Source organism: Gossypium arboreum, chromosome 1, assembly GCF_025698485.1.
Source record: "Gossypium arboreum isolate Shixiya-1 chromosome 1, ASM2569848v2, whole genome shotgun sequence".
Classification (NCBI taxonomy): domain Eukaryota; kingdom Viridiplantae; phylum Streptophyta; class Magnoliopsida; order Malvales; family Malvaceae; genus Gossypium; species Gossypium arboreum.
The window spans coordinates 1,658,701-1,801,596 of record NC_069070.1 but is presented as its reverse complement, the minus strand read 5'-3'; the positions used below and the strand labels follow the sequence as shown (position 1 = coordinate 1,801,596).

Genomic DNA, 142,896 nt, shown 5'->3' with positions numbered 1-142,896 from the left:
TCCTCTAGCTTGACCCATGAACATTGATAATTACACAATCACAATATGAAAACATGATTAACACGTGAAATAAAAATTACAAAACTTACTATAATCATCCAAATGTCCAAGAAAGAGCGATTGGAAAAATGGTTATATCATTATTCGAGACCTTAACTTGGCAACGATTATTATATTAGGCCTGAACTTTCTTTTTGTCCAAGCTAATATTTGAATTTGGCAATTGTTTCTATATTGAGACTTAAACTAAGCAATTGTTTCCGCATTTGAGTTTGAATATTTTTTTGTGTAAATTAATCCCTAAACTTAGCAGAAGTTTTAACTTGGACTAAAAAAATTCAAGTTCTAATGTGAGTAATTTCTAAGTTCAAGTTGCAAATTAAAAAGTGATTTAACCCTAAAAAAACAAGAGAATCATACCAACATGACAATAAAACCTTGGGAGACATTAATGTCATTGATGCTTTCAACTCTTACTCTCAAACTCTTAACTTGTTCTCCACTATTCCTTTCATCTCCACAAACCAAGCAATTACAAAGAATACATACGATTCGATTATCTTGTTGGAGACAATAAAAGACATTTTGGATAAGTTGAATTAGGTTGTACTTAGAACAACCAAGAAAAGCCTTTGTAAAATTCCATGATTCGAGTATATATATATTTCACGTCATATACGATTATAATTTCAAAACATGACAATGTACAGAGATCGGTTGGGGATGATGATATACAATTTCAAAGACATTATTCGTCATTATCGACATTGGGTGTTTTTATTTGGTCTAATTTTACTTTTAGTTCCTTTGTTATGTTGATATTTTAGATTTAATTTCTCTACTTTTCCTTTTTTTCATTTTGAAATTAATATGTACATTTTATAACGTAATTAGTAGGTCCAAATTGAGGGTGAATGCAAGGGTAGGTGACCCTCCAAATGGTAAAATTGCTTTTAAGGTCCCTTGAAAACTTATAAAATATAAATTAGTATAATGATAAAATTTTCTTTTGCATACCCTCAATAATTTATAATTCAATTTTGATCCTGTCTTCACCCTATCCAAATTGATAATTTAATTGCTACTATTAGATCCTCTAACAATATTAATTGTTAATTGGTAATTGTTAATAGTGTTATCAATTTCATCAAACCCACGTAATTACTTTAACAGCGGCAAAAATTATTATTATATTTATAATTTAAATATTTAAGTACAAAATAAATTTATCTTATATCCTAAATGTTGGAATTTAAAATTCTAAACTCTAAATTTTAAATTTCAAATCCTAAATAATAAATCTTATAAACTAAATTTTAAATCTCAAAAGAAAATACGTATCTAATGATTGAAACTGATCCATGTATTCTAAAAGGACCGATTGTCGATCATTGTATAAAATTTTCCCTTTAATAGCAATAGTTAATAGGGTCATCCATTTGGACTTATTAATAATATTATAAAAATAGAAAAACCAAATAAAGTCAGACTAAAGCAGAGGAATTAAAATTGTAAATTTTAGCTTTAGTACAAGGACTAAAATCCTTATTTGACCTTTTTATTCTTAGTGGGGAAGGGCTTTTGTTATCAGCAAGCTTCCTAGGAGTGAGAGATTTTTTTTTTTTATTTTGGGGACAAAACATAGATGCTCTCTCACGAGACATTATCCATCTTTTGGCTCTCCTAAACCTTCAATCATGTTGCCCAAAGCACTTGGGTGGGTTATCACTTGTCCACCACATCAAACCCTACTTGCTAATCATCCTTTGAATATATATATATATATATATATATATTGTATCATACAGTTTAAATCCTTGTCAAACGAAAATTATTTTCAAAGATTAGTCATATTTATCACTTCTTCACTTTTATTATCAAGTTAAGCACCATGTTTTTTTAGGTCATTTCTCTATCTAACATTCTTTGCATGGGTGGAAAAGAGATGCTACAGTTGCTTCAACTAAAACTCTCTATTGATAGAGTTCAAAATGTATGGTGTTTCAATGATTCACGTTAAAACTTTTTAAAGATCAAATCGATGTTAATTTGTATACAAACTCTTAAAAAGTATCAATTCGTGAAGATAAATGAATGACAACAATGTTCACGAGGCGGGACAAGATGGGATGTGTTAATTTTTTTGCTTGTTCAATCCTTGACTTTACTTTCATTTATAAATATCCAAATTCATCCCGCCTTAAATCTTATTTAATACATTAGCACCTAATTTTAATCCTAACCCCTAAATGATTTTTTTGATCTATCCCGATTTGATATGAATTTTTACAAAATGTTTTATATTATGTTAATTTTTGTAAAAGTAAATAAATATATTTATAAGATCTTATAAAATTAAAATGACGGTAAAAATGTATAAGATATTTTGATAATCATAATTTTATTTATTTTAAATGTTAGGAATTTTCAGATTTTTATTTTTAAAATAAATTTACATAAACTAACTAGGGTATTTGATGGTATTAATAATTTGAACTAAAATTAGACTTTAATAATAATATGAGGGTCTATGTCAAATTAAATTATAAAGTTTAAAGGAAAAATAATATTTAGTCTCTCAACTTGTAAATTTTTTCAACTTAATCTTTGAGCCTTTTTGGTCTACATTAATTTTAAAATTTGACAGTTTTTGTCAATTTTAATCCTGTGATGACATGGCACTTTAAAATTATACTACATCATCATCTAAAAAATCATAATTTTCATAAAAATTTAGGTTATGACATAATATAATCGCAAAGATAAACCTCATAAGTTGATCAACATACATAATTTAGACAAATGGGTAAACCATAATTATCTAAATCAATTAGACTGATTGAATAATGAGCTGATATGGATTAATAAAATTGAATCGTTCAAACCGATTAAACCAATAAACTGATGATCTAATCGATTCAACCACTAATCTAATTATGAAAATATGAGCGGAGATGGGGTTGATTGGTACTTGTGTGCAAGGAAAGTTGGGGACTTTTTCCCTTTTATAGATGCTTTTGCCACTATATATCTCTTCCATTGTTTTTATGTCTCTTTTTTATATATAATTAGTGAGCGTGAGAAAAACGCATTTACTTTGATTTATAAAGAAGAACAATAAAAGTAAGCATTCATGTCCAAAAAGCGATTACAAAGAATACATACGATTCGATTATCTTGTTGGAGACAATAAAAAGACATTTTGGATAAGTTGAATTAGGTTGTACTTAGAACAACCAAGAAAAGCCTTTGTAAAATTCCATGATTCGAGTATATATATATTTCACGTCATATACGATTATAATTTCAAAAACATGACAATGTACAGAGATCGGTTGGGGGATGATGATATACAATTTCAAAGACATTATTCGTCATTATCGACATTGGGTGTTCAAAATATGGCAGAACCTGTCCTTTAGACAAGGACAGATGAAGTTGTTGTTGACCACAAAGCACTTAAAAACAACACTTCACCATTATAAGTATAAAGACAAGACTACTTTGGGTTGTTTTTTATTTGGTCTAATTTTACTTTTAGTTCCTTTGTTATGTTGATATTTTAGATTTAATTTCTCTACTTTTCCTTTTTTTTCATTTTTGAAATTAATATGTACATTTTTATAACGTAATTAGTAGGTCCAAATTGAGGGGTGAATGCAAGGGGTAGGTGACCCCTCCAAATGGTAAAATTGCTTTTAAGGTCCCTTGAAAACTTATAAAAATATAAATTAGTATAATGATAAAATTTTCTTTTGCATACCCTCAATAATTTATAATTCAATTTTGATCCTGTCTTCACCCTATCCAAATTGATAATTTAATTGCTACTATTAGATCCTCTAACAATATTAATTGTTAATTGGTAATTGTTAATAGTGTTATCAATTTCATCAAACCCACGTAATTACTTTAACAGCGGCAAAAAATTATTATTATATTTATAATTTAAATATTTAAGTACAAAATAAATTTATCTTATATCCTAAATGTTGGAATTTAAAATTCTAAACTCTAAATTTTAAATTTCAAATCCTAAATAATAAATCTTATAAACTAAATTTTAAATCTCAAAAGAAAATACGTATCTAATGATTGAAACTGATCCATGTATTCTAAAAGGACCGATTGTCGATCATTGTATAAAATTTTCCTTTAATAGCAATAGTTAATAGGGTCATCCATTTGGACTTATTAATAATATTATAAAATAGAAAACCAAATAAAGTCAGACTAAAGCAGAGGAATTAAAATTGTAAATTTTAGCTTTAGTACAAGGACTAAAATCCTTATTTGACCTTTTTATTCTTAGTGGGAAGGGCTTTTGTTATCAGCAAGCTTCCTAGGAGTGAGAGATTTTTTTTTTTTATTTTGGGGACAAAACATAGATGCTCTCTCACGAGACATTATCCATCTTTTGGCTCTCCTAAACCTTCAATCATGTTGCCCAAAGCACTTGGGTGGGTTATCACTTGTCCACCACATCAAACCCTACTTGCTAATCATCCTTTGAATATATATATATATATATATATATATATTGTATCATACAGTTTAAATCCTTGTCAAACGAAAATTATTTTCAAAGATTAGTCATATTTATCACTTCTTCACTTTTATTATCAAGTTAAGCACCATGTTTTTTTAGGTCATTTCTCTATCTAACATTCTTTGCATGGGTGGAAAAGAGATGCTACAGTTGCTTCAACTAAAACTCTCTATTGATAGAGTTCAAAATGTATGGTGTTTCAATGATTCACGTTAAAACTTTTTAAAGATCAAATCGATGTTAATTTGTATACAAACTCTTAAAAGTATCAATTCGTGAAGATAAATGAATGACAACAATGTTCACGTAGGGACAAGATGGGATGTGTTAATTTTTTGCTTGTTCAATCCTTGACTTTACTTTCATTTATAAATATCCAAATTCATCCCGCCTTAAATCTTATTTAATACATTAGCACCTAATTTTAATCCTAACCCTAAATGATTTTTTGATCTATCCGATTTGATATGAATTTTTACAAAATGTTTTATATTATGTTAATTTTTGTAAAAGTAAATAAATATATTTATAAGATCTTATAAAATTAAAATGACGGTAAAAATGTATAAGATATTTTGATAATCATAATTTTATTTATTTTAAATGTTAGGAATTTTCAGATTTTATTTTTAAAATAAATTTACATAAACTAACTAGGGTATTTGATGGTATTAATAATTTGAACTAAAATTAGACTTTAATAATAATATGAGGGTCTATGTCAAATTAAATTATAAAGTTTAAAGGAAAAATAATATTTAGTCTCTCAACTTGTAAATTTTTTCAACTTAATCTTTGAGCCTTTTTTGGTCTACATTAATTTTAAAATTTGACAGTTTTTGTCAATTTTAATCCCTGTGATGACATGGCACTTTAAAATTATACTACATCATCATCTAAAAAAATCATAATTTTTCATAAAAAATTTAGGTTATGACATAATATAATCGCAAAGATAAACCTCATAAGTTGATCAACATACATAATTTAGACAAATGGGTAAACCATAATTATCTAAATCGAATTAGACTGATTGAATAATGAGCTGATATGGATTAATAAAATTGAATCGTTCAAACCGATTAAACCAATAAACTGATGATCTAATCGATTCAACCACTAATCTAATTATGAAAATATGAGCGGAGATGGGGTTGATTGGTACTTGTGTGCAAGGAAAGTTGGGGACTTTTTTCCCCTTTTATAGATGCTTTTGCCACTATATATCTCTTCCATTGTTTTTATGTCTCTTTTTTTTATATATAATTAGTGAGCGTGAGAAAAACGCATTTACTTTGATTTATAAAGAAGAACAATAAAAGTAAGCATTCATGTCCAAAAAAGCGATTAAAACGATAGGACCCAAACCCTAACACACACATACACACTTCTCCCATCCTTCTCTTCTGTCATTTCAATCTCAAAAAATATGTGTCCTCATGGGGACCAATTTGTACCATTTTTTCCTTCTTTTTCTTTGAACCATACAGCTAAGTGGAGAGCTTTGGTTCCACACAAAAATACACTTAATGGACAACTTGGGTGTCTTCAAAATGATGGGTCCTTTTTCTCCTCTTTCTTTATCATCGAATTTGTCTGCAAACAGTATAAGAGAGTAGTGCTTAAATCTCTTGTTAGTATTTTTAAAAATTAGCGTTTTCGTCATCTTAATTTTGTAAAATGTACCCAAAAGGAAGTTTATCTATATCTCTAATTCTGAATCTGGATTTTATATTTTAAAAAAATTGAGAAGTTTTTGAACAATGCTAAACATTGTCACTAAAATTTCGGAATCAGTAAAACCCAGTAACTCACTATTTATATGCAATGAATTAGTAAAATGCAGCATATCAACAATTTATATAAAAAAAATAGTTGTTTAAGTTCATGTGTTTACCAAAATATTAAAAAAAAAATTTCTGAAGTACAATGATCATATTCTTATAAATTAAGGGATTAACTTCTCGATTTTCATAAAATAGATGAATGAAAAGCTTGTTTTATTTATAGCTTGAGTCATTTTCATGAATGGGCTAACATTTTGTTATTGGAAAAGATATTATATAGTTAGTGACAGTTTTGGTTCCATCTACTGCCAGTTATTACTTTCTCCCGGTGGTCTATCCCTCTTATTGTTCCAAAAATTTTCAATCTTCTTTTGCTTTCCTTGCCCTACAATCATTTGTTGGTGTCAACTAAATAATAAAGGGTTATTTTTCACCACACATTCCTAAGCTATCACTCAGATTTTAAATTGACTCTCGAACTTCAAAGCCTTCTAATTAAGCCCTCAAGTATTGATTGTATTAATCATGCTAGTTCGAATATGACATAGAGTTTATTTAAAACATGTGAATCAAATTGTAAACAAGTATATACTTACTACATGAAAACCTATATGTTCATAATTTGAGGTAGGTTTTTAAATTTAACATGTCATACTTAAATTGTGCATGCATTATGTTGATACTTAGTACCAGCAAAGACAAGGAGGAGGAGATGAGGTCTGGTTCACTTGTATAGGACTAAGAGCTGACAATGGGAAAGGAAGAAGGAAGGGGGTGAAAGGTGACTTTTTAAGAAGAAGATCCTCGTTCTCTCGTGCACTTGAGTTTATATAGGGGGTTGTCTGTTGCCTTATAATACCACATGGCGGGCCATATGGTTGTGTGGGCAAATCAGAGGTCAAGTCCCAAATGACCATTGCTGTTGCAGGTTGGTTGTCGTTATGGTACGTGTTGCGTGGTCTCGCTTTTGTCATAGGTTGTCTTGCTCTAGCATTATTGTCCTTAGAACAACAAGTGACAGATGAACCTATTTGTCGTTGGGTGAGGGGTCTTAAGTATGCCCAAGCAAGGGGTGTCTTACAAGGGGTTCAACTTGAACCGCTCGTGAATCTGCCACATGTCTCGTGGTAGGGAGTATAATACATTAGATACATATATGTTCACAATTTGATCTACATGGTTTGAATATACTCCACGTTAGATTCATATGCCTAATTTGATGACTAAGTTTATGGAAAGATCAATTTAAAATCTAAGTCATAATTTGAGGATATTAGGTGCAATTAACCAAATAGTACATCATGCCAAATGTTTGAGAGTGACACTCACAAAAAAAAAAAAAAAACCCATCATCTGTTTACAAATTGCTAGAAAGTAAAGAAAATGTAATAGCAAGAGACGAATTTATGTGTGGAAACATGCATGAATAAAGTTATTAGTCCATTGCCAATAAAGAGAAATTCACTAAAAGCTAAACATCTTTTTGACAGTGAGTTATATATATCTTCTCAACTTGTAAGAGAGAAGAAAAAGGAAAGTGAAGAAAGCTTTTGTATCAGTTTCCTTTCGCTTTTGGGATAAGGTGAGGCTTTTAATTCGTTCTCTTCTGCCCACAATTGATATATATATATATATATATATATATATATATTACGAGTTCAAATTGTTCTAATCTCTTCATTAAGATTTGAATGTCGATTTCTTGATCAAGTCATTATGAATTTGAATAGTTTTAGAGTTTGATAATTTTGTGTTTAGATTGATGACTTTTTATAATCAAATCAAATTAGATTAGATTTGACTTCGAATTGATTGGGATGGATTTTTGGGTTCAATTTGTCAGCCAAGACCCTAACCCAATTTTTACTTATAAATACCTAAACTCATCCTACACAGAACTTTATTTATTATGTTACCACCTGACTTTGACCCTAATCCAAAATAATTTCTTTGATTCTATGGTGACTTAATTCAAAATTTTTTATTTTTATTTTATATTAATTTTAAAGAATTAAATAACATGTATAAAATTAAGTAATTATAATTTTAAAATATAAAATTTATTTTAAACTTTTTACATAAATTCACCTTAAAATTTTAATGAAATTTTTCACCTTAAAATATAGGAAAATGTTTATTGTATTATATAAGGATTGAGGAATATGAAAGAGTGTAATTTCTACGAGTCCATTATACCCACAAGGCTATAAGGCAGCCCAGGCCTTCTTTAGTAAATCAGTCCACATATTATATTTATTTTGAAACGATGATACCACCTTGAGTTAATTTTAATTTTAATTGATGAATCATGTATTATTTGTAATTTGTACTATATTTAATATTATGTTTGTAATTTTTTTAAAAATTATATATAATATGATTTTTTATAATGTTATAAGTTAATCTAAATTATTTATATAATTAATTATTCACATTAATATATAAAATGAATATTGATATTTAAATATTTATGTCACCATTGCTATTTGAGAAAAAATATTTTTTCTGAAATAATCAAATAGATAATATTATCCATTAAATCATTCAAATATTATTAAAAATTGTGAAAAATAGATTTAAAAGTAAAAAAAATTAAAATATTTCTTATCGATTGAGTCTTAATTAGATTGGTATGGACATTGTTGTCAATGCAATATGATATGGGTTCAAGTCTTAAAACGCACTATCTTCCTATTTATGAGTTGGTGAGGGGTTATGGGTAGTTTCAGGTGGTTATCGACCTCCAGCCAAGGTTTCTCACATTTTTTATTACCATTTTGTTTTTTTCTTCCTTGAGTCTTTTGCATAATAACTCAAGATCCCGCCTTTTCTTTTCTTCGTTGGACTTAGGTCATCAGTAAGAGGCAGTTGTCTTGGTGCTCTATGGGTTCACCCATGATTTGGCCATCCATTCCTCAAGTCTCTATTGTGGCCTTTGCTTTTTGAAAAACTCTACTTGCTTTCCTTTGTTTGGAGAAGCTCTTTGTTTTTATGGTGTGCAATTGATGCCTCTCTAGGGTTAGCCTTTAGGCTTTGTTTGTTGTATTTTTTTAGGCTTTAGGCCCTTTATGTTGTAATTGACATTTTATATATTAGAAATTTGTGCTCTTATGGTAACAGTCGAAAGTTGGTATGTTAAGTTCCGACTTATACATGGCATAACATTATTCACAATACTGAAATCATAACTCAATTAAAAAGTAAATGATATGCTCTCACTTGCATTGTATGGATTATGAAAATGAAATGTGGCCACAAGTCATTTGTCGGATGAAAGAGTAAATGATATGCTTTTACTTGCAAGTAATGATCATTTTCATCATAGAAAATACAATGATGACGATCTACATGGTTTGAATATACTCCACGTTAGATTCATATGCCTAATTTGATGACTAAGTTTATGGAAAGATCAATTTAAAATCTAAGTCATAATTTGAGGATATTAGGTGCAATTAACCAAATAGTACATCATGCCAAATGTTTGAGAGTGACACTCACAAAAAAAAAAAAAAAACCCATCATCTGTTTACAAATTGCTAGAAAGTAAAGAAAATGTAATAGCAAGAGACGAATTTATGTGTGGAAACATGCATGAATAAAGTTATTAGTCCATTGCCAATAAAGAGAAATTCACTAAAAGCTAAACATCTTTTTGACAGTGAGTTATATATATCTTCTCAACTTGTAAGAGAGAAGAAAAAGGAAAGTGAAGAAAGCTTTTGTATCAGTTTCCTTTCGCTTTTGGGATAAGGTGAGGCTTTTAATTCGTTCTCTTCTGCCCACAATTGATATATATATATATATATATATATATATATATATTACGAGTTCAAATTGTTCTAATCTCTTCATTAAGATTTGAATGTCGATTTCTTGATCAAGTCATTATGAATTTGAATAGTTTTAGAGTTTGATAATTTTGTGTTTAGATTGATGACTTTTTATAATCAAATCAAATTAGATTAGATTTGACTTGAATTGATTGGGATGGATTTTGGGTTCAATTTGTCAGCCAAGACCCTAACCCAATTTTTACTTATAAATACCTAAACTCATCCTACACAGAACTTTATTTATTATGTTACCACCTGACTTTGACCCTAATCCAAAAATAATTTCTTTGATTCTATGGTGACTTAATTCAAAATTTTTTATTTTTATTTTATATTAATTTTAAAGAATTAAATAACATGTATAAAATTAAGTAATTATAATTTTAAAATATAAAATTTATTTTAAACTTTTTACATAAATTCACCTTAAAATTTTAATGAAATTTTTCACCTTAAAATATAGGAAAATGTTTATTGTATTATATAAGGATTGAGGAATATGAAAGAGTGTAATTTCTACGAGTCCATTATACCCACAAGGCTATAAGGCAGCCCAGGCCTTCTTTAGTAAATCAGTCCACATATTATATTTATTTTGAAACGATGATACCACCTTGAGTTAATTTTAATTTTAATTGATGAATCATGTATTATTTGTAATTTGTACTATATTTAATATTATGTTTGTAATTTTTTTAAAAATTATATATAATATGATTTTTTATAATGTTATAAGTTAATCTAAATTATTTATATAATTAATTATTCACATTAATATATAAAATGAATATTGATATTTAAATATTTATGTCACCATTGCTATTTGAGAAAAAAATATTTTTTCTGAAATAATCAAATAGATAATATTATCCATTAAATCATTCAAATATTATTAAAAATTGTGAAAAATAGATTTAAAAGTAAAAAAAAAAATTAAAAATATTTCTTATCGATTGAGTCTTAATTAGATTGGTATGGACATTGTTGTCAATGCAATATGATATGGGTTCAAGTGCGCTAAAACGCACTATCTTCCTATTTATGAGTTGGTGAGGGGTTATGGGTAGTTTCAGGCGTGGTTATCTGACCTCCGAGCCAAGGTTTCTCACATTTTTTTATTACCATTTTGTTTTTTTTTTCTTCCTTGAGTCTTTTTGCATAATAACTCAAGATCCCGCCTTTTCTTTTCTTCGTTGGACTTAGGTCATCAGTAAGAGGCAGTTGTCTTGGTGCTCTATGGGTTCACCCATGATTTGGCCATCCATTCCTCAAGTCTCTATTGTGGCCTTTGCTTTTTGAAAAACTCTACTTGCTTTCCTTTGTTTGGAGAAGCTCTTTGTTTTTATGGTGTGCAATTGATGCCTCTCTAGGGTTAGCCTTTAGGCTTTGTTTGTTGTATTTTTTTAGGCTTTAGGCCCTTTATGTTGTAATTGACATTTTATATATTAGAAATTTGTGCTCTTATGGTAACGAGTCGAAAGTTGGTATGTTAAGTTCCGACTTATACATGGCATAACATTATTCACAATACTGAAATCATAACTCAATTAAAAAAGTAAATGATATGCTCTCACTTGCATTGTATGGATTATGAAAATGAAATGTGGCCACAAGTCATTTGTCTGGATGAAAGAGTAAATGATATGCTTTTACTTGCAAGTAATGATCATTTTCATCATAGAAAATACAATGATGACGATAAGATAAAAATAAATCAAATTAGGAAAAAAAATTTAACATAAAGGAATCATGGAATGGCTAATCATTTACTATTTCATGTAATGATCATTTTTATCACAAAAGATACAATGACGATCATGAGATAAAAATGGATTGATTTAGAAAAACAGAGTTAACATAAAGGAATTATGGTATCCTGTGAGTAACACATATAAAAAGGTCATTGGAGAAAAGTTTAATAATTGTAGATATTATAATGTCCTATAACCCATGACAGAGGAACCATCCAATTTTTTAATCGAACAACAATGTCAATCCCAATTCCTCCGGTTTCCTTAAGCCTCCGCAACAACCATATAATGCACCCTTTTAAGCCTAATAATCAGGAGAGAAATCATAGAATAGTACCAAAATTAATCTCTAAATGTTAGGATGAGCAAGTTAGAGGAAGACAATCATTCCTTCAAAGCTTTTATGAAAATTATAGAAAACCATCTTGGTCAGCTACTTCAAGCTATGCATGCTTAGCTAATTGTCGGTATTCTTAGCAATACTGAGAATATGTAACACCTTCACTAGGTCCTGTCATCGAACCCAAGCGATAAGATGCTACGACAATTATCAAATCAGTTACACGTAATTCATAAATAAAAATTTTAATTAAATATTGAATAACTGCATACATCCACATAAATCTTTGCAAACAAAATCAGGTTCAAATTGAGCTTACGAAAGCTCTAGAATTGACCTAACATCAAACAATAATCATTTTGAAACTTTTATAAAAAGAATAGCAGTTGTGCAAAACATGGGTCACACAATCGTGTGCTCAGGCCATGTGGCATGCTGTAATCGTATGAAATTGGAGTCACACGGCCGTGTATCCAAACTGTGTAACTCACTATGGTAGTGTGGGTCAAAAATACAATTATTCAACAAAAGTCACACAACCGTATCGTTAGACCGTGTAACAAATTGAGGCTATGTAAAAACTACATGACCATATCTATAGTAGTCACACAAGCGTGTGGCCAACTTGTGTATCCGTTGGAAATTGTGTGTTTCCTATACGGCCCATATTTCAGTCGCATACGGTCATGTCACTAACCCGTGTGTGACACACGACCATGTGGCACAAAATATGTCATTTAGGGTCTACTTCATCCCTAACGATATTCAAACCATAATCTATGTTCAAATGCACAAGGATGCCTACTCAAAACCTGCATAAATCCAATAGAAAACATATCAATTTGACACATTCATAGCACATTCATTCAAAATAGAAATATGCCTCAAATGACACCCAAAATATTTTAATTCACAATTAAAAAAAATTACCAAATTCAACCTAAGTCATCCGCAATATATGTTGAATCTATCAACAAATGACCATTTCATGTCTAACATAACCAATATTTTTCTTACCAATTCATATTAACATTAGCACGCTATTTAGTTAATCATTTCAGTATTAATCATCATTCAATATACCTCATCTATTTACTACCTTCCATTGTACCTATTTCATCTTTAAGCACATCCAACACATTATAAGCATAAGATCCATATCATCATTAGCTAACATTTACATATGCACCAACAATGCCAAAATATCAACATTCATCCATTTAGCAAAGTAAAGGTATGAGTCTCCTTAGTTACGTGCCAACAAACTAACAAAAGTATCACCAACATGATAAAGTCCCAGATCACGACTGGATGCTGATATCAACGAATGTATGTGATCCAACACTTAATATGTGGATGGAAAATAAAACCCTACGTTGAGTATGAACTCAATTGTATTTCCATAATCTGAATATCAAAACGAAATATAAAACATATAAAGGCATGGATTAATGATCATAAGGTGTATATACTAACCAAATATTAAACTATGCATTTTCATCATATCTACTATCATTATAATATCGAATGCAATTTTATAACATAGTTTACATCTCAATAAAATATATCGTCACATGTCTATCTCAATTTAGAGCTTTCAATAACAATGAATATTATCGGTCTTTATATCAATTTATTTTATAATTCATTATTTCGATTTTCACTTTTAACCTCCTATTAACTTGGCTAGAACTCGAACGGATATACAAATCTAATCAATCACACCAGTTTGACACCCACATTTAAACTAGCTTGTGTATGTAGAACCGAACCTGCTAGGAACCTAACGGGACCATGTTTGCACTTTAGGCAATAATGTTTTCTTCTGCAATGCCAAGTACAGCCATGCTCAAGCTCATTTCTTGGGCCAGCAAGCCAATTGTTGGTAATTTTCCTTCATTCGGTTTCTTTCACGCTTTATTCCTTGATTCCATAGGCAAATGGATGACATCTCAATTAGTCAATTTCATTAGCTGATTTTATTGTCTTGCTTTCTTTTGTTTATTGGCACAAGTGAACAAAACGTTTATCCAAATTGACTCGATCAATGTTTTTTTTGTCGAATCGGTTCATTCAAGTTAATGATAATAGTTAAGATGATCTTATAAGAGATCAAAAATTAATTATATCCATTGATTATCAGTTATAACCAAATCAATGGACTTGCAGATTTTAATATATATACATATAATTTTTTAAAATATCTACGGAATATAATAAATGCATATAATGCAATATATACAATTTTAACCAAAATCCAAACCCAACTCAATTCAATTTAACCCATCAAACTAACAGGTTAAATCCGTTAAAACCTAAATCGATTTGTTAGTTGATTAAAGTACGAAATTGGTTAAGTCAAAGTTTCAAATTTTTTAACCAAACTTGGTTCCTTTCAACAGAAGGAAAAGTCTTCGAACTATGATACTAATATTGTTGAATGGGGTTGACTCTTTCGACAGAAATTTTTTAAGTGTCGTTCATCGGACAGCCAACTCGGACCCCCAACAATCGAACGTATTGTGCCTTGGGGGAGGGTTTTGTTCCCAGCCTCCAAGGAGAGACAGCGTGTCATGAGCAACTGCCCAGAGGGTCTGGTTCATGGAAGGGGGCATCTCACCCTTGGTGGGTGACTGTACATCCACTTACAGTCGAGGTGCTCCCTGCTCTATGAACCAGATCTTTAGGGCAGCTGCTCACGGCATGCTGGCTCTTGGCAGAGCACAGGAGACAAAACCCTCCCCCGAGGACAATACTTTTGGTTGTTGGGGGTCCAAGTTGGCTGTCCGGCAAACTACACTTCAAAGACTTCTCCCAAAAGAGCCGATCCCCCCTCAACATGATATTCAGTCTTAACCAAAAATAATTTAAAAAAAAAATTGATATTCAGATTTCAATTCAAAGAATTAGGTATAAACTTTATACATTCATGATGATGCATCAATCAATATGCATGGAAAAAAAATTGGTAGCTGATAAGCATTACAGAGCTATGTATAATCATTAACAAAATTTCTCACTTTTTTTCTTTTCTAAGTTATAGAAAGAATGCATGCTACAACTAGCAACTACAAGAATCAAAGAATTAAGAATTCACTTGTAATAAGTCTTTGCTAATTGGACTGAGCTAACCTTTTTCTAACCTTTTTCCTTCATCATATTCATCAAGATCAAATAAAATATGCAGGAGTCACGTGTCACAATCCGCATTTGAAGTCTTGGCCCGTGCACAGGCAGGAGATAATTGAAGAAAACAGTCGCTTATGACTTCTTCATCATATATCCCATAAATATGCCAAGCAAGCCGATGATGATGACAAACATGAATGACACGCCGCCGCCGCTTTTGCTGCCTTCGCTCTTCAACAGTTCCTAAAACATTTGTAATCTTTATGTGTAAGTTGGCTCAGAGATGGAGAGGACATAATAAAAAAGGGTGGAGATTGATGTTTGATCAAATTTTCATTAACTATAAGCAAATTAAGGGGTCAAGGAATTTTACTAGTCTAAGCAATCAAGTCACAATCTATTCCCCTCACCAGTTCATGACGAATCTTGTTACATTGTTGAAGTGCGCTTTTTTTCTCCTCAGTCAGCTTCGTTATACGAGTTCTTGTCTGCAATTATAGAAAGTATTTTTGAGGATTATATTCTTGGCATGTATCAACATCACACTCAATATATGTTAAAAGATTACAGAGCTTCAGAACTCGATACTGCAAAAGGCAGTTATGCATGCACATGAACAAGGGGAAAATCGCAAGAACAATTGTTCCTTCTAGCTGCAGCACTACATTCAATGATCAAATTGAATATGAGACAAATTCCAGGTACTCCAATAGATCTCCCGTTGTCTGACTAACAGAATCAGACTATGGGCCGGTGGGATCCGTTGGTAGCTCTACACATTTTGGTCTGAACAATTAGAACTAAAATGTTTGTAAAAGTATATAATTTGACTCGAAACCATCCATTTAACCAAGCAAGTGAATACATATATCTGACCCAAAAATATGGACGTTACTACATCTGGTCCAAAACTAATGACTATTACCAACTTACCAACATGAATTAAAATCAACGATGCATATGCAGCAGCAAACAATTACACAGCAAATAAAGAATACGAAATTTACCTCGGGAGATAAATCTTGAGCTTCAAGCTGTTCGTTAAATGCTTTAGCAGCCTGCATTCAGCAACAAAAATGCACACCATTAGCATCTGTAGAATGAACTGCAGACAACAAGAGAAACAATAAGTATATGCAGCAAGATCTGACTGTAGAGAACTCTGCGGCATTGACATGTCCGTTGTCTGAAACCGAGCCTCTCGGTGAAGACCCTTCTTCTGAACCTTCATGTACTGGTGAAGGTGGTTGTGGTGGTGAAAGGTAAACAACTTTCAACTTGCATTCCTCAACCACATGCCCAGCTTCCTTGTTAAACTGGGAAAAATAAAAAAAGATCCCCATAGATCATCCTAACCATCAAGCAATAATACTAATACAATATAATATAAATAATTAGATACCAGTTCTGAAGTTATATCCTTTGCAGTTATTCCATCATTTACTTTTACACTTTGAAGGAGGAATTTATCCCTGCAATTCATATCAGGAGGTGCCTCTTTTTGCGCTTGCATGGTAACTAAATTAATATCAACAAATCAATTACAAGTTATCTAGAAACCAATCGATCTACTTATATTAGGGTAAACTTTCAGTAAAATTAAATATTTTAACAATTCAACCATCGTATTTCACGGTTAATTCCTGTATTCTGGATCGATACTATAGAAATATCAGATTGATTTGATACTTTACATGACAAGTACAAAATATTCATGAATTCAATGATCGGAGTGTTAAAATATTAGTTTTACAATAATGTAATAGGATTCATCCCTTAATAATAAGAAATAAACAGTAAATGAGCTAACAAAATGTAATTTATTTTGTGTACCTATAACATCGGATGTGGATCGAGGCAAGACGACACCAGCGTTGGGACGAACGCAATACTTCTTCGGATTTGTTGTTTTCACCTGAAAAGAAAAAAATAAAATCAATTAACTCACAAACGGAATCCACAATTTCGAATTCGAGATTCAAACAATTTTCAGGTTCAAAAACAGAGCAAAAAGATTTAAAAAAATTTAAAATTAAAACACCGATATGAATGATGAAGAATATACCTTGAAAGCTACATAATTATCGGTTTTATTCGATAATTGAAGAGAGCAAGAGATCTGTTTCCTCAGCGCAACTATTCATAGAAACAAAAAAATTCAAAAAAATCAAAGAAAAATAGAAATTACAGGAGGGAAGAAAATGACTTACAAGGAAACTTGAGTTCCAAAGGATGGATGCTGAGGAGATCGCCCCTGCTCATTTCGAAACAATGGCTTAATAATCGAGAAATTAATCAAAAATAATAATACAGAAATTAATAACTAAATCTATCTCTCTTCTTATTTTGGGGGAATCGGCTACTATTAGTAAACTGTGTTTTGTTTTTCTTTTCTTTTCAAAACTAGTGATTTAAATTGATTCAATTAATTTTTTAAATAAAAATTAAGTTTGTTAAATTCGAAAATAATTTATTTGAGAATCTAATATATTTTAAATATTCAAATTTGAAATATTTTAAAATTAAAATTACTTAAATAAAAAAATCAAAACTTCAAATGAATCAAATCGAAAATATTGCAAAATTGTAATTTTACAGTCTAATTTAATATTTTATACAATTAATATTGTAACGATTTAACAGTTATATTGTATGCTCTATTGATGTAGATTATGTGTGTTAAGATATTCGTTTTATTTTTTAAAAAAAAGTAAATGTTAAATATGTATTAATATAAACAATATTTTAGATCGATATAATAAATATATTGGATTGATTCAAAAGTTTACATACATGATAAATATAAATATTTTGATAAAATCAACAATTGAATTGTTAAAATATTAACTATATAAAAATTATGAAATAATATTAGAAAAACGTTGAAATTCCCATTCAAACTATCCAATTCAAACTCCAACAATGACCCAACCTAAAACCTCGTTGATAAACATTAATGATTCATACCTAAAATGAACCAAATTTAATATACTCAAAATTGCAGTAATTTTGTATGGTCCGTATTCATCTTACGATCTATTAAGATTAAATCTCTCGAAGTTCGTAATTACCCTTCTCAACAATAATATCTCTAAAATTCGAACTTAGAATTTTTTTTCTAAATGTTACTCCCAACACTTGTTAATAAAGACTAAGATGATTCAAGTTATTCAGAAAAAATTAAATTAAGTTTTAAATAAAGTTAAATTTATAAACCAAAAATGAAAATGGCAACTTAATGGGCTTTCATGGCCCAATAACTAATTTTAAAATATTTATTATAGCGAGTCCAATAATTAATTTTGGTATTTTATAAGTCTATTAAAAAAATAGATGTTGGAAACAAGTTTGTAGAGTATTTTTAAATTAATTTCTCTAATTTAAATATAAAATATTTATTTCATATTATAAAATAAATAAGAAAAATGGGATTAGATTAGAATAATATGAAATCAAATTTGGGCCGTCGGAAAGCCGAAAAGCTTATATTGTAAGAGGCCCAAACGTGGGAAAATGGGCCCAGAGCAAAAGGGAAACGTGGAGAAACAACTAGAAGCACACGTGTGGTTTTATGGGTCTACTGCTAAGTAGTGTGTCCTGCCTGTAGCAGTACACACTTTTAGGCGTGCTTTTTTACCACATCGGAAATCTAGCAACTAAAAAACATGTTAAAATGACGTCATTGTCGAAACCACGACAAAATATTATTCCAGGCGGCGTCTCTTTCATACTTTGCCACTTGTGAATAAATCCGATTTGTGATGACTCGGCATGTCAAAACAAAACATTCTCTAATACTTTATATTAAATACCAAAGGTTGTTTGAACGAAACTCGATTCGTGAAGATGAATTTTATTTATTTATTTATATTTATAAAATTTTAATAATTTATTAAATCGAATTAGATAAACTAATAAACTAATGAATCGATAGTTCAATTGATTTAACTATAGATTTAGTTTTAAAATTTTGATTCTACACATAATTTTTCTCTACCTTTAAATCAGTTAAAAGAATACATTTAAATATATTTAAAACCTCGTATATTAAAAAATATCATAACCTAATAATTTTAGAAAATCTAACCATAGCTAAATCCAATGCAGTGGATTCATATATTAAACAAAACAATTTGGGGGTTTTTCTATGCAAATAAATCAATTTGGGTTTATTAAAATAAAGGTATTATCTTAAAATAATTATATGATTAGGTGAATAAAGTGTGGCTTACCTTTGAGGCATTGGTTGGTGAGGATAAGATTAAAGAAAGATGGGTTCTTATATATTTTTCAAATAAAATCATTAATATATTATTTAGTATTTAAATTTGATTTAAATATTTAATTTGATATTTTTTTTCTAGTAGTTACTTGAGTTTGATTTTGATGTTTAAAATAGTAATTAATTTTTTTTATTCCAATTAAGTACATTATTGAGCCACATGATATTGCTCGGTTTAATTACCGAATTGAATATTGAAGTCAAACTCACGTATTAAACTTGGGACAAAAAAACTCAAATTCTAAGTCACACATTAAAGTTAAACTCAGATACCAAATAATATATTAACCTTAAATTTAATCAAAATGTTATACGTATACATCTAAAAAAGATAAAAACAATTTTTACTCCCTCAACTTGGTATTATTTCCCAACATGATCCTTAACTTGACAACTATTTTTAGTTTTAATCCACGGCATCACTTAAAAATCATTTTTATATAAAAAATTTAGGCAATGATGTTTCACAATATTGAAGTGCCATATTATCACATGGACTAAAATTTAGAAAAATAATTATCAAGTTTAAAGATTAATATAGGCAAAAAAAAGGTTTAAAGACAAAGTTTTGACATATCGAACAACTAAATATTAGTAATGTCTACAATGAAATATTATTATAATAAGATCTCTTTTAAAATTAATATTTGTAATTAAAAGATAAAAATAAAATATTATAGCTATTTGACCAAAACACGTTAAAAACTAAAAATTGTGTTGATAATTTAAAATTTATTAAATCGATTATTAAATACGTTATTTTTAAAATTTAAATATTAGGTAACATGGTCAACCTATTTATTTCAACCATTAACACAAAATCTCACCCTTATCCCTAAAAAAAAATCGGAAGTAGTTTTGGTTTTTAGTATATAGAAATGAGGGTTGAATGGGAGACAGCTGGTTTGCATGAGCAAGCACAAGAAGTACGATGTGGTCCGCACACCCTGACTCTGGGGTTATCGCTCATCGCAACCCCAAAGGCATCAAATTGGACTGACCCTTTTTCTTTGAAACTAGTGTTGTAAATAATTTTGTGACTATATTCCTACTCATTGCCATGTAATAATTTTGATTTTGCCTGCCATAACATCACCCATATGAGACGCCAAGGTTGTACCAAAATGTCTCTTAATGGATGTACGTGCCCACTAAACAACACAGGCAATGTTTTTGGTCCACTTGATTCATTTTGGATTTTGCTTAAGAAGGTGCCAAAGTAGATGAATATCAATATTTGGTCCACTTGATTCATTTTCATCACCCTAATTTTAACACATCCCAAGCTGAATTTGGAAAAGAAAAATATCTTAATCCTTAACGAAAAAAAAAACAGCCATTTGATAACCTTTGGTTTGACTAGATTTTGATGAATTTGAATTTTAAAAATTTTAAATTGTTTTAGTTTAAATTGATAATTGGGATGGACATGTATAAACAACGACTAAAAAAAATAGAGAAGATCGAACATAAATATTTTACGTGAAAAACTTCTCAGAAAAGGATAAAAAAAAGGGTAAATGAGGCTTCAGTTTTTCACTAAATGAGTAAACACATGAGAGTACAATATGAAAAGAATAACTTAAATGTATTAAACATATATTACCTAAAACCCCGAATACAAAGCTCAAAATCTCAAAAAACAAACTGGTAAATAAAACCCTAAATCTCATAAGATACTCACAAAATAGGTATAAAATACTCTTCATAATCACCACGAAACTCTCACCAAAACTCATATATGACATCTTGTCGTCCTCAAAAAAAATCATTGCCGATTGGCATACCAAAAACAGGGATGCAATGACCACTTTAAATAGGCTTAAATTAGAGTTCTAATTATACTAAAATATTCTTAGAATAATCAGAGCACAACTGGGAAAAGAAAGTGAAATTTAACTAAGAGAAAAATACGAAACACATCCTATGCTCATTTTGAGTTTGAGGTATTCAAAGTTTGAATCATTTGAGATTGTTTCTATGAATTTGAATATAAAGTTTAAATTTGGACATATTTGAATAGTTAAATTTTGGATAATTTCATAATTAACTCCAAAATTTTAATTTTTTAATATGATATATGTATTTTAAAATTTTTATTTTGATATATAAAATTTCATTTTGATCCATTCATCAATGTGGAGATAATTTAAATATCAAAATAGATATCTATTTTGAAAGTATAGCTTTAACTTTTATAATCGAATTAAATCATATCAATTTACACCTTTATTATTGTAATAACTAAAATTAAGTTTTTTAAAAAAAATCAAATAATTTAACTCTTGTTCTTCAAATTTCACAAACAAATGTCTGAAAATAAATATTTTATTTTCAATTTGGGATATACACAAACTTTTACAAATTATTTATCTACACTACACTTCAATTTTTGCTTTATATATTCAAACACAAACTTTTACATGAAAGTATTAACAATGCACTGTCCCATAAAGTAAGAATTGAAGTGCACATACTAAAAAACGAAATTTACGATATTGTTGAAAGGAACAACTCGTAAAACTCGAAAAGTTTCACTTTTTACCCAAAATCAGAACTTAATTTTTCAAACTATCCCACAAAGAAGAACATTTTCTTCTTGCAAATCCAACCTTCCTTTTCTCCAAATCATAAACCACTTCAAAACCTTGTTGTTGGTAATTCCCAAGTGTAGCCCCTGGCCCACCACTCAATTCCTCTTCATCACCACCGTTCATCAACATCAAACATCCTACATTCCTCTTTTTCCTTCCTCCATCACTACCGTCGACGAACTCGTAAAAGTAATTCTTCCTAGGCAGTACCACACTGGATCTGTTCCCCGCGAAATGCAACTTAATCGCAGGTACTTTGGCAGCTACTACCTTGTTATAAAAATAACACGGACTCAACCCGGTTGATTCTTCGACCGTGTTTGCTCGCTTGTAAAACCGGCTAACTCGGTGATCGAACTCAGTCACCACCGAGTCGTATAAACTCGCTGGTAACATAGTGAAAGTTGTACCTGAATCCACAACCATTCCTCCACTTCCTCTTCTATCAACCCTTTTTAAATTCTCCGGTGCCGGGATATTCCTTTTTCCGACGGAGATTCCTTCTAATCCAACGGAATAAAAGTAAGGATGTTTAGGATTAGAAAGCATATCGGTATAAACGAATTCAACGAGTTCGTTACCGAACTGATTTTCTTTATCCTCGTACCGACCGAGAATGAGTGGACTCGGTCGCCTGACTCTGTTAGAATCAAACGAGTGAGAAACTAAACAGTATGAGAATCTATTACCGAGTTGCGGCGACACGGAGGAAAGCTGAGCCGGTAAAGACAACCGGCCGAACCCAAACCCAGCTACACCGACTGGTTCACCCAACGTGGTGTGAGAACAGCCGAAAGTGAAATTTTGAACCGAAAGTGAGTTCGGGAGAGTTAACGAGTCTTTATAAAGCCGGCCAATTAAACTGCCGTCGCCGTACGCATAGTAAAACGGTGGACAAGGAAAAGAATTACATTCCGACATTTCGATAGAATCAAGTGGACACCGTGCGATGGCACAAAGGTCGGAAGAATGAAGAGAAGAATGAGCGGCGGAGCAAGCGGAGGATTTGCATGGTACGGCGGTAGCAGATGAAGAAAGATTAAGCGGAGAAGAAAGCGGCGGCGTTTTCGATTCACATAAAATACATTCAAATGGTGAACAAGGAAGCCAAACGAGATCACTACCAGTATCAAGATAAAGTGAAATAGTTGAAGAAGAAGGTGAACCAAGAGTAAACGAAAGCGTATAATCACTACCAGGTGAAAGAGGGACTGACACTTGTTTGTGACGGTGGTGATGATGCTGGCGGAACCGAGTTGCTGAACGAGTTGAGGTGGTTTTAAGCAAGTGGTGTGGAGTGATGAATTGGGTTTTTGATAATGAATGAGTTAATGGAATCCACACCATTCCTGACGTTGAAACCATAAGCCACCATGTTGAAATTAACAGCCAATATAGCAAGCAAAGTGGAGTTACCATTACCACCATGACTTAAAAACAGAGCAAAAACAGAGTACTTTTATGCTTTGGATTTTGAATTTTAAGTCATAAGTGAAAGGTGGTGTTTATAAATGATGGTGAGTGGGGGAAGATGAGAGAAGGAAGGTTCTTGTTTGTTGGTGGGTATGGTGGGGGATTATGTGGGAAAGGTATTATTTTCTTCTTCATTTCAATGCAGCTTTTAAGCCCCGAGGGGGGGTTTAAACGAAAGCTGGCCATTGTTAAGTAATAATGATACCTTGGGCTGCACATTAGAATTGAATTCAACTTTCAAGTATATTTTGGTCAAATTATGGTTTTAGTCCCTGTATTTTTTTTATCGTTATTAGGATATTTACTGCCTACAGCATTAACTAAGCCCCTTGAGTCCTTATATTTTAATTTGTTATAATTTCCTTCTCTTGCTTTAATAGCCTCACATTAGTTTTTTTTTGGTATTTTTCATATCCATTTTGTTGTCCATATTAAAGATTTGTGGTTGTCACTCCCAATAATGTTATCTCAAAGTTTCGAACATACGTCTTTTCTTTGGAAGTACAATGTACCTTACAACTAGACGTAATACTTGTTGGTTTATGTCACATTTGTTAGTCTTAACTATTAGTAGAAAAAATACAAAAGGTAAACTACACCTAAAGTCACTAAAACTATTCGTAAGTTTAAGTTTTAGCCACTCAACTTTGAAAAGTTATAAATGACCATTAAATTATTCAAAAAATTTCAATTAAGTCATTAAATTATTAAAATCATCTTTATATGACCTTCTCTGTTTGCACTGCTTGCATCAATCGAAAGCTTTTTTTCCCTCATCTTTTAAAGTTTAGTTTTGTTCATGGAACAATCTTGAATGTCACGAATTTACGAATCAAAATCTGAACAGTTTTTTTCCCAATCTCCAGCACTAACTATTAGATCGACTTGAAGCTCGTTGGCAATACTTTAAAAAGAAAAAATAGACTTAATAATCTAACGACTTAAATGAAACCTTTCAAATAGTTTAGTGACTATTTTGTAACTTTTTAAAGTTTAGTGACTTTGAGTATAATTTATCTACATACAAAATAGTACAGTTGAGTATTATTAAAGGACCACAATCAGCATTTGACCAAAAGTTTTCTATTAAAATTCTTTGGCTGTTATTGAAATTTTTACTTTGAGCTGTTACGTCTGAGTTGATTGATGGTCCATTAAAGTTTCTTACACATGGGAACTTTAAATTTCAAAATTCTATAGAATTGAAAAATAAATAAATTTTGAATACTTTCATGATTATGATTATATATTAGATTATACAATACTTATATAAAAATTTAAATAAAAAATAAATAATTGGTTGAAATAATAGAATTGAAATTATATTAACAAGTGTTAGGTGTTATAGTAAGTTACATTATATTTTAACAAAAAATATAAGTTTGAATATTAAAGACACATTATTAAGAGAAACAATTATAATTACTCGAAAGAATTAATTTTCATAAATTGTAAAACAAACATAAAAAAAACCTCCGTTATGTTAAAGAAAAATACTATATGTCAAAAATAAAGCTGATGGTGCAGGGTCTACTAAGTTGAGTCGTTCGACAGTAGGGGGAGTGTTGCGGATTATAAAGGGAGCTATGCTATGGAGGCCTGGGCGGTGACCTTATACAACATATCATGTCATTGTTACTCAATTGGAAAGTCTGTTCAAGCACATCAACCGGGAAGCCAACAAAGTGGCGGATGCAATAGCAAAGATGGGGCTAGGACTTGCATTTGAGACAACTTTCTCTGAACAATCCCTTCTCGATGTGATTAGTCTCCTTAGGGAAATAATTGTACAAAACAGTAATGCCACGTCATTAATATCCATTTTCCAATAGTTGTCACATGAGCATTTTCATTCGGAAGAAAATCAAATCCAAATGAAAATCCTGAAATTCAGGATGAAATTGTTGATGTGGCATTAAACTATTGGAAATAAATAATCCCTATTTCATACAATCTTTTCTCAATCTTCTTAGGGCTAATTTTGGAACTGTCTAGAGATTATAATTTTTTGTTTTTAAGGTTGTTTTAAGCTTTCATCTTTTTACCAAAAAATAATATTTTTTTATAGATTTTATATAAACATATAAAAAGATAGAAATACCCTACATTAACAATTATTATATTGTAAAAGAACAGATTTTTAATCATTTCTCAAGTGAGTAAGTGTTCATTAATTTGTGGCAATAACTCAATCAAATATTTAAAGGTAAGTTACGTCAAAGGTCACTAAACTATGAATATGTTTACATTTTGATCAATTAACTTCAAAATGTTACGAAATGGTCATTGAACTATTTAAATTTTTTTATCTAAGTTACAAGATTATTAAGTTTTTTCTAAAAAAAAAAAAAGTTCAGCTAACAAGTTCCAAGTAACAATTCGATGATTGGTACGGTGGATTAATACCCATCAGCGAGTTAAAGAACATACCTTAGAATCCAAGTCAATTTAACGGTCAATGTTGGAGATCAAAGAAGAAAGTTTTTTAGATTTTGATTCACAGATTTGTGATATTCAAAGTTGTTTCATAAAAAAAACTGAATTGTATAAGAGAAGGGGAACGAGAGCTTTCGATTAGTGCAGGTGATGGGAACAAAGAAGCTGATACAACACCGCTTTTAAAAATCCAGTGACTTAAATGAAAACTTTCGAATAGTTCAGTGGTTATTGTCGTAACCATTTTTTTTGAAAAAAGGGGAATCGACTTAGATTTTTGGAAATGAAAACGAATAGAGGAGTCGCCACCAATCTTTTTTGATGAGGCGTGATCGGATCACCTTAAATTAATCATTTTAATAAAAGTTAAGATTTACTAAAACGATAATTTTTGGTCTACGAAAATCAGAAAATGAGTTCGGAGTCGGTTACGCACGAGGAAGGATTAGCACTCTCGTCGCCCAAAATTGGTACCTAGTTGATTAATTAGTGTCTTAGTGTCGAAAATTTGAAAACTTGAAAGAATTTAAAATCGATCCTCTTTGTAAAGAAAATGCTCAAATGTTAAAGACCTTCTCGTCTCACAATATAAAATGTCACATCCAGTAAGTTAGGACACGACATCTTGAATTTTCGAGAGCGAGCTTGCCTTTTATATAAAAATTCGTGTATTTTAAAAGGTTATTCAGTTAGTTAAGGTGAACGAGGAAAATCGAAACCCAGTAAGTTAGGGCACGTTTCATCGAATTTTCGAACACCGAATATTGTCTTTACTTGCAAAAATCTTATTTCGAGGTAACAAAATGCCATACCCGGTAAGTTATTGCACAACACCTCGTATCTCCAAGAATAAGTATTTTTTAAAACTCATGTCGCATTTAAAAAAGTATTCCGTTATTTAGGTTAAATGAGAAAAATCGAAACCCAGTAAGTTAGGGCACGATTGTCTCGAATTACCAAATACGGAATATTACTTTTATGAAAGAATTATTATTGGGTTGGATATAATGATAATAGTAATAATATTAAAGTAAAGTAAATAGTAATACTATATATAAATATATATATATATATATATGTATATAATAGAAATACACACTACTATATAATAATAATAAATATAGAAATACAAAAGCAAATATAATAAAAATATTAAATTAAAGTAATAAAAACAATACTATATATAAATATATACATAAAATATACACTAATATATAATAATAATAGTAATAGCAAAAATAATGAAAATATGAGTAATATTAATAATATATTAGAATACAAAAGTAAAGTAATAACAATAGGGTGATAATAATAATAATAATAATACAAACAGTAATACATATATATATATATATAATAATAGTAGTCGAAATAAAAGATAATAAAAGTAACAATAATGATAGTAATAATATAAATAAATATGGAGAGGGTATATGTAATATAATAATATATACATGAGAAATAATAATAATAATATAAATAATAGTAAAAATAATAAAATAAAAAAATAAAACAAAGCTCTCAACTCTCTCTCTTTCCCATTTCGCCATGGTTAGGTCAATACCAGTAGCCGAGCCAAGGCCAGTCCATGATCTTTTTGCATTGTCATGGCCACCGATGCGATGTGGCGAATTTAAAAATGTATTATTTTTGTTTTTTATATCTAAATATATGTATACTATTTTTGAAAGAAAAGAAAAAAAATGTTTATATGTACAAAAAAGTGAAAATAAAAGGAAAAATAAATAAAAACCTTAAGCGTTTGAATCTTTTCTTCTTCAATACTCGCTTTTTATTTGATTTGCTTGCAAACTTTTTGCTTTTACATTCTTCTCTTTTTTTTTAATCAAAAAAACCTTTCAAAAATATAATTCTTTCCTCCTCTCCCTTTTTTACAATGGACTTTTGGTTTTGCTTTTATAGCCATCTTACATACATTTCTTATCATTCTATGACTCTTCTCCATTTGATGGTGTAGGTGCAAGTGGGAGATAAGGTGGTGGAGTAGGTACAAGTGGGAGGCAAGGTGGTGGAGTAGGTACAAGTGGGAGGCAAGGTGGCTAGGGTTTTGTCTTTTTTTCTTTTAAAAAAAATAAGTTTAGGTTGTATTGGGCTAGGGTTTTTATTATTTGGGCTTAATTTTGGGTCTGATTTTATAATTGGGTTTGTGAATTGGGTAGGATTTAAGTTTGCTTTTAATTTGTTGGGCCGGGCAAATTTGGGCCTCTACAGTTATTTTGTAACTTTTTGAAGTTAAATGACTAAAACGTAAATTTACTAATAATTTAGTGGTATTCAGAGTAATTTATCCAATATTTAAATATAGTATAGGGAGATGGAAATATGTCAGACGTATCATTTTCCTATAATTTAATGTATGTTAAGTGTACGTGTAGTGTTGGGCTTAATTTGGTGTATCATAAAAGATTAAATGAAAGGTTTGAATGCATTTGACACCTTTGAGTAAAAGGCAAAATTGTAGTCTTATTTTTAACTCATATTCTAAATTTAACATTGTCATGTCTCCAAATAATGCAAGATAATGATGTAATTTAATGACTGAAAAAGGGTTTTTTCAATTTGGTCCCAATCACTTCATTATTGTAACTTCTTATATGATAAAATGTTATGCATTTATTTTTGGTCAATTCTTTTGAAGAGGGTCGTGTTAATGAATAATGGGGAGGTTGAATTTCATATCAAAATGAAATAATGCATGGAACTTCTTAATACCCTACCTATATCTAATTTATAAAAAATTAAATTATGACATTAATTGATAATAGTGTTAATAAATTCATGGAAATATACATGATCACTTTAATGTTGGTAGTTAATAATTTATCAAATTGGATCTATTAATAAAATCGTGAAATTGGAATGATTAAATCTTAAAATTTGAAATAGTAAAAGGACTAAAACCATAATTAGACATTTTCTTATTTATCTTGCTAACACTGGCATGTCTTTTATTTTTGCGACGCACTTATACTAAAATCATTGGTAAACTTTCAAAAATAATTATCATTTACTTCATACATAAAATGTGTCGTAAATTATTGATTTTGAAAAAAAAAATCAAGAAAAGTATAGGAGGTATGATGATATTGATAAGTAAAATTCGAAACTGAATTTAATTATCATTTTGATACTCAATTATCACATTGAGTCCCGATAAAATTTAGAGAGTTAGGTTGGAAATCTGAGCAAAGGTAAAGCTCTTCCACTAATGGTGACACCAGAAGATTGACAAGCTCTCTTTAAAACGACAAAATTTTATATTAGTAAATGGTATAATTACACTTTAGTCTCTAAAGATGAAAATTTTGATTTAATCTTTTAAAGAATTAAAAAGATATAAACTATTACAAAATATATAATTTAATTTCGCCGTTGCCCCTTTCTTCAACCATTGTCTTCTTCATCTAATGAAACTCGAATCTAAAACTTAATTTAAAAAGCATCAAATTTGATAACTCGAAGCCTCAAAACCTTAGCATGTCAATAGGGACCTACCCTGGACAATAATTGTATTTTGGTGGATAAAAACAAAAGAAAAGAAGGGTTTCTTTTAGAAGCTATTGTGTTAAAAGGAAACCAAATGAATGATTTGTTGTGATGGATTTTCTACTATTGAAATAAGTCAAGTAATCCATTATGTGGACATGAGAGAACATGGAAGGCTTGATCCTCTATGTAGCTTTAGTTTGTGAAATTTAGGCAAGGAGGGAGGGACCCTTTGGACCAACCATCTCTTTTATTTTCTTATGGCTAACTTTTATAATGAAGTTTGGGACTATACTTTGTCATATACTTTATGACTTCGAAACATAGTTCATGTATTTGTTCCACTACCATTGAATCCATCCATCTATACGTGTCCCCCCAATTAATTATACAATTATGATTTTGAAAGATTTAAGATTTTGAGTTTAAATCCCATAAGATTTAAGTTTTGAAAATCTTAAAATTAAAATTTTACAACATTTATTTTTTTAAATTTTCATTTTAAATCATGTCATACAAAATTTTACATCTTATAGGTTATTGGAAGGACCTCACTGAATGTAATTAGAATGTTTTAAATTTCAGGGATCAATTTAAAATAAAGTTATAGGTTGGGGATGTATGAGAAAATTAACTAATAATGATGAATGAAAATTCTAATTCAAAGCAAAAGGTTAAATGACTTTAAAAACATGTTGACCATAAATTCATCATTTTTAGGGTCTATTGGTCTAAGATAATGAACCAAATGGGAGCCATCATATAATATAAAAATACAAGGAAGAAAAAATTGACCTGTCACCGGTCCATCATCATCACCTATAGTCTTTTGGCTAAAGACACGTAACTGATGTGAGCTGGCGGTTTTTAGCCTGTTCTGCATGCCGACGTGGCAGTCTGGGTCCAAAAGGATCCGGTTCCTTGTAATGGCAGACACAAATTTTGTTGCTCAGTTTAATAATTTTTTTTGTTTTCATTTTCTTTGGCTTGCAACAAACCGGGAATGCCCGAGCCGACCGGTTTTTTTAAACTAAATGAAAACTATGAACATATTTGAGAGGTCCTCTATTATGGTCCTCTAGTTTTATTACGTTTTTCGTCTTGTTTTTGCCATTTTGCAGCAAAATGTTGGGTGGTGAAAGAGATGATGCAGTTGTTGGAAGTAGAGAGCAAAGGAAGAAGAAAAAATGGTGGAAGCAAGGGGTGGCTTGGAGGGAAAAAAATGAATTGAGGAAGAAGATGATGAACAGTAATAGGGGTTAAAAAAAGTCAAATTTGATGACATATATTATTATGACGACAGTGACTAAATTGCAAATTTTTTTATTTGGGTAACCAAAATGAAAGTGTCTAAAAAGTTGTGTGACCAATTAGGTAGTTTACCCTTTTTTAACTAAATAAAAACTGCTAATATACTCGAGAGGTCCTTCTATTATAGGGATATAATCAAATTAGTCATTCTATTATTAAATAAATTAAATTAATTTATTTACTATTAAAAGAATCAAATAATGCCAAATTGAATAGATTTAACATTTGCTATTTAAAAAATATAATATCTTGTTTAATGAGTTAATATTTTTAAAATTTTTATAGTTTTGTAAATAAAGTCTTTTGTTTGAAATTGAACTACAATTGAACAGTAATTTTCAAGATATTTTTATACAATAAATAATAACTATGTTACAATTTGGACTTATTTGATTCCTTTTAATAGTATAGAGGCTAAATTGATTCATTTAGCAATAGAGAGATTAATTTGATTTGGTCCCTATAATTCAGGGACATCCTAGCTATTTTAACCAAATCAAAGTCTATTTAAACTTAAACCGGAAGTATTAATGCTTTTCTTCAAACTGATATCTTAATTGACTTAACGACAAAAAAGACTTTTGACAATTTTGAAACCTATTTAAAGATATATGTAATTTCAACATAAAAAAAAAAAAAAAAACAGCTTGAAAATGATATGTTAATTCTCAGCCATGCCTTTTTCAAAACCATGGGTGCCATACTTTGAGGAAGAACTAGTTGGTGCCTTTAACATCATATTCAACTAAGTCCCTTTCGAGATGTATTGCAAAAGCCAGTTGCTTTGGGTCACCATGCATCACAAAAAATGATTTGTGTGATTCTATTTTTCTCTATATATTAGGTAGTTTTGTCCATAGCTTTTTCCAAATATCAATCTATATCTAAATTAATTTATAGACTAATTTTGTTATCATAAGTAAACCGGACACATAAAAAAAAAACTTTTTTTCCCATCAAGAAAAGTTTATTTTAATGCCTTTTAGTTTATTCGATTCAATGTTTGATACGTCAAACAAAATCAAAGACTTTAACATATCATTTTCAACTAACATAATTTTTAACTGTATTAATAATTTAGACTAAGAAAGAACATTAATTATAGTAAGAGGATGAAATTATACGAAATTAACCAAATTAAGTAAGTACAAGTATTATAACCACAATTTGACCAATCCAAAATGTACCATTTGATGCAAATGGTTGCCGGTCGCCAACCCATGCATGCATGTAAACAAACAAAGCAGTCTATTCTATATATATATATAATATATATATATATGTAGCTGTATAATTGCTTAATCCACAGCCTCATAAATCAAAAGAAACCTGAAAATGATTTATTGTTTGTCAGCCATGCCTTTTACAAAATCATGGGTGCCACTGTCATACTTTGAGGGAAGAAATAGGCGGTGCCATTAACATCATTCTCAAGTCTCAACCAAGTCTTTTTCGACTGCGCACCAGATTAGATAAATTATATATATAAAAAAACAAATTTAAATGATACACCTAATTTATTTTTCATTATAATAATGATAAAAAATCGATCTCGAGTAGTCTAAGAATAAATATAAAAGTTTGATGTTGTGACACAATTAAAATTAAAAAAAAATTATATATAAATTTCTAGGGGATGATATGGTTGAACATGTCTGGTAATCGGTTCGTATTTCAATTGGTACAACAGCCAAATCAACAAAAATTAAATAAATAATTAAAAATTCATAAAAAAATTATTAAATAGATTCAACCTGTTCAACTTTCGCTTTTTGTCCTGATTTTCAATTTTTACCTATTTCAAGTAATTTCCAAGTCAATCTATTCAATATATTTGTTCAGACAATTATATCGATATTCTCAACCCATTTGATTCTTTTATTAAAATTCTTCGTGTGTCACATTTGAAATAATAATTATATAACAAAAATAAATGATGTTATAATAGATTTGAATTTAATAGCAAAATTTTAATAGTACTAACAACTGAAGTTACATTTTAAATCTAAAAAATAAAGTACCTAAATTTTAAAAATAAAAATAGAGACTAAAATTTAAATATATGATAAATATAAAGACTTGAAACATATTTTAACTTTGTTATTTTACTTCTTTTATAAGAATTATAATTGTTTAGGACTCGACACGAACGTAAATGGAAGACATAGCCGCTATATATAGGCATGATATGGCTAAAGAGTTTTGAGTTATTTTGGTTTCGATTTCTTTTAAATTTGGGTTTTAATTTTATTGATCATAAATATCAAAATTATATATAAATTTTAATGTAATGCTTGGTGCAATACCTTAATTTTGATTTTTATTAATAGTATAGATGATATTTTAATTTTGATTTAATTCTCAAAAGAACTAACCTTATTGTTAGCGTGATACTATTTTATATTTATTTAACAATTATATTTAATAAATGTGAAAATTAACTTAATTTATTTCTTCTTAAAATATGTGCCATTGGATTAAAATTAAAATTTCATACAAATTAATGGCACGAAATCAAAATTTATTTATTATATTGCATAAAAATTAAAATTCATAAATAATTTCAAGATTTAACTTTCAATATATACTTTTGGAATTGAAATTCTTTTGGGTTTGAAATTTCTTGAGTTTGGGATATTAGGCCCAATTATTTTAGATTAATTTAACATTTGCTTAAGTATCGTAATAACGGTATCAAGTCGAATATCTATAAATTTAGTAATATCCCAAATTTAAATATGTAAATTTAGTTTACAAATTTGAATAGAGCCGGAATATGATAATGTGTTGTTAGTTGAATCTCTTTTGGTTGGTAATGCTATCAGTAGTAAAATGGTAGAAATACGGTTGATTCATGAAATATTACACGCTAAGAATGAGAAATTCAAGTACATCATATACCGAGATCTCAGAATAAAGTTACAAATTACATGACTAAAATTTCACCTGACTTACTAGTTTACGGCAGTGAAAGACATTTTGCTAAAAAGATTAAAAAAACCAAATGAGAGAACCAATTTTAAAATTTTTAAAATTTTGTAAAGTTGTAATTAATTAATTATTAAATTAATTATTAAATCAATTAAAAACGAAAATTGATAAATTGATGGATTAGAATAGGGTGATAATTAAGAGCAAAGCACCTTGCGGTCTGAAGTAAAACCACTTTCAGCTCATGAACTCACTTTTCCCCAAAACCCTAATTCCCTCCACTTCCCTTAGCTCCTCAACTCGTTTGACTTTGACCCTCAACTCACTGCGTCACTTCAAAGTACACTTACCTCGACTCATGAGTTCCGACTCTTCCTATCGTCTCTTCCAACTCAAACTCGACCCGCTCACCGGAAACTCGGAATGGGTCGTCATCGAAGACAATGACGATCTCCCTGATTGTTCCAAGGAACCACTTTTAGCTACGACGTCGTATCTCGACATGCTCAACGACTCTTGCCGGAACAAAGCCTTCCGTTCAGCCATTGAAAGAACTGTGACCAAACCTTGCCACGTGCTCGACATCGGGTAATAATTGCTCAATTTTTTTAAATTTATTTGATCTTTCATAAAATGATTTTTAATAGGGTAATGTTAATTCATATTGCCATAAAGTTTAATTTTTTAAGTTCAGGTGAACTTTAATATGCACATAGAACTTTGATTCGATGTAATTATGTAAATAAAAGTTTAATTTTGATTCAATTGTATACATAAAGTTTTGATTTTGATTAATTATATGCAAAAATTCAATAAATTTAGTATACACTTGTATAAAATTAAAGTTCATTGAATTCGAGTTTATGTGTAGTTTTGATATTAATGAAGTTGGAATGATTATATATTGAATTGGCCATTGAAGATATTTTGCAGTGCTGGAACTGGGTTGTTGTCGATGATGGCTGCACGAGCGATGGGATTAAATGGGACTGTAACAGCGTGCGAATCTTATCTTCCAATGGCGAAGTTGATGAGGAAAGTTTTACATCGAAACAGTATGGGGAAAGCCATCAGTCTTATTAATAAACGTTCTGATGAACTCGAAGTCGGTGTTGATATTCCTTCTCGTGCCGATGTCCTCGTGAGTATATCATTTGGTTTTGTTTTAATCGATTGTTTGCTAATGTTGTTAGTGATTGTTATCCGAAAATGTAAGTGCAGGTTAGTGAGATTTTGGACTCGGAGTTATTGGGGGAAGGGCTAATTCCGACTCTACAACATGCACACGATAAGCTCTTGGTGGAAAACCCGCTAACGGTGCCGTTCCGAGCTGTTACTTATGGCCAGGTCTTCATCTAAAGGACTTGAGCTGTTAATCTATTACATGGTTTGGAGGGTCTTAGAATCTTAATTCTTTTAATTTTGTCTTGTTTCCAGCTGGTTGAAAGTACATACCTGTGGAAGCTACACGATTTATCCGGTATTGAAGCAAAAGTATCGGATGGTATTCATCTTGTTCCTACAGGCTCAGATAGTATTATATATGTCAAATCACGACAGTATCCGATGCATTGTGATGCTATCAGGGAAGAAATAAAACCGGTAATCTCATTAATTCGTCTACCGTTTTATAGACTTTCAAGAAAGTCCTTGCAATTTAATTCCTACTTAATTTAGAACTATTCCAGCTCTCAGAACCCTTCAAAATATTTGAATTTGACTTTTGGAAACGGCCAGAAAGCAATGGAGAAACCAAGGTGCAGGTCCAGGTGATTGATGACGGTAACATTCATGCCGTAGTTTCATGGTAAATATATTCATGGCTGCACTTTTGTGTCAGAAATTTTTGCTTTACGGAACTTCGATAAATTGTGTGTGTTTGTTTTGCAGGTGGGTTCTTCAACTTGATCGTGAAGGAATGGTTTTTTATTCTACTGCCCCTAGATGGATAAATTCACCGGCTAATATAGGTTAGTTGGGTCTATAATAGAAACTATTCTATGAGTTTATGGCCTCAATTGCTTTCTGATGCTTCATTAGGATATCGGGATTGGTGTGACCATTGGAAGCAGTGTGTTTGGTTCTTTCGAGGGAAAGGTATGTCCGTGTCCCGGGGAGAAGAAGTTCTTTTGGAAGCTACTCATACAGAGACTAGTGTTTCATATAATCTCAATGTCCAAGTCCCTAAAACTGATACAAGGCAGCATGATCACAACATTCGGGATTTTCAGCTGTTATTGTCTCCGGAAAGAATTGCAATTTATGGAGACAGTAAATGGCGATCATCTGTGTTGGCAGCAGTGAGAAATGCCGTAAGCTCTTCTCACGCTCTCTGTTTTTGAGCGAGTGTTTACATCACCTGACTCTATTATTTGCAGTTGCAGGGAAGAGTTAACCCGTTATGTGTTGTTGTTGATGATAGCATTTTCTTAACACTTCTTGCTGCAAATCTTTCAAAAACGTCTCATGTACTATCATTGTTTCCGGGGTTGAGAGAAAAAGGTGCCCAATATTTGGAAAATGTTGTTAAGGCAAACGGTTTCTCTATGGACCGTGTAGAAGTACCTGAAAAAAGGAAACCTTGTTTGACATTGCACGATACTCATGGGAAAAAGGTAATTCTTTTCCCGCTTTACCTTTCACTCACATCACATGCTCCTCGTATACGGCTCTGATTTTGTGTATTTAATGTCACTCGACTTTTCATTTGTCCTCTGAAACACTTTTTTTGGTAATGAGATTTTAATGTTAGAATACTCTCATATACGGTATTCAAACAAATTATTATTACGCTTTCTTTCACAGGTTGATATGTTGATTGGAGAACCGTATTATTATGCAAATGAAGGGATGCTTCCATGGCAGAACCTGCGGTTTTGGTACGTTCTTTTCTAAACAGTTTCAATAGTGCAACTTGTTTAAAGATCATTCTGTTTTGTTTCACAATTTAGCTTTAGCCTAAGGATGGCCAAGTCATTTATAGTCTCCCATCATAATTTAGCTGCTTTTCGTTATAAGTTTGTCAATGAGCTCGTTTATAGAATTTCAATCATCTGTTTTTAACCTTTTGGCTCGGGTTTAGGAAGGACCGTACCTTGCTCGACCCCATCCTTTCAGAAGATGCGTTGATAATGCCTTGTAAAGGAATCCTAAAGGCTTGTGCTATGTCTCTCCCTGTAAGTTCATACTTTCTACTCTGTCACCGAGAAAAGGAATAAAGAAAACACTAGACGGAACTTCTCGTCTTATTTACGATTTGTACATGTATTTTCGTGACTACTTATCCAGGATCTTTGGAGCAGTCGCTGTTGCTTAGGTGATGTCGAAGGCTTTGACCACTCTATAGTAAACACCACCCTAGGTGCATGCGGTGAATTACCGGCGCCGAAAGAGGGTCCCTTTCTTCCTTTCTCTATATGGCAATGTGGTGAAATTAAGGTAAGTGATGCATACGAAATTTGTTTTCAACAATGACAATGGATACTAATCCAACTGCATTGAATGTTTTAGGAGCTAAGTGAGATATTTACCATCTTAGAATTCGATTGCTCGAAACCTATAAGTTCATGTCACGGAACAGCACAGGTACACCTTTTCAAACCAACCTATATAAAAAAAAGAGTAAACTATTAGTAAATTTCTTTTCTGATTACCCAACTATTTGAATTTTTTCTTTTTCTGGTCGTCAGCCGTTAAATTACTAACAGAAAGATGACGTGGTAACTTTTAAATTTGGCATAATAGCAACTTTAACTCTCAATACATTGTTTCAATTTAGTTTTGATTCTAAAAAAAATTAACCATCAACATTTATATATTGTGAAAATTGGTTTTTTTGTAGTTTTCTTTGAGATCCTTTCACCTGAAAAGCTAAAAAAATATAAAATTTATCAGCTAAATTTGATTGAAAATATACTAAAAATGGGAACACCAAAAAAATACAAAAAAAAAATCAAATTAAACAATGTATGCATATCGAGGGCTAAAGTTGCCATTATGCCAAATGTAAAAGTTATGCCATCTTCTCATTAGCCATTTAACGGCTAGTGACAAAAAAATTTAAATAATTGGTGACCATTTTATAACTTCTCATTATCGGGTAACCAAAAAAGAAACTTACCAATAGTTGAGTGACGGCGAATGTAATTTACCCGAAGCCTACACAAGTACAAAAACTATGATGATGATGTTATTATATCCTTTTCTCATAGGTTAAATTCATTGAAGGTGGTACATGCCATGGATTTGTTCTATGGGTGGATTGGATTATGGATACAGATAATTCTATTGTAATATCAACTGGACCAGGTACCGTTTGTATTCTTATATCTTGACCCTTACTTGAAAAGTATAATATATGTCGCATGGGATGACATTTTTGTATATCATAAATGATCAAACTTTTTGCATGTTGGTTCAGAGCATAGATATTGGAAGCAAGGGGTTAAGCTTTTGAGCAAGCCAGTTGCAGTTGGAATTAATGGATGTAATAGCAATAGTGAATATGGTTCAACCATAGTGGAAGCCTTATTCGAGCCATCAAGTAGTGAACTTATCCTTAAGCATGCTTTTTTGTGACACTTATATCATTTGGTTTGTTGGTTTTTTGGGTTAAATTTTGCTATTAGTTTTTGTATCTTACGTTAAGTTGTGAATTTAATTATGTATAATTTGGTTTTTGTATTTTTGAATTTTAAAATTTTAGTACAATCAAAAAGTTTTAAATTCATTAAGTTAAAATTTGTCATTTCCAAAATTTGATACTAAAACATATTATCACATTTAATGCCATATAAAACTTGCTATTTTCATATATTACTCATAAAAAGTTGAATTTGATTGATGTCAAAATACTCACAATTTTAGACATTGTACAAGGTTTATAGAAAATTTTAACTAAATGAATTTAACTATTAATGTTTGGATCAAGATTGAAATTCAAATATTAAGGATGAAAATTAATCAATGGTCAAATTATAGGGATTAAATTCATAACTTACAAAGTATAGAGATTAATAGTAAAATTTAACTTTTTTCCCCATAATTTGTGGCAAAAAATTATAATAGTTGTAAGTGAATTCAAGAAAATGCAATATTTAAATTAGATTAGACCAATTGGACCGAGAATCAATGAAGGAGAGAGGTTTTGAACTGCTTTAACCGAGAATCAATATCGGTCAATTAAATTTTTTAATAAACCATTTGAATGCAAAAAGGAATGGCAAACTACTTATCTTCCTAGCACTATTACTCCAAAGATAAAAGAATTATAAAAAGAATCCAGTTGAATCCCATGAATCTACTTATAGACTAGACATTTCAATTTTAACTCAAATTAGGAAAAAAATAAGTCATACATATGTTCCAACCTATATGCATTGTCTCTAAAATATAGTTTTGAGGTAAATATGAAAGGAATTTTATTGAACAAGCAGAAAATTACACCAAATAACCAGTGCTTATTATCAATGATACAATGTAATATAAATTGAAAATTTTGGTACCTCCATGTCAAGCATTGCAAGCAAAAATTAGTAAGGAGGTAAACCAGTATAGGTTTCAAAGTTCAAAAACAAAAAAAGAAGTGAAATCAGACTCTGTGTGCTATCTGGGGTATTATCAACTCCTCATAATCATCCACAGCAACCTGGTTCAGAAAATTTTCAAGATTTGTCAAACGCGCTTTTATTACCATTCATTAAAGATGATTTTGGATTAAGACAATTGGGAAGAGTAATTCGTTGTAGTATACCTCGTATCTTTCGCCGTGATAAGTGTACTCCACGTGCAATTGCTTAGGTTCTCCGGGGCAAGGATCGCAGAAGCCCATGATACCTGACTTCTTTACACCATCATGAAGCTGTAACAAGAGGATAAACAACCAAGGTTATGCTGATGGGAATTTTATAGTAAAAGTATTATGGAGACCCTTGTACTAGATAGTCAAATTGCATTTTTCCTCCTTTACTAGAAAAATAGGCAAATTAGCCCTTGTACGTTAAATCAAAGCACAAACTGGTCCTTTCTGTTAAAGATTTCAATCCATTTCTGCCAACATGTCTTGTATCAGACAGTTACATGTAGAGAGGGTAAAATGCAATTCGACTTATAGTACAAAGGCCTCTATAGTGCTTTCACCGATTTCTATCATAAGCACTTCTAGCAATATATGTACATATGTGTGTGCATGCGCGATATGTTGCAAACAAGCAGGATTCGAATTAACAAACCTTAAGTTGCCCTGAATCATTAACGAGGAAGTTAAGAGGTAATGTTACATCCAACACTTGTGAGGCTAACTCATCGTTTGTTTCTCTCAGCTCATCTCCTTTCTTTAAAGCTTTATGATTTCCGTAAATTGCTTTGGTAATAACGAGTCCACCTATTTCTTGTTGCTTATTTCTTTTCCTATTGGCTACGTTCTCTAACAACTGCTGAGCTTTTGCAGCTGCTTTTCTTGCCTCTTGAACCTTTACAAAAATCAAGTAAAATTCACCCTTAACCATTTTTTTTTTGGAACAAGACTAAGCTGGCTTATAAAAGTAGTGCACAAGCTGAAAATATTTAATCTCGTTATTATTAAAAGTTATATGCGCAACACTCCCTAATAAGAAATCAAGAAATATATTCATCAAAGCATGACTGATGTATGGTAAAGGACTATACAGGTTTGCATCTCAGTTTTCATTCATGTGAGAAACACTGACCAACGAAAATACACATAATTAGAAAGAAGTTACATCAGAAATATACGGCAGCATAACATTTTTAGCCTGGAGGTCATATCCCCAAATCTGTGTGTCGACACAAGTGTCAGATAGAAGTACTTCATGAAAAATGAAAAGTCCAACCAACGTAATTTCTAGCATCTTAAGAAACGTAATGAAAAGGCCAAAAATGAAACTAAAACTTCATGAATACCTAAAGCATTTGAGTAAACATACCTGGGTTGCAGTCCTTTCCATATTCTCTAATGCCTTCTGCTTTTCCCTCTTAAGGTAATACGGTTTAAACACAAATTTCTGCAAATGTATATATAACAATAGTTATCTAATAGCATTAAATATTTTTTTTTCAGAAGGCAGAAAATCTAGAAGCAATAGGTCGAAACTATAAGGAGAAGCGTAAGTGATTACCTTGAGTATAAAGTAAATTGATGTTGGAACTACTAATGCCCCAGTAGCTAAAACAGGATTCAAATCCCTGGAAAGCAAAATCTGCATATAACAAACATAACGAACACATTGAATTGTAGGATAACTAATTCAGAATTGTAATCAAAACAAGAGACCAATCTCCATTAACAAAATCCCAACAGGAAACATTAAGTTTCTGTATTCTTCCTTGCATTAAGTCTACGAACTTTTTTTTGTTTAAATCATGCTTTACATACAAAGCACATTGCTAAAATGCTACCACACTTCACTACTCGGATCTTACACTTCAATATATCCCAAGGATATATGATTCGAGTATATACCATTCAATAGAACCATGTAGAAAGTTCAAGTCATATACACTTGCAATGGTATCTTTTGATTTCTACTAAAATGTTGACAATTTGACAAAGCTTTCTAAATAATATCATAAAATTTAACATCAATCTGCTGCAACTTTAAAGCATTTCATTTCAGATAAGTGAAAATCATACAAGGATAGAAAATTCTATCCTATGAAATTCTACAAAAGCACAACTTCACATTCTGGATCCTATTACGGCGAAACTCAGCACTAAAAGAAATAAGTACAACACATTCAAGTTCATGATACAAAATGAGAAATGACTCAAATAAAATCCCCTTTTGAAACACGTCAAAGGACAAGAATATTCTTACAGGGATAAGTAACTTTTGGCCTCCACGGTGCAGCTCAAATCTCCAAAAGATACCCTGTCAACAAACAAAATGTTTAAAGATCTTGTTGGTTAACTCCTATATAACAATATCATCATAAATATAAAGCAAGTCCATTTAGTTTATGGTTTTGCCATTTGCTTTGTCAAATAAAAATTTTTGAAAAAAGGGACAAATAGAAAAAGGGGAAAATAAATACCAGCCAAATGGAATCTTAAAAAGCCGTGATGACACAACAGGTGCCAACAAAATAAAATCCTTTGATTGGTTGCAGGTACGCAACATTTTTTCATAGCCATATTCATAAGTAGGATACAAAATATGTCATTATAATTTGAGCAATCCCTTTGCGGTAAGACAGATGCAATTACCCGAATTCCAATTGTATACAACATGCGAACAGTGCTAAAATCAGACACTTTCCTCCCACCACCAACTTCAACCTCAAGAGCAGCGCTGGAGAAAAAAATCAGCAACAAGTGCAGAGCCTTAAGCTTAGCAGTTATGATCAAATGCTTTGTAAATTTGCTTAACAAATAATGATAATCGAATTGATCACTTGGACTATAATTGAAGTTATGCCTCAGCAACTTCTCTGAATTTCTGGACAAATTATGAGAAAATGAATGAGCGTATATATGCTCGCAACTATGCATTTCAATTGTTTTAGACCAGCTCCTTGACAAATATTTGTGATACTTCTCATAGTGAGATGCATCCCTTTTGAATTTTTTTTAATTTTACAAGTAGCTATATAACCATATATCAAGAAGTCCCAAGGTAAAGCGAGGATTGTTTGTTCAGCTTTAGGACAGTATTGTGCAATAGATGACAATGCAAAAAAGGTTATTTTCTTTCGCTGAGTATTCTCTTCAATTATGGTATTGCGATACATTTTATGCATTGACTCATAGTCCAGATCATGCAGTACACTTATATGGAAACCTGATAAACAGTTTGGAAGAATCAAGTCACACTGACATAATGGAACTGCAATAGATAATCTTAAAAGAAAGAAAGGCAAAAGAAACTCATTTGTCACCATAAACAGCATAAACAAATACTAATTTGTCACCATCAATTACCATATCGGTTACGCTAACATACCTTCCAATTCTGCCTGCAATACGACCATGAGATTTTGAGGAAAAACGACGAGTATAACGAGCTGATATGCCAAAAGAATTTGTGCCAAACTGCAGTTCTTAACATGAACAAAAATATTAAAAAGAAATATAACAGGGATCATGTTGGCAGAAATAAATAAATAAACAAAAACAACTAGGATCATACACCAGTGGGATTTTTCTGGGTTAGTTATTCTGCCATAAATTCGGTAATCTAGATAGTGAACATAGACTTGCCTTCACTTCTCCAGCAGCAGACGTATTTTGGTCTTTCTTTTGCCATCCAACCCCAATAGATGACTGCGGACCAAGTAAAAGCTCTATCTGTAGAAATGGTGAAGACCAAAAACAAATTGAAAGAGCTTAGAATCCTCAGACAGATCAGCAATAATTAAGACTTAGCATTTCATAGCATCTCAGCTGAAAATGACAAAAAGTAGCTTACATTTCCACTTGCTGTATCAGAAAGTTGACGAGTCCATACATTGGACAGATTAATCGAGCCATCATGAAAAGACTTAGCAATACCCAGTGTCGCAGTTGAGTGTAAAGATAACTGACTGAAAAGAAAAGGAGACAATGAAGATACCGAGCAAAACTACAAACTAAGTAGACAAACAATTAAAACCCGAATTCCCTACCGTGTCATTTGCACCCCTATTAGACTACCTAAACCAACCGATCCCATAAACTCGATAGTAGAACCAGAAGCAATCTGATGCCTAAACACAGCCGAAGCAGCTCCAGCACCGGAATTCTCTTCAACTCCCAAATTTCCGCTTAATGAAAGAGCACTACTTTTTGATAATTGAGATTGAACTGCACTAGACATAGCCATTCTAAAACACAAAACAAAATTACACAACATGCTATATCAATGCAACAATCAATCAATCAAAATTAAGGAACCAAAACAAAAAATAAAAGGGCAAATACCCTTACCCTCTCATAATACCATCACCATCTAGAAACTCAGGCAATGACAAATTGGCAACTATTGAACCCTTGGGTAGAAAAAGAGCCGACATCTTTTGTTGTTCCTTCATTCTTTTTAGCTTCTCAAGCTGTTCTTTAATCTCTTCTACTTTGTTCAACTTTGGGCCAAGTTCTAATCCAGAATTCAATCCTTCCATACCATAAATATCGTATATTTGTCTCTTGTTTTCATCAGATAAGATTTCGTATGCTTCACAGATTCTTTGGAAATTCTCTGTAGCAATTTCCTTCATCTATACATATAAAACATATATATATAAAATAAAATCTCATGTAAAACATCGAATTGAAGAGTAAAAAGAAACATAATTTTCCCCTTTTTTTTCTTTAATACTTACATGAGGAGCTTGGTATTTGTCAGGATGGTAAACTTGAGCCCATTGACGATAAGCTCTACGGATTTCTTCATCGGAGGCTTCCGGTGATAGGTGTAACAGTGCGTACAGTTCTCTGTTCGGAGGTCCGGTGCCGTCGTCTTCTTTCATCGTCTTGATTTTCTAGGAGAAATCAAAGAAATTGCTTCTTCTTTTTTGGGGTTTTAGGGGTTTTTGGATATTACATTGTTTGGTAACTGTTAAATTTCAGCTACTATATACTAAGTGTTTCAAAGGCCCAAAAGCCCATATCTTTGGTTTAATAAACCAGTTTAATCTCAAACTCGACTCAAGTTGGACTCAATTTTGAGTTTAGTACTTAACTCGAGCTCAATCAAATGTTTATTTTCAGCTCAAGATATAATCAGGTCACTTGAGCTTAATTAAGTTCTTTTATCAATTTTTACACTCAAACTTGAACTTGATTAAGTTTATATGTTATCATGCTCGAACTGAACTTGATAATTAAGCTTAGAATTAATAATATATATATCAAGGACAATGAATTGATTATAATAATATAAAAATATTTAAAATATATATTATAAATGTAAAGTTTGATAAGGATTGTCAGTCGTTTAAGTCTAGTCTTATTAAGCTTAAATTCTATTTAATTAATAGCTTGATTTGCTCGAGATCAGCTTAATAATTACTAAATTGAGTTTAAGCTTTTTTTGACAGTTAAAAACTGTTAAAACCGGGGTAATTGACGAAATAATCAAATAGTTACGTATGGCGTGCCATGTGTACATCATGCTAATGTATAATGATTAGTTTTTAACCATATAAATGGAGTGACTTGTTAATAAAATAACTAATTTACTCTTTGATTTAATGTACAATGACTAATTTATCCTTTTTTCAATATATGAGTAAAATACAATTTGACTTTTTGTATAATGTTAGGATATTATCTTTTAGGAATATATAATTATATAATATATCTTTCCATATATTTAAAAATATATTTAAGAATATATTCAAGCTTGGCCCTGGGGGTCGTTTGGAGGTGCAACCGCCCAAGGTTGAAAAATGTTCAAAATATTGTTTTCCAGTTTTTAAGGGGCCGAAATTTTAATTTTTTTTTTTAGCTTTTAGGGGCCAAAATTTTTTTTACCAACTTTTAAAGGACCTAAAATTTTTTTTTCCAACTTTTAAGGAACCTAAAATCCCATTTTATTGTGTTGCCTAGGGTCCAAAAAATGTCAAAAACTGTTTTGAATATATTATATAGCTTTCCTATTCCTAAAAGAGAATATCCTATGATAATATCCTAATAGATAAGCTTATTATGATTGTGATTGAATTTAAGGAAAATTATAATATTGATGATTATGATTGTTATTTAGTTTATTAATTTCATATAAAATTTGAAAAATACAATAGACACATCAAAATCATATATAAAATATATTGATATATTTAGTTCATTAAATAGGAAGATAATGCATTTCAACGCACTCAAATTCACATCTTCCTACATTGGCAACAATATCCATGCTAGTCGAGCTAAGACTCCATTAACAACAAATACGTGATTTAATCTATTTATAAGTAAAAAATTCATATATATATATTTTCAAAATTAAAATATTATTATTTTTAAAACAAGTTTTAAATATTTAATATCTATTTAAATTAAAATATAATTTAAAAGTTAATTTGATAGCAATTAAAATTATTTTTATGATTTTATAGGTAAAAAGAAGTATTGTATAAAAATAAAAATAAATAGATAAAAATATGTAAGAGATAATTTTGTCTCAAAGGTATGTGAGAAATTACCAACAAGTGTTGGAGAGAATATGGATTCAAATCTTGAAGACCATATTGCTAGCAGCAGGGGCGAAACCAAAAAAATCTCTTGAGGGCTGAAATTAAATTGTAATTTTTATAATAGGAAAAATGCAATTCCTCCACTTTAATAGACAATATATTTATAATTTTTAAATAATTAAATTAAATTTTTATATTTTTAGGGAGGTTAAAGTATAATTTTATATTTACTAATTTAAATTTTTAAAAATTTTAAAGGACCATATGAAAAAAAATTATTTTAGGGGAGATCGGGCCCTGCTAGCCCCTTAAATTCGCTTAACTTGACTAAGAGAGATAGTTATAAATCTTAAATATAGACAGTAAAATGAACATATTAATCTTTGTTTATACAAAACATATTTTAAATATATGTCTTATGTATCCAATAAACTATGAGATGAAGCCTAAGCATATAATTTCATTATAGGTAAATGAAAGTTGTCATTTGCTTACTTTATATTTTTGGTTGACATTCCATTATTATAATATGCTATAATGCTAACATAATTACAATAATTTATCTACAAACAAGTATCATAAATGAGGCATTTTTATTTACAATTTTGTATTTAACTCTACTTGTTTATTCACTTTTCAATATTATAAAATTAAATTATTGGAACTAACTTCCTCTTGAGTTTTGACCTATTAGTTTCTTTTTATAAAAATAGTTAATCGATCAATAGTTTGTTTTTTTGAGTATTTTGGACAGGCTGAATCTACTTAAAAATGGGTTTGGATTTGAAATTTTTTTGGAATTTAATCTCGACCCGACTTGACCTATGGACATCTCCAGTGGTGACGTGACATTCTAACATTATGCCATGTCATCACCTAAATTTTTTAAAAAAAAATTTGAGAAATGTTATCAAGTTTCAGGGCCAAGTTAAAAAAATTGTCAATTTTAGAGATTAAATGTTGCATTATCACTTTTGACGAATATTAAATGGCTACCAGCCCTAAAGTAAAGGACCTCCTGAATAATTATTCCAAAAGGGAAAAAAAAGCCAACTAAAGTAATCCATCATTTGTTTGTGGTTACCACATTTGGGTCTCCCAAAAATGGTAAAATCCTCTTATAGATCTTAAAATTTTACAAAATTACTTGATAATATAAAAGTTAATCTTTTAAAAATTTATAATTCATATTTTACCCCAACTGTAATTGTCTAGCTAACACCTATTTTCTTCCATCTCTCTCAAAAGACTCCAAAACAGAGCATATATTTCTTAACATTTTAATTGGTTCAATTATCCAAATTGTCCCCATATTTCATTAGTCCACGAGGCTTCATTTAATAGCAGCACTACCCAAACTCCACCTCATCTTATCATCTTCCACCCATAGTTTCACCTCTTTTGGCTTCATCTTCCCTTTTGCACTCAAGCTTTGCTCTGGTTTCAGGATCGTTCATCGGCTTTACATCGACGTGGTGCATGCATTCTGGCTCTTCTTTCAGTTGAATTAGATAGTTGACCAGACATCTCCGGCCGGCAATGGTAACAGATGGCGGCTAGCTCTTTGTTTAGTTTCCCAAAGGATAATCCGTGCGAAAGAAAGTTTACGTATATATTTGAATCATAATCAAAATGAAAGTTTCACGTGTATAATTGCACAAAATCAAAATTATGTATCAAATTGCACATTAAATAAAAATTATGTACAATTTTAAAATTTATCCTTACAATTTTTCGGAAGTAAGCTATCCTAATTTTTTTATTAGATTTAAATTATAATTAAATAAAATCTATATCTATACATGTTTTTGATTTAATGTGCAATATTATATATAAATTTTGATTTAATATAATTATATACGTACAAATTTAATTTTGATTTAATTAATCGATTATTTATATGATATAATTTTTCGTTATATCATATGGGAATTACGAATATAGCATTCTATTTATTTATACAATAATAATGATGGAAATAGAGTAATATAATTTATACCCGATATAACATTGTATTAAACTAAAAAATTAATACTACAATATTTCCTCATAGATTTAAAAATATACCCATTTGTATTAGTTTGATAAAATATTGCATAAGAAAATTGTGCAATATAAATAATATTATTATAATAATACATCCAATTTATTTCAAATATTTTGAAAAATATGCCCCTACCTTGACTTTGTCATCAACTATTATATATTTAAAATAATAATGATCTTTTCACATACAACTCCAATAAATTTAGAATTTGATTGAAAAGATAAAAATAGTGATGATTGTGATTGTGATTTTAGCTTATCCTCACATTAATTTCAAATCATTTTCTGAAAAGTACAATAAATTTATTCCGATCATAAATTTATAAGAAAAAATTAAAGGTGTTGTGTGGTAATCGAAAAGTATTCTAAAAGATTACAATAAAATTGCTGATCACATGACGAATAGTGTAGGCTTGCACTATAATAATTTGCAGATCTATAAGGATTCCTAATTTCAATTAAAGCTTCACTAAAAACAATTTAATTAAAGTTTTATAATAATACATTTATAAAAAAATTAGATTCCAACATAATGATATTTTATTAAAAAAATGTAGCACCTCAAACCCGGTCCAGAAGTTATGCTTGGATCCAGCATGCCACATCAAAAACGTTAAAAAAAAAATTTCATTCTAAGTCCAGAAAATCGTACTTGATGTTCAAAAGATTAATTCATTAAGGATTAAAGTGAATGGAAGTCATGCACCGGTAGGAAACCGGAAAAGAGGTGGTGAGTCCATCGGATCGCTTAAGTACCAAGCTCCTTCGGATCCAATCCTGACATGCATACCGCCATTGCCACACCTTAACGTCATGGATATTTCTAGGAAACCGATTTGATTAAGTCATTTTTAGGAAAAGTGATTAATTTTGGAAAATACTTTCATTGCGGAAGCTTTGCTTGTTGTCGTGTTATTTTGAAATCAATTGTTGTTTTTGAAAACGTTCCCTAAAGCTATCCAATTTCAATAGTTAAAATAAGTAATACCTATCTTAGTAATACATATTAAAACCATCAAAAATAATTAAGCGGCCTTATTACATTTAAAAACCCAAAACTTCAAACGTAAATAAAAGGATGTCCAGTTCACGAAGAAAATCAAACTTTCGAGCGGGTGGCCACTCAAATTCCCTCACGACTCCAAGCCCACTATGGTTGGGGATTTCTGCGTCGATGAAAATAAAAGGGGTGAGTTTGGAGAAACTCAGTGTGTAAGGAAAACCCATTCAAAGCCCAAGTCAGCTCAAGCTTATTGGGCATAAGCCCATTCAGGCAACAGTGGTATTGGGCCAGAGCCCTTTTCAAATTACAATAAACTAGGCCTTAGCCCCTTATTCAAATAACAGTATGACCCATAGGCCCATTTCAAAATACATGCAACATCAGTAAACATATGTAAGCCCATTTGGGGAGACTACTCAACCCACCAACCACTACACTCCACCCGTACCAGCCATACACTCCATGTGGGAATAGCTCAACCCACCCAAATTAACACTCCACGATTCTTGCCTTTGCGCTCGAGTTAACGATAGAATTGAGGCAAAGGCTCAAAGACGTGGACAAGCCACTTTCAATACTTCCTCCGTCAATATCCCAGTCCCATGCATCGAGATAATAACATGGCATGCATAAATAACAACAGTCAAACATGCATTTAGGTCAATTTAACCCTAGGGGTATTTCGGTAATTTATCTACTAGGGGTAAAATTGTAAATTTTTCACTTTTAAAGGTATTTCAGTAATTTATCTATTTTAGGGTTTTTCATGCATATTCTTACTTTTCACGTACTAACAGAATCACGTACCGAGGGTTCTTACCGAATTGGGCCCGTTAGCCTATCATTCCAATTTTGGCCCATTAAGCCCAAAAATATTGAGGGTACAGAAATCATGCACTTTGCAGTCCAAACATTGTAACTTACCAAAAACATTAATCGATTTACCTCACGAGCATTCGCACACTCGCAAATCTACAAAATACCGGTTTTCGGTATTTCGGCTTTTCGACTTTTGCCGATCTAGACTAAGAAAGAGGGTGTTAGTTACACACATTTGCGACAATATCTTGTGAGATCCACACACGAACCGCCTACAATTGGATTACTAACACGTTAATCTAACTATTCAAATACAAACTACGATTAACCCCTTACAATATTCGCCAACCACACCTACAGATCATAGTAAGCTTATAAGAAATCAATAAGCAACTCATTAACAAATTTTTGTCAATGTTTACCACATAATCATAATGTCACTGCAAGCTGTCTTCCTGAGCAACAGTCAGTAAATCATTTATAACTGGAGCTACGAAACTCCAAATCAAGTGCCGTTAATTTTCCCTGAAAATAGACTCATATATCTTCTATCCATAAAATTTTCAGAATTTTTGGTATGGCCAATCAATACCAGATTTTTCTTAAAGTTTCCCATGTTTCACTGTTTGACTAATCTGACCACTCTTCATTACGAATTAAATTTCTCATTGTACAGAAATCAAAATATGTTCTCGTTTATTTCATTTGAAACTAGACTCAACAAGCTTTAATTACATAATTTATTCAGCTTCTAATTCATCTCCCACAATTTATGGCGATTTTCCAAAGTCACGTTATTGCTGTTGTCCCAAGCAGATTTATTACCAAATTCACTCTTTCACACATAACTTGCATGCATGTTATTTAAACATGTATATCACCAATCAATCATCACATATCTATGAGTTTACTTAAGTATAATCTATATTTCATCATTTTAAAGCACAACATGTTAGCCGATTTTTCCCCTTAGCATCTAAGGCACATGCATGCTCATTTGTTTGGCTCAACTTCACCTATCTTCCATTTTTCATCGAAAGAACATGAAACAACAACCATTTCCTTCATTTTAATTCATGACTAAATGCTCACAACACAACTAAAAATCAAAATATACTTCAAGAGTTAAGGTAGAATCCAGAAGAACTCATGAACCTCAAAATAGAAGCAAGGTACCAAGAACTTACCTTCAATTTTCCTCCTCCTAATGACCGAATACTCAAGAGCTTTCTCCTCTCCTTTCTCTTCTCTAACTTTCAGCTATGATGAACAAAGATGGACAAAACTTTGTTCTTTTCACCCCTTTTTCTTTTAATAAAACTTCATATTTCATCCATTTAATTCTTTAATACAAAAGACATTAAATTCTTATCATGAAACATTTACCTAACTCATTATCATGAAACATTTACCTAACCCATTATCATGGAACATTTACCTAACCCATTATCATGGAACATTTACCTAACCTATTATCATGGAACATTTACCTAACCTATTATCAATTTGTATCAATTTGTACCATAAATTATGGATATCAAGTACTCATATTGTCTACAACAACATGATGGCTAGCCACTTCATGTAAAATAGGAGGTTTGTCATGCAAATCCTCCTATTTTGCACTCCTATTTATTTGGCCACCTCAATTTAGCCTATAGCATTTTCAAACATTTTCACATAAGTCCTATTTCATAATTTCACTTCCTTTTTCTTATGAAACAAAAATTAACTAAAATTACCGGGTTCTATCTTAAGCTTGGGCCTTCTAGAGGCCCACAAACATAATTAAACCTATGCCAACATTCACAGAATTCCCAAAAATTGAGGCGTTACAAAAATATATAAAAAGTAAAAATACTCCTCTATTAATATTTGTTATTTTATATAAATAGTCATGTATAATATATATGGTTTGTTTTTCAAATATTCGATAAATTTTTTTTTATGAATCCATCAATATTTTTTAAACACTTAAACTTTCGACAAAATTAAAAAACAAAACTCATACTAAAAAAATATTGAGAGAATTAAAATTAACCCATAAGAAATAGCCAACTATTACCGACATTTGCAAAAAAAATTAAGAAAATTTGTGGTCAAATTTTATAAAAAAGTCTTTGTAGTATGAGTTTGTGGAAGATTTAGTACTTTTTACTATAATTTAATCTTTTTGATCCCTCTACTTATGAAATATTAAATTTCAGTCCTGAAACTATTTTTCCTCTTAATTCTATCAAATAATTTGACATGACACATATATTTTTTAGAAGACTCATGATGTGACATATAACAAACTTTTGTCTCATTTAAAAAGATAAAAGAAATTATAATATTTATCAAATTGTAAAAATAAAAACCCTCAAAGCATATATGACACATTTTCATATGTTTTAAAAATTAAGTCACGTTAAATTATTTGATGAAATTTTAAAAAAAGATAAATTATTATATATTATCGGTGTATAGGGCTTATGCACCTTTAGTTAATAATAAGATGGCACATTATCACTAATGTAAAGTAAAAAAATTAAAGGACTTAAAATTAAATACTATTAACTATATTTAAACATAATTAAATATTAAATATAATTATTTTGTTTCTCTTTCAAGGTCTGGGTTTTGAGTTTTAGATTTTGGGTTTTGATTTTTAGGTTTTAGATTTTAAATTTTGAATTTCATGTATTTGTATTATTTAGTTTTATAAACTCTTTATTTTTCTTTTTGTTTTTGTTTATGCAATGTATAATAAAGAAGAGGATGTGGTGGTGTTGAGGACGCCAGTTCACCATAAGAGATGGAGATCTGGAAAAGACAAGAGGATAGGGAGAAGGCTAAGAGGATTAGTACTCCATAGTTGCTTAAGGGCTCAAAAGATTTCTTTTCCATTGTTGGAAGGGTTTCACACGGGGTCTTCTTGTTTGCTAGTAGGGAGTATGTGCAGATCGACGTGCATTGCAAACTCATTTTGTTATGGCAATACGAGGTTGTTATACTCAAGTGGGGCCCAATGGTGTCCGAGGGCATGTTCACACTTAAGGAGCGTTCACACCTAAAAAGTAGGTGCCAGATAAGGGTGTTTGCCAAATGGGTGTTTGTCGAAACCAAGGGTCGAACGGAGAGTAAGGATTCGAGAGGGCTAGTCATCGAGCAGTCTAAGTAGAGCCGGAGGGTTGGTCATGGGTGTTTCTCAGGTGACCGTTCATGCTGGCACGTGTCCAAGTCTGGAGGAGGTATAACAATTTTGCATTGATAATGATGTATCATCTTATTATTAATTGATATTACATGAAATTTGTGTATCAATGATATACCAAATTCTCACAAAAAAAAAAAAACACATTCCTGTAAGTAAAAGAGACTAAAATTGATCAAATTACAAAATAAAAGACTAAATCCACCCAAATAATGCATACCACAAGTACCTTATTTAGAATTTTGCCAAAAGTTTCAGTCTCTCACAGAAGACTCCATAATGGACCCCATCTTACAATTTGTCCATATATATATTTCGTAGCTTATAATAGAAACCAAACACCACCGTCTTTTTATCATATGATCCATGGCCATGGGGCTGCACTTAATAACAGCAGTAGCCAAATTCTATCTCTTATCTTCAACCCCTAGTTTCTCCCCTTTAATTGTAGGCTTGATCTGCCCTTTCGCACTCAAATATTGCTTCAATTTAAGGGTTGGCGTTGCTCGGCTTTACGTTGATTTAATCGATGCGGGCAGGCTCTTCTTTTTTCAGTTGAATCGGATAGTCCTTGAAGCTGATCATCAACCAGCAGCAGCTCCGGCCGGTAATGGTAGCAGATGGCAACGAGCACTCCGGTTAGTTTGCCGGAGGATAATAACCCATGCGAGAAGGTCGCCGCCAACGTTAGAATTCGACGTGGCTAGCTTCCGTACTCTCACCATGCTTTCACTTTAAGCACTCAGATTCTATTTCAGGGTGAGAAACATAAGAATCTTATATGATCCGAAAAACCAGAAATTTAGTTTTCATATGAGTGTATATATCTAGGTTTCAAATCTCTTTAAAGGTTTAATTTTGATATTAGTCCCTTTATTGTGCTGAAATTTAAGATTTGATCCTTGGTAAAATTTAATCATGTATTTTGTAAATTGTTATTACTATGTGTGAATTGATAACACGTTTGTTGTTGGCATTAAAGCAATGGTGTTCATTAATATTTTATTTTTTTACTTTTACGTGTCACATCAAAATTCGAATTCGGTTAACTATGTTGAACCAATAATAAAGTGGCTAACAATGTTACTAATTCGGACATACTAATAATATTATAAAAGTAGAGATCAAAATATGCTAAATCAAAACAAAGGGAATAGTAGAAGGACTAAAACTACAACTTGACCTTAAAAGAACCCTTAAAATTTCGAGTGTCAATAAATTGTTTAATTTTATTTTAATCCTTTTGTTATGTTAAAATTTGAAATTTAATCTCTCTTTTAATTTGATATAATTTAATTTCTTTATTTTTATAAAAGGTTAATAGTAAGTATTTTGATTTAGTTATTATAGTTATGTGTTAGAATAAGTATTGTGTATAAATTACAATACATGGGATTCCATTGTTTATGAGTTTTGTTTAGGCATAATGATTTATTTGGTCATCTAATTTTATAAAAAATTTAATTTTTCACTTTTTTAGTCCTTAAATTTACATTGTTTGTTAAATCACTTCAAAATAGATGAAAAAGAGTCAACAATTAATTAATTTTTAAATTTAAAAATAATAAAAATATTTTTATACTTTTTTATAATTTGATAAATAACGTAAGTTTAAATTTAAAGGTTTAAAACACGAAAAATTAAACAAAAGATTAAAATAATTTTTTATAAAATTGAAGGACTAAATAAATTATTATTCTTTTATTTAAAATTTTGGGTTGCCTTAATTTTATTTTTCCTTTTATGCATATTGGATGCCGCGTTGTGGAAAGGGAATTTAATTTCATTTTCAAATAGCAAAATACCAAGTAGAGTCCTTTTCGCCTTTGGGTGCCAAATCGGAAAGCAAAAGAAGAGACATCTTACTTGTGCCCTATTGCGCACTACCTATAGACGGACAGACGCCTACTCATGAACCAATGATGTTTGCTCAAGCCAACTACTTAGAAAGTCCAATCTTGGTCCATAATCTTGGTCCCTAAAATTAGAGCTACCAAACTTTTTTTATTCAAAATCATACTATTCGGTTTGATTTACTTGTGTTTAAAAGTGTTTATAGAGCGAGGAGAACTCAACTTAGCTATGATATTGAAATCAAACAAGGCAAAGATGAGAGTGGTTTGGGGTGGTTTACAATAAGGTGGAAAGTCGATGTATGTGGTGATCGGAGAATAAAGGTTGTTAGTTCAAGGGAGTTAGAGATGGAGATATATGTGGAGAGAGAGAGAGAGTTCTTGGGACTAAGGGCTTATATACCCTCAGTTATGATCTTATGATGTCACGTGTCATTTTCTATTGGTAGTCTTAAAGTAAGTTGGCTACATGACCTGTCACTATAGACTTAGGTAGGGTGGCGATTGGACATGATGTCAATTACTTTAAATGGAGATGACAATTAGTGTCAGAGATAACAGTTAATTAATGTATGAGATCCCATATGATTGTGTGATCGAAGAGTGATTGCAAAGAGTTGTTCTTAGGGATGTTTTCAAGGAGTATCTCCAGTGGATTCCTAAAGAGCATGTCTAAGGGGTAAAGGTCTAACGAATATATTTTATAATTGCTCAAGCTCAATTTCGCCTGAAATAAGAGTTTAAAAGTTTGCTCTAACTTGTTCATAATTGTAAATGACTAAACGAAGTCCACTTTAAGTCCACCCATATTAATTTTTTGAATTTTTAAAAGAAATTATATTATTTTTAATTTTATATTTAATATTTAAATATTTACATTATAATATTATATATTACTATAGATGCTTAAGGTTTTAGATTCAAGCTCTATCATTTGCATGTTTTTTTTAAAAAATTCAAAGTATTTCTTATAAATTTTATATAAAGGTATATGAAAATATAAAATATCCCTTACTATTTATTAATTGCATAAAGTTTGGTTATTTCGTTTTTCATTGATCAAATTGGTGTTGAATTGGCTCGTGAAACTAACCCGATTGTATACTTAGTGTAAATTATAAAAACATTGTTAATTGCATATGATATTATATAAGTATTAAAGTTGAAAATTTTTGAACCAACAAATGGTTGAAAGAAGTGAAAGTGGACTTCTTCTTTAAGCATTTGGACTAAGGTTGAATTTTAGAGTCGATATTATTTAGGTGATTTTATTTAAATACCACCCTCAGCTCGAACAGAATTGACATCGAATTTTAAAATGGATGAAAACACAACGCTTATACCAAAAACATGAAAATTTTTAATATTTTTCAATTAAATTAGTGTCGTGTTACTTGATGATCAACTGAATCAATACTTTTAATAATAGTATGGGTAAACTATGCCCAAAGTTGATAAACTATTAGCAAATTTACATTTTGGTCACTCAAATTCAAAAAGTTCAAAATGATCATTAAACTATTCGAAAGTTTTCATTTAAGCAACTAAATTATTAGAAAGTTTTTATTTAAGTCACTAGGTTGTTAAATATTTTTAAAAAAAAAGTCCAGTTAATGAGCTTCAAGTAATGATTCCATAATTGGTAAGGTGAATCAATACCCATCAATGAGCAAAATAGCATACGTTAGATCCAAGTTGATTTGACCGTCAAAGTCAAATATTAGAGAAAAAAGTTGTTTTGATTTTGATTCGCAAATTCATGATGTTTAAAGTTATTTCATAAAAAAAAATTGAATTATAGAAGAGAAGTGAAAGAAAAACTTTCAATTCATACAAACGATATGAACAAAAAAAACAATACAATAATAATTTTAACAATCTAATTACTTAAATAAATAATAAAACTTAAATTTATTAATAATTTACTCACCATGAATGGAACTTGCCCTAATGAAAGTGTGATTATCAATGGGAGACCAAAAGTCTAAGCAATGTGGGAAATTAAAAAGAAAACATCAGCACTAGATTATATGTAATATATTCCCTCGATATATCCACAAAAGCCATGATTTTAGGGCAAAACCTGTCACCACTCACCATGTTGTTTGCAAATCAACGTTAAAAAGAGTATTATATATATTTACTACCAGTACTAGACTATAGCATCTTTTTTAGTAGGTCCCAAACCAATAATCAATCCAATCATCAGCATCATCATAATTCATAATCAAAGACTTTTTTTGGTGTTGCAACTTTTTAATAAAATCTAGAATTTATTTATTTATTTTCGTCGTAAAATTAAGAAGGAAAAAAAACATATATATATAGATATGTACCAGAGTCTGAGCAATTTTGTCTGTAGCCGTAATGGTGAAAATGTTTTTTTGTAGTCCCAACGTTCAAAAGAAATACAAGTGGATCCCATTAGGGACCAATGTGTGTTTTTTAGGGGCCAAATTGGCCAAAATTCTTAATTTCACTTTTAGCAAACAGACATTTTAGCCATGTCTAGTCCATTCAGTATTCTTCTACCATTATCAAAACCTTTAAATTCAGCAAAGATGAATGTTGTGATAAAATAAACTGTAACTTTAAAGAAAAGATTTAAGTGTGAGTTTGGATAGACGGTGAGATATGTTTAACTTATTTTTTGTCACATTGCTATTTTTACACTAGTTGTAAATAAACGCATCACTCATCTGAACTCATCTTAAATCTGAATTTTAAAAATAACATTATTAAAAAGAATAATAATGAATATTAAAAAATAATTTTTATAAAACATAAAAGTGACATGAAATGAGACATTTACATAGAGAGAGATTTACTAAGATATTCCTTACCTAGCTTTGGTAGAAAAGGGAGTTTCCTTTTAGCCCATCTGCTGATAATTACGTTAAATTTTGATTTTGATTTCTCTATTATTCTTAAATTTGAGATATAGTCGTTATACTTTAAATTTAGTATAATTTAATCTTTGAATAATATCATTAGTTAATTTAAATAGCTAACATCTTTTAATTATTTCGGTTTAAATATTGACATGATTTTTTCTTAAAAACACTTACTCCAGCAACACTAAACAAAAAAAATCATGTCAACACGATAAACTAAAAGGGATGTTTTAAGAAAAAAAATCATGCTAGCTTTTAAACTAATTAATGATATTATAAAAATATATGAATTAAATTATGTCAAATTAAAGCATAGGATCTAAGTCCCATATCCGAGAATAGTAGAGCGATCAAAATCGTAATTTAACACTAATAATTAGCAAGGACAATACTATAAAGAAAGATTAATAGGTTTATCCAATTAGACTAACTTCTCAATTTTTGTAAAATAAAGAGATGAAATTCACAATTAGACCAATATATATGTATATATAAAGATGTTAAAATATCTTTCACAGAATTTTAAATTTAGTTCATATACTTAATAAGCTAAAAATCAAGTCTCTTACTTTTGCAATTTAAAGATCCTAATCCAATCATAATTGTTGTTGGTAATTTTAATCAATATTTATCAATTTAACATATATATATATATATTTATTTTTCATCAATCATATGTTACGTTATACGAAAATTTTATCAAATTACAATATAAAGATAATAATATAGTGTTATGTATATAATTAGATACACTCTCTTTTTTGGAATAATCTCATTTTAGATTATAATCATATATGTTCTTTTAACACAATGTCTAGAATTACCAATAACTCTTCTCTAACCCATAAATAGGAGGATAATGCACTTCAACGCACTCAAACCAATGTCCTCTTGTATTAGCAACAATACCACACCAATCAAATTAAAACTTAATCAATCTTTATAGTTTTTACTTAAAAAAATCTAACACATTCTGAAATTTTTAATAAATAAACAACAAGCAAATCTCTGTCGGAAAATGACAAAAAAAAAATCAGAAACATATACTAAGAAATTATATTCGATGGTAGATAATGCAAATCCAACCCCACAAATTTACGTATAATACAGCCATAAGGAGGGAACAAAAAAAATGACCGTTGCAAACACCCAAAAAAATTATTATTAAAATTTAATCTCAATTTGTGGTACAATATAAATACCATGAAAACCAAATCTATAATCATGAAAAAGAAAATCCCAGTTTTCTTTTTTGCTTGTTTAATGCTCTATTTTAATGGAGTTTTCATCTTCATCTAGTTTCAATTCCTTTTTATTATTGTTTTACGTATGTTTTTGTTTATGTCTTGTAAGGCCGCCATTAGTGGTGGCAACAGCAAATGGTTCTTCTTGTAATAATACTAATACAACGAGGCATCACCATAAATGGATTGGACCCATTGGTCACCGGTTGATTACGGTTGATGTTAACGGGTCGGGTCAGTTCCGGTCAGTACAAGATGCCGTTGATGCTGTACCGGAGAATAATAGAAAGAATGTTATGATCTTAATCAGCCCTGGACAATACATGTACTAATTTTTTTTTTTTTTATGTAGTAATAGATATTAAAGCACTTTAAGAATAATGTGTGGTGGTGATGGCAGAGAGAAGGTGGTGGTGCCGGCGACGAAGCCATACATAACGTTTCAAGGTGCGGGTAGAGAGACGACGTTTATTGAGTGGCACGACAGAGCTTGTGACCGTGGGTCTAATGGTCAACAGTTGCGTACTTATCAAACGGCTTCCGTTACTGTGTATGCTAATTATTTCTCTGCTAGAAATATTAGCTTCAAGGTAAATATAAAGAAAGGTTAAATTATGATTTTGGTATTGAGAATTTAATATTTTAATTTGCTATAAGTTTGTGTTTAAATAGCTAAATATTCTCATATTGGGGTTTGAACTTTTTTTTGTTTAAGTTAATTCCTAAATTCGATAATTATTATCATATTGGGGCCTGAACTTGACAATTATTGTTACATTGGGGTTTGAATTTTAGGGTTTTTAAGGAAATATCAAGGATTAACTTCGACAAAAAAGTGTTTAGGCCCTAAAGTGGGAACAATTAACAAGTCTAGGGATTAATTTTGACAAAAAAAAAGTTCACGTCCCAATATAGGAATAATTGCTAAGTTCAATGACTAACTTTGACAAAAAAAAATTCAAGCCTCAATGTGGAAATAATTGCCAAATTTAGGCCCCAAAAGTGATTTAATCCTTTTTTAAACTAGAATAGGAAACAAGGTTAACTATTTAGATTAACTAATGATATTAGAAAAGTAAATATCAAATTATGTTAGATTAATGTATAAAATTAGATCTTAAATTTGAATATATTAGAGGACCAAAACTATAATTTGACTAATGCGAAAACATTTCTCTTCTTAAAGTTGCAAATAAGCTTTTTTTTACGATGCACTGATAGTGTATAATTCTATGCTTTATTAATGGATATGATGATAACACATCATTAAAAATGAAGATAAATAAATTTAACTTAGAAGATTGTTGATTATGTGACCTCATCTAGTTTATTAGCATCGTATAAAATTATACACCGTCAATACATTGTACGGTATTATAAAATATATATATAATATAGCCGGTGTAGCTAGAATTCAAACCCTAGTAACTCATCGTCTAAATTTGTAATGATGGAAAGAAAAAGTTACAATGCATTAAATCATGTAGAATACAGCACCGGCTCCGAAGCCAGGAATGCAAGGGTGGCAAGCTGTGGCGTTCCGTATTTCTGGAGATAAGGCATATTTCTCGGGGTGTGGATTCTACGGTGCACAAGACACTCTTTGCGACGATGCCGGACGTCATTATTTCAAGCAATGTTATATTGAGGGTTCCATCGACTTCATCTTCGGAAATGGCCGTTCCATGTACAAAGTAAGAACAAATATTATTTTTTCTATTTAGGTTAAAATATTATACTCTTTGTAACTTTTAAATTTAACCCTTATACTTTTTATTTCAAGAATTTAATTACTCTACTTTTCAGATTTAAAATTTTAAGTCTAGTTGTTAATATTGTTAAAATTATTTTGGCCATCGAATTTTTTTTTAATTTCAAAATGTCGTACCAACAAATTTAATTAGATAATTTTTAATAATGTTAACAATTAAACTTGAATTTTAAATTGAAAAGTGGAGGACTAAATTTTAAAAATAAAATTATAATGACTAAATTCTAAATTTTGAAAAGTATAGGGACTTATGGTGAATTTTAACCTATTATTTATTATTTATTATTATAGTGTAGGGCCAATCTGACTCTCTTATCCATAAAAGCTTTACAAAAAACAAAAGGAAAAAGAAAAGAGCTTTTCTATGTCAGAAAGTCATTCATTTTTAAATTTTAAAATTTTTAGTTTATTTTCAGCTGTTTTGTTTTTGTGCTATTTGGGGTAAGAATTATTTTATGTTTTGAGTAATTAGAGTTTATCAATTAAGGTTTTTAGATTGGATAATTTTGGGTTTTGTTATTTGAGTTTGTAACATTTAGATCTTAATTGAGATATTTTAGGGTTTTATCATTTGGGTTCGAAGTTATTTTAAAATACGGATAGAATGAGTTCAATTTGTTGACTATTTATAGTCAAATTGAGATAAGTCTAGTTAAGATTCGGATTAATTCAATCAAGCTTTTGAGTTAGATAAGAATTGAGAGGTCTACTCATGTTAGGTTGAATCCAAAGGGGTCATGAAGGGGCATTGGCCCTTCCTTCGTCTAAATGGTTAAAATACCTTTTTAGTCCTTCACAAAAAAAATTATAATTCAATTTAAGTCTTCTTAAGAAAAAAAATTTATGCCTTTAGCTCAAGATTTTTTTAAATTTCCAATTTAGGGTTTAAATGTTGTTGCTTGCAATATGAGACGGAAATAAAATAGTGAGAAATGGAATGTTTTACAGGAATGTGAATTACACTCCATAGCTACGAGATTTGGATCCATAGCAGCCCATGATAGGAACTCACCAGATGAGAAAAGCGGATTTGCTTTTGTAAACTGCACAGTGACGGGTACTGGCCCACTTTACGTAGGTCGAGCCATGGGTCAATACTCCAGGATTGTCTATTCTTACACCTACTTTGATAATCTCATTGCTCAAGGAGGTTGGGACGACTGGGACCATGTTAACAACCAGAATAAGTATGTCCCCTTTTCTTTCCTATGAATTCTTATATGTACATGAATGATCTAAACTCAAACTGATCTGAACTTGAAAAAGACCTCAATATGTAAATTGAAATTCAAGCTCAAAATGATCTAATCCGAACTGATTCGACTCAAAACCGTTGTTCCCTTTGATTTACAGAACAGTGTTTTTTGGAGTGTATAAATGTTGGGGACCCGGAGCTGCCGCGGTTGGTGGAGTAGGAAGGGCCAAGGAACTAGACTTTAAGACAGCACATCCATTTTTAGCCAAAAGTTTTGTCAATGGGAGGCATTGGATAGCACCATGGGATGCTTAGCCCAATACTCACAACATTCACTATAGTCTTAAGTTATTCTATTTCTTTTGCAAATTTCATTGATTCATTTCATTTTTTTTTTTTTGCATATATTGTAATAAACATAATGTACTATTTCTCATTCAATTCATTCTTTAATATTTAATACATTTTATCTTTAGAAAGAAACCGATGTTTTCATTTTGGTCTAATTATGATGTTAGTCCCTCGATTAGGCTAATTTGAAATAATTTGAACTTTCTACTTTTATAATATTATTAATAGATCTAAATCGATAACATAGTTGTTTCCACTTTTCATTGAGATTATGAGGTGAAGTTAATTTTTTTTCAATAAATTGCACCAAGCATCCTCAAACTATGACTCACATTTTAAATTGGTTCTTAAACTTTAAAACGTTCTAGTTACATCCCTAACTTTGAAGGTTATATCAATCAAGTCCTTTTGCTACTAAAACAATTAATTTCACCATTAAGTGACACTTTAGATCTTATGTGGCATAATTTAAAATTAAAAAAATTAAACTAAAAATAAAAACAAACCTTGTATTGAGTGAATTGCACCGAAGTTTCACTGTTTTGCTTTTTTTTTCTTTTAATTTTTTTAACTTTAAGGTTTAATTTTTATTAATTTTAAATTAGGTTACACAAGATTTTATGTGTCACTTAACGATGAAATTAACGGTTTTAGAAATGAAAAGCTTTGATTGATATAACTTCAAAGTTTGAGGATGTTATTAGAATATTTTAAAATTTAAAGAGAAAGTGAGTCATTGTTTGAAAATATTTGATGCAACTTACTCTCTTCTTATTGTTCTTTGATCTTACAAAGACTACACAAAATTTTAGTCAATCATGTAAAATGTACAAGCAATAATAAATTTTAAAAAATTCTATATCACTTTAACAACTAACGGTATTATCAATTTGAACCTACTAATAATATTATAAAAGTAAAAGAAACCCATTTATACCAAATTAAAATAGAACGATCAAATTTCAATTTCCAGTAAAGTAGGAGGGGCTAAAACCATGATTAGACTTTTTTTATTTTTATTTAAAGAATCACCTAAGGAGCACAATTGAACCTTGGGCTACTGAACATCTTTCACAATAACCATATATAAGCTTGACAAAAAAAAAAAAAAAACTATGCTTGAACATTGAGTTTACAAGGATCAAATTACTTAGAAGTTAAAAGGAAATCTACATTTCTTTTATTCCCTCAATCTATGGAAATATAAAGCATACATAATCTGCATTAGGAAATTGCCTCAACAGTTCTGCTGTGAATCCACCATCTCTGGGGATCTGCAGGAGTATAACTGTTTGTTACCACAATGATAGATATACCTGATTAAAAATTGATACAAGTGTTTTAAATATGTCCAACATCAGATTCAAGCTAACATTTAACACCTAAATTAACAGCTACACTGACTGAAAGACGTATCAATATGATATTTATAATATCGAGAATACGAATTTGAAGTCTAGGACCAATTTAAAATCGATGAAAGTACCTAAGAAATATTTGTATCATAAAGACTATATCAAATTAGTCCTATTATTAAATAGATCAATTTAGTTCCTGTATTATTAAAAATAATACAATAGGGGCTAAATTGGAATAGAGTTAATATTTTAAATTCTTTTACGGTTCTTTAAATGATATTTTTTTGTAATTGAATTGCAATTGAGAAAAATAATTTTCAAGATATTTTTATATAGTAAATGTTATTTCTATTACAATTTGGACTTAATTGACTCTTTTTAATAGTATGGGGACTAAATTGATCCAGTCCCTATAATACAGAGACCTCCTACATACTTTAACCATTTAAAATTTGTGCCATAGCTCGGGAAGACATTGGCTAGTAGATTGGACAAAAGCTAGAACATTGAAAATGAATGTTCTTTTATTTCCATTATTAGATTGCTTCAAAAGAAAGGGAACTTACAGCTAGTCAAGATTCCATAAACCGAATTCCGGAGCAAGATCTTGCACGATATCATTTGGTGGCTGGCCACATTCTTGCATTTTCTGCATGAGGTCAACGATCCAGGAGAGGTTATGAGGATCATTCTCATAAACTCCATTAAGTTCCTTTATCAGCTCGTATTGGAGGGAGTATCGTTCGTGTTCTTCTTTGCTCAAACTGGTTTTGTGCTCATCTAACCACTGTGGGTATCTTTCTTCTATTTCCTTCATCGGTCCATGAAGAATCTCTTTGGAAAAAATTTTTTGCATCACGGTCTCTACAACCGATTCCATGTCCTGATCAAAATGAAGGAATAAGTATGCATTCCCTAGCATGTGCTACTAATGAAACCTAAAACCTGTCTCAATTGATAACACACTAACACAGGCTAACAATGAATTTTAAAGCAAAACATTAACGTGCATATATTTAACCTGTCAGGAAAAAAAACCCGAGCCTCAAACTCAAACCCAAACCCAAAATGACTAGAACCTAAAATTGACCCAAACCCAAAATGATCGAACTAGAAATTGACACAGAATCAAAATGATCGGTAAATTTTAAAACCTGAATTGATCTGATCCAAAACTAACCCAACAAGTTTGAAAGTTTGAGATGGAACTAAAGTAGAAAAAGGTTAATGTATGAAAATACCGGAAATGCAAAATTACACCTACAGCAAAAATCTGAATTATAATTGAGATAAACAAGGCCTTGAAAGGAAAAAAGAAAACATTCAAGTAAATATACCTGAGACCCGGCAAGCTCCTCAAACTGCTTGAACCAATCCTCCATCATTGCATCCTTACTGAGATCATCTCCGCCAAGTTTCGACATTGATGCCAATCCTTTTACAGCTTCTCTGGTCTGTTCTCTCGATTTATCAAGAGCTTCTGCAGTATGAGATTCCCTTGAAAACCTTTTGCTTTCCCTTTTTCTTGCACTTCAAGTCAGGTAATCCAATTCCTAACCTTTGAAAACTAGGTAAAGTATCAGATTCTTGCTTCTTCTCTTCATCATCCCCTCCTGCACACAAAATATAAAGCTACATATTTGGCAGAAATTTCACAAACACTAAAATATGTAGCTTTTGAGGGAGGAAATAGAAGAAATGGATTTTAGCTTGGTGGAAAAAATTGGACTTGAAACAAAAAGGGATATTGAGAGAAAAATAAAAAAAATAAAGGGATGAAATTTATCTATATATATGTATACATATAAAAGTACATGTAAAGAGAGATGAGGAGGCTACCTTTGAGGACGAGGGGTAAGGTTGAGATTCTGGAAATCATCCAAAGCATCTGAGATAAAAAGGGTTCAAACTTCAGAGGTTTAAGAAAAACAATTAAAACAAAGATTAAAGACAGAGAATCATAGTACCATGAAGTAGGTCTATATATCATCAGGTTGAGCTCAAGCAGCCTTCATTTGCCTTAAGGTCAGAAATTATCACCAGCAACTTCAAGTGAAAATCCAGGAAGTTGAGAAGCATGTTGCAAAGATTGAGCGACCAACAGGAATAGTCTGCTTCCTCGTCGCCAAGCATACCAATGAAATTCTAAACTCATGGAAAACCTTGTTGATATTTTTGAGAAGAGTCACCACCAAATACACAAAAAAAAACATGGTTCACAAGCTGCTCTGAAAGTGTGAAAATGATATTCAGTGATTGCAGGCGGTTGCCTCTCTATTCCACTTAATCTTTATCTTGGCATCAAATTTACATTCCTTTAAAATGATGGCTTTTTGAATTTCATGTGCGCAGGTTGGCCTACTTGAGCTGTGTTTCTCAAAGCAAGAGGTTGACTCTGTTGGGTGCCTTCATTCTCACTTTAGTTGCTCAGTAAACTGAAATTTAGATAAAATAACTATAGAAAACCTATATAGCAGGTGGAGTAAAAACAATGAACTATACTTGGTTATTTGTATTGTTAAATCTTGATCATTATTTACCAATTCGGCTGTGAAAGAATCTTTTTTGAGCCTTTTCTGCATTGTTTTTGTACTTTTGCTTCATTTTCCCTTTCTGATTCACTTCAACAAGCTTTATTCAAATACAGGGTGGTTCATTGTTACTAAGGTTACAACTAGCTAGAGATAACAATAAGACTCGGGTTTTGGGGCAGGTACATTAGCTTATACTAAAGCATTTCAATGATGCAGCTCCTACCATTTCATTACGAAGCTCTAGTAAAATAACAATAAAAATTGGCTCGATAATATTAAAATTACCTGAAGAATGCAAAAGAATGACAGTAATAGAAACATAAAAGAGACGTTGCGTACCTAGTAAACGTTCATATTCACTGTGAAACTTCCTCTTTATTGTTTGACAATCTTCACAATGCCTGCCTTATCTCATAAGTTGGTTGATCTTCTTCATTCACTGCCAATAGGTTCACTAACATGACTACTGTTAATGAATCAGCAGAAAATCCTTTATTTACCATTTCATGAAGAATTTTCATAGCTTTAGACAAGTTATTTCTTTGAAGGAAACCCCGAATTGTAATATTGTAAGAGATGTTATTCGGAAAACAATCATCTTCTTCCATCTTCTTGAAAAGATCATATGCTTTTTCAGGTAGTCCTTCATTGCAAAGTCCCTTGATCATTATGTTATATGTCGGTAGACTAGGCTTTAAACCAATAGCAAAGACGTGTGAAAAGAGTCTTGTTGCAGCTTCGAAATGCTTGGCTTCGATCAAGCCATCAAGTAGGATATTATAGTGGAAAATATAGGGTTCTAACTCATTGTTTTGCATTGCATGAAATAGTTCTAATGCCACATCAATTTGACCATTTTTTAATAAACCATCTAGCAAAACTGAGTAAGTAATACGATTTGGAACTTGACCACAAGCACGCATATTCTCGTAGAGTTTTTCTGCATCTGAAAGCCTCCCTACTTGGAACATGCAACCCATAAGAGTAGTGTATGTAGCAACGTCGGGAGCCAGCCCTTTCCGAGTCATTTCATGAAAGAGCTCTAGCGCTTTATCTACCTTGTTAGTTTTACAATATCCATTGATCATGATATTGTAACTAAATACATTACGTTCACATCCAAGATTAACCATCGAATCAAAAACCTTTCTAGCCTCACTCAATTCACCCTGCAAACAATACCTGTTTATCAATTCACTATAGGTGATAACATTAGGCCAAACCCCTTTACGAGTCATCATTGCAACCACACCTAGAGCCTCAGAAATTTTCCCTTCTTTACAAAATCCACCAACCAATATATTAAAAGTCACAACATTCAGTTTCAAATCGTTCCTCTCCATTTCCTCGAGTAATCTCTTCACCTCACTCCAATTTCCCAAACTACACATCGCCCGAATTAGCGAACTGTAAGTAACAACATCCAGTTGAATACCATTGCCCTTCATTTCATCCACAATGTCCAAAGCCTCTGATACATACTTATTCTTACAAAGGCAATCTATAACAGAAGTATACGCCACTAAATCAAGCCTGAAACCCCTTTCTTTCATCTCCCTCAACATTCTAACAGCGCCATCACTATTACCCATTTTACAATATCCATTAACCATTATCGTATATATATACAAATCCGGTCGAAACCCCATTAAAACCATCTCATCAAACAACTTACCAGCTTGACCAACTTTACCTTGAGTACAAAACCCTTTAATCAAAGTAGAGTAAGTAACTAAATTCAATCTATAACCAAGCTTCAACATTTTTCCAAAAACTGAAAATCCGAAATTGACGCAATTCGAAACACAGAAACAGTTCATCAAAATATTAAGAGTATAAACATCATGTCTTATCCCCAACAATTCCATTTGTTTACAAAGAGAAACAACAATGGCATAATGTTTCATTCCCACAATAGAACCTAATAGTTTATTGAATTCAACAATACATGGCTTGGGAGAAACATGGGTCATTTTATTAAACAAAGTAAGGGCATCAACGATGTTATGAAACTCATACCTTTTTCTATTTCCTTTCTTGGATGAATTTGTGGCGCTGTATACGCCATTAAAAGAAGAAGAAGAAGAAGAAGAAGAGGACGACGACGAGGAGGAGTTGGTTTTTATATGAAGAAGTGAATAATGGTTACCGATTTGATGAAAACGAGGAAGAACAGTTTTGTGCAGCTTGCACTTCATTATCATGGAGGGGATTTAGCGGCTACCAATTTGAGGGCCGGCAGGTTTCGGCTTTTGGGGGGTTGGGGTGATAGTGGTTTGCTTCTGGTTTTTAATTGTGAGTCCTAAACTTTTGAATAAGCCCCTAAACTATTTTTAAATTCAGCTCCAAATTCCAAATTTTCCCATTGGCTAAAATTTTGGAAAAGCCCCTAAACTATGGTACTTTATTTATATAAGTCCCTATTTAATTTTTTTAACCCTAAATAAGCCTATATAAGTTAACTTTATTAATTTGTGAGCGTAAAATTAGATATTAGTTAAAGTTAAGGATTCGTCGGAATTTTTTAGGTAATGATTAAATAATTTTTTAACATAGTAAATTATATTATTATTATGAAGATATTTTTATATTTTTGAATTTTAACTTAATCATTGTTTTACAAAGTAAACTATATTCTTATGGGGATATTTTTATTTTTTGAGATAAATCTTAAAATTATACAAGAATTTTGATTTAATTTGTAATTATGTACATGAAACTTTAATTTTGATTTAACCATATACATTTAAAGAAATAAATACATCAATTTATTTTTATATTTGATAAATATAATTATTTATGTATTTAATATATAAACATAAAATGATATTACAACAATAATTATGTTAATAATTTACAAGAATGGGATCAAATTAAAATTTTATGTATACAATTACACATTAAATCTTAGTTCATATATAGTTTAGGATTTATCCTTATCCTTTTATATCTTTTAAAATGATGTTTTTACATCTTTTATATAAAAAATTTGAAGAAGAATACTCACATTTCATTTCATTTATCACAAATACTTTTTATATTTTATCATTTGAATATTCTTTGACCAAATTATAAACAAATATAGTATTAATGTACTACAAAAGGCATATTCCAAGAAGTATGTACATTGAAGTTATTTTTGGTTGTAAAATAAAATCCACGTATGGGTAGCATTTTGATATTTAAAACTATAATATAATATTTGTATCATATTGCTTTGTCCTCAACACAATATTTCCATTCTTCAACAAATGAACAAATGCTGTACAAATGATGCCTACTCTTAAGGCATTTGTTTCTTTTTTTAGTAACCAAAAAACAAATATAAATAGCCAGCTGGAAATACATGTAAAAAAAAATAACCCTACTAATACAATTAAATAAGACTCCATTTGATTGATTTCATGCTTTTGTTTCTTTTGCTATCTGTTTCTTGTTTCCCTTTCTATCCAAAAATTTACCAACCAAATGAAACCTAAGAAAATTACCTGAAAAATATCAAAATACAAATGCTGAAAAAGGGGAGGGTAAAGAGGGTTAAAAAGTTAAGACTGGTGCATGCTGCCATTGTTGTATATGCTCGGAAATATCGTATTCGGATCCAAGGAACAAAACTTTTTGATATTTACATCGTAGACGAATCTTCAGGTCAAAGTTCCACCTCATGTAGTTGTTCATCTCCAAAACTACCATTAGCTGGACCAGGCATGAACGATGGTGGAGGTTTTCCCGGTGCTTCTCCTGAAGGTCTTATTTCGGGTTTACTAGGAGGACTTAATGGATCATCAAAGTTGCCTCCACTCCACGAGACTGTTCTTCGTGAGTGTGGTGATGGATAGGCATTGGTATTTGTTGTAATGACTTCTTGAGGAATGTTATCCATGCTTGGGAACCTTGGCCTAGTCACTGCCGGCAGAGTTCTGGGAGATTGACAAAAGTCATTGACACTAGAAGTAGAAGTGGGAGTGCTGGGATTATTGTTAGTAGCATTCTCTTCTTGTGCATTTTCAGTAATTGCCTCCATTGATTGTTCGCTCATTGTTGTTGATATGGGCATGGGAATAAAGAACTTTGCATTTGCGGCTGCAGCAGGTTTAACGGAGGAAACAGCAGGTGACTGAAATAAATTCACTTGGCCACCACTTCCTTTGTTGAAAGTGTCCACATACCTGTCGAGAGATCATAATGGCATAGGGAAATCAAATGAAAAACGTAAATATTACCCAGGTCTATTGAAATCCTACATTTACTACCTTATCATACTTTTTGACAACCATTTCCCTTTTAGCCTATTTTCCACCAAGTTTGTTCCATAGCATCATTCAAATGCAATAATGGGCATTGCTAAAAAGTAAAACTTTAGAAGTACCTTGCTCGAACACCCATCCGTCCACGAGCTGAGAATTGATTGGAGCTTGTAGGAATGGGAGGGATCCCGGAAGCATGTTCTATTGGGGTTGGATTTCGGAATTTTGGGCTTCCATTAGGCGGCGAACTTTCACCTTTCAATGTAGAGTTCAAGTTGTAATCAGATGTTCCATTCTGGAATGAAGCAGTGGTTGGAGGTGGTGGCAAGGCTGGTTCTTCGGCCAGAGGTTCAGCACCTTCCTCCACCCATCTCTTAAGTTTTTCATCATAGTAGAATTTGTTCTTTTCACCTAGCTTAGCCTTCAGATAACGACGCAAATTAAATTAAATTAAATTAAATTAGTTCGACTGTAAGTAAAAGGAATTACCTGTTTATCAGGGCGAGGTCTTAAGACTAACCCAAAAGTTTTCTGGAAAAGCCGTGAGCCAAAACTAAAACGAGAAAAGCGAGATGCCCCTGCTGAGACTGATTGTTTGCCTTGTTCATTGGATGGTCCTGTTTCCTTTGATGAATCAACCTGATCCCATTAAATATCAATAAGATGCACAAGCAGCTAATAGAAAATATATTTTCAAGTGAAGGTAGCTGTGAACCTGTCTTGTTGTTCTGCCAATGTCTGGCTCTGAAACGCTTCTATTATGCATTGTCATTTTACCATCAGCCCCCCTACCCGCCCAATCATTTATAGGTTCCATTGAAGATGAGGGCATCAAAGATGACATAGCCATTGTTGATTGGCTAGCTGAGACTCTTGGCCCGGTTTGTTGGTTGAAATGGTCATTAACTTGGGAATTTCCATTTGATGCTGATGTAGGAGGTGGTGGTAGACCCCCCACAACTCGATGCGCAGTGCTATCAAAAAAGTTTAGCAACTTACCAACTAATTTTACTGGAGCCAAGTTCGTAGCATATCCCCCCTGCAAAAGCAAAGCCCAATATTAACAGAGAGAAGATATTGATGAGAAAGCATAAACCGAGAAGCTAAAACTTACCTGTTGATGGATCCTTATCCTCTCTTCAAGAGATAAAACTAAATGTTTCCAAGTTTCTACCTCAGGCACTCGACTAGTTTTCAGAGATTTTACTACGGCTTGACAGTACCTGAACTAGCCTTGTTATGTTAACAAATTGAATGAAATGTATGTTCAGAAATCAAATGCAAACAACTTAAACATGCTTACTTTAATGAATCTGAAACTTTTCCAACTTCAGCCAGCATGTGCGCATAAATAAGTTTGTATGGCTGAAATGGTAGCAAGACAAACTGAGAGTTCCCCAGCACCTTTGAATATTCATATAACTCAGTCCTCTGTGAAATAAACAAGAACAGAGATTTTGAAAGGCATAAGTGACAGGGTGATGTCTTAAAAATTACACACTAAAAAATGAGAACCTTGCCCATCCATGAACAGCTGGGATTTGGCATTATATACAATCAGTTACAAGAGATGGCTTTACCATAGAAATAAAAAATTATACAAATTTCACGAAGAGAGAGAGATGCAGAGACTGCACAGTGAAGATTGATATTCCATTTACATTTCCCCCAACTAGGAAAAAACCATCCTCAACTACACAGTAAAACAGTCATAAAGAGGGGATAAACTCTAGTAAACATGCTAAAGTACCAATACCATGCTTGACATATAGTTAATAACACAATGATTAAGGACCAAAATAATTTGAGGAGCACCTGGATAGCCTCTGGACTAGCATAGGTTCGGGGAAACTTCCAGTGGTCTGCTCCAATAAGACAAAGTCTAGCACTACCTGAATATGACTCAAAGTTTGCTTCCGCAACTAAATAACAGACGTGTGCTGCCGTTATCTGGATTAGAACTCTCGAGTAAGAGGCATTTTATAAACATTTAAGGATAAAAAAATATGTAAGTGTGCTATCCAAAAGTGAGAAAATGAGGCTAGAATAGAAATAATGTACCTCACTCCTTTCCTTCCACAGGCAATCTCCAAGATGGATAATTACAAGCTCATCATCTTTGGTTCTATTTGCAGTTATTACGGCCAAATTCTCTTCCCAATCATCAAGCATTAAATTAGTCCTTACCTGCCCATAAAAAAGGAGAAGCAAGGGAATTCAGCTGCTTACAGGTTACAGCAAAAGTAGTCCTATTAATTTGACTTCAAATATATGGACGTCACATGAGAAGAAACATGTGGTAAAATGAAATTTTAGATGAAACAAAAGTAACAGGCAGTAGCAGAATGAAGCATGAATTCTCCACAACTAACTTACACTTCTTCCCAATAGCATTGCATGATCATTCCAAAAAGGTATACAAAGAACAGAAGCATCAGAAGTATGTGTAAAACAATCCTTTTAACCTATTTCGTTCTTCTTGTGGGTAACCACTTCACCACACAGGCATATATTTTTCTTAGGTCTTTTATTGAAGAATCAAAAAATAATCAGATCATTTATTTGTCTTAATACCTCTTTGGTAGAAAATTTTCCTCCCTGAAAAATAACTAATTAGAATTAAATTCCATGCACCAATATATTACCTCTGCATGCTGTTGAGACAAATCCATGCCATCAATTGTGGAGCCTGTGGAAAAAACATCTGCCGGTTGCCCTGCAATTAGCAGGCATAATGTCCGTAAAGGAGACCCTGCTACCAGCTGATGAAGTGCCATTTGCTTAATAGTATCAATGTAGAACTACAATGACCCAAAGTCACCGCCAAGAACCAATGGTAAAAAAGAGAGATTGCAGCTTCAGTCAAACCTTCCTCAACATGAAAATAAGAGTATGTCACAGACAATTTAATGAACAAAAACACAAACCTGTTCACCAAGTTGCGACGCGAGAACAAGTGCAGGTCCCCACAACTGACCCTCTTGTGCATGCTGTAGAGCCTCTTTCTTTCTACCAGAAACCAGAAGATTCTGCACCTCAATTGCAGTTGCCTATAACATATATTAAAAATAACTGAGAAAATCAGACAAAAGCAGTCTGTAATGATAAAAATAGTAAAGTATAGTTGATGGCATACCCGAACATGTCCTTCAGAAGGCAATAGCTGCAAGCAGTGGCTAAGAGCACCATAAGATGCGTCCTTCCTCTTTGCAGATGCAAAGAGTTTAGCAACTGCTGATTCTGGAGTATCAGTCTCCTATAAATGGGTGCATGCCAATAAGAATGAAATACAATATAACACACAAAAGAAAGCAGAGACGAACAAAAACAGTCTCACTTCATTGTATATGAAAAAACCTCCAATGAATAGTTATTTCTTGAGTTGTATGCGAGAAAGCCTAAGATCATTAGATTGAATGAAAAGAAAAAGGACAAGCATCTTTACAAGATACAATTAAAGCGAAAATGAAAACTTTTAAGGAAAGTGAAACCTCATTGTTAATAAAAAAAGAAGGTTAAAATTACAATAAAAGTATTTACCTTCAATAGAGTGTCAGAGCCGAAAGGAGACCGAAGTTTTCCATAATGCTGACAAGCTATTTTAAGCAATGAGAGAAGCATTCTCATATTTTCACCTTTTCCGTAGTCCATGTTAGGTGATTCACAGCTGGCAATTCGGTCATCAATCCATTTGCTCAAGTCTTTATTGCTTACATTTCCACCAACCAATGGACCAGGGAAGGATTGTTGGCACAGAGTATTAAAATAATCACAGGCTGCTGGTGCAGCAGCGGAAACACTTGTGTTTGAATTGACAACTTCCAAAATATTGAGAACAGAAATAGAGGCTCCCACAGAATCCTTCAAATAAACATAATCATACAACATTAGCATTTAGAATAATTAATATTTACAGCAAGAGCATCATGTTTGGTACTTAAAACTCAATAAGGGATCCCCTGGCTACAAAACCATGATTTAGACCCTCAATCAATAAAGATATATTTTCTGGAAACTAGAACAAGAGACACAACTTCATACTATTTCTTACTTCCATCAGCTTCTACTAAATAAATTATATTATAAAGTAGTCTAACCTGGGTAACAAATGACGAGTTTTGCAGAGGACTACTATCCTTCATTATAATGAGTTTTCCACCAAACCCAAAACTAACAAGTGCATGTGGAGGACGGCCAGCAGATGATCTCCCTGTGTTGGAAGCATAAGGAAATGGCTGGCTACTCTGAAGTGCCTGCTGGGCAACATTAACAGATTTTTGGCTTCCATAGAAATCATTTGAGAAATTCACTTGCTCATTTTGCTTTAAATTTGTCTGGATAAACTGGTTGTTGAAGTTTTCACTAGGAAGAAAGCTTTGCAACCCAGTAACCCCATTGGCCTCAGTATGAACCTGATTAGCACTATTGACAGACTGAGCTTCCTGCAGAGAATTATAGGATGACTGGAAGTTACTTGCATTGTTGTTCACAGGCATATTCAAACCAAAAGATGTATCTGATTGCTTGTTCACATCAAAGCTTGAAAGTGCCCCACTATTGGCAGCAGTCCCAGGCTGCCACATATTGAAACCTTGACTTTTATAAGTACCATAGGAGTCACTCCAATTATGATGTCCACCAGGGCTTCCAAGGCCTAGTGACCCATAATTATCACCTTGTCCATGTTCACCATACATACTAGAAGTATCAGTTTGAGAATTCTGAACAGTAGAAGCAAATCCATTTTGATTTTGCTGACCATCATCTTGAACAGTTGACTGAACAGAGGCATTATAGCTGTCAAGTGCAAACCACTGTTGAGCAATTAAGTCGTAGTAATAACCAGGGTATTGAGGGTCAAAAATCATATGTTCTGGATAACCATTATTCACTTGTGAAACCTGATTCCAGTCTGCCACATTCTCCGTGGCACCACGCTCTATGGTTGTCATAGTCCCCGCAAAAGACTGAACCGTCTGTTGCACTTTCACATCTGTGTTCCAACTGCCATCACCAACTGAACTGTCCACGTGATACCACTGCCCAGAATTTGCATCATACTTCCACCCTGGATACATTTTCTCCCAATAGTCAATGCTATACAAATCTTGCTCATTTCCATTATTTGCAGCAGAAGCTTCATAAACTTGATCATGGCTGCCATCATGATACTGCTGGTAAGTACTAGCTGAATTATGATCTACAAAACTCGTTTTTGCAATTTCACCTGCTTCAGATGGGAAAGCCCCTGTGGGATTCTCCCCTAAATCACTGAAAAAATCGGAATAATGACCGAACCCATGCACCCCATTCTCGTTAGAATCAGCAAAAAGTGAATTCCATCCTACTTCCTTAACCCCAGAATTCTTAGATCCAACATTCTCACCTAAATCCTGATTGAATCCAGCCTCCGACAGTTCTCCTTCTAGGAGATGATCAGTCGTTTCGACCACACTATTATCAAACCCCAATGAATCATTTGGCTCATTAACTACGGGTACATTGGCCAGTGCTGGACCTGTATCCACAGGATCTTTTTCCTTTACAGCATGACTATCAACCTCTTCATCACCGGAATCTTCTCCCATTGATAAATTGGAAAAGCCTTTAGTATCATCGGAATCGATACTCTCCGTGAATTTAGGAACGGTGGGACCCATACTGTCATCATCATCATCATCAACTAACTTATCAAAAAAATCTTCATCCGTGTGATCCTCCACCTGGAATGGAGGATTCGAAGCCATCGAACCAAATTGAAAGAAAAGAAAAAAAAAAACGCTAACGAGCTAAAATGCCAAAGAAAACCCTAACGATCTAACAACAGAATCAAAATAAACAAACAAACAAAAAACCGCTTTAATATATAGAAAAAAATTAACGAAAAGTGTAATTATAAAGAAATATCTTCGCAATTCGAGCTGGAAACTGTTATGTAGGCATCGAGATCCAACTGCTAAACGCCTCAATCAGATGATAATACATCAGAAACGAACCAGCAAGATCTAGGGATTTTGAGATCTCTGCAATCCTAATACAATAAAATTCAACTTCAAATTACAAAAAAGAACCGAATAAATAAATAAAAATTGAAACAAAAACTTAACGCATTAAATTCAAAAACAATAAGAGAAACCTAATGAATACTAAAAATAATCAAATCGAAATACAACAAATTAAATAACTTACAAATTCAGGCGAAAACCTGTGTAGTTACAACAAAAAAATTTAAAAGGGAAGAGAAAAATAGAGAGCTTGATTTCGTATCAGCCAAAGCCAAAGAGAGAAAACGTTGTTTTTGTTTTTTTGTTTTTGGAGGAAACTATTTTTTTCCTGTTTTTGTTTTTTTTTTCTTTTTTTTTTTCAGATGTGGAGTGTGTTAATTATTATTGGGGTAACTGCACGAAGATCCTCAAATTATGGGTTAAATTGTTAAATTGATCTTTAATTTCAATAGGTTTCAATTGGAACCTCAAAGTCAAGTGTTGTTCCAATCAGACCCTTGCATATAAGGGTGAGCAAAAGTCAGTTAAAACCCACTTAATTGACTTGTTTGGTTTTTTTGGTTTTGATTAAGATGTTTATATTGGTTATATCGATTAAGGGCTCGATTAGAATGATTAAGTCTATTTTTATCGATTTATTGAAATTCATAATCGAATCAACCAATTTAATCTGCTTAATATATTTATAATATATAATTTTTAAATTTATTTGAAAATAATTAAAACCAAGAACGGTTTGTTAATTATTTATGAAAAACCAACCGAAACAACCAAAATTGTATGGATTGATAAATAAATTTTCACACTTTAGATCCAAGCCAACATTTAATATAAAATTTGAAGGCTAGACCAAAAGAAAAACCTAATTAGAAAATATTTTAATTTAAGGACTCAATTGGACTATTTTGAAATTTAAAGACTACTTTAAAATTTAACTCATAATTTGAGAATTTTTATGGAATTATCCCGATTAACGTTTTTATGCAATTACCCAAATTAAGTAAAAAAAAAACTTGCAAGCCAAATGTCCGAATCCACTCTATACGTAAACTGTAAATTTTGTAAAAATAAAAAAATAAAAAATGATTATAATTGTAATAAAAGACATTTTATTTTATCCAATAAAAAAACAATATTGTCTGAATTGGCATAAAAATATTTACGTGTATAATTTTATTCTAGTAATTAATTTTGTTATTAAAGTGATCTTGCATAAAAAAAGTGATCTTGCATTGCTTTAAAAATAAATAAAAATTAAAATTAAAGCTTTTTAACTATTTTTTATTTTTATAAAATTTTCAACTACTATTAATTCGAATAATTTAAAATTATCAATGTATTTTAATTTAATAATTTAATTAATTATTTAATGATATATAAATTCAAATGATTAATTTATTTATGATGATAAATTATGGTTATTAATTTCAAAAACAGCTTTTTAATTAGTTGAGTTGTTTAGCTTGGAGAGTTGGGACATCATAATTTTTCTAGCCATCCAATTTTGTGGAGAAAAATATAGGGACAATTTTTACCCACACCCTTGAAACTTGATCCTAATTAATCTCTAGTCCACTAAATTGTTAAGCGATGTTAACAGAAATTATAGAATTATTAGGAAAACCATACACTTGTAACCTTCAAACCTTAATAACTTATAGTAAATAAGTACAATTTTGATAATTTGTTCTAGAAATTAATAAACCAAATTTAAATACAGTTTATTTTCAAATCTGTTTTTTTTTTCTAAATCAAAATATTGTGTAATGATGATTTGTATTTTTTTAAAAACCAACAGAACGGAAATATTATCGTGTAAAAATTAAGTAAAAGTATTGTGGAAGTCTTTTGTACTAAAAATTGGATCAATTAATTTTTGCATGTTAGATAAATGAATAAATTGGACATTTTTATTAAAAAAATTATTTATTTTTACTTTTAAAAACTGGTGGAGGTAGAAGAACTAAGACAATTACATGTATACTTATCCATGGGCCAAGAAGGAGGCCCGAAAAGTAGGAGAGTTTGAGTAAAAATATATTGCCCAAGAATAGAATTGGACAAAAAATAATGGCCGTTTTCTAAACGGGTCAGGCCTCGAGGTAAACTTTTTTTGGTCTTATCCGAATTTGCAAAAAAAAAAATTGCTTTTTTTTACTATTTTCATTGTTTTGCAATCATTTCACTATTATATTACTACTGTTTTGTTAATATTATTTGTATATTATATAACTTTTATTTTATTATTAGTTTTGTTACTATTTTAGAGGTATTTGATTGCTAAATTGTACTTATCTTAGTATTATTTAAGTATTTTTTGTAATTTCTTTTCTATTTATTGGGAAACATTTATTTTAATATTTTTAGTGTATTTGATGTGTTATATTTTTAATTTATTTTATATAAAAAATTAATACAAGCGGGTCGAGCCGGGCTCAGATTTTAGCATTTTTATCTCAATTGGAATTGGAGAAAATTTTAAACTCATTTTTCAAGTCGGGTCAAGCCTGGGCCTAATTTATTATTGGCTCGGCCCATGGACAACTCCAGTTACAAGTGATGTGTCACGTGTACCTTATTCTGACGTACAAAGATCAATTTTTAACAATAAAAATGAATAAAATTTTTAACAAAAGTCTAATTTTCTCTTTGATCTAACAAATATATACTAATTTATCAAATTTTTAATAGAATGAAAAATACGATCCAACTCTTAACACAACTACACAAATACCTTGACAATGCTTTTAACTGAAATATTATTTTGTTAATTTTTTTTCCTAATTGAAAGCATTTTAGGAATTTGCATTTGAATTACATAAAAATTGTTAAAACATTTTTAAAGTGGGGGGGGAAAGCAATGTTACAACTAATAAAATTAAATGAATTCCAATTTTAATTTTCTCTTGCCTTTGAAGTGATATTTAAGTTGATTTCAGCGCCCTTTCTTTAGCATGCTATCAATCAACAATTGCCAGTGGAACATTTTCATGAAAATTGGGATATTTATTGAGAAAAGCCCATAGAATCAACAAAAACAAATCATTACTATTTTTGGGGTTAAAGTCTTATTTAGTCCCCATACTTGTCTTTAATTATCACTTTTGGTATTTAAAGAATTTTTTAGTTCAATTTATTACCTAAAGTTGCCCGATGTTAGTTACATTAGTCCAACCTCCAAATCTGTCTAAAAAAATTGGGTGGCTTGTTGGGAAAATGCCACGTCGCACAAACGTTAGTCAATTATAAAAAAATTAAATAAAAGAGAGTATTTTTAAAATGTAAAGAATTTACGAAAATTTAGATAATTCTCATTTTTAAAAATAAAAATTTAAAAATTATAAAAAATAATGAAATTTATAATAAAGTATTTTAAAAAAATTACGTAAACTCAAAAGGAAAATTCCAAAAACATGTAAAAAATTCAGAAGAAAAGAAAAGAAAAGAAATAAATAAATTTTTAAAAGCAAGCTATCCTTGTGATCTTGGATTAAAGGCTTAGTTTCTTCCAAGGACAGTAAATTTTATTTGTATCTGGGTTTTGTCAAAAACATCAAATTAGAGATTGTTAATGTGTAACGATATGATGTTAGCTGGTGTTGGAACGTGAAATTATAAATAGAAAGATTTACGTATTTAATATGAAAATATATTAATGGACGGTCAAGTAATTAAATCAAGAAAATCATTAATTGTAATATAGAGACTAAATTGTGAAAGTGCAATCTTTATTGAGTTTTAAATTAGAAAATATATGAGGACTTAATTAACAATTAATCAATTAACAATGAACCATTTGTGTGATATGGATAGTGGAATATGATGTTCATCCACCCATTTTTAATTAAGGAAGATTAGTTATTAAATTAAGCATGTTTAAAAGTTAAAACTTAAGTTAATTAAGTTTAAATCACATCACTAATCAAGGTATAAATAGCAAATGTTAGTGGAAGAGAGAATATCATCATCATTCTTCCTTCTTGTGTCGTCCTTAGCTATTGAAAGAAAGGAAAAAAATTTTGCTCAAAGCTTAGCCAAAATTGATGCAAATAATAAGTTAGGAATTGAGTTTAATTTTATAGTTGATTTATGACATTAGTGACTAAATTGAATAAATTAAATTATGCTAGGAAATTATGTTATAGATCAAAAGTTTTGAGTTCCTAATGAATAAGAATGTGAAATCAGATTTTAATTCAATACTAAATGTCGAAAAATATGAACATTTTCTGATATAGGAACTAAAATAAATAAAATGTAAATTATGTTAAATTGTTGTGTTTTCAAGTGTTTGTGTGAAACTGATATTATTTCTATTATTGAATTTATCGTATGTTGCTAAAGACGACCCAAGCCATCTCTAGATGAAAGAAATGCGAAGGTTGTAGACGAATAACTCAGTTTGTGCTTTCATGATTGAATTCAAATTATATATATTTTGTTGTTGCAATTAGATTGCTTAAGGCAACGATCTTACTTGTCTCATGAATATGTAAGTATGAAATAATATGTACTTGTAGAAAAATGTGACAATAGTGCATGATGATATGAAATGGTATGAAATTGATTTGAGCATGATGTGAATTTGTTATGTATTAAATCATGATATATGAACCATTATGTTTGAAACATTGGATACCTTATTAACGGTTTCAGATAAAGTCGGGTATAGTTAGCATGTCATAAGATTAGTGTACAATATTTTTCTTTGGTTTATGTTGATGAGGCGTGGAACACATATTATACTTCGAATATGCCAATAAGGCACTGAGTGTCAGATACATTGGTACGATGGTCAGATGATCCATGTATCCATCTTAAGTCTGTATCCGGTTAATAAAGATTATGAAACATGTACTTTGCTTATTGACATTTGATATTAAATGTTAAAGGTGAATTGTGTAAAAGGAAATTACTGTTAAAGCAATAAAAGATGGCGTGTGAAAGACCATGTGATCTGGTTACTACGAGCCTTGAAAGCCGGTAGAGTTAAAAAATTAATTTCTCATCATAAATTTATGAATATTTCTATAATTTTTGGAAAAGTTTATGTTTTTAAAAAAATGTGACTTTTTTTTTTCAGAAAATTTCTAATAATTTTATTTTAAAAAAATGAAGAAGAGAATTTTCTGATTTTAAAAATTTTTATATATTTTTAAATTGTTTTTAATCATTGACTAAAGCTTATGCTCCTTATGAACCATGTTAGCTTTTTTAAAATGGATTTGAAGGTTAGACTAATATGACTAACTTTTGTAAGTTTAAGTACTAAAATGAATAAAAAAACTTTTAGGTACCAAATGGCAAATAGGGACAACTATAAGAGCTAAATAATGATTTAACCTTTATTTTTATGGAAACAAATCATTTCTAATTGATTGCTTAAATTTCATGGTCAAGTCATGAAATTATGTCGTCAAAAAGCCTATCATTAGAAATTATGTTTGTTTGGACGTAGTGTGCTTCAGCCACAATGCTACTTTACTAATTGGTACTTATATTTGGTTTCAATGTTCAATTTGATATTTAGAGATTTTTTGTTTCACTTACATACTTGATTTAGTTTCAATGTTCAATTTGATATTTGAATTTTTTTTTTGTCTCACTTAAGTACCTATATATATATTTTACTAGAGCACATGTGTCAACTATTCATTAGGCCACGTGGTGCTATTTGGTCTAGATACCAAATTGAACATTAAAGTCAAACTTAGATACTAAATTGGAATAAATAAGGCTCGAGTACTAAATTGAATATTGAAGCCAAACTCAAATATAAAATAATATATTAACCTTAAAAACATACATTATTGAGAGTTCTTCAAAAGAAAAAAAAAACTATAATTAAGATTACTAGTTCTATGGCAAATCCATAGTGGGTAAAAAAAAGTGTATGTACATATGTTTATAAAAAATTATATTAAAACCAAGTGAGTCATTGGTTGAAATGATTTAAATGTTTAAAATTCAAATTCTGTTATAGTATTAGTTTACTAAAAGTATGAAATAATAAAAAAACCTTTGTTATACCTTTACTCCACATGGCCAACCTCTCGAGCGCAGGGGCGAAGCCAAAAAAATTTTTTAGAGGGGCCGGATGAAATTTTAATTTTTTATAGTTTATATTTTTATAATTTGTAAAGGATGAAATTGAATTTTTATAATTTTAGAGGGGGCTAAAGTGCAATTTTACATTTACTAATTTAAAATTTTTAAAAAATTTCAAGGGCCTAAAATAAAGTTTTCCATTTTAGGGGGGCCGGGGCCCATGCCAGCCCCCCTGGCTATGCCACTGCTCGAGCGCACTCATTGGATACACTTCTTAGTATGGCACTCACAAGGGTCCCACTTACTCCTTGAGCACACCCTTCGAAAATATTTATTGGCTTAACATTTGTGTAGACCCCATTAACTAATTGTCATATTTGAATCCAATTACTACGTCCTATCTAAAGTGATTGACAACACGTTCGATTGCCATCCTACCTAGGCCTATAGTGGCGGGCCACTTGTTTGTGAGCCACCAATATGGACTTTACATGTGGCACTTTAAGACTGTAGTTAAGAGTAAAAAATCCCTTGGCTCTAACAGGAAAGAGGATTCTCTTTTCTCTCTCATCACTCTATTCTCCTTCTGTAACGCCCCCACGCCACCGTCACCGGAGTCAAGCTTGAGGTGTTACTAAACTTATTTTACCTTTTAAACAACTCTAAACCACTTATTTTAATTTTCGGAATAAACTATTTTTCTGTGTCATGGTTACTTAAAAATTCATTTCTCGAGTTTAAAAACTCGAAATTAATATCCGTAAATTTTTCATGAAACTAGACTCATATATCTATCTACTAATTTTTTTCTAGAATTTTTGACTTAGCCAATTAGTACAGTTTATTAGTTAAAGTTACCCCTATTTCAGAATTCGACTGCACTGGCCTCTACTTACTACGAACCACTTTTCTCTCTGTACAAAAATCATATGACTATACCGTTTGTTTCTATTAAAACTAGATTCAATAAGGATTCTAACCATATAAGGTACACCACCTAATTATTTTTTTAAAATTTATGGTGAATTTCTAAAATTGAAACAAGGGATCCAAAAATCGCTCTGGCCCTATTTCACTAAAACTCAGATATCTTATAAAATACAAAACCTTTACCTGTTTTGCTTAATCCATATGAAAATAGACACAATGAGCTTTAATTTCATATATTATTCACCATCAACCCATGTCTCTACAATTCCTTGTGATTTTTCAAAATCACGTTATTTCTGATACTTGAATCTGTTTTTAAGTTACTTTCACATTTTTCTTAGTTTTCATGTGATAGTTACTACTTATTCATACATACTATTAAACATGTATATCATCAGCCCTTCTATTAGTTAATCACTAGCAAGTATTTACACATCATTCATTGATCATATCATATCAAAAGAAACCAAGTTCCTATACATGCCATACACAAAACGAAACGTCTAACTATACCAATGTGATTTCTTCGATAGTGTGATCGGTCTCCGACGTTTCCTTCGATCCCCGAGTGGCTTGATAAGAACTATAAGAAAAAGAAAATGAAGAGAGTAAGCACTAGGCTTAGTAAGCTTACAAGCAAATAAATTACAACATTCAACATAATGAATAATTATACATAATGTCACCTAACCTCATAAACTTTCTTTACTTCTCATTTTCTACCTTCTTCTTTACTCATTTACCTTCTTTCTTACCTGACCTTTCACTATTCATAAATATAATCTACCTTCCCTTTTGCTGATAATTCACTGTAATTTAACGTGTACAATGACCCGTTGAACCACTCGGAATACTAAGGATACTGGGGTCGCTCCTGTCTATCAATATCCTGCCAATGCCATGTCTTCGACATGGACTTACATGAATTATTCCTGTCTCCAATGCCATATATATATATATCTAATATGGGCTTACATGGCTCATTCCTGTCTCCAAAGCCATATATCTGATATGGACTTACATGGCTCATTTCGTCTCCGTCTGTCTGTCAACCCCAATATCCTAACATTCTTAAGGTTCAAACGGGCTTCCTAATGCTTTTTCTCGTCACTTCACTTTAATTCGACTTTAAATATTCTCAAGAAAAATAAGTATATAAATGCTGGAAATTGACAATAATAATGTAAAATAAAAGAATATTGCATTTATTTACTGTAAACTTACCTCGTATGCAAAAATAGCTACTTTTACCATTTCGTCCACAACTTGGTATTTTCCCCATTTTAGCCCGAATTTCAGTTTTCTTTGCTCTATCATTTAAAATATAGTCTAATTAGGACTCACATTATTCAAATTTTGCCAAAATCATATTTTGGCAAAATTATAGTTTTTCCCCTAAACTTTTGCATATTTACACTTTTGCCCCAAAGCTCGTAAATTAAACTTCAGCCTATTTTCTTATGTTTTATGACATGCTGATCATTTTTCCCTTCTATAGCAGCATCAAATTCACACTCTAACATGCACTTATGACTATTAGGTATTTTTACCGATTAAGTCCTTTTACTCGTTTTTGCTTAAAACCGAGTAGTACAAGTTGTCTAACATAATTTAAAACCTCATATTCTATCATAAAACACTAAAATACACAAATTTCACCTATGGGTATTTTTCCAAATATGAACCCTAGGTTGAATTATTGCTAGCATAAGCTTAATCGAGCTACCGGGACTTCAAAAAACGTAAAAATCATTGAAAACGAGGCTAGAACGGACTTACAATCGAGTTTGGAAGCTTGAAAAACCCTAGCCATGGTTTCTCCTTGCTATATTCGGCCATGGGGTTGAAGATGAGCAAAATTGGCTTTTAATTTTGTATTTTAATTCATTTTACCCCTAAATGACCAAAATGCCCTTACTACTAAACTTTCCAAAAATTTCATCCATGTCCAATTTTTGTCCATAGACTTAGAAATTGGTAAAATTACTCTTTAAGGACCTCTAATTAATAATATAATTCAATTTTATGCAAAATACTTCTAGAACACAAGTTTTGCAATTTATTCAATTTAGTCCCTAATTTCAAATTAAGCACTTTATGCATAGAATTTCTTCACGAAATTTTCACACAATCATGCAAACATATCATAGACCTCAAAATTTTAATAAAATAAATTTTTTCTACCTCGAATTTGTGGTTTCACAACCACTGTTCCGTTTAGGCCCTATTTCGGGATGTTACACCTTCATCCTTCTTTTCCTACTCTATTCTCATCTCCTCGAAGCACCCTTTACTGTGGCTCTCTGCCTTGTACCCAACTAGGTGAACCACCCAGCTCTCCTATCCACTCCACCTATTAGATTCAAGCCAGGGGCGAAGCCAAAAAAATTTTTTAGGGGGCCGAATGAAGTTTTAATTTTTAATAGTCTATGATCTTTATAATTTTTAAATAATTAAATCAAATTGTTATAATTTTAAGGAGGGCCAAAGTATAATTTTACCTTTATTAATTTAAATTTTTAAAAGGCCTAAATAGTAAATTTTTATTTTAGGGGGCGGGGCCCCTGCCAGCCCCTAGATTCACCTCTGATTCAAGCATCAACAATCTTGTATTAATATTTGTTGCTTTATAAACATAAAAATATTTTGGTAATTTTCAAACTAAATGTGTATCCGGATAACTTGTATGCCAACTCAATCAAGCTTAATATAAGTATAGACATAAGATATAAATATTCAATGTTAAAATAATAGGATTACAATTATGTGTTTTGTTATATATATATATATATTTAAAATTTTAAAAATAAATAAAATATTTATCATCGTTTTAATATAGAACTTATCATGGATAATATTCATGTCAATATCTATATCTATACTTATATTTAATATTCTTATTGAGTTGGTGTCGCTCTTCAATCGGGCCCCGATTCAATGGAGAATTTACTAAAAATCCCTTGTTTTTATAAAGTAATAGATATTATTTTGAAGATAATTTTATCTTTTTACGTAAAATTTTAAAAAATATCTACAAATAATAAAATTAAAAGACAAAACATTATAATTTTTAATAATTCAATTTCATCCTTTCAATCAAAGTCATATTTAACCGCTGTTTATTCTAATTCTATTTTTGGACAAAACTCAAGATATCCTCAAATCACATTAAATTTAAGATTAACTTTTTTCATACCAAAAACGTTTAAATTCCTCTCAAGAAATAATAACTCCCATAATTTTGGTCTATGTATAGAAGCAACAAAATACATGATAGGACCAAGAAAAAGAAAAAAGGAAAAAAAATTGAAAACTAATTTCAACCATGATGTTTGAATTTTTTTTAAAATAAAAAAAATATATTTATACTGATTGATTCTTAGTTAAATTGGTATGAGTATTGTTGTCAATGCAGGAGGATATGGATTTGAGTATGCTGAAGCGCATTATCCTTCTATTTATCGGCTGAGGAGAGGTTATGAATAATTCTAAACATTGTGTCAAACTATTCACTTGCTTCAATTTTTTTAAAAGGATCAAATTATTCCGTATTGAAATTGAGAGGAGCCATAAAATATGTTTTTACCTCAAAGTACATGTGGTTGGAGATGATAATAAGTTTTCCTTATTTATCATCATCATCATCATTATTGTATTCAGACAAGTAAACCCTACAAGAGAAGCTGAAGAGCAAAGAACTGCTAGGTGAAAGCGTGATGGCGCAGGTAAAGTGAAATTTCATAATGCAAACCCACATATTTGGGTTGAATATACGTAGTTGAAACTCGAAAAACCAGCAAATCCAACACTCTTTTAAGGGTTATATTATGTCATTAATCCTGTACTAAGTAAAAGTTATGGATTTGGTCCATATATTTTAATTTGGTCATTTTAATCTCTATTCTTTATGAATTTTAAAATTTTAGGTTTGAGTTCTTTGACCAAACAATAACGGTTAAATTCATTAAGTTAAGCTTTACTATTTCCAAAATATTATGTGTCAAACATATTATTATCTCATATATAATATCATGTCAACTTCTTATTTCCACATATATATTACCTACAAAAATGTCAGCTATGGATTTAAAGACCATCGTTTGCATTCAGACTGAGATTTCAAGATTCGAAAAAATATAGGGACTAGTAAATGATTTAATTGGAGAATATGTATTAAATCTATAACTTTAGACACAATATAGGACTAATAGCAAAATTTAACTAAACAAAATTAACTGTTACCATTTGGTCCAGACCGAAATTTCAAAATTTAAAAAGTACAAAGACTAAAATTTTCAAAAAATACATTAACTAAAATTAATCAAATTTAAAGCATAGAGACTAAATTCATAACTTATATAAAATACAAAGACTTATTACAGAATTCGACACTCTTTTTAAGTTCTCATCCATTCAACAATATATCCTATATGGCTCGAAACAACAAAGTAACATACCCTAGTACTTATATAGCTGAAATAATAGCTCAAGGTATAGCAGAATGCAGACACACCCCTATTGTGTATTTATATATATATATATATATATATATAAGAACTTTAAGACTCGATTACTCGAAATAATTTGAGTCGAGAAATTTAAATTTAAAATGATCCGAATCTTAAAAAATAAAATCAAATAGCATTAAAAGGTAAAATATGGAATTAACTTACCTACTCTATCAACTGTTCTAGCTTGAGGCAAACCCTCAATAAGCCATTGTAGATAATGCAGATGCTTGACCTCTTCTTCTTTCTTTTTCTTTTTTTTTTTTATAATAAAAAAATGAGTTGCCAAAAAGTAGGTCAATGTTTTTGCTATATGATTATCACGTTTTCTCCTTTATGAAAACAGTGTTTCATCTAATCCTAGATATATATATATATACAACTTTAAATGGTTGAATTTGATTGCTTCTTGTTCAAACACCTAACCTAAATTATGCTGATCCTGAAATGGAAATGGAAATATTTTCTTAATTAATTATATACAATGAATTAATTTTCTTTCCAGCTTTTTCTATTGTTTCTTATCAAAATTTGAAGTCAATTTATGATCATATATTTACATCAATTAATTAAGCTGCCCTTAAACTTCCAATAATCTTAAGGTGCCTTTGGATAACTCAAGTGCGTGGCACGTTTATCGCTGAAAGTGCCTCAGCGATTCCTTTGGATTGCATATTTCCATGAATGGTTTTCAATCGACGGATATATTAAAGTATAAGTTGATTTATAAATCGATATTAATTAGTTAAATTAAATTAAAATTTTGACTTTTTATATTTTTAAATTTTAATAAATTTTAAATGAATCGATTGAACTTGTAAACTATAATTTAATTTGTTTAATCATTAGTTCGATTCTAATTTATTTCAGTTTTAAAATTATTTATTATTTTAGTTGTTAATTATTTTGATTTAAAGGTTTTCTAAAATATTTTTATTTATATTAATAAAATATTTAAATAAATATATAACATAATATTTCTATATTTTAGTAATTTTAATGTTTTTAATTATTTATTAATTTTCAAATATGTTATAAGTTTCACTATATACAAATGTTATTTTAATGTACCTAATAGTCACTCATTATAATTTACCTTATTGCCATTATTGCCATTGAAACCAAACACATGTTTCATCACTGATTTGAATCTCATCACTACCGTAAATAATCTCATTGTCACCAAAATCAATTTCATCACCCATCCAAATAGATCCTTAATAGATAAGCTCTATTATTTTAAATATTTTAATCGATTAAATTATATCTGTGACATTTTTATTATATTGATAAATGATTCACATATGATATTACAAGCTCAGGTAAAAATACCATGGTCGCCCCTATACTAGTAATCAGATTAAATTGTCCCTTCTTCTAAAAAAATGGGTAAATTAGTTCATGTATATTATATCAAAGAGCAAATTGGTCCTTTTATTAAAAACTGATCCATGTTTATCAGCATAAGGTACATGTGACACACCACGTGTTACTGTCTGATCATTCCATTAACCACATCAAATTTTGGTAGTACAAGGTTATGGGTAGTTTTAAACATTAGATAAAAAAACGAAGATTAAATATCTTGATGCTATACTCATATAAAATAAATACCAAAAAATTAAATATGAAAACAATTTAAATAAACTTTAATTTTTATGTGATGCCCCAATTGCCCTTAAACTTTAATTTATGACATTTGACTATGTGGCATGAATGAAGAGCCCTAAAATTTTAAATTGAGCATTCTCACATACTTTTGGGGATAACTTTTAATGTAGGTATAAATTTTGCCATTAAAGAGATTTCCACTATATGGAAGAGGGCAACAAAAGGCACAATTCCACTAGTCACACTTAACATTAAAAATAAGAAATTAAATATATACATAAAGTGCTTTTTTTTCTCATATCTATATCCACATTTTATTTTATTATTATCTTTGGAAAGCCAAATTAAATTAATCACCACCACCACTGAAAACATTAATTTACAATTAGTTCATCAATCACTACATAACTATGAATCACAGTGTGATATCATCTATTTAAATCTAAAACATTTTATCAATGAATGTCAAAAAGCTAACATTTTTTATATTGTTTGAGCTTTTCTTTTATACATTTTAATAATAAGAATATTTTTATTTTTGTTTTATCACATATCTTACTTTTTCTATTTTAATAATACAAACTTTACATCCTGAAAATTAATAATAATAATAATAATATATCAGAAATTTTATCACATGTGTATGTATTTAAAAATAATATATAATAAAAATAAAATATATAATTTAAAAATAATTAATAATAACATGTGAAATATGTAAAATTGATGATGGTAATAAAATTAGCATAATAAATTTAATATGTATAACAAATTACTTTTTTAATAATAATTGATATTATTATGATAACGCTTTTGTCTTTTCATACTTTTACATCATCTTTAAATAAAATAATTATAAATTATAAATTCAACGATCAAACATGTATATTCAATAGTAATTAAATACAAATTCATTACCACCCGCCTAAATTCATCATTAAATCAATTTTAAAAGCAAATATTTTTAACACATTTTTTCTTTTACCTACATCGTAGTTGTGACAAAATCTAGTTTTATATTTAAATTTCCGATTGAGTTGGTACTATAAATCAATTAGTCACCAACTCGATCAGAAAATTATTAAAATACTTTTCTAGATACAAAATAATTTATATTATTATAAGAATGTTTTTAAAACTATAATATAACGAGATCTCGAACACGTGATATAATAAATTTTAAATATTTAACTTTACTATTTTAACAAACACTCCATTTAATTTTACACAAATTTTTAATAAACATATTAATTATATAAAATTTCCATATTATATATAAATAAAATTAAACTTTATTGATTAAACCAACATCATAATTACAGTTTCCTTTTCAATAGCTAAATTAATACATAAAATACTCCATTCATTTTTTTTGAATTGTGAAAAGAAAATAAAACTCTAATAATAATGTGATTAATGCAACTCAAACTTATATAAAATCACATATTTTAAAACACATAATCATTGACATTACCAACAACAAAGCCATTTTCAATTTTAAAAAAACACCTTGTTAAGATAATGACATCAAACCTCTACCAATAATGTAGATAAAGCATACAATTCATAATATTCCATCATAAGCATACTTATCCTATAGAGTTCTTTTTTTAAAAAACATTGTCTATTTCTTCATAAATTACTAGTTAATATAGTTGTCTTATGCTCATAATTCGTATAAATTATCACAAAAGGCGGTTGGTCGGTTTGCCAATCATGTTATGCCAGTTCAACCATGTAGGCCCAAGGTCGGTGCCGGCGATGGCTATATACATTTTTTTAACCTACTGGTGGGGGTTAAGCTATATATAAATGGCTTCTTCATTAATGTAACTCACCCAAAGCAAAGGTGTAGATATAGGCACAATTAGGAGTTCCTTAGTTGTGTTGTAGAAGCCAAAGATAAAAAAATGGTGAAGATAGCTTTTGGTAGCATTGGTGATTCTTTTAGTGTTGGGTCTCTCAAGGCTTATTTGGCTGAATTCATTGCTACTTTGCTTTTTGTGTTTGCTGGTGTTGGATCAGCTATTGCTTATGGTAAGTGTGTGTCAAAATAATCATTTTACCACTTAAAATTAACTAAAAATCTAGTTTATAGTTTAGTTTATTGGTTATAGGTGTTTATTGAATCATCTTTAAGTTTTCGTAGTGTGTGCGTGACAATAATTTACTCTTATTAAAAGTGTGCGAATTGTATAAAAAATTAACTAAAAATGACAAGGATATATAAATAATTTTACGGATAAGCGGGTGAATAGTAGTAAATATTTGCTCTGTTCCATTCACTTAATTTCGATATCTAAAATTATTATTCTACTTTTAAGTAGTCCTTCGAAATTTAATGGTACACCTTAAACTATTATTATTGAGAAGTTAAATTCTAGTTCTGGACATGTTTTTAGTCCTATCATGCTCGTTGCAATTATAAATATTAACAATAAATGCTATCACAATTAATTAGGATATAAATATTATCATGTTTTCAATATTTAAATATTTGATTTTTTTTAACAACAACAAAAAATTGATTATTTGATTTTAACTTTTTTTTTATAGGGAAGCTAACGTCGGATGCAGCACTAGACCCACCAGGCTTGGTGGCCATAGCGGTAGCTCATGCACTTGCGTTGTTTGTTGGGGTAGCCATTGCAGCCAACATCTCAGGTGGTCATTTGAACCCAGCCGTCACCTTTGGTTTGGCCATCGGAGGAAACATCACCATCTTGACCGGCCTTTTCTACTGGGTTGCCCAATGCCTTGGCTCAATTGTTGCTTGCCTTCTTCTCCAGTTTGTTACCAACGGATTGGTAAGGGATAATCTAACTCGATTTGATCATAAAAAATCTACAATCTGAATATGTCAAACTCGAAACTTGAAATTGATCCCCCAATCTCACTCGAAACCCAAAACGACTTGAACTCAAAATAACCTTAACACATAACCCAAAATGACCTGAACTAGAAGTGATCAAAATCTAAAAATGATTAGAACCTTAAATGATCAGACTTGAAAAACTCAAATCTCAAACTTAAATAACCTAAACTCAAAATAACATGAACCCAAAATGTTCAAAATTAACTTTAACCCGAAAGATCTCAACCAGAATGATTAGAAAATCTTAAAATCGAAATAGTTTCTATCTAGATTGAGTAGACTCAAAACCATGACATTTTCAACTTATATTTAGAAGTGAGCATAAGTTTAGTAACTGGGTTGACTCGATCCTTTTTAGACAGAATTTATGTTTATATTTTTTAAATCCAACCTAGCCCAACCATTTTTAAAACAGTAAAACAAACTATTTGAGTGGATCTAAGCAAACTAAGCCTAAACTCGAGTTTATAAATTTTTTAAAATCGGACTTCAATTTAGTCTAATCCGATCCAGAAACACACATTTGGACTCTATTATTAATTTTCAATGTATTGAATATGTTTGCAGAGTGTACCAACCCACAGCGTTGCTTCAGGAATGAATGCCGTCGGAGGCGTTGTAATGGAGATCGTAATCACTTTCGCCTTAGTCTACACCGTCTACGCCACCGCAGCTGATCCCAAAAAGGGTTCTCTAGGAATCATAGCACCCATCGCCATTGGTTTCATCGTTGGTGCTAACATCTTAGCCGCTGGTCCATTCAGTGGTGGTTCAATGAACCCAGCTCGTTCTTTTGGACCAGCCGTAGTCAGTGGGAACTTTGCTGATAATTGGATCTATTGGGTTGGTCCATTGGTTGGTGGTGGGTTAGCTGGGTTGATTTATGGTGATGTTTTCATTGGGTCATATTCTGCCGCCCCAGCTTCAGAAGATTATGCTTAAAAGTTTGAAACTTTGAAACTGTTTGTTTATGGCTTTTGTGTAAAATGCTTTGAATGCTTTTGATTATGGGGATTTGATGTTTGTGGGTGTTTTTCATGAATGAAAAAAAAAAAAAAAAGAAACAAGAATTTGTACTTGTTGTTAATAAGGAAATGTAAATAAACCTTGATTACGAATGTTTCCTTAAATATTTTTCTTCGTCTAAAATTTTTTTAGGATTATTTCAGTATACATTTTTGCATATTTGCGATTCGTGGTTGCCCTTTCAACAATAATATTTTCGAAGTTCAAATTTTTGTTGTCTCTTTTAAAGTGCAATAACATTTCGTAAAACTTTTTTAGAAATGTTGTATTCTTTTAATATAACTATACAAAAACATTACGTTGTGAGATGAAGTATGAGAATTTTTTATCAAATCATAAGTACGATTCTCTAAACAAGACTGAATTAATCAGTTAAACTAGTTGAATTGAAAATCAATTACGATACAAGTCTGGAAGTAGTCATCGAGGCAGTTAATTTATGAACTGAATACTCTTATTGAATTAGACTAAAACCCAATTGAACTGTTTTTTTATTTTTAATATATTTTTATTTTATAAATTATTTAATAATTTATTTAATTCAACCATCCAAACCACGAATTTGATTCTTAATAAACCGGGCAGAAATTATAATTTACTAGAATTTAGAAAAAAACCCAAAATAAATTGGGTCGTCAAACTTCTAAGCCTACAAGTGCCTAAGTGCAGACCCATTATTTTAGCAGGCTACCTATTCGGCTATATTTTTTAGACTACGAAGACTAGTAACATGGGATTACCAATATTGCAAATTTGGTGTGGATAAAATCGGATCAAGTAATTTCAAACTTCAAAATTTTTGGGCCATGGTTACCTCGATTCGAGTTCTTCATTTGGGTTTCAAGTTCGGTCATTACATAGTTGAATAATTTCAGATTTAGACTATTTCAAGTTCGATTAAGTGAAATTAGAAAATTGCTTCAATTGCTTCAAGTTCAATTTTATCATTATATATAATTTTATAAAAAAATTAAGAGGTGAAATGACAAATTTACCATTTTTAAGACCAAATCGACAATCTACCTATTTATATTAATTTCAAGTGATTTTAAATTCGAATCGAATGAGTTTAATCGTTAATTTTATGATAAGTTGGATTAAATTAAATTTAAATTTGAATAAATGGACGGAATTTAAAAATTCGAATGAGAGTAAATAAAATAATCCATAGTGAGCTGAAAGGCACTGTAATTTGCAGACAAGAAACATGGTATTACGTTGGAAAAGTCCCATGCGCAAGCAAATGGGAGGGATAGAATACAAAAGCTTTCTAATAAATCATAATTTTTAAATTCAAATGATATAGGAATAGATTCCTTTAGATAATGTGGTGAAGTGATTTGAGTTAGATCTGCTTTACTGCAATGTGGAGCTCAAACTTGATTTTGTTTTCATTGGTTAAACACCATTGATGTGTGCACAAAAGAAAAAAAAGGGTTTTAGTTAGTGGATCCCTTTTATAAAGGCAAAGCAAGTGGTGGAAGAAGATGACATAACCTTTCTTCTTTTTTCATCCAACTACTTTTCTTGTTCCCCTTTTTCCTTTTTATTTTATTCTACTTTTAAGTGCGGATATACCTTTTCCCTTTTTCTTCTATATAAGATATCTAGTCCTAGATTTACAAATCTATATATATTTAAATATTTTTAGGATTTGTTGATATATGGTATCAACGGAAGCGGAGAAAGAGAGAGTATTCTAGTGAAGAAGCAGAGAAGAAAAAGATCCCATCCCCTTAAAGAGGGTCTTTAGAAATATACATAAGGGAGTTTTTCGGGATGAATTTCGAATCGGTAATGGACATCTTATCTCGACAAAAAAAAAATGATTTCTTTTGTTTGATAATAATAAATATTAAATTTAAAAAATTTATTTATTTCATAAATTTAATTTAATTTTTTTAACATAATAATTTTATCTAATTAATATCATTTTAAATAGTTTTGCTTAAAAGTTAAATATATAATTTGAATAATCTTTTAAAAAGCAACTCAAGCAACCGAACAAAAAAGGGGGAAAAAGTAGCTTTCAATGGCAAATTATTTTTGTTTCAATACTTTCAATAGCAAAAAATAGTCAGTCTATATTGGTATGTACTGTACTCGTCCTTGGTCTACCCACAATATGATATTTTTTATGTAGCTAAATTCAAGTCAGTTTAGTTTTTATTGTAAAAAAAGAGAATATATATTAATTTTTAAATATAAATAAATTTATATACGATTTATGATAAAATTGTACTTTAGTAAAGATTGGCCTCGCTAAGAGTTTAGTTTTAATTTGGTCGATTGTCATGCTACATATAGTGGGTCTAAATGACCCTTAGAAGATTAATAGAGAAGAATATTTGCTAACACTTGTCAATTTGTCACAACCTAAGTCTGGAATCACTTTACATTCATTCCAATAGTATTCCTAATTGGCAATTCGTCACTCTATCATCTCTACTTAGAGTAGAGAACTTGATTATTAGGACTCGCGCCAAGCCAACCTCCCCCCTATTAATGAAAGACCATTTCTTATTTAGTCTTGTTGGTCATTATTTTTTTATGTAGTTATCTCTTAGTTTTCTCTTATTTTTAGTTATTTGGTTTATTTTTGTATAATCTAAATTTTTATCTTATTTGTAAATCACTTATATATATAAGTGTTTTCATAAATCAATGAATGTAGAACAACTTTCTATCTTTTTTTTCTAAAAACCTTTTATGGTATCAAAGCTTTTTCTTTTTATAATACAATCACCTTACCGTAACTCTCTCCTTAAATCTTTTAATACTTAAACCTTAAATCTTAGTGGCTTTCCACACCATGCATGATATAAACCACCACTATAGTCTATCACAATGCCTTGTATAAATTAATTGTTATGACAATTAACGTTGCCCATGAAAAACTAAACAAAAAGCTATGTCTTTACCTTTAGAGAACTATCATCATCATGAACAAGAGATCAAGATTCCATCCATTATCATCACTAAGGTGGACCCAACACTAAGACCAAATGATGTTGTAAAAACTTATCATTCATCATTTCCACAATTTCAACGATGGAGCAACAACTTTATCCTTTCATTCTTGCCATGTTACATTGTCAAACGAAGTTAATTCTTTTGAAGTCACATTATTCGAACTACACCTTCCAAGATAAAATTTTCAAAAATTATTTAAGGACCACACCTTATTAAATATTAGCGACCTTATTCTTAAATGATAGAATTGATTCTCGACGAAGTCTTCACCAAGTGAAGAAGCCAAAAGTCTTGTAAACAAAGGGAGGATCTAATTGATAGGAAAGGAAAAATCTCAAACTTATTTTCTATAAGAATGTATAGAAATAGATATAGCAGAGTTTCTGTTATTCGTATTAACAACTATTTTAGGATGAATGTTTTTATGTGATGTTATCAATTTAATAACTATTTGTGTAGCTTTAGAATGTTTCAAATTTAGGCTCCTACCTATTATCTGGATATACTAAGAACAATGTATGGTCTAATGAGACTATTACGAAATATTTACTCATAAGTGGGGCGAGTTCTTCTTTTCTAGGGATAAAAATAATAATTTTTAGGAACTTGTTCACCTGAGGCATATGATGCAACGAGATGCTTAGAAGTTAGGGTGAACATGTTCCTAAGTTTGACTGAAGAAGGTGTTATAAACTCCTTTGACAAGCTAAAAAGTACAATACTAATAAGTGCCAAGAGTTCTTTGATAATTGTTCAGAAGAAATGTAGAACAACTATAGCATCTCAACAAACCAAGGATGAAGGGGTAAGTGAAAACTCGCTTCAAATAGGTGTAAAGGAAGCATCTTCCATTAGCCAGAACATAGCTTATCCGATATGTCGCTGATGTAACTAAGAACTTGTATTTGTAATGAGGATGTTTAAGACATATGGAGTTTCAACATTATTATCATTCCTGCAATGGTAGAGGAACACGATCGTTCTTCCCTAGCCACCAAAGCATTCTCTGTTTGGAATTTCAAAAAATTGATATCCATTCTAAAGAACAAAATGGTAAGAATGGAAAAACAAGAAATAAAAAAGGAATTTTTCAACCAAAGACAACAAAAGAAGAAAAAGAGCAAGTGCAAAGAAAAAGTAGAAGCAAATAAAAGTTTCAGATCCACAAAGGGACTAAAATGAACCACAAAAGGAAACAATTGTGACAACGAAACAGTGTTGTTTCAAAAACCCCAATTAGAGTTGAGCTGTCTAAGAACAATCAATGAAGAGGCACGATGATTCAGAGAATTAATTTTTGAAGTCTAGAACTTCTAAAGCCTCACCAAAGATTCGCTAAACCTGAGTCAATAATCTATCTTTAATCTTTAATCTAGGGGGCAATAGTTATACGCAATTAAGTCAAACCCTTGCCATACCATCCAACGCATGAAGATGAAGATATAATTCGACGAAGGTCGACCTTGCCAAGAGCTTAGTCCGCCGAATGCCATGTCACATAGTTGGTCTTTTACAATCCCTGGATGATATAGGGGAAAAAGCACCTACTAGCACCCATTAACCTGTTACCTCCTCATATTTAACATTTTTCATTTGTACCTTTGAAGTAAAGTGCTTAATAATTGAGACCAAGCTAACCTCCCTCCAGCACCAAGGAAGACACATAGAAGAGCTCAACTACTTATAATACAATTACCATGCCACGACACTCTCCTAACTTCTTTATACAACTTAAACCTCCAACTTTAGTGGCTTTCCGCACCATTCACAATGTGAACCACCACTATAGTTTGTCCCAACACCTTGCATAACTTATTTGCTATAACAAAAGTCAAGAAGTTAGTTCCTCAGCTCTAGTTTTATTCGCGAAAATTGAGAAGTTGATTCAGTTGTTGATAAACACGTCAACTTAAACCATTGAATTTTTCTATTTTGTTGTATATAAATGATTGAACCACATATTTTTTGTTGATTCCTTTCATATAAATGGTTAAACTATTAATTTTTAAATTAATGATTTAGATGTAATCCAATCAAATTAATTTCTCAATTTTTGTAAGATATTTTCATAGAGGAAATGTATAAAACAGACCCATAATAAACAACAAATGTGATTTCGTTATCATTAATTTGGTTAAAGGTAGCTTTCAAGAGGTCAAAAACCACCTAAGAAATTCCCTCCTCTCAATCATATTGATACATCCATATCTTAGGGATCTCGAAGTGAAAGGATATATGATACTAACAGGCCATATCCAATTAACTATGTTCATTGAAATCTAATCACATAACCTTTGCTATGGATTATTTGACCCACCTCTTTTTCAAATAAAAAATTGGGGTCCCTAAAAATCCTTATAATGATACACATATTTCTTATACTGGTAGGTATTTCTCACCATAATGTGAGCTATACATAGAAGGCCGAAATCTATCCCAACACCTTTTTAAAATTTTCAGAACTAACCCAAAATCCAATTTAGTTAAAAATTTTTTTAAAATTTCTGATCCAATTATATAATTAATTAAACCGTAAGACCAATAATTTTTTAATTCACAGGTTGGATTGATGGATCCAATTTCACGACATATGATACATACAATAGGAGGCACTTGTTTCATGCAACCATATATATATATATATATATAAACTATCCAAAGGACTTAATTTTAATGATAATTTAAAGAGGAAAAACGAGTACAGCTATGCATGTATATGGACTGCAATTAATATGGACCTTCAAAAAAAGTTGCTGAATTTGACTTTAAGTTGATTGATTATTTTGGGTCATCATCGGAAATAGCTTCGAAATTGACCTTACACCGATGTTTAACTTATTAGTCTCTTAATCAATCATCATCTCACATTATTCCATATTAGCCAAATAAAAACCTAAAATTTTTAAGTATATTAAGGTATTTTTCATATTTGTTTTAAAGTTCATAGAAGTTATAATGTTGCTTTCAAAGTTTGAATTTAAGTTCTCTTATCCAGGGGTGAAAGTAGATAGTAGTCTTGGCCCTTAAAAATAATATATGTGTCATTTAGTCTACATGTAAATATAATGATAAAATTACATTTTGACCCTTCAAAAAATTTATAATTCGTTCTTGACTCTCTTAAAATAATTTTCTGACTTCATCTTTACTTCGTTATGTAATATACATCAGTATACCAAATACTTGGTAGGAGGCTACTAATAATCATTTGTTAAATTCAACTTAATTTAACAAAGCTTATCAAAAGGCAGAAGAGTCAACTACAAAGACAAAAGTTTGGGACCTGACCCGACCCGACCTGATCAGACCAGAGCAGAGCAGAGCCTCAAGGTTTTAAATAATTGGGAGGTGGTTTTTAGAAAGAGAAACAGACGTGAACCTAACCATGCAAAAACCACGTGAACATCGTTTACTTGTCTGGCCAGGAACACTACCAGATAAGGCTTTTGGGGGATGGCAATTATCAACTTCACACGCTATTCATTTTAATTTTATGAATCAACTTCCATAATTCCAAAACCCCAGTTTACAATAGGTTTTTTTTTTTTTTCAAATTATGATTTTCATCTTGTACTAAACTTGATGATCCATTTAGCTTTTATACCTGTTGAAGTTTAATAGATTTTTTTTTGGAAGAAATTCCTGATTTGTTGTTTGTTGAGAAGTCGACCAAACTCCCAATAATGTTAAAGTATTATTTTTGTATTGGTATTTTATCTTTTTTCTCTACTTAAAGTCTCGTAAAATTTATGAAAAAGGAACACTTTAGTTAGTGAAGATACGAAGATAATAACTATTATTGTTTGGAGTTTGGTAGCTACTTGACGAAAGAAATTTTAAAAATTTCCTCGAAATTGATTAGGTGTAAGCCAGCTATTAGATAATTCTGACCAAGAAAAAATGCCAGCGAAGAGTGTTATGGCTTCAGCCACACATATAGAGCTAATGGAGATAACCATATACATTAAAGTCTCATAATGACAATATATTAAGAAATAATTATACAAATAAAGTGTTATTTCTCATTCAATGAAAGGCTGACAAGCTTAACTTCACTCTAGCCAAACTATTTGCAAGCACATAATTATAAGCAACTTTTTGTTGCTATGTATAAAATTCCAATTATAATTGGATTGAATTTATTATAATCACTTAATTGATTAATTAATTAATTAATTATAATCCGAATAAATTTGGAGAAGAATTCATATATTAAGATTTGAATTTAAAATCTCAAAATTATTAAGATATTCAATATTATTATTGAATATTTAGTCGAGACTTTATTGGTAGCTAATTAATTAAACCGACCCTCATTTTTTTCATGTTGTTATTTGTATAGGTTTAGACTTGTCAATTTTGACATTAAATGAAAAATCCACCTTGATTAACCCGAATCCAAGGTTGACCTAGTCTGAAAAAGTTAGTAATTCAAACCCATCCAAACTGAACAAAAAATTATTTGAATTGGAATGACTTAAACCCTAAGTAATTAATCTAAACATGAAATGGTTCGAATCCAAAATGATCTAATTGAAAAATTCAAATGACTTGAATTCAAAGCTTAAGCTTAAATTGATCAGGTAATCTAGATTAAACCTAAAATAATCTGAATTTGAGATGACCATAAACCTAAATATTAAACTCAAATAATCTAAATCTAAGATGACGTGATTCGAAAACTTGAATAATCTGAATCCAAAATGAATAGATAACAGATAAGTTAGCTTGCAATAGCCGACAGTGGACTCCTAGATAAGCAGGACAGTAGATTCAATCCATAGGATTTAACTATTACAATGAAAATGAAAATGTAGATTTGTGGTTATTAGAAGATTGCAACTATATATCTTGACCATTAGATTAACCCCAAAAAGACCCAGTGTGGCAAACAACCATTATTGGGAACAAATTTCAAAGGAACCCACCGTCCATTTAAAGCTTCATGCATGGCCATTGCCATTGGTTGGTACAATTTCTGCTCACATACATTATCAAACAATCCAACAACCGAAAGCGAAATGGCTCTAAACCCACCATAAAAATAATTAATTAAATCTTTATTGTTTTTATTAGTCCTGAAGCAAGATTTAGAGATACTCTTAATTACAACATTTATGTCCTGTTTATGGATATATGAGCTTAATTGCATGTATATTGAGAAACAATCACCCTATTTTCAAGGGCAATTGCTTCCTCTTTATAATGTATATTTAATTTTGCTTCTCTGCTTAATTGCTTGTATTCTTCACACTTAAAAATTAAACTACTTAATTGCTTGTATTCTTCACACATTTAAAAATTAAACTATCTACTTTTAATCTGGTCTATTTTAGTAATTGAAGTATAATTGATAATGCCATAACCCTTTCAAGTTGAGTCAGAACTTTGTCTCCCAACTTTATAAAAAATCTGAGCTTGAGATCGTGTTCACAAAGCTCGAGCGCCTCAACTTAGTTGGACTTCAAGGGACTAAATTCCTATATTAAAAGTAAAAGGATCAAATTTTAAATATATGAAAAAAACAGGGACTGATAGTAGAATTAAACCTATATAAACATACAACAAAATTTTGGGTTTTCGTGGACTGCGACTCACCGAGTCCCACCAGTAAAAACAATACCTGAATTCGTGGACGGTTCAAAGCACTAGATCTTAATATCTGTTCCCATGTTTAATTATATTTTTGTGTCACTCACTCACTCACTCACTGAGTCACTGTTCCCACATATATTTCTTTACAACACCATCTCTATACTCTATATAATTACCAACTTCTCTTCCAGCAAGACAATAACTTTTGTCCTTCCATAACCCAATAATTTTCTCTCTTTTTTTTTCCTCCAAAAACTTGGGTTTTCTTTCATTTACATCCAAGTCCTAAAATACCCAAAAAATTTCATAAAAAAAGTGTTCCAAAAAGCTCAAAAACTTTCATAAAAATTGAAATGGAAACTGGGTTTTATTCAGCATGGGAGAATGGTTCTTTAGTAGAAGAAGATGGTGATGATGAACTGATCCCACAGCCATTAACACCAAAGGAGCCAATGGAGTTTTTATCAAGATCATGGAGTTTATCTGCATCAGAAATCTCTAAAGCTCTTGCCCAGAAACACAATCACTTTGAATTTGATCATCATAATAATGATAATAAGAGTCAAAGTTCATTGTTTTCAGAATCCTTTGATGCACCACAAATTGTAAGTAAATTTTCAATCTTTATTTGTTAAAACATCATTAACTAATTAATTAATTACCCATTTTTTATATACATCTTGTTTCATCTTTTGTGCTTCCATGGATCAAAAACTAAAATTTTGATCCTTTCTTGATAGATATCATTGCAAATCCTGGTTTTCTGGTTCTAGTATTTTTTGGTCTAATTAGGTTTTAGTCCTTCTACTATGTTAAAATTCCTTTTTAAAGAAAAGTTTTTAAATTTTTAGATTGATTAAACTTTCACGTGAATGGTAACAATTAACAATGTTATCTGTTTTTAGTCCGAGTTACTTAATTTTGTAGAATTTTTTTAATTCTTTATCTACTTGTGCAGTAATAATTTGATTCTACTTTTTCGATTCTACCGGTTCGAGATTTGTATTTATATTTATACTTTAATTTACCGTTATTGTAAACTTAAAAACATTATAAAAGTAGATAGTTTAAATTATGCCAAATTAAAAATAGGACTAAATATAAAATTTTATCATAATACAAGGACTAAAAATTAATTAAACCTTTTTTTTAGGCAGGGAAAGTGATGAACTCCATTAATGGTCGAAGAACAGGCACAATCAGCAAATGGTTTAATCATCACAAAGAAATAGGAACCAACACAGTGAAGAAGAAAGACAAAATACGTGCAGAAAACGCTCGGCTTCACTCCGCCGTTTCCATCGCCGGATTAGCTGCAGGTTTGGCCTCAGTAGCCGCCGCAGGGAACTCCAACGGCGGCGGCGCAGGCTCGAAAATGAGCATGGCATTGGCATCCGCTACTGAACTTCTAGCATCCCATTGCATCGAGTTAGCTGAGCTAGCTGGGGCTGATCACGACCGAGTTGCCTCAGTTGTGAAATCAGCAGTGGATATTCAAAGTGCAGGTGATTTGATTACACTCACTGCAGCAGCTGCAACAGGTGATTTAGCTTATCTCTAACTGTATATTTTATCTGTTTACGGCTCAAGTTAATCGTTTAAGTCCGAAGATCCATTTGAAATATGAATTAGATTCGGGTTCAAATATTCAAAATTTGAACCTAATTTTCTTCGGTCGGTTTTTGAGTTTGTAATATACTATAGATTAAAATATATCATTAGTTTTCGTATTTTCTTTATAAATTTAAAATTTAACATTTATACTTTTATTTTTAAGAATTTAGTCCTTTTAGATTTTAAAATTTAAATCTATTATTACTGTTAAAATTATTTTGTTAAATTTAAGTTTATTACAATGTTAATTTTTAGTTACACTAATAAATTTAACAAAAAAATTAACAGCGTTAACAACTGAATTTGAAATTTAAAATTTGAAATTTGAAAAGTATAGAAATTAAATTATAAGAAATAAAATATATAGACTAAATTCTAAATTTATGAAAATACAAGAATTTATGAGATATTTTAATTTACATTATATTATGTTAATTTTACTGTTATGTATCTTATAACATATTAATTAAATTTATAGTTATATATAATATTATAATGTATTCATTCAATAATATTATAGTTTTAAATTACCTATATATAAAATTAATATAAAATTAAAAAATAATATTGACATGCTTAAAATGAGTTTAGATTATCTATTTAAGAATATGAATGAGCATGAGTAAAATTTTAAGTTTACATTTCGAGTCAAGCTTGAACAAGCATAAAATACATTAATATTATAATTAAACTTGTCTCGATTTTTGTCTAATTCAATTCATAAACATTTATATTGTATATGAATTTTTGCAGTACTTTTTATGAATTATAATTTTGTAATTTTTTCAATTTTTTTATTGAAATTATTATAGCATTGAGAGGAGAAGCAGCTTTGAAGGCAAGAATACCAAAAGAAGCAAAGAAAAATTCAGCAATAAGTCCATATGCAGAAACTCAATGGTCTGATGCTTTGCATACTCAAATGAAAGACCAAAATCCTCCTTGTCAAGGTGAACTATTGCAACATACAAGAAAAGGTAATTTCTAGTTGATTGAATTGGATTAGATTTGGATTAATTGAATTTGAGTTTTAAAATTTTCATGTTAATTGGTTTTTAAATTATTTTGGGTTTAAATTTTTTTGAGTCGAGGTTATTTTAAATTTTAGGGTTTATCAATTGAAATTTTTTTATTGGTCATTCGGAGTTTGACATTCTATTTTGGGTCATTTAGGGTAAAGGATGAAGTCAAAATCTTTTACGAGGCTAGAACTTTATTGTAGAATTTGGAGAGCTAAGTTGAAAATTTATCATTGTATTAATTTATAGTTTTATTATTGCAACACACAGAGAAGGTAATTCCTAAATCCGTTAATCGATTTGAATTTCGGTTTTAAAACTTTTGGATCATTCTATGGTCGACTCATTTCAAATTTAGTTGTTGTTAGGTTCATTTTGGGTTCAAGTCACTTTGAGTTATCGTCTTTCGAGTTTGTCAGTCAAGTTTTTTGAATCCGATGACACTCAAATTCAAGTTTTTTTCAAGTTTAAATAATTTATTATTCAAATTATTTTCAAGTTTGAGTCGTGAGGGTTAATGTTGTTTAACTTTTAACTGTTAATTTAGATTAGATTAAATTTGAATTATGATTAACCGATTCAGATTTTTTGATTAATTGAGCTACTTTAAAGAATTACATCTAAGTCACTTGTTACTACTATTCTCAGGTGTGTTGAGATGGAAACGGGTCAATGTGTACATCAACAAGAAATCTCAGGTACTCAAATACAAATACACCAAGAAACCATATTCAATTTTATTTTTTTTATAAAGAAGGTAAAAGTACCGTAAAGGTTTTTAGATTAGGAGTCAGATCACATTTTGCTCCAATTATTAAAAATTAGAGAAATTAGTCTATATATTATAGCTTAAAAAGCAAGTATGTATTTCCGTTAAAAATTCTACCTATTTCTATGCTAAAAATTAATTTTTCTACATCCGTACGATGTATCAAATGACGTGTAATTTTATTAATCATACTAATTTTTAAAAATAAAAACGTACATAAATTAAATTATCCATTTTTAAATCTAACTACATGTGGTAATTTTACCAATAAAGAAATCATATTCAAAATACAAAGTAATGCAGTACATATTGCAAGCTCTTATAAAGAAAGCTGCCATTGTCAGGTAATAATTAAGCTCAAAAGCAAACACGTTGGGGGAGCATTCTCCAACAACAATAAATGTAAGCACTTCTCTTATTTTATTAAGTTAAATTTTGCTATTAGTCCTTGTATTTTATGAAAATTATGTATTTAGTCATTGTACTTCAATCGATCAAATTTAGTCTTTATACTTTTCTTATTTTGAAAATTTAGACTTAACCCAAATAGTAGCAATTAAATTCGTTTAGTTAAATTTAACTATCAGTCTTATATTATGTGTACAGCTGTAGGTTTAGTCCATATTATATATTTGGACAATTCTAAGTTTCTATACTTTTCAATTTTAAAATTCTAGTATTGATGTAAATCATAGTCGTTAATCCATTAAATGAGTTTGTAATGAGTGATATGTTGAAATAACATGCTAATGTAACATTTTATATATGATAATATGTTTGTCGTATCATATCTTGAAAATAGCATAACTTAATAAATTTAACGGTGACCATTCGGTAAGCTTGAAATGTACAAGGACTGAAAATGATAAAATAAAAGTACGAAGATTAAATTCACGGTAAAAAGTACAAAGACTAGTAGCACAATTTAATATTTTTTACCATTTTACAAAAGAGTACAGGGACTAAAACAACAATTAAACCGTTTTATTTTTCTCTAACATTTATCCTGTTTGCAGGTATTGTTTATGGAGTGTGTGATGAGACATCAGCATGGCCATATAGAAAAGAAAGGGAAACTTCAGATTCAGAGGAACTCTATTTTGGTCTCAAAACAGGGCAGGGGCTGTTAGAATTCAAGTGTAAAAGCAAAATTGACAAGCAAAAATGGGTGGATGGGATTCAAAATCTACTACGACAAGTCTGCCATGGTCAACCACCTGAGCTTTCTCTTGAATCTTTGAGTATTAACGATGGTATATAGTTTTTGTAGTATATAGTTCATCTTTTTTTGTGTATACACAGTGAATTTGGGGTTGTTGAAATTATGAACTTTTATACACAATATGTGAAAATATGTGAAGAATGAAATAGATTGAATTAAGGTTGAAATCATTTCTGAGTTTGAACTATTTCAAGTTTATTATTGTGAAATTGGATAGGATTTGAATTCAAATTAAAAGTGGAACTTGATGAGTCTAAGCCAAAGCTAAAGTTTTATAATATGAGTTGACCTGATTAAAGTCATAATCATATTGTTTAGGTCACTAAATAGAACATGTGTGTTAATTTACATAAAGATTCGATAAATAAAAATAAGAGTAAAGTATTTTGAATACTTTTGTACTAAAATGAATATGACTACGTTAGATTAAAAAGTAAAAGCAAGAGAGTAAAATGGATAAGGGGGTATTATGGGCTTGAACATGGAGTATTAAAGGCACATTTACCTCCGTTGTCGTCAGGGCAAGGGGGGAAGCAATGGCGTGCCCGCCTAACATGGCAAAGGGGTAGAGGAGGAAGGGGCAGGCAATGACCTTGGCCCCCAACATGGTAAATTTGTCCTTTTTAAAAATTATGAAATTACAAAAGTAAAATTATACATTAAACCCTCAACGCATCCTTAAACAATATCGCATTATTGTTGTTTTGTTGGGGTCACAATCATTGCACCTTAACTTAGAGCAATGGTGTATACCTTGATAGTTTTAATTTTCTTATATCCAAAGAAAGCATGAAAAAATATCTGCAATTACAGTTAATGTGGTATATATGGCAAAGCATGAAAAAATATCTGCAATTACAGTTAATGTGGTATAGAGTGCCATATCTATATATATATATAAATGCAAATTATAGATGTGTTTTTTTCTTCTAATTTCTCTCATCAGAATACAACAGTCCTGTTTTCCTCATATGGTAACACTCGCAATTCACAGTACCATCTCAAAGCCTTTGCAAGGCATTGCTTCTCAAGGTTCTCGGATTTTTGCACAAAGCTCTGCAAATTGTCTCTGTGAGAAACTCTTTCAACCTGTCAAAAAACGAAGACATTAAGGATTGCATGTTAAGAACGGTCGCAAATCGAGAACCATACCAACTTCAAAAGCAAATCATTATGAATTCAGTAAGCATAGTTGATAGTAAGCAAATTTCAACGGAAAGTACTAATAGCATGAACGATGAGAAATTTGGATTTTGCAGCCAAATAACTTGAAGAATTTGTAGAAACTACAACCATCAAAGGACCCTTTCATCTCAGTCGAGAGAAGTTTACTTCATGGTCCGAAAACCGGGAATTTTTGAAGAGTGATTATATACATGTTGAGACAACAAGAAACTGCAGTTTCAGCTATTACTTGAAGATCAAGAAACAATGTTTAGAGCAGCAGTAAGAAAAGATAGAATAATACCATCTGTTCGATAATAGGCCCCGAATCGAGTTCTTCGGTTACAAAGTGACTTGTTGCACCGATTAACTTCACACCTGCATCAAAAGCCTACCAACATAATCTAGAAAAATTTAACATGCATCTATAGTTTCAATTACTAAAGGATATAAGCAAAAAAAAAAACCCACCTGCTTACATGGATTCCCACCTTTAAATGATGGCAAAAGGCCATGGTGTATGTTAATTACATCCTTCCCATATGTCCTCAAAAATTGACCAGATAAAACCTGCAATAATAACACTAGTTTGAATCATTGAAATGCATATATGGTTTAAGATCTCGTATTTACACTCCTCCGCGTGTGTATCGCATTATGGTGATACACACATACATACATAAATATACGCATATATATATATATATATATATATATATATATATATAGCCTCATTTACCTGCATGTACCTGGCAAGTACCAAAAAATCAGTATTTAGAACCAACTCTAGGATCTCCCTCTCTCTTTTATTCTCTTCAGTTGTGTGCAAATAATGATATGGGATACCATTCCTTTCAAGAAAGTGCATCACATTATTGTTTGGACCTCTATGATGATTACTGCCATACAATTGATAAATATTGAATCAGAATTTCGAAAACGGAACTTGAATAGGACTCAAAAGACAAAGAACTACGGTTTATGTAGTACCTTATCACACAAGTAATATCAACTGGAAGTCTTCCTTCTTGCCAACCATAAAGCAAATCTACCAGGCAATGGTCCTAGAGCAAGATAAACATGGTTCAATCATGCAAAAACATGAAATTAGGGGAAAAGAAACAATGGTATACCTGTTTCGAAGCAAGGACCGCCATTTTAAACTTCGGGTCTAGAGCAGGGACTCTAACAACAGATCTTATAGCACTAAACATGTTTGAAAGCTTTAGGAAATCTTCATCCATTTGCTTTCGAGGCCATCGAACGGTGTCAAAAACGAACTCACTGCAAATTTGTACACACAACAAGAAGATCCATGTCTAATTATGGTTGAATCAATCACCTGTTGTCACAAAGTACAGTTATCATTGGACATATTAGCCCTTTTTTCAGACCAAAACAATATTCATTCTTGGACATTCACAAACAAGCAAAAAGATGTAATCGAGAAAACAATTAAGATAATGGTATCTCTTCTTTGTTCTTATAACATATGTTCTCAGCCAAAACAAGAAGTATTCAACATCAACAACACATATCATCCAATAATTCTTTGATTGCAAGTCACAACCCTGCTCGACTTGTTGGACCGTATTATGAACGCATAATCCGAAATTGTTAAATGCCACGAGTTCTCAAGGTTTTGTCACTACTTCCTATTAGTACTCGTTCTCCAAAGTACACTCACTCGAAGGTGACAAAACCTTGAAGATCTTGGTCAAGGTTTTGTCTTCATACTCTACTAAGAGTGCTGAGGATTTATTGAACATGCAAGGATAGACTCGAAGCTATAATCTACGGCATATAGGTCATTTATGGGGAACATGCTACCACTTAAGGCAACAAAGCTCCAACCAAAGACAATACTAGGACTCTCCGCAGAGCCGAGTCACATCAACAATGAGGATAAACTGAGTTATATAGGACATTGGCATAAAATAATGGCTCCCCAAACTCAAACTTTGTATCTTGCATTTATCAATGGAAAACAACTAGCATTAAATTAGAAAAACTTTAAACTATTAAATTTAAAAAATAAATAAAATCTTACCTTCTGGAATAGAAAACATTCTTGTTTTGAGGAACAAAAACATCAGCCCCAAGTATGTTTCCTCCTCTTGAAGCTATACATTCGGATAGTTTTGCAACTATTCCAACTTCATCCTATAAAAAAAACAGATTTCAATTAAAATACAATTAGATAAAATCATCCATTTTTAAATAGGAAAAAGAACCGGAAATGGGTGAAGAGCAAAGTAAAAGAAAGAGGAGGGATGGGGGAACATACAGGGCAGTGGAAGATATGGATGCCATAGGTAAGAGAAGGAGAAGAAGAGGGATCTCCGGGTAATTTATAAGAATTGAAGGACCTGTTTGCAGATCCCAGAAACTGGGAGAAGCAGGATGATACTCGTCTTGTGAAAGTCATATCTTTAGAACCTCACTTCCCAATGCTTCCCCGCCACCAAATACTTGGTTATTGAAACTCTCGGATAGACAGTAATACGACAACGTATCAGGCTTTTTTTGTGTTTTTTTTTAACTTTTATAATTTTTTAATAACTATTTGATATGTTTAACTAACTAAAATTCCTTTAACGATAATAATAATTTAAACTAAAATATAACATCTACCGGTTAAAATACAGCAGAAGTCCCTCTATTACGTTGAGAAGTTCATTTTAATCCTTTTTACTTTAAAAAGACATTTTAATCCTTGTAGATTAAAAAAACATAGTAAATTGGTTAAAAATGTTAGATGTACTAGGTGGCTTAAATGTAAATAACATGTGAATAAACTGAATTAGTGAGTTAGATTAAAGGTTAAAGTATTTGAAAGATCCTGTATTATATGTACAGATTTCATTTATAAAAACATAAAAACTTTAAAAATATTAACTTTGTTACACAGTAAATGATATTATATTGATTCTATTCTAATTTGGAACTATTTAATTCTTTTTAATAAAACAACTAAAATCTATTTAATAGTAGATGGACTAATTTGATTAAATTCCTAAAATAGAGGAACTTTTCAAGTACATTCACCTATATTGACAGTCATTCAATGCCTTGAAGTACAAACTACAGAATTTAAGGATAAAATTCAAAACCTCCTATTGCTTTGTAATCAACCGATGATATAGATTGTAGCATTAATTAGGGTGGTGGCACCACATTTGCTTAAATGACCATTTACACAGTCAGTGCTACTCCAATGCCAACAATGGCAATCCATCCCATAGTTAACACTACTGATCCGCTTCGCCCTCGCTATGCATGCCATACACCTAATGCTTCTCCAACACGGATTTTATCTCCTCGTCTAATAGAAAACTCAAACTCTGAAGCATCATTGTTCTTTGGTGATTTTGATGTTGGGGCTTGGAAAACAAGGACAACCGTTGATCCCATATTGAAAGCCGCGACCTAGAATGAAGTGCATGGAATTTTATATATCTTGATCCTACTTCCAAATATGAAACAAATTTTACACGATTTGCATAAGAGGATGAAAAGTACACCTCTAGTAGGTAAAAGTACCATAAAAGCCCCTATACTAAGAATCAAATTGTATTTTATCCTCTCTACTCAAAAAATGAAAAATTAATTCCTATACGATAAATCAAAGAGCAAATTGATCATTTTTACTAAAAATCTCATCTATTTGCATTCTTAAAAATTGACATGGCTGATAGGATAGCCAAACAGTGACATGTGGTATGTCACCTTATGTTAAGGTACAAGGACCAGTTTTTAATGGTAAAAATAGATGGAATTTTTAGTAGAAAAAACAGATTGCACTTTGATCTAATGTACAGGGACTAATTTGCCTATTTTTTGAGTAGAAGGACAAAACACAATCTAACTCCTAATACAAGGGTCTCCGTTATACTTTTACCAATTTTAGTTGTCTGTGAGGCATCTGGTTTTGAAAGAAAAGTTGTGTATCGAACCTCATCTCCCTTTTTGAGCATCACACCGACTCCTTTAGGTTCATATAAATGTTCTTCCGGAGGCTCTGATGGTATCAACTTTTTTCTTGGCCTGTTTGTCCGAAGTTCTGGTTCGATGAAAAGCTGTGAAGTACAAATTATGGTGTCAAAAGACAGATTCCAATTGAAGAACATATTCGTGTCTATGCATGTATCTGCTGTCTAAATAAGATTCGATTTTTTAAGGTTCAGGGTAGAAAGGGGCATTGGCACTGAACCTCAATTGAACCAATATTCGTTGCACCAACTGCTGCAATTGCCATAAAACCTTGTTGCCATAGACCTTCAAGGACAACCTGATGACAGGAAAATTGCAACAGCAATTCAGAGAAATTTAAATATAATTAACCAAAACAATTTAGCACTTGAATGTAAGCTCAAAAATCTCCAAATATCATGATTCTCAGGAAATTTAAATAATGTTCTAAATACACCACTCTATCTTCATCTTTCAGATATCATGTCATCGGCTTGTTTTATCCTTTCCCAACTTGCATCTTTTAATCCAACAATTTGCACGCATCAAGACCATGGAATCATATAAGAAAATTTACAAAGTACATAGAGGGCTTTTTAAGTTGTTGACACATTAGATTTACCCTTTCATTCTCGACATAAAGGTTCCTGATTGTTCTTGTAGCACGTTCATTCACAGGAAACAAGCGGCCTGCGAAATATGCAGATCAAATGATATTATTTGATACTATCACTGTACAAAGAAACTCCTTGGCTAGTATGCAACTATAAAATCAAAGTTACCTGAAAAATGCCGTCGAACAAGAACATTCCAATCAACTGGTGAATGTATGCGATGATAGTCTCCTGGCTTCAAATATATTACACAGTAATACAGGCCCTTCATTGAACTGCAAAAAAGATTTTATGTATAGACTTACTTTAACTCATAGATGTTTTATAGCAGTTAAATCATGTAAATTACTTCCAGAGATAAAACTGCTTAACAAATTCGAAAGCAAGTTTAAGGAAACTTCAAGAGACTTAGTATCGAATCTAAACAAAAACAAATTACTGTTATAAACAAAAAAAGGGCGAATATTGCAAAAACCGAATAGGAGAATATGAGTACGAGATTACCACTCTGAAATTGTTTCCCGGACTTTAGGAGAAGCCAATGAAACACGCCACCATGACTTCTTACTCTGTTCTCTCTGAGTGCTTTCCTGCTCAATAGTACTACTGTCATCTTCAGAATTTTTCTCAGCTAGCATCGAGAGCAAAGGACTAGCACCAAGAAGAGATGAAACAGAATAGGAGAATCCTTTGACTTGGTCAATCATAGCCCCTGCACCGTTCAACTTCCCAAATCTAAGAATAGTACCATCCACAGGACTGACCTGTTATTTAACAGAACACAGTCTTAGCAATGTTTCAGAGTGACACAAATGAAAATATTAACATGTCCAAGATGCTCGTTACCAGTTACCAGACTATAGGGATTAGGATTGATAGGCCTGCAACCTTCTTTCAATGTGCGAACAAAGAAATCCCTTAAAGATGCATATTCTTCAAGAGGGAGAGCTGCTTCTTCTAGGTCTTAAATGCAAACCAAAATACCACATCATAAGTTATTCTTCATTTTCAGTTGACTGTGCATTTATCTCATCAATCGACAAAAGCGATCTAAAGGAAAATGAGAAGGGAAAAGATATGAGGTAAACATACTCGAGTGGAAAGCACGAGCCCATGCTCTATAAACATGTGGGCGCAGCCAAACTGGAATGTCCTAAAAAACAATCTTTAAGCGGGTAAAAGGATAACAAAACAGTACAACAAAATAAAATAAAATAAAAAGCAAGAACAGGAGCATGGGAACTGTCATCAATCAAACTCTAAGAGTACTTTTACACTCAAGTCAAGCGAGTTTAACTTGAAAAACAAAAAGGAATTTCAAAAATCCAATTAAAATAAGACAAAAAGAAATCTTAAAAGTGCCAATGATCTTATCTTCAAAATTAAGAAAATTACTCACCACACTCATCAAGAAGCCCCAAGCTCTAGAAATAGATCGCAATGGTAGTATCCTTAGAAATGTAGCCTAAAAGTTGGTAAGGTTCAAAAGATATATGAAAATCATATAAAAAACGAAAATAAGCAAAACACATGAGAAATTAAAATGGAGAAATTAATATAAATATACTACTTTTACATCCGGTCGGAACTCGAATTCAATCCCTTTCTCCCGTGCTTCTTCAACCTACTACCAAAAATACATATATCAATAATACCAAAAATACATATATCAATAATAGCCAGAAACTAGCACTGCCCTGACATATAAGAATCAATAGCATGCATGCAATGCATCAAACAGTTTATATAATAAGCAAATTTAATACCTTCTTATCATCGTAGAGTCGTCGAGCATGAAGAACACCAAGCATGAGTAAAGTAGCTACTGTGGCACCCGGCACCAGAAAAGCGTTACCTATAGAAACCAGAGCAAGTAAAACATAACTAATTTATACACTGTACTGAATTTGCTGTATTTTAAATTTATATTTGCATTAATTAGAAAACATTATTGATTATTATCAATGGGTTTCTCACCAATTTTCTCAGAATACAAACAAAAACTACTAATTTGAACTCTTTTTAAAGAAAAAAAAAAGCCAATGAAAAAAAAACGAACTTCATATGCTTCTCCGAGAAGTAAAACAGAACAAACTTATGCACAAGAATTCGCCGTATCTAAATGTGTTTTTGCCTAAATCGGTGAGAAAATAAAGAAGAAAGTTTGTTACAACAATGATTTCACCTTGAGAATTGCTGCTGCTGCCGCCGCCGCCACTGAGAGAAGCGCGAGCTTGCGACGTCGTACGGAAGTGCTTGACGTACCAAGAGAACAACCGGCGACGGTTGTGGACATTGGCGAAATGTAGATAGGGAGGGAATACGGCGACGTTTCGCGAGAACCGGAAATTCATCGTTGCCTTTGTTGGTGGTTTAACAAAGCTTTTCTGCTTTCCGTCGTTACCCGTTTAGGGTTAGTTTCTGTGTGAGAATTTTCAGGGATTATTAAGCTATAAAACGGTGTTTGTTTAGGTCGTTTAGGCAACTTTGCTTTACTGTGCTGAAGCGAAAACTTGTAATTATTAAGGCTAAAATTCTAACCTTCTTCCGTACCGTAACGTGGAAACCATTGATCTTCTGCCTCTGCTACGCATAGATAATTTTTTGGCAAATTTTGGTTATTAGTCCCTATACTATGTATAAGTTATGAACTTAGTCCGTTAGGCTGTGTTTGTTTCTTTCAAAACAATTTCTAAAAATTTATCTTTAAAGAATGCTAATTTTGCTAATTTTCTAAAACAACAGATATTGAAAATGATAATCTATAAAGTTTTTATTACATTAACAAAATTATAAAAAAAAAAGTTTCCTCAACCAATCCATGTGATTAACATTGTCTTTTTCTTCTCTTCACTATCGCTAATTGACTTTATTTTAGATAAAAAGTTCTAGGTCGATTTCGGAGTTCCAGTCAATATCATTAGACTTTTGGCAACTTGATCTCGCAAGGAAAACATGATAAAATTTCCAAAATCTCTGTTTCGCTTTCTGAAAAGCTACTAAACCGGTCGAATCATCCCACTCGACCACTTTGTTATTTTCATACAAATTCTTCATTTGCTTCAACAAATCTTTCTCATGGCATTGCACCCTCTTCTATGCAGAATTTTTTCTCCCATGCAAGCAATGGTTTGGGTTTGGGATGAGTATAGTAACTTAGTTGACAGTTATTCCTCTTTGACAATATAACATTAGATGATATGACATTTTTCTGTTTAAAAAAGAAAATTAAAAAAGAAAATGAATATAATGTTAATAAAATATGATTTCCAAGTAGAATTGGGAAAATAACTAATAGAAAAATTATTTATAGAAATACCAAATAGATGTATCTTTCAGTAAAATATAATGCATCTTTTAATGAGATATCGTTTCATAGGGTTATATTGTTTTATAAAACAACTTTATATAAAGTTGATTTTTTTAGATAATAAAAGTGACAGCCAAATTTTTTTTCAAGCAAATATTTGTTTTAGTCATTTTATTCAAATTTGAAGTTTAATTTTTTTAATTTGACATAAATTAACATAGTTAAATATTCTTGTGCTAATGTGAAAACTCTTTAAACTATTATTTTCGATTCATTATGCTAGTATGGTTTTGTTTTTATTTTAAATGAGAAATTGATATGAAATCCCATTAAACCTTAAAATGGACTGATTTTTTTAAAAAAGAAATAAAAAAGTTAAATTATATCTAAAAAGTTAAATTATATCTAAAATACATTGATACAATAAGAATGCATTGGTTATAGATGTAAACAAAATATGTTTAACATGCATTAAAAGGAATCGTGGTTCATTGGTTCTAGATGCGAATAAATAATGTGGCTTTATAATTTTTGAGAAAAGTTTTGAGCCGATTTCAAGATTCCAATCAATATCATTGATAGATAAATCAATTGCATTACTTCTTACAAGAAAAGCCATGATAATTTTCCGAGAATCTCTGTTTGATTGATTGCCATTGAATATTTTATCAATTTTAAACAAATTAGTCTTCCCATCAACAAACCTTCAACCTTATAACAGGACAATTGTAACAACAATTCAGTGAAATTTGACTAAAAATGCTAAATTAACTAAAAATGCATCTATACATACAAATAATCTCCAATTCAACATTTATCATTCATTAATCAATAAGTATAATGTACTTGATTTTTTGTAAATAATAAAACCGTTTGAAATTATTTCACATTATAATTTTTGTTCATTAAAATTTTATTTTATTATTTCATATTTTCAGATCTCATATGATATAATCATTTTGCCATCGCATAGGTAAATAAATAAAGTTTGTTTTTTATCAAATTAATGTTCTGGTCATTATATTCAAATTTAAAGTTTAAATTTTTTAATTTGACATAAATTAATATAGTTAAATATTTTATGTTGAAATGAAAACTCCTTAGAGTAGTATTTTCTATTCATTATGTCGGTATGGTTTTGTTTTTGTTTTAAATGAGAAATTAACATAAAATGGACTTATTCATTGGTTGGGCCACCCGACCCACCCAAAAAGTGAGAGAGTTTAGGCAAAAATATATGCCCGAAAAATAGGCTTTGGAAAAAAAAAAAGACCCATTTTAATAACAGGTTGGCATTAAGTAAGGTTTTTTTTGGCCCGGACCCAAACCGACTCAAATTAGCAAAAGGACGTAGAAAAATTGCTATTTTCTTGTTATTTTCTTACTATTTTGCTATCATTTCACTATTATGTTATTACTATTTTTTTTTGTTATTGTTTAGATATTATATGACTCTTGTTTTATATTTAATGTTGTTATTATTTTTAGAGACATTTGTTTGTTAAATTGCACTTTTCTTAATGCTATTTAAGTAGAAAGACTTTTTTTTAAAAAAAAAATCTATTTTCAATTTGTTAGGAAACATTTATTTTAATATTTTTAGTGTATTTGGTGTATTATATTTTTAAATTTTTATATAAAAATAACATTTAAAAATAAAAAAGCCGAAATGAACCGGACGTAGGTTGTAGTATTTTTATCTAGGCCGAAATTAGGTAAAAATTTAAACCTATTTTTTGAGTCGTATTAAACTCGAAAATATCAATCGAACCTAAAATTTTGTTAGGGCTTAACCCGGGTGATGAACAACTTTAGTCTAATCCCATAGTGTTCATGAATTTATTATGTTGAAGCCCCTCTTTAATTGCAAATTTGAGGTTGATAAATCATTATTTAATGTCTGAATTTAATAATAATTTTTTGTGTTGTACAACTTTGACTTTACCTTCCTTAGTAACACCTCCGTTTACCACCAATTTTTGGTCGCAACATTAAAGGAAAAAAAAAAAAAACTCTATTCAAATAATATTTTTAATAAAAATATTGAGCACCAAATGGACCGTTTTCTAGAACCATTATTTTTCACACCAAATACTTTGGAATTGTTCTCCTTCTCTTGCGTCCCTCTCAATTCTCATTTTCAAATTTACTTTAGTGTATTTTTTAATTTAAAAAATTATTTATTTTAAATAAGACACCAATTTTTTAAAAACAATTAGTTAAAAATACTTTATTCGTGCATAGGTACTAAAATTGTCTTTTATTATACTGAATTGAGATGTTTAATGTGTTTTGTTGGTAGTGGTTTAATTATTGAGTATTAATCATTAAGACATTAGCTGATAAAAGTATTATGGAGGCTTTAATATTGAGAGTCAAATTGTATTTAACTCTTTTATTAAAAAATAAGTAAATTAGTCTATGTACATTAGATAAAAGAGTAAACTGATCATTTATATTAAAATAATCTTTTTTTGTTGTTAAAAACGAACGTAGTTGACGAAATAACCAGACAGTTTACATCATGTTGATTACATGGATCAATTTTTAATAATAATAATGGATGAATTTTTTTAACAAAAAATTAATTTACTCTTTGATCGACCTACAAAGATTAATTTACTTATTTTTTAAGTAGAAAAGATAAAATATAATCTGACTTATAATATAAGAATCTTTATTATACTTTTATTAATATTAGATGAAGATGATGTTTACGTGTTGTTTATATAACGTGTTGTGTCGGCTATACGGGTCAAGTTAATCAATACATTGTATTTGTCAAGCTAAATTATGGTAGATTTGAAATGTTCGACATGAATTTCTTCGGTGGAAGGGTTGACCCACCATAGATTAGGAACTGCCACTTGACTGCTACTAATATATGCTTTTCCATCCATATATGTGTATATATATATATGCTGGAACCTTGTTATTACATAAAAATACAGGACGATGATATTTGGTTGAAGATGATGTTTACATGTTGTTTATATTACGTGTTGTGTCGGCTATAAGGGTCAAGTTAATCAGTACATTGTATTTGTCAAGCAAAATTATGGTCGATTTGAAAAAAGGCACATGGTCGACATGAATTTCTTCGGTGGAAGGATTGACCCACCATAGATTGGGAGCTGCCACTTGAGTGCTACTAGTATCTGCTTTTCCATCCATATATGTATATATATATATGCTGGAACCTTGTTATTACATAAAAATACAGGAAGACTTCATTTTCTTCTTCAATGGCAGTGTCAGAAATCTCGCGATGTAGTTATCATGTATTCTTGAGTTTTAGAGGAGAAGATACGCGCAAAAGTTTCACGGATCATCTTTACACAGCTTTGGTGCACTTAGGAATTCAAACATTTAGAGATGATGAGGAAATCGAGAGAGGGAATAACATAAAAGATGAAATTGAAAAAGCAATACTACACCACTCCAAAATTTCTGTCGTTGTTTTCTCAAAGAATTATGCTGCATCCACATGGTGTCTTAACGAACTTGTAATGATATTGGAGCACAAGAAATCCTCTAAACATATTGTGTTGCCAGTTTTCTATGATGTGGATCCAAGTCAAGTCAAGAACCAGACGGGAAGTTATGCAGAAGCATTTACCCAACACGAACAAAACTTGGAGTCCATGGTACAAAGATGGAGGAATGCTTTAAAAGAAGTTGCGGATATAGGAGGCATGGTTCTACAAGACAGGTACGTTATACACATAATCAAGTTCCATATGGTTACTTCAATCCTTTTCATTAAGACTTGATAGAGTAGAAAGAAAATTGATAGAAAATATTGTTAGGTAGCGTTTGGAAATTAAAATGGTTACTTCGATCCATTTTAAAGGGTTAATTATAACTCAGATTTTAAATTATTAATATTGTATCAATAAGGTCTTTCTATCAAACAAGTCATTAGCTTAAGCATTAAATGTTAGCTCGAATTTGATGTGGATGTTTTTAAAACACATACATCAAATTTTAAATATGTTTGCACCTATCACATGAACAACTTGGATTTGATGAGTTGAAAACAAAAAGAAATAGCCTCTTGAATTTAATGACACTATTTGTGGTTTTCTAAGATGTCATTGTTGGTAATGCAAAAGAATATTTTCAATTGCGGAAATACTCTCATTGTTGCAGAAAATATTTTCAGAATATTTGTAGTTAGGGAAATCCTCTGCTATTTTTAGAAACTAAAACTGTTATTTTACCATTTTGACTTTCAAAAAATTGTATAAATAGGAGGTCATTCTCCTCATTTTTCACAGAACACAACAAGAGAAAAACAACTTCTCTATGTTCTCTAAACAACTTCTCTTTTACATTCAGTTTGGTCGCCTGTAACAATTTTATTTTTGCAGTAGTATATTTCCAACAATCATATCCAAGTTATTCGTGTAATAGGTTTACACATATTCAAAATATTATAATGAATAAAATAAATATATAAATTCATGTAAATAACATGAATTTATTAAACTTTCACAAAGAGAAAATTAAAATTTTGAGTATAGGTTGTTTCTCGAATGAATTTCATTAATTTTTATGTTGCTTTATTTAATTTGATTTAATTTTGAATGTAATAATTCTATCATATATGTTGAAATGTTGCATTAGTTTCTTATTTTACTTGAACATATAATCTCATAAAAACAATCAAAATATATGCAAGAAAAGAGAAAATACATTAATAACTTTTACTTAATTTCCAAGATTTTACCATTGAGTTGTATTTTTTAAATTTGCAGGCATGAATCACAATTCATTCAAGATATTGTTAAAGAAGTTCAAAATAAACTTCATCTTATTTCTTTGTATGTCCCTCCTTATTTAGTTGGAATAGATTCTCTCGTGACACAAATTAATCAATGGTTAGAACAAGATGGAGCAAATAAAGTTGGCATTGCAACTATTTGTGGCATTGGAGGCATTGGGAAGACAACCATTGCCAAAGTTGTTTACAATCAAAACATCCCGAGGTTTGAAGGTTATAGTTTCCTTGCTGATGTTAGAGAAACAAGTCAGGATTGCAATGGTTTAGTCCGTTTGCAAAGGCAACTTATTTCAGATATCCTTAGAGGAAAATCACATAAAACATACAATATAGATAATGGAATTAACAAGATCAAAGAAGTTGTATGTTGTAGAAGAGTTCTTATGGTTCTTGATGATGTTGATGAATTGGAAAAAATAAGAAAACTAATGGGAACTAAAATTCCTTTTCATCCAGGAAGTAAAATCATCATAACTAGTAGGAACCGATACCTATTGAATGCACATTTTATAAGGCAAATGTTTGATTTGGAAGCATCATGTAGTTGTGGAGGCTTAAGCAAGCAATTTGAAGTAAAAGAATTAGCTTTAAGTGAATCACTACAACTTTTTAATTGGTATGCTTTTGGTCATAACTTTGTGCCTGAAAGTTCAATGGCATATGCAAGAAGTTTAGTGAAACACTGTGGTGGGCTTCCATTAGCTCTTCAAGTTTTAGGCTCTTCACTATCTAGCAAAAGTGTGAGTTCTTGGAAAAGTGCATTGGAGAAATTAGAAGAAATACCTGATAGCAAAATTCAAAAGATTCTAAGAATAAGCTATGATTCTTTGGAAGATGACCATGACAAAAATTTATTCCTTGACATAGTTTGTTTATTCATTGGGAAGGATAGAGATTACACGACTACAATTCTAGATGGTTGTAATTTCTATACAACAATTGGAATTGAAAATCTAGTAGGCAGGTCTCTCTTAACCATTAATGAAAAAAACAAGCTAATGATGCACCAAATGATTAGAGATATGGGACGAGAAATTATTCGTCAAGAATCTTTTGATATTGGGAAACGAAGCAGATTGTGGCATAAGAACGCGTTTGATGTAATAAGAGAAAAAATTGTAAGAAACTATCATTTTACTCAAACTTTTTTCTTGTGTGCATGTAAACTATTTTTTTATTATCAAATTTCTTTTTATTTTTTAAAAAAGTTTTTCTGATGCAGGGTTCCAAAACAGTTAACTGCCTCACAATTGACCTAAAAGGATTGCTAGAAGACAAGGCTAAAAGGACAACTACAACTCTACATTTTCCAAAGCATTCCAAAAGTCAGTTTCTCATGTCAAATGATGTTGATATGGAAACTCAAGCATTTGCGAAGATGAAGAGACTTAAACTGCTTCAACTGGATTATGTAAGACTTAAAGGAGACTTCAAAGACTTTCCCAAAAGATTAAGATGGTTACGTTGGCATGGGTTTTGTATGCAATCTTTTCCGGTGGATTTTGATATCAATGAACTAGTTGTTCTCGACATGCGCAACAGTAAACTTAAACAAGTTTGGAAGGATACAGAGGTATGATATATACTAATTTTCCTTCTTTCTCTGTGTGTGTGAAACAATAATATATAAATGAAGGGTTTTCTTTTTTTGCAGTGCCTCCCAAATTTAAAGATCCTTAATCTCAACCATTCACATAGCCTTCTTAAAGCCCCAAGCTTTTCAGGACTCCCTAGCCTTGAGAAGTTGATGCTCAAAGATTGCATAAATTTGGTTGAAGTTGATCAATCTATTGGTGAGCTCAAGATGCTTACTTTCTTGAACCTTAAAGATTGCACAAGTCTTAGGAAACTTCCAAGGACAATTGGTTCATTAATATCACTTGAAGAGCTTATTTTATCTGGTTGTTCAAGACTTAATGATGTCCCCAGGGAGTTGCATAATATGAAATCATTGAAGGTGCTTAATTTAGATGAAACTTCCATATGTCAAACAAGATTGGGATGGCATTGGCTCTTACCGAGAAGAAGTAAAGAATTGGGTTTCTCTTGGGCATCTCTACCGTGCTCTTTGGTAAAGTTAAGCCTTGAAAGTTGCAAATTGTCTGATGATGTCATGCCCAATGACCTTTATAACTTAGCTTCATTGAAATCCTTAAATTTAAGTAGAAACCCGATTCATTGCCTTCCCGAAAGCATAAAAAAACTTACAAAACTTGATGAACTTCTATTGACTTCTTGCACTGAACTCCAAATGATTCCAAAGCTTCCAGTCTTGCCCAATGTTTTTGAGTTCTTGACAATATCTCCATTTAAAGGATATTGGGCAATTCTTCCATGCTTCTTTTCTTCCACACGATGTGTTATTTTTGGATGTGAAAAATTGACTGAGGTTGAAGATCTATTCAAGTTGGAACCAATTGAAAACTTTGAAGAAGAAGAGATTAGAAGATTATTCAACCTGGATTCCATTAGCAGAAATCGACTGCAACTTTATAGCTACCTAACAGACAGCATAATGCTTGCTACCCCACAGGTCCAATAGTTCTCCAACTTAAATTTTAACTTTATTTTTTTCTCTTACATTACTTAATGAACACATTCGTAATCGTCTAACATGTTTTTTTGGGATCAGGTCTTGCAGGAATGTGGTATAACAAGCACATTTGTTATAGGAAGTGAAGTTCCGATTGTGTTTAAGCATCGCACTAACGAGAACCGAATCTCTTTTTCTTTGCCAACACCATCTCATCCAGATGAAAAGATCCATCGGTTCAGCTTATGCATTGTTTTCTCTTTAGCTAGTGATCAAATATTGGAGTTTCTACCAAGTGTCCTCATTTTCAATGAGACCAAAAGGATCATGCAGAGATATCGCTCAAGTTTCATCGGAATTCCTGAGACTAAAGATAACACAATGTTGTGGTTGATCCATTGGCCAGTAACGGATTGTGAGTTTGAAAGTGGTGACCTTGTGAGTTGCATGGTAGTGCCTAGTCATCTCAGCATAAGAAAATTTGGCGTAACTTACGAATCACAACACAACGTTGGATTTAAATATGGCTTTTCACACGTATCAACAGGTACTATGACTATGACTTCAAATGATTATGTTTTTGGAATATTACCCCATGCACTATTAACACTTATCTAAACTAAAGATATATCCTTATTGAAATAATAATTTTTTGACAAAGGAAATAATAAATTATATGAATATTTCATGTGTTTTCAATGACAATATTATATATTAGTGAATACATCCTATTATTTTTTAATGTTTCCTTTTAGATGTCAATACCAAATGTTTAAGAAATGATAAATATTGCAATTGGGATCTAATTAAAATAATTTAATTGTTTGATAAATGATTAATCCTCTTACTTGTTTACAAGTCTTATAACATATTTTAGTGATAATAATATTAGTATTTTGATTTTTTCATATAATATTAAGAGAAAGGGATGAAGTCACACAGTTTAAATCTGTGTCAAATGGGTGCCTGACAAAAATTTTAACCAGCAACCTATTCAAGTCAAAACTACTATTTTAATATTCTAATAGGCATATCATGTTGATGATCACTGGAATTGATAAATAATACATTATTGTATATATTTTAGGAAATGAAGTTGCCACAAGAAATATGATGATGGGCCTAACTAAAAACTTACCCAGTTTGGAATCTTATGGAAATGTTAAAGTGCAACTTTGCAGTTATATAGAAGAATCAAAAGTTGTTGCTTCCCCACAGGTTCCCTTTACAAGTTTCAACTTTTAAAAAATATTTATATACTATTTTTTAAAATCTTATTCTATAACCCAATGCTACAGGTATTATACGATTACGGCATAATTACAACGTTTGATCCATTGCCATTTGATTACAATGGCCACTACTTTGGCCATCAAGCTGGCAAGACTGAGGTTTCAATATCAGTGCCCCCAAACTCTAGTCGAAAGATAAGTTGCTTCTTAAATTCGATTATCATTTTTTTTGCCAAGAATGATAAAACATATGGATTTTTACCATGCCTTGAAATTGTGAACGAGACCAAAGGTACAAAGTGGACCTACTCCAAACATTTCACGGGAATTCCTGAAACCAAGAATACCTTATACTGGACGACTTGTTGGAACTTTAGGGGTGATGAACTAGAAGCTGATGATCATATTACTCTTCGAGTTCTGTCAGATTTATCTGTACTAGAATTTGGGGTTGACTTTGTATATGATTATGAGCTAGACGACAACCCAAATTTTTTCAGTCGGTTGCCATGGATGAGTAAATGTTTTAAGTATCTTTTCGGGATTTTTGTTTTTATTTCGTCAAAATCCCAAAAAAACTTGTATAGGTTGCAAAGTTTAGTCAAATGTTGATTATTGTAGGATTGACATGAAGCAAATGACTATTTTGGTTTAGTCATTGCGGCCTTGGCTTAGTTGATTCCATCTTATATTTAATCTCTAATTCTTTTATGTATGCTATCGATATTGATTTTTGCTCAAGTTCTTCAATGAAGCACCTTGCTCTTGGTAATTCAATTAACTTGTGCTTTTAATCAGATGTCGCGGAGTTATTGTTAACTATTATTAGGCTAAATCTTTAGAGAAAATGGTGATTTCTATTTATGTTTCAAATATTCATGCTTGTTTTCATTGGAAGAGACTCTGGAAAATCTCTAAGTATCATGGTAAAGTGTTGGACGTGTTTATTCCTAACAAGAGGAATTGAAAAGGTCTATCTTTTGGTTTTGTAAGATTTGCAAGAATTATGGATGCTAAGAGGACGATTAGTAGACTGAATTGATTTTGTATATATGGAAGTAAAGTGAATGTGAACTTAGCTCGCTTTCAGGGGAGAGTGGTGTACTAAAAGAAAGTTGAAAATTAGGAGGAGAAAACGAGAAAAAGCATTCTTGGGAGATGATTTGATTACTATTTGTGGAACACTAATTCCTATAATTACATGGGATTGTTCATAATAGTTCTCTTAAAATATCGAACAAATATCAATTGGATGTTCTAGTTTAAATATTTAATTTTCAAGAGAATATATTTTTACCTCATTCTACCTTCTCGAAGATTTATGTCAAATCCAAACTGTTGTGAGTTGGTAGCCATGATGGAAATCAATTATGTAACATTTTAACAGTGCGGAGCCAAAAAGTTTTTTGAATGAAGGTAGAAATAAAATTGTATATTTTTATAATAATAAAAATTTTTTTTTATTATTTTAATAATTTACATCTTTATAATTTTTAAAACATTAAATTAAAATTTTCTCATTTTTCGCTCGAAAATCGATTTCACGGCATTTAAAGTAGTGAAGACGATGGGATAAAGGCTAAGGTTGACAAGGGATGTGAAAAAACATGTAAGAGCAGTAGACTATGAAAAGTCATAATATATTATAAACATTTCTTACGTTACATTTCAACCGCCTCTTAAATTCCACCAGTATCTGGTATTACTCGCTCTTGAGTGCTAACACTCTCCTCGTTACGGTCCACAATATTTAAAAAAAAAAACATAATTTAAATAATATTTTTTAATATTATTCATATTTATTTTATAGTTTATATTCGAAGTTTATAATTGTTACTCTTAATAATATTATCTTTAAAATTCGGACTCACGTTTCTCTTGAAAGTGCAATACGTTAATTATTCAAATAATAATTTTGACAAAAAGGTTTGGCAACAAATGGTGGATAAATACTAAGAAGCTCATGGTCTAAAGTCTAGATGGAGTAGCACTATTATCCAAAACAAAGAAGTGAAACAAATTAATTCTTTCTCCGCGACCAAATGACGTTTGTTATATAGAACTCTACAACCTAGTGCTACTAATTATCAATTTTATTGTTGTGACTCCATAACTAAAATTTAGTTGATCCCTTCACTAAAGAGTGTAATTATTCGAATAGGGATCATATCTCTTTTATAGTGGTACACTACTTCGTCTTATTATATGGATTTGTTCATAAAAGTTCTCTTAAAATATCGAACAAATATCAGTTGGGTGTTTTGATTTAAATATCTAGCTTTCAAGAGTATAATCTTACCTCATTCTGCCCTCTTAGATATTTATGTCAAATCCTAACTGTTGTGAATTGGTAACCATGATCGAAATCAATTCTCTTAACATTTCAAGGAGTTTTGACCTTAAGTAAAAGTCTTTCGTAAGAGTATTAGATAAGTAATTGATAAAAAAATCCATTCTAAAGGCAACTAGCAAATAGCTGTTTAATATTTTTCAACATTCATGAAGGGTTTTTATGTACTTTTATTGAATGGAATCGATTTTCTTTTTCCTAATAGAGGAACCACGAGAAGTAGAATGTTTTCCTAGGAATATTCTTACCATATCTATTTAAAATGTAATTCGTAACTTGTTCTTGAAAGGAAAATCATAATAATTTTTTCAGAATTTCTATTTAGAAATTTGGAAATCTTTTAAATCAACCGAATCATCTCACTCGAACATTTTATCAGCTTTATACAAATTATTCTTTGCATCAATAAATATTGTTCATGGCCTTGCACCCACTTTCATGCAGAATTATTTCTCCTATGCAGGGAATGGTCTCCATGAATTACTGTCATCTTTCGATTTAGGATGAATAAATTTCAATGAGTAATTTGATGGACACGATATTATTTTGATGATATGACTTGGTTTCTTTTTATCCAAAAAAGACGAAGAATGACATGAAATTGAACTATTATTTGAAAAAGGGACTTGAGTTTATACAAGATTATATACGCGGTAATTCAATTTCCTTTTCCTTGTTGGAAAAGGAATTCCATTTTGACTTTAACTGTAATTTTAAGAAGTTGTTTTCTTTTGTTAATTATTTAAAAATAATCGCATTTTAACTTGCAAACTTAAATCTTAAACTATTATCTTTTATGTTTACTTTTTAATGATAATTAACAAAAATATTTGGTTTTAAAATTTTAATACAATCAATGAAACACAATTCACACACATGAATGATAAAATTTGACGTGATTAAATAAATATTGAATTTTGTTATATTTTTAGTAATGAATATAGGTAAAATGGTAATAAACGGCATTTTAATGTCATTTAAAACGTGTCAAATAAATATTAGATTAGATATTCAATATTAATAATTAATATATAAATTGAATTATAAATGAGTGTAGATATTCAAAATTGTAAAATTAATATATATTGAATTAAATGACTACAAGACATAATCTTATTCAAGTATTAATAATAATGAAAAAAAAAAACGAGTGTTTAAGACAATTTTGTTGTATTTGTTTGTTCTATGATCCAACTATGGCAGGTAAGCGTGATGTAGGTTCATCGTACTCCCATCTAGTGGCTTTAATTTGCTCTAATGGAATTGAAAGCGAATCGATCCTTTTAACTTCTTCTTCTTCTTCCTCTTCATCATCGAAAATCGACTTTATTTCCAAAAAAAGTTTTGGGTCGATTTTGGAGTTCCAATCAATATCATCGATATACATATCTGCTGTATTAATTGGCAACTTATTTGTGCAAGAAAAACGATGATAATATTCCCAAAATCTCTATTTGGCTTCTTGGAAAGCATTTAAACCAGCTGAATTATCCCATTCGAAAACTTTATCAGTTTTGAATAAATTATTCTTTGATTCAACAAATTTATTCCAAATGGTTCCCATGAATTACTGTTATCATTGGGTTTGGGATGAGTAAATTTCGGACTGTAGTACCTTTCTCGGCGATTATGATATCTTCTTTGATAGTATGGCATGATTTCTTGTAATCCAAACAAATAAATGAATTGGAATCGCTAATGATATGAATTTACAATGAGGAGACTTGTTGGGTTTATATAATATTATTAGAGTCGGTGGTGACTCAATCCTTTTCCTTGTTGGAAAAGGAATTCTAATTTCAGTTTGACTATGATGTCTATTTTCTAAATATTTATATAATAAAATTATTAAAAAATAACTATATCTGTATTGATTCGTTTCCCTCTGATTGATACGTTATATCACTAGCTTCTCTAGAATCCTCATTGACTATCTGATCTCTTCACCCATTGGTGTTCCCCCAAGAATGTTTTTTCCCGTTTTCTCCTCCTAATTCATCTCTAGGATCATCACCTCCTAGCTTATCGTTTTCAACTTTCTTCCAGTGCACCACTTTTCCCTTAAAGCGAGCTAAGTTCACATTTACTTTACTTCCATATATACGGAATCCATTAAGTTCACTAATTGCCCTCTTATCATCCACAATGCTTGCAAATCTTACTAAACCAAAACGTAGACCTTTTCGATGCCTTTTGTTAGGAATAAAAGCGTCCAACACTTTGCCATGGAACTCAGAGATTTTCCATTGTCCCTTCCAATGAAAACAAGAAGGAAGATTAGAAACATAAACTGAAATCACCATTTTCTCTAAGGATTTATCCTAGTAATAGTTAACAATAACTCCACGGCAACTGATTAAAGGAACAAGTTAATTGAATTACCAAGAACAATGTTCTTCAATACTGTTCCAAATTCAATTTTGGAACTTTCTGTTATCATAGCTTTGAATTGTTTGAAACTCTGTTGGCATTATTCAATCGCACATAATTAACATTTTCTGTAGCAACTTCGTCATGGTAGAGCTATCATTGACAAGTCTGAACAAATTGTCTGTAGTATACAATAAATCTTAGAGAACTACACACTTCTATATTATTTCCTAGAGATTTCTTAATTCACATTTATCAGGAGTTCATTCGAAATAACTCAAATATCTTCTACTATTAATAAAAGGTTTAGAAAACTTATTTCTTGAAATTAAAATTCACATTTATTGACCTTCACAAATAAATATTTCTCTCGTAATATCTGTAACACTGTTTTTCCAATACTAATCGTGTTTAATTTTTTTTCTTCACATGAATTGAGAATCTTTAATTATATAGCAACAACTCTGATATGATACACCTAGAAACTTTTATCTATTAAATATATAAAGTGACCATGCAATTGATAATCATATACAATAATCAACATTTGGCTAAGCTTTGCAACCTATACAAGTTTTTTTGGGTTTTCGACAAAATATAAGCAAAAACCACGAAAAGAAACTTACAACATTTACTCATCCATGGCAACTGACTGAAAACATTTGGGTTACCGTCTAGCTCATAATCATATATAAGGTCAATACCAAATTCTAGCACAGATAAATCTGAAAGAACCCGAAGACTAATATGATCACCAGCTTCTAATTCATCACCCCTAAAGTTCCAACAAGTCGTCCAGTATAAGGTATTCCTAGTTTCAGGAATTCCCATGAAATGTTTGGAGTAGGTCCACTTTATACCTTTGGACTCGTTCACAATTTCAAGGCATGGTAAAAATTCATATGTTTTATCATCCTTGGCAGAAAAAATGATAATCGAATTTAAGAAGCAACTAAACTTTCGACTAGAGTTTGGGGGCACTGATATTGAAACCTCAGTCTTGCCAGCTTGATGGCCATGGTAATGACCATTATAATCAAATGGCAATGGATCAAATGTTATAATTATACCGTAATCATATAATACCTGTAGCATTGGGTTAGAGAATGAGTTATTAAAAAGTATATAGTATATAAATAATTTAAAAAACGTGGAACTTGTAAAGGGAACCTGTGGGGAAGCAACCACTTTTGATTCTTCTATATAACTGCAAAGTCGCACCTTAACATTTCCATAAGGTTCCAAACTGGACAAGAGTTTAATTAGGTCCATCTTGATATTTCTTGTGGAAACTTCATCTCCTAAAATATGTACAATAAAGTGTTATTTATCAAATTTAGTGATCATCAACATAATATGCTTATTAGAAAGTAATAGTATTGGCTTGAATGAAGTGATAATTAAAGCCTTTATCAGAAACCCATTTAATATGGATTCAAATCGTGACCCATCCCCTATACTCAACACTGTATGAAAAAGAGATATCAAAGTAGTAATGTTATTATCACTAAAATGTATTATAAGACTTGTAAGAAATAATCAATTATACATATTATATCTTTATTTTTTATTTTTATATAAAATATAAACTTTAAAACTATTAAATATGTTAATCAAAACCCCACTTTTATAATTTTATCCATTATTTTTGTTTCCACTTCTATTAGTACTAGGGATTAATCATTTATCAAACAATTAACTTATTTTCATTAGACCCCAATTGCAGCATAACTTTATAATCATCCACTACAGAGAACAGACTTTTAGCGGCGTTTTTTTTGGGTTCACAAGCGCCGCAAAAAATGCCACTATAGCAGGCACTGCAAAAATTTGTGGCGTTTATTTAAAAAAACGCCGCTAAAGACCATGACTTTTAGCGATGCTTTTTTTACAAACGCTGCTAAAGACCAGGACCTTTAGCGGCGCTTTTCTAAAAACGCAGCTAAAGACCATGACCTCTAGCAGTGCTTTTCCCGCAAACGCCGCTAAAGATCATGACCTTTAGCGGCGCTTTTCTCGCAAACGCCGCTAAAAATTATGAACTTTAAAAAATTATTTTATTTTAATTAAATAATATTTATTTTTATGTTAAATATTATATTATGTTTAATTTTTGAAATTTGAACTTTAAACTATATACTTTTAAGGATAAATAAAAATATTAATTAAATTAAATTTTCTATTAAAATTTAAACTTCAAAACTAAATATAAAAATTAATGAATTAAAATTTAATACATAAAAAACACACACACACAGAGACACACAAAGTATTACAATTTCTAAAATAAAATTCATCCTGATGAGAATATAATGCCAAATCATTATCACCTCTCATTGCAATGCCTGCATATATAACTTAGTGAAGTACTTTGATCTTGATCTTGGTTAAAACTTGTTCCAGCAATAAAGAAAATTGTTAAACGGAATCTTGGTCACCTGACTGAGCAAAACAAGGAAATTAGCTATACCATATACTGTAATGAAAGTGAAATCAGTAAATAGTAAACCCATAATAAAAAAACTGATGCTAGGCTAATCGTAAATTCTACTGTCGCTGTAAATAAGTGTCAGGCATAAGTCCAGTTTCATGTTGATGGACTTGTAAAGGCCTCAAAAAGAAAATAAGTAGCATATATGAAAAAGACAAAAAGGGTCAAATGAAGGTTAAAGGAGATGTCATGACGAACCTCACTAGATTTGACACATTTTTACCCTTAAAGTCCAACTCTTCCTTCTCCTTATCATCCTTTTAACCTCCATGTTTTAATTATTATCTTCCCATATGATCTCCAGGACATTGTCATTCACATCAACTTGCAATTAATTTTCAAGCACTGGAACACAATTCAGACATAAGTCCATAAATGAAACCATATTTTCCTACAATTCCTGTCATTGATTATAGACATATCATTTTCTATTCTTCTAGGTTTTTACTCATTCTAACCTATATAATCATTGAGAATATTCATAATTTATTGAAGCATGAAATTTTTAAAAGATACATCGATTTAAGATTTTCAAACAACAAAAATGTTTGCTTTGTATTTCTAGTCTGACTTCATTTTGGAAGTTAACCTTTAAACTTTCTGTAGAGGATTTATCCTGAGTAGGAAATAATAAGAGCATGGTAAGATAGTCTAGGTTCTATCTATCTAACATGACAATTGCAACAAATGATGGCTCCAAATCGTGAGTCATATAAATAGAAACATGCAAAAACATTTAATAATGAAGATAAGAGAATTACTTGTTACAACACAAGTGTGGTAGCCACCACATGCAACTTCTTCTGAATATGGCAATGTCTTGATCATGGATGGCATGGTTGCATTCTTGGCCTCCCCAAATCCCTAAATATTTTCATTAAGATAACATCACTCAAAAATGCCATATGATTAGAAACATTAGGTGATGTTGAAATTGACAGGTTTAGAACTTACAAGATTAGCTACCACTTTATCCCCAAACACAAACAAAGACCCAGTTTCAGCAATACCTAGACAAATTAAGATCTGAAAACAAAAGTTTGGAATATGTCCAGTAATAAGGTCATAAAAATTGATTGACCATAAGAGAAATCATTTCAAATTACCATCAATGCATGCTGAATGCAACAAGCCAGCTGCAACTCTTTTGACCTAATGCAGGGATAAATAATAAAGCCAAAGGTCCATAGTTAGCAGAAAGAAATTGACGTCCACAGCAATTTTAGTTACACCAGTAAAAAGTTCAAAGTTACAGGTAGAGATTACCCTGATACCCTCTAATTTCTTTATAAGCCTTGGTGTATATTCACTGAAAAAATTATAAATATATAAACTTAAAAATCTTTACTGTGAGAAAACAGAAAGCTCAAGATGAAATGAAAATAGAAACTCATAATAAAAAATAAATGAAGAACAGAAAAAATAGTCTGATTTCTAAAAGGAATAGTAAAACAAACAAATATGAAAGTGAAAGAAGGGAAAGGAGAAAATAAAACAAACGATACACTATCTGTAGGCAGAAGGAAAAAAAAATATATAGCTTTGTCCATGTCAAACACTAATAAAAGTTGGCATTCCTAGGAGACATCTCATTTTCAGTTTCCACACATTGGTTACGGTGGGAACACCTTAAAATGTTGCAAAAGGCAATGTATTTTCATTATTATATTTCACCATATAATCTCAAATTTTACGACCTAGACCCACAAACATATTCTTCCTTTATCTATATAAAAGAAAAGAGCAGCAGTACTCAAATATTCAATTAATCAAATAGGTGATTCCCGATCTAAAATGTCTAAGTAGGCCTTGGCAATAACAACCATTTCTAGTCTATTTTTATGCTTTTGTCTTTGACATGCCTACTTAATCAGATCCTTTCCTTCCCGTTCTAAAATAGCTGACTGGTCAACAATGACTCACCAGGCCACAGGATTAATGGATGGAAGTTCTAGGAACAACCAAAGAAGAATGCATCTGGACCACTCAAGAGTATCCAGCCTAGGAGGAAATACTAGATGTATTTTGCTCTAATTCTCCCCCTACCCCCTGCTAAGCTATGACACACTGATGTACTTTCACACTGGATTTTGGGGCACACAGCACAGTGCTTGTGCATAATCCAATAGGTATTAATATTTATTTCTCTTATGAAATAATAATCCTGCCTCAAGCACTACCAAAAAGAAAAGAGAAGGAAATGATAAGCTGAAGGCTCTCTTATATCAGCCAATAATCAATTAAACATAAAATGTAACCTGTTGCTTGTTAAAAAACCAAAAATGCTCGACTCAAGGCCATGATCAAGTCTTTCAGATGCAACTGCTCCCCAACTTAAAGCCTCACCTCCATCTGGTGAAGTACATAGAAAAGGAAATACAGACATTACATCCAAGCATACATATCAAAAACATATCCAAAATAGTACTGCAAGAAAATAGAATCTATATCTTGTGAAGCATTTCCAGTTTCATACCAGTAACAACAACTGTGTGCTCTGAACCCAAAGCAGCCAATTTAATTGTAAGCTCGCTCAAGCATTCCACTTTGGTTGGCTTATGAACTGCTTTCGCAGCCTCTGTATATACAATATGCCATTCATCCCAAACAAGTGAGAATATGCTGATTACACAATAAAGCTAATAATAAGAAAACAAAGCATTGACAAATAGGCAACTTAATAATTTAACTTAAATATTATAAGCATTCAAATAAAAAGGAGCTCATTTAGCTATTACTTTTTCCAAGGCCAAGTTGCCCGCTTGAGTTCTTCCCCCACATGTAAAGTTCTCCATCCTCTACAGGTCAAAACCACATTTTACAGAAAATATACAAAAGATGGAATCAGAAGCAAGGACATAACACAGTGAATCTTAAGTTCATTGGGGAGGGGGGGTTCGCAGAAGAGGGAACAAATGAAACAGTAATATTATGTTCGTGTCTATTCCTGGAAGAAAAATGTGAATCCATCTCATTGTATTATTTCAGAAATTCTAATAAAAAGAGACTTGTCACTTTTATAAAAATATAGCCTTTATTTTAAATACCAACGGTTTGAAATTATTTTCCAATTTATAAAAATGAGCAACATTAATTATCAAGCAATTCCAACCAAAGCAGTTCATCCTGCATACTAAAGCCAGAGTTACTACTTTATCTTATGTAAGTGTTATTTCACAATATCAGTCATTTGCAATCAATCTTAAAAACATGGCTTGGTTAAGCAATTGTTAGACAGCATCCTGGTAAAAAAACAAAAACATTGTTACATTAGCAATCAATCATTATTGAAGAGAAAACAAAAGTGAAAATCATGTGATTAGCAATCAAACATTGTTACATCAGCATGTTTTAGGATATAAAAAATGCATCATTTTGTTACATAAGCCAATTATGTACTCATACATCATTTTGTTCATGTTTAAGCATGCATATGTTTGTTGGTAGAACATGAAGCATACAGGTTTAAGGAACTAGAAGAGCTTGGGATAGTTTTCAGCGAGGATGAGAAAGAAGTTTGAAAACAGAGAATATAAGAAGACTCTTCAATACTGAAGAAAAGTAAAGAAGTAAAAAGCACCTGAAGCTGTAGTGCCTCAGAACGACAGCTGTGGAAATAATTTGGCACAGTCAAATGCTTATAGTCAATTTGAACCAGTTATGACATTAATGAATCTGAAAAGAAAACACCATTACTAATACATAAAATGATCAAATATTAGAAAATAGAAGAATGCATCGGATCCACTGATAACAAGTGCCAAATGGTTATCATTTAAACCTTTATAAGAAAATGGTTAGAAAAAGACAGTTTTACTTACCTGCCGAAATATTTGAAGAACATCCGAGGTAGAAAAGAAATCATTTTTAGCACTCATAGCTTTGAAATTGTCCAGTAATGTTCCATCCAAATGAACGGGAAATAGTAGATATGCGTCGTGATTCCATGATCCTTCTTGTGTAGGCTAGCCAATTAAATCAAATTGTTTCAGACAAATACAATTTTGCATGGAAAGTGATTTAAAGAAAGAAAATGCATCTTGGAGAATAGTTTATTTTACACCGCTAATTAGAATGAGAGATCTGAACAATTACCTTAACAGAAATGATAGCATGGTCAAGAAGGGGAAGAAGATTACGGTGACTAAACGAGGATGAAACACGAATATCCTCCCGAAAAAATTCTAACTGTTCATTATTCTGAATGAGAACTTTCTTCATTGCATAAGTTCCATCATCTGCAAATGCAACCCAAGTAAGTTCATTCCAAAACCAAATTAATTTTCCCTTTGATCTGATGAATACACAAATACGAAAATAACATGATAAAATCTGGCAGATGGCATAGCAGATGTCACCATCCTAGATAAAATCCCCCAGCAAAAAAAAAAGGTTAGCAAATCCATTTAAGATGTAAATTTAGATAATAAGAGGGAAAATGCAAAGCTCATCTATTGTAAATTAAAATTAGGCAGTAACTAATTGAAAATTCGATGAACAAAAAAGAGGGGAAATCATAGGACCGCCATTTTCCAAGTGTAAATAAATTGGGCAAGAAGCGCATAAAGCACTCATTTCAGATCATAGTTTACTACTACAACATGATTTTGAGGTTTGTGAAACTGATCAAATCCAATATATATGAAATGGAAATAAGAAAGGAGGAGATGAGATCGAGCCAGATCTGGCAATACCTTAAAGGATTGTGAGAAGAGAAATCGCAAAGGCAAGGTGGGCAAGTGTTGGAAGTGTGGCTGAAGGCTACTAATCCTTCCATGAAATGCCAATACAGAGGTGGACCCACCTTCAACGCCGCCGTCTGGTTCACTGCCATCTATTCTATATCAGAGTCTAACTGGAAACCAAATCAAGACTGCTGCTGGAGAGTTTCTTGATTGAAAAGAGCAACGGAGGGGCCATTTTAGGGGGAAAAATTAGGGGTTTCAGAGGGGGCAAATTTGGGGATAAAACCGCGGTTTTTGTTTTAAGTGAAATGATTTTTTTTGTGGCGTTTTTATTAAAAACGCCGTTATTGTTAACTTTTTGCGGTGTTTTTATGAAAAATGCCACCACAAATTATTTCATTTTAAATAAAATGACGCTGTTTTATTCTGTTAAAATTTTTTTTATTTTATCTGCTAAAATTATTAGTTAAATAATTTTATAAAATATTTATTATTACTATTTTTTAAATTAGTTTTATAAATAAAAAATAAGTACTCGAAAATAAATATCGTGTATTTTAATAAGAAAACAAATAATTAAATGGCTGTAATTAATTATTAAGTTAAAATTATCCAATGTAAGCAATCAATCTCTCACATATCAAATTTCTATTAAAGATTGAGACGTTAATCATGATTTTATTTTATTCTTTTCCGATCTAATCTCCATTTCATTAGAGATATTTCTTCCTAACTTCAATATAACTATTTTGCTAGAATTTGATGTGGAATGATTTTAGTTTTGTATTTCATTTTTATTTGTTATAATCGGTCCTATTCAAAATAGATATTTACCTATCCATATCAATCATTATTTTTTTTTTATTTATCAATTTTTTAAATCTAATATTTAAATATATCAAATGGTTTAGATTAAATATTTTTAAATATAAAAGTATTAATTGATTGTAAAAATTCTATCATTTAACAAATCTTAAGTAAACCTTAAATCCTAAACCATTTAATTATATAAAGTTTATCTATTATCTCTTCAATAATTTAAACTATAATCATAATTTTAATATATTAAAATTAATATTATCTTTTACAATTATATAATAAATTATTTAATATATAAATTAAAAAATACTAATTAATCTAAACCCTAAATCACGACCTCGACCCTAAACCTTAAATCATAAAACATAAATCTTTAACCCTTAACCCTTAACCCTTAAACCTCAACCCCTCTAAAACTTAAACCCTAACCCTTAACCCATAATTCATAAACCTTAAAATAGTAACTCATAAACATTAAACCCTTAACCATATACTATAAACCCTAAACTATAATGATAATTAATTCAATATTTTAAAATTAATACTATCTCTTTTACAATTATATAAGAAAATATTTAACATATAAATTAAAAATAATTAGTCATATAAAATGATGTTATATCAATAATTGTGTTCATAATTTATGCTTTTGGGATTTAACCCATTGCACACTAAACCATTGTTCATGTATACTTTTGGAATTTTACCCATTTTGATATATATATTTTTAAAATAATAATTTATATTTATCTTATTTAGATTTATATTATAAAAAATCTAAGATACACAAGTTAAGTAGTTTACCATATTTACCTCTAAACCACAAACCCCAAACTCTAGGCCCTAAACACTAACCCATAACTCATAAACTAAATTAATTTTTTGCGGCATTTTCCCAAAAGCGCCACTAAAACCTCGATCTATAGCGGCGTTTTCCCAAAAGTGCCGCTAAAACCTTAATCTATAGTGGCGTTTTCCTAAAAGCGCCGCTAAAACCTCGATCTATAGTGCCGTTTTTCCAAAAGCGCCGCTAAAAACTGAGCAATAGCGGCGTTTTTCCAAAAGCGCCGCTAAAACATCGATCTATAGTGGTGTTTTTCCAAAAGCACCGCTAAAAGCTCGATCTATAGCGGCGTTTTTTCAAAAGCGCCGCTATTGTTCAGTTTTTAGCGGCGTTTTAACTAAAAACGCCACTATTGCTCTATTTTTAGCTGCGTTTGGATCAAAAACATCGCTATTGCTCAGTTTTTTGTGGCGTTTTAATGCAAACGCCGCTAATGTATAATATTTGTGGCGTTTTTTCTCCAAACACCACTAAAGACGCCGCTAAAGCCCTATTTTCCTGTAGTGATCATTTTATTATTAAGCTCAATTTCTCTCATAATCTATTAAATTGTCACATTTCTTGAAAATAATTTTATTGTATTAGAAAGTCTTTTAGAGAAACATTCATCATTTCTTTAACATTTGTTATTCACATATAAAATGAAACAATAAAATAAATATAATAGGATGTATTTACTAAAATATAATTATTTTGAAGTCAACTTATACCTGTAGGTAAGTGCGAAAAGCCATATTCATATCTAATGTTGTGTTCTGATTCATAAGTAAAGCCAAATTTTCTTATGCTGAGATGAATAGGCACTACCATGCAACTCACAAGGTCACCACCTTCAAATTGACAGTCCGTTACTGGCCAATGAATCAACCACAACATTGTGTTATCGTTAGTCTGAGGAATTCCAATGACACTTGAGCAATATCTCAGCATGATCCTTTTGGTCTCATTGAAAATGTGGACACTTGGTAGAAGCTCCAACATTTGATTACTAGCTAAGGAGAAAACAATGCATAAGCTGAACCGATGGATCTTTTCATCTGGATGAGACGGTGTTGGCAAAAAAAAAAGAGATTCGATGCTCGTTAGTGCGATGCTTAAACCCAATCGGAACTTCACTTCCTACAACAAATGTGCTTGTTATACCACGTTCCTGCAAGACCTGATCCAAAAAAAAAAACATGTTAGATGATTAAGTAGTATAAGAGAAAAAATAGATTTAAAATTTAACTTGGAGAAACTATTAGACCTGTCGGGTAGCTAGCCTTTTGCTGTCTGTTAGGTAGCTAAAAAGTTGCAGTCGATTTCTATTAATGGAATCCACATTGAATAATCTTCTAATCTTTCTGCTTCAAAGTTTTCAATTGGTTCCAACTTGAATAGAGCTTCAACCTCAGTCAATTTTTCACATCCAAAAATAACACATCGTGTGGAAGAAAAGAACCATGGAATAATTACCCTATATACTTGATATGGAGAGTTGTCTTTAAAAATAAAGTTGCACTCAAAAACATTGAACAAGACCGGAAGCTTTGGAATCATTTAGAGTTCAGTGTAAGAAGTTAATAGAAGTTCATCAAGTTTTGTAAGGTTTTTTAAGCTTCCGGGTAGGTAATGAATTGGGTTTCTACTTAAATTTAAGGATTTCAAGGAAGCCAAGTTACAAAGATCATTGGGCATGACATCATCAGATAATTTGCAACTTTCAAGGCTTAACTTTACCAAAGAGCCCGGTAGAGATGCCCAAGAGAAACCCAATCCTTTGCTTCTTTTCAGTAAGAGCCAATGCAACCCCAATCTTGATTGATATATGGAAGTTTCATCTAAATTAAGCACCTTCAATGATTCCATATTATGCAACTCCCTTGGAACATCATCAAGTCTTGAACATCCAGATAAGATAAGCTCTTCAAGTGATATTAATGAACCAATTGTCCTTGGAAGATGCCTAAGACTAGTGCAATCTTTAAGGTTCAAGAAAGTAAGCATCTTTAGCTCACCAATAGATTGATCAACTTCCACCAAATTTATGCAATCTTTGAGCATCAACTTCTCAAGGCTAGGGAGTCCTGAAAAGCTTGGGGTTTTAAGAAGGCTATGTGAATGGTTGAGATTAAGGATCTTTAAATTTGGGAGACACTGCAAAAAAAGAAAACCGTTCTGTTATAAATGTATTATTGTTTCACACGCACACAAAGAAGAAGGAAAACTAGTATATATCATACCTCTCTATCCTTCCGAACTTGTTTAAGTTTATTGCCGCGCATGTCGAGAACAACTAGTTCATTGATATCAAAATCCACCGGAAAATATTGCATACAAAACCCATGCCAACGTAACCATCTTAATCTTTTGGGAAAGTCTTTGAAGTCTCCTTTAAATCTTACATTATCCGATTGAAGCGGTTTAAGTCTCTTCATCTTCAAGAATGCTTGAGTTTCCATATCAACATCATTTGACATGAGAAACCGACTTTTGGAATGCTTTGGAAAATGCAGAGTTGTAGTTGTCCTTTTAGCCTTGGTCTTTTGCAATCCTTTTAAGTCAAGTGTGAGACACTTAATTGTTTTGGAACCTCAGATCGAAAAAACTTTTTAAAAATAAAAGAAATCTTATAAAAAAATAGTTTACATGCATAGAAGAAAAAGTTGAGTAGAATGATATTTCTTACAATCTTTTCCCTTATTACATCAAATGCGTCTTTATGCCACAATCGCTTCGTTTTCCAATATCGAAGATTCTTGACGAATAATTTCTCGCCCCATATCTCTAATCATTTGGTGCATCATTAACTTCTTGTTTTCATTGATGGTTAAGAGAGACCGCCTACTAGATTTTCAATTCCAATTGTTGTATAAAAATCACAACCATCTAGAATTGTAGTCGTGTAATCTCTATCCTTCCCAATGAATAAACAAACTATGTCAAGGAATAAATTTTTGTCATGGTCGTCTTCCAAAGAATCATAGCTTATTCTTAGAATCTTTTGAATTTTATTGTCAGGGATTTCTTCCAATTTCTCCAATGCACTTTTCCAAGAACTCACACTTTTACTAGATAGTGAAGAGCCCAAAACTTGAAGAGCTAACGGAAGCCCACCACAGAGTTTCACTAAACTTCTAGCATATGCCATTGAACTTTCAGTCACAGAGTTATGACCAAAAGCATACCAATTAAAAATTTGTAGCAATTCACTTGAAGCTAATTATTTTACTTCAAATAGCTTGCTTAAGCCTCCATAACTAGTTGATGCTTCTGAATCAAACATTTGGCTTATAAAATGTGCATTCAATAGGCATCGATTTCTACTAGTTATGATGATTTTACTTCCCGGATGAAAAGGAATTTGAGTTCCCATTAGTTTTCTTATTTTTTCCAATTCATCAACATCATCAAGAACAAGAAGAACTCTTCTACAACATATAACTTCTTTGATCTTGTTAATTCCATTATTTGTATTGTATATTTTATGTGATTTTCCTTTAAGAATATCTGAAATAAGTTGCCTTTCCAAACGAACTAAGCCATTAATATCTTGACTTGTTTCTCTAACATCAGCAAGGAAACTATAACATTCAAACCTCGGGATGTTTTGATTGTAAACAACTTTGGCAATGGTTGTCTTCCCAATGCCTCCAATGCCACAAATAGTTGCAATGCCAACTTTATTTGCTCTCTCTTGTTCTAACCATTGATTAATTTGTGTCAAGAGAGAATCTATTCCAACTAAATAAGAAGGGACGTACAAAGAAATAAGATGAAGTTTATTTTGAACTTCTTTAACAATATCTTGAATGAATTGCGATTCATGCCTGCAAATTTAAAAAAAATTCAAAATAGAACTTAATGGTGAAATCTTAGAAATTAAGTAAAAGTTACTAATGTATTGTCTCTTTTCTTGCATATATTTTGATTGTTTTTATGAGATTATATATTCAAGTAAAAATAAGAGACTAATGCAACATTTCAACATATGGATCGAATGTCCAAAGATGGTGTCTGAAGACAAATTGTTTAAAAAATATGTCTTCTATTTGGAAAGGAATAATTGAAAATTCTTTGGATGCGGAGGTATTTAGATGTGTTGGGGTGGATTCATTCTATTGGATGGTTGGGAACGGAAAGACTACTTTATTTTGGTGGGATAATTGGTGTGGGGATCGACCTCTAAAATTATTCTACCCAAGGCTTTTCCGTTTAGCAAAGAGCTAGGATTGTACTATTGCAGAAGTGGTTTGTATGCTAGGAAAAGGTAAGGCTAATTGGAATGAATTTTTTACAAGACCGCTGCTGAGTAGGGAGGAGGGATTATGTATAGAATTGGCTGAAAGGGTGTCTAGCACAGAACTGAAATCGAACATTGAGGTTAGGCTGTGCTGGAATAAAGATAAAAGAAGGGGATTTTTCGGTTAAAAAATGTACGGAATTATTGATGCTGGAAGATGGGGAAAACAATTTGTTTGAATGTGGTAATTTATGGAAAATTAAGGTGCCTCCTAGAGTGCGCTACTTTCTCTGGATGCTTGCGATTGACAGACTACCAACATTGGTATTTCTAGCTAGAAAAGGAGTGTGCTTTCAAAATGTATCGCTAAGCTATCCGTGGTGCGAAGGTGTTCCGGAGTGTGCTTCTCATCTATTCTTTCAGTGCAAATTTATTGCTGGTTTTTGGAGGAGAATTTTCATGTAGTGGGAAATAGGTTGGAAGCAGGTGGAAGGGTTTTCGGATTTCTTTGTCTTATGCAACAATGTGCAAATGGCTGGTTTTAGGAAACGGCTATGGTTGATTGCTATTGCAGCAGCTTGCTGGACAATTTGGTTAGCAATAAATGGATTGATATTTGATAATCGGAGAGTATGCATGGAAAAATTAATGTTCCTAACTAAAATGAGAGCTTTGTTGTGAATCAGATCCATCCATGATGAAATTAATTTGAAGGAGGATCTTTGGTGGATTTCTCCACTCAGATG

General features: G+C 30.9%; 14 protein-coding genes, 4 long non-coding RNA genes and 1 pseudogene across 24 annotated transcripts; 5 read left to right on the top strand and 14 right to left on the bottom strand.

Moving 5' to 3' along the window:
- Positions 1-12,492: 12,492 nt before the first annotated feature.
- On the bottom strand, positions 12,493-14,395 carry LOC128290416 (uncharacterized). Its single transcript, XR_008280253.1, has 2 exons — positions 14,036-14,395; positions 12,493-13,075 (listed from the first exon to the last, which is right to left on the bottom strand). It is a non-coding gene; the product is annotated as an uncharacterized LOC128290416 (long non-coding RNA).
- Positions 14,396-15,129: 734 nt separating this feature from the next.
- Positions 15,130-17,791, bottom strand: LOC108480830 (vesicle-associated protein 1-2-like). Its single transcript, XM_017783952.2, has 8 exons — positions 17,603-17,791; positions 17,458-17,528; positions 17,226-17,307; positions 16,795-16,910; positions 16,544-16,708; positions 16,400-16,450; positions 15,803-15,880; positions 15,130-15,635 (listed from the first exon to the last, which is right to left on the bottom strand). Exons 1-8 carry the CDS (start codon positions 17,652-17,654, stop codon positions 15,525-15,527), a joined length of 726 nt encoding a protein of 241 aa, XP_017639441.1. The 5' UTR covers positions 17,655-17,791; the 3' UTR covers positions 15,130-15,524.
- Positions 17,792-21,986: 4,195 nt separating this feature from the next.
- LOC108480159 (probable aspartyl protease At4g16563) lies at positions 21,987-23,930 on the bottom strand. Its single transcript, XM_017783056.2, has one exon. It carries the CDS (start codon positions 23,694-23,696, stop codon positions 22,233-22,235), a length of 1,464 nt encoding a protein of 487 aa, XP_017638545.1. The 5' UTR covers positions 23,697-23,930; the 3' UTR covers positions 21,987-22,232.
- Positions 23,931-34,106: 10,176 nt separating this feature from the next.
- LOC108480956 (protein arginine N-methyltransferase 1.6) lies at positions 34,107-38,666 on the top strand. 3 transcript variants are annotated; one of them, XM_017784113.2, is made up of 14 exons: positions 34,107-34,514; positions 34,860-35,067; positions 35,148-35,273; positions 35,364-35,528; positions 35,615-35,733; positions 35,817-35,896; positions 35,967-36,238; positions 36,305-36,541; positions 36,732-36,805; positions 37,009-37,102; positions 37,215-37,364; positions 37,437-37,511; positions 38,138-38,234; positions 38,347-38,666. In XM_017784113.2, the coding sequence occupies exons 1-14, from the start codon at positions 34,171-34,173 to the stop codon at positions 38,502-38,504; spliced, it is 2,199 nt and encodes a 732-aa protein (XP_017639602.1). In that variant the 5' UTR covers positions 34,107-34,170; the 3' UTR covers positions 38,505-38,666. The 3 variants fall into 3 exon arrangements, with proteins under 3 accessions (XP_017639602.1, XP_052881888.1, XP_017639603.1); XM_053025928.1 differs by having other exon boundaries at positions 38,154-38,234; positions 38,347-38,542; XM_017784114.2 differs by having other exon boundaries at positions 34,379-34,514; positions 34,849-35,067.
- Positions 38,667-39,321: 655 nt separating this feature from the next.
- Positions 39,322-44,519, bottom strand: LOC108480318 (chaperone protein dnaJ 13). The gene is made up of 13 exons (XM_017783267.2): positions 44,241-44,519; positions 43,849-44,135; positions 43,548-43,745; positions 43,352-43,466; positions 43,144-43,230; positions 42,887-42,975; positions 42,151-42,235; positions 41,762-41,815; positions 41,063-41,143; positions 40,871-40,948; positions 40,157-40,396; positions 39,679-39,786; positions 39,322-39,573 (listed from the first exon to the last, which is right to left on the bottom strand). The coding sequence occupies exons 1-13, from the start codon at positions 44,385-44,387 to the stop codon at positions 39,517-39,519; spliced, it is 1,626 nt and encodes a 541-aa protein (XP_017638756.1). The 5' UTR covers positions 44,388-44,519; the 3' UTR covers positions 39,322-39,516.
- Positions 44,520-59,072: 14,553 nt separating this feature from the next.
- On the top strand, positions 59,073-62,556 carry LOC108482224 (probable pectinesterase 68). Its single transcript, XM_017785336.2, has 5 exons — positions 59,073-59,432; positions 59,508-59,697; positions 60,595-60,801; positions 61,827-62,065; positions 62,232-62,556. Exons 1-5 carry the CDS (start codon positions 59,140-59,142, stop codon positions 62,386-62,388), a joined length of 1,086 nt encoding a protein of 361 aa, XP_017640825.1. The 5' UTR covers positions 59,073-59,139; the 3' UTR covers positions 62,389-62,556.
- A 969-nt stretch (positions 62,557-63,525) lies between these two features.
- LOC108480142 (peroxisome biogenesis protein 19-2-like) lies at positions 63,526-65,915 on the bottom strand (annotated as a pseudogene).
- On the bottom strand, positions 65,266-68,633 carry LOC108481842 (pentatricopeptide repeat-containing protein At1g63330-like). Of its 2 annotated transcripts, XM_017784917.2 has the most exons (4): positions 66,656-68,633; positions 65,750-66,217; positions 65,622-65,670; positions 65,266-65,395 (listed from the first exon to the last, which is right to left on the bottom strand). In XM_017784917.2, exon 1 carries the CDS (start codon positions 68,518-68,520, stop codon positions 66,709-66,711), a length of 1,812 nt encoding a protein of 603 aa, XP_017640406.2. In that variant the 5' UTR covers positions 68,521-68,633; the 3' UTR covers positions 65,266-65,395; positions 65,622-65,670; positions 65,750-66,217; positions 66,656-66,708. The 2 variants fall into 2 exon arrangements, with proteins under 2 accessions (XP_017640406.2, XP_052881878.1); XM_053025918.1 differs by having other exon boundaries at positions 65,750-68,633.
- An 899-nt stretch (positions 68,634-69,532) lies between these two features.
- Positions 69,533-76,960, bottom strand: LOC108483217 (protein transport protein SEC16B homolog). The gene is made up of 14 exons (XM_017786490.2): positions 76,753-76,960; positions 74,661-76,594; positions 74,104-74,424; positions 73,700-73,819; positions 73,491-73,613; positions 73,209-73,364; positions 72,625-72,750; positions 72,379-72,513; positions 71,867-71,994; positions 71,678-71,786; positions 71,279-71,602; positions 71,053-71,202; positions 70,686-70,984; positions 69,533-70,485 (listed from the first exon to the last, which is right to left on the bottom strand). The coding sequence occupies exons 2-14, from the start codon at positions 76,308-76,310 to the stop codon at positions 69,966-69,968; spliced, it is 4,161 nt and encodes a 1,386-aa protein (XP_017641979.1). The 5' UTR covers positions 76,311-76,594; positions 76,753-76,960; the 3' UTR covers positions 69,533-69,965.
- Positions 76,961-83,924: 6,964 nt separating this feature from the next.
- On the bottom strand, positions 83,925-85,403 carry LOC128281879 (uncharacterized). Its single transcript, XR_008272232.1, has 2 exons — positions 85,326-85,403; positions 83,925-84,129 (listed from the first exon to the last, which is right to left on the bottom strand). It is a non-coding gene; the product is annotated as an uncharacterized LOC128281879 (long non-coding RNA).
- A 6,070-nt stretch (positions 85,404-91,473) lies between these two features.
- Positions 91,474-93,670, top strand: LOC108480677 (probable aquaporin TIP-type). Its single transcript, XM_017783752.2, has 3 exons — positions 91,474-91,702; positions 92,222-92,472; positions 93,108-93,670. The coding sequence occupies exons 1-3, from the start codon at positions 91,576-91,578 to the stop codon at positions 93,480-93,482; spliced, it is 753 nt and encodes a 250-aa protein (XP_017639241.1). The 5' UTR covers positions 91,474-91,575; the 3' UTR covers positions 93,483-93,670.
- Positions 93,671-97,253: 3,583 nt separating this feature from the next.
- Positions 97,254-98,491, bottom strand: LOC128281675 (uncharacterized). Its single transcript, XR_008272073.1, has 2 exons — positions 97,958-98,491; positions 97,254-97,545 (listed from the first exon to the last, which is right to left on the bottom strand). It is a non-coding gene; the product is annotated as an uncharacterized LOC128281675 (long non-coding RNA).
- A 3,710-nt stretch (positions 98,492-102,201) lies between these two features.
- On the top strand, positions 102,202-106,928 carry LOC108480555 (VAN3-binding protein). Its single transcript, XM_017783591.2, has 6 exons — positions 102,202-102,739; positions 103,288-103,675; positions 104,561-104,725; positions 105,416-105,465; positions 105,881-105,938; positions 106,553-106,928. Exons 1-6 carry the CDS (start codon positions 102,488-102,490, stop codon positions 106,795-106,797), a joined length of 1,158 nt encoding a protein of 385 aa, XP_017639080.1. The 5' UTR covers positions 102,202-102,487; the 3' UTR covers positions 106,798-106,928.
- A 656-nt stretch (positions 106,929-107,584) lies between these two features.
- LOC108482457 (formyltetrahydrofolate deformylase 2, mitochondrial-like) lies at positions 107,585-110,393 on the bottom strand. Its single transcript, XM_053025905.1, has 8 exons — positions 110,210-110,393; positions 109,973-110,085; positions 109,056-109,206; positions 108,913-108,986; positions 108,662-108,821; positions 108,394-108,492; positions 108,227-108,313; positions 107,585-107,847 (listed from the first exon to the last, which is right to left on the bottom strand). Exons 1-8 carry the CDS (start codon positions 110,348-110,350, stop codon positions 107,701-107,703), a joined length of 972 nt encoding a protein of 323 aa, XP_052881865.1. The 5' UTR covers positions 110,351-110,393; the 3' UTR covers positions 107,585-107,700.
- Positions 110,394-110,905: 512 nt separating this feature from the next.
- LOC108480769 (phosphatidylserine decarboxylase proenzyme 1, mitochondrial) lies at positions 110,906-115,030 on the bottom strand. The gene is made up of 12 exons (XM_017783865.2): positions 114,694-115,030; positions 114,275-114,363; positions 114,079-114,132; positions 113,908-113,973; positions 113,601-113,661; positions 113,362-113,471; positions 113,013-113,272; positions 112,677-112,783; positions 112,517-112,584; positions 112,136-112,213; positions 111,879-112,001; positions 110,906-111,351 (listed from the first exon to the last, which is right to left on the bottom strand). The coding sequence occupies exons 1-12, from the start codon at positions 114,860-114,862 to the stop codon at positions 111,196-111,198; spliced, it is 1,341 nt and encodes a 446-aa protein (XP_017639354.1). The 5' UTR covers positions 114,863-115,030; the 3' UTR covers positions 110,906-111,195.
- Positions 115,031-118,771: 3,741 nt separating this feature from the next.
- LOC108482401 (disease resistance protein RPV1-like) lies at positions 118,772-124,439 on the top strand. Its single transcript, XM_053025899.1, has 7 exons — positions 118,772-119,530; positions 120,579-121,722; positions 121,827-121,881; positions 121,951-122,177; positions 122,259-123,137; positions 123,237-123,684; positions 124,225-124,439. The coding sequence occupies exons 1-7, from the start codon at positions 119,064-119,066 to the stop codon at positions 124,380-124,382; spliced, it is 3,378 nt and encodes a 1,125-aa protein (XP_052881859.1). The 5' UTR covers positions 118,772-119,063; the 3' UTR covers positions 124,383-124,439.
- A 3,988-nt stretch (positions 124,440-128,427) lies between these two features.
- LOC128281429 (uncharacterized) lies at positions 128,428-129,150 on the bottom strand. The gene is made up of 2 exons (XR_008271782.1): positions 129,102-129,150; positions 128,428-128,971 (listed from the first exon to the last, which is right to left on the bottom strand). It is a non-coding gene; the product is annotated as an uncharacterized LOC128281429 (long non-coding RNA).
- A 409-nt stretch (positions 129,151-129,559) lies between these two features.
- On the bottom strand, positions 129,560-130,386 carry LOC128279256 (uncharacterized). Its single transcript, XM_053025891.1, has 2 exons — positions 130,260-130,386; positions 129,560-130,175 (listed from the first exon to the last, which is right to left on the bottom strand). The coding sequence occupies exons 1-2, from the start codon at positions 130,359-130,361 to the stop codon at positions 129,630-129,632; spliced, it is 648 nt and encodes a 215-aa protein (XP_052881851.1). The 5' UTR covers positions 130,362-130,386; the 3' UTR covers positions 129,560-129,629.
- An 868-nt stretch (positions 130,387-131,254) lies between these two features.
- LOC108480115 (uncharacterized) lies at positions 131,255-136,617 on the bottom strand. 4 transcript variants are annotated; one of them, XM_053025880.1, is made up of 13 exons: positions 136,275-136,617; positions 135,676-135,818; positions 135,402-135,545; positions 135,161-135,255; positions 134,319-134,378; positions 134,057-134,158; positions 133,839-133,932; positions 132,847-132,889; positions 132,687-132,732; positions 132,535-132,590; positions 132,342-132,444; positions 131,779-131,925; positions 131,255-131,531 (listed from the first exon to the last, which is right to left on the bottom strand). In XM_053025880.1, exons 5-12 carry the CDS (start codon positions 134,359-134,361, stop codon positions 131,912-131,914), a joined length of 501 nt encoding a protein of 166 aa, XP_052881840.1. In that variant the 5' UTR covers positions 134,362-134,378; positions 135,161-135,255; positions 135,402-135,545; positions 135,676-135,818; positions 136,275-136,617; the 3' UTR covers positions 131,255-131,531; positions 131,779-131,911. The 4 variants fall into 4 exon arrangements, with proteins under 4 accessions (XP_052881840.1, XP_052881843.1, XP_017638484.1 ...); XM_053025883.1 differs by having other exon boundaries at positions 131,255-131,527; XM_017782995.2 differs by lacking the exon at positions 131,779-131,925 and having other exon boundaries at positions 131,255-131,527.
- Positions 136,618-142,896: the final 6,279 nt, after the last annotated feature.

Bases quoted from the DNA above. Each gene is read 5' to 3' on its own strand.
- LOC108482457 (XM_053025905.1), bottom strand. From the start codon at position 110,350: ATGACTTTCACAAGACGAGTATCATCCTGCTTCTCCCAGTTTCTGGGA. The intron at 108,987-109,055 runs GTATACCATTGT...ATCTTGCTCTAG, and splicing joins CGGTCCTTGCTTCGAAACAG to GACCATTGCCTGGTAGATTT. The intron at 108,493-108,661 runs GTAAATGAGGCT...TTATTATTGCAG, and splicing joins TACTTGCCAGGTACATGCAG to GTTTTATCTGGTCAATTTTT.
- LOC108481842 (XM_053025918.1), bottom strand. From the start codon at position 68,520: ATGATAATGAAGTGCAAGCTGCACAAAACTGTTCTTCCTCGTTTTCAT.
- LOC108480956 (XM_017784113.2), top strand. From the start codon at position 34,171: ATGAACTCACTTTTCCCCAAAACCCTAATTCCCTCCACTTCCCTTAGC. The intron at 35,734-35,816 runs GTAAATATATTC...TTTGTTTTGCAG, and splicing joins ATTCATGCCGTAGTTTCATG to GTGGGTTCTTCAACTTGATC. The intron at 38,235-38,346 runs GTACCGTTTGTA...ATGTTGGTTCAG, and splicing joins TGTAATATCAACTGGACCAG to AGCATAGATATTGGAAGCAA.
- LOC108483217 (XM_017786490.2), bottom strand. From the start codon at position 76,310: ATGGCTTCGAATCCTCCATTCCAGGTGGAGGATCACACGGATGAAGAT. The intron at 73,614-73,699 runs GTATGCCATCAA...TATATGTTATAG, and splicing joins CTTCTGAAGGACATGTTCGG to GCAACTGCAATTGAGGTGCA. The intron at 71,995-72,378 runs GTGCTCCTCAAA...TTTATTTCACAG, and splicing joins CTAGTCCAGAGGCTATCCAG to AGGACTGAGTTATATGAATA.
- LOC128279256 (XM_053025891.1), bottom strand. From the start codon at position 130,361: ATGGACCTAATTAAACTCTTGTCCAGTTTGGAACCTTATGGAAATGTT. The intron at 130,176-130,259 runs GTTCCCTTTACA...CCAATGCTACAG, and splicing joins AAGTGGTTGCTTCCCCACAG to GTATTATATGATTACGGTAT.
- LOC108480115 (XM_017782995.2), bottom strand. From the start codon at position 134,361: ATGTGGGGGAAGAACTCAAGCGGGCAACTTGGCCTTGGAAAAA. The intron at 132,890-133,838 runs GTTACATTTTAT...TAATTTTTTCAG, and splicing joins GGTTTTTTAACAAGCAACAG to TGAATATACACCAAGGCTTA. The intron at 132,591-132,686 runs GTAATTTGAAAT...TAATTTGTCTAG, and splicing joins GCATTCAGCATGCATTGATG to GTATTGCTGAAACTGGGTCT.
- LOC108480318 (XM_017783267.2), bottom strand. From the start codon at position 44,387: ATGAAAGAAGACGACGGCACCGGACCTCCGAACAGAGAACTGTACGCA. The intron at 44,136-44,240 runs GTAAGTATTAAA...TTATATGTATAG, and splicing joins ACAAATACCAAGCTCCTCAT to ATGAAGGAAATTGCTACAGA. The intron at 43,231-43,351 runs GTAAGCTACTTT...CCATTTCTACAG, and splicing joins CTGATACAGCAAGTGGAAAT to ATAGAGCTTTTACTTGGTCC.
- LOC108482224 (XM_017785336.2), top strand. From the start codon at position 59,140: ATGGAGTTTTCATCTTCATCTAGTTTCAATTCCTTTTTATTATTGTTT. The intron at 59,433-59,507 runs GTACTAATTTTT...TGGTGATGGCAG, and splicing joins ATCAGCCCTGGACAATACAT to AGAGAAGGTGGTGGTGCCGG. The intron at 62,066-62,231 runs GTATGTCCCCTT...TTTGATTTACAG, and splicing joins CATGTTAACAACCAGAATAA to AACAGTGTTTTTTGGAGTGT.
- LOC108480555 (XM_017783591.2), top strand. From the start codon at position 102,488: ATGGAAACTGGGTTTTATTCAGCATGGGAGAATGGTTCTTTAGTAGAA. The intron at 103,676-104,560 runs GTGATTTAGCTT...AAATTATTATAG, and splicing joins CACTGCAGCAGCTGCAACAG to CATTGAGAGGAGAAGCAGCT. The intron at 105,466-105,880 runs GTACTCAAATAC...TGCCATTGTCAG, and splicing joins ACATCAACAAGAAATCTCAG to GTAATAATTAAGCTCAAAAG.
- LOC108480769 (XM_017783865.2), bottom strand. From the start codon at position 114,862: ATGAATTTCCGGTTCTCGCGAAACGTCGCCGTATTCCCTCCCTATCTA. The intron at 114,133-114,274 runs GTATTAAATTTG...TTTTGGTAGTAG, and splicing joins GACTCTACGATGATAAGAAG to GTTGAAGAAGCACGGGAGAA. The intron at 112,214-112,516 runs GTAAATCTAATG...TCCTGTCATCAG, and splicing joins TTTATGTCGAGAATGAAAGG to GTTGTCCTTGAAGGTCTATG.
- LOC108482401 (XM_053025899.1), top strand. From the start codon at position 119,064: ATGGCAGTGTCAGAAATCTCGCGATGTAGTTATCATGTATTCTTGAGT. The intron at 119,531-120,578 runs GTACGTTATACA...TTAAATTTGCAG, and splicing joins GGCATGGTTCTACAAGACAG to GCATGAATCACAATTCATTC. The intron at 122,178-122,258 runs GTATGATATATA...CTTTTTTTGCAG, and splicing joins AAGTTTGGAAGGATACAGAG to TGCCTCCCAAATTTAAAGAT.
- LOC108480159 (XM_017783056.2), bottom strand. From the start codon at position 23,696: ATGGTGGTAATGGTAACTCCACTTTGCTTGCTATATTGGCTGTTAATT.
- LOC108480677 (XM_017783752.2), top strand. From the start codon at position 91,576: ATGGTGAAGATAGCTTTTGGTAGCATTGGTGATTCTTTTAGTGTTGGG. The intron at 91,703-92,221 runs GTAAGTGTGTGT...TTTTTTTTATAG, and splicing joins TGGATCAGCTATTGCTTATG to GGAAGCTAACGTCGGATGCA. The intron at 92,473-93,107 runs GTAAGGGATAAT...ATATGTTTGCAG, and splicing joins AGTTTGTTACCAACGGATTG to AGTGTACCAACCCACAGCGT.
- LOC108480830 (XM_017783952.2), bottom strand. From the start codon at position 17,654: ATGAGCAGGGGCGATCTCCTCAGCATCCATCCTTTGGAACTCAAGTTT. The intron at 16,709-16,794 runs GTATCTAATTAT...TATTTTTCCCAG, and splicing joins AGGATATAACTTCAGAACTG to TTTAACAAGGAAGCTGGGCA. The intron at 15,881-16,399 runs GTAAATTTCGTA...CTATAATTGCAG, and splicing joins CTCAAGATTTATCTCCCGAG to ACAAGAACTCGTATAACGAA.